Raw genomic sequence first — 144,179 nt, 5'->3', positions numbered from 1 at the left:
TGCTGAATCTATCGTGCCATCCTTGGCGAGTTATTTGGCGATAAAGCCCTGGTATACGTTTAATAAATCCGAAAATCGAATCTGTATTTTAGATGCTTTTTTCACAATCGATTCTAACAAAAGTAAGCTAGAGAGCTGCACTTGTAGTCACAAAATCCCATACGAAACTTAATATATTTAACTCATTGCGTTTTTTATTATAGCGTTTACATGTTTCTGATAGTACAGACACAGATGGTCAACCCCTCATTGGATTTGACTCAAAATCTGACAGGTGTCTACGATACAGATGTTAAATGCGTATACAGAATTTTATCCATCTAGCTCTCTTCGTTTTGTAGCAATCGTGTTAACTTATTTTCGAGCAGCCGGACAGGTAGACTTCTGCACGGATTTTGCTCAAAATTGGATGCAAATCTACAAATTTGATGTAAGAGAGTATACCATATTTCATCATTTCACATCAAAGCGTTTTTGAATTATCTGTGTCGCAGATAGACAGACAGACATTTCCAAAAAATGTGTTTTTCGAACTCAAGGAGGTCTAAAACGCGAAGATTCGTCAAAATCTGGAGTTTGAATTTTTTGACGATTATAATGTTTTCTTTATACTACGTATACAAAAAAGTAAAAAACTTAGACAAAGTAGGATATTTTACTTAATTTTGTAAATATAATATAGTTCTATAGTAAACTTTCTTTACTATTATTTATGGAAATATGAAACTATTTTTTTTCTGGAAGGGGAAAAAGCGATTTGTTCGTTTATTCTGATAAACCATTGTTCCTAACAACTTAATCCACTACTTTGCTGTTATCTCCGTCACAGGTAACGCTTCCGCCATCACCACAATGGCTCGATTCAGAGAACTAAGTTTCGGGGTTAGTGGAGATTCGTTCCAGAAATCTTCGCCTAACAAAATGCCTCCGGAACTATCCATCCATCTGCCGGAGTGCGTTAAGAGAACGAGATATTTATACCTCCAGACTGAGTCTCTTCAGAGGCCTGCCGTTGTCTCCGGATTCTCTGCAATTTTTCTTGGCGTTCTTTTTTTAACTGCATTCTTTTCATTCGCAGTTAATTCAATGGATCATCGCGCCTCTGAGCACGACCTTCTCCGGAGCAGAGCCTTGAACAACGGCTGCAATTCTGTTTCATTGTTCTTTCTGTAAAGCACTATTACGAATATAGAGATCCCTGAGATTTAAACTTTTTGCGAACAAAAAAAAACAAAACTATTTATTGTTTTCTAAATCCTTAAAAAAAGCAAGCAGTTTTATTTTAATTATCAAAAGGTCAATTAACCCCTTAATCGGCATGTTCGTAATAAGTGTATAGAATTATATTATTTTGAATGTTATAAGATTATATTATATCATTCATAGACATTATAGCTCGATACAAAAGTCAATCTTTGTGAAGTAATAAGAAAGAAATGGAATTCAGAATCATTTCTAAGTATTCCTTAGACTGGTTTAAATTAGATATTAATTGAGATACAAATTTTAACAAGGATTCTTGGATTATTTTTTGTTACATGTCACAAATTGCTATTAATGGAAAAATACAATAAAGCGACATATGTTTTGTTACAAAACATTTTTTCAACTTTCAAACGCTTCATACAAGGATTTCGACAAAACCATTTAATTTAAATTGTTCTTTATTTTAATATTCTAGCTATACTTAAAAGTCCAACTTTTGTTTGATATTTTGAAAAGTATGAGCATTCCACGCTCAATAAATAAATATTCAACCTTGAAAAAAAGATCTTCATTTTTTTCAATAAATACTTTGCATAGCAGTATATTCGGACAGTGGTACAATACAAATTGGTACAAATTAAAAACAGTTCAATACAAATAATTTTAAAAACACAAATTGCTTTTATTGATCACTTTATAATAAAATGTTATTTTCAAAAACTTTTATATTTTTAATTATTGTTAATTTAGCATTTTGTAAATTTCAAACTTTTAAAACTAAGTTTTTCCTTTTATACTAGGCACTAACTATGACTAAAGCCTCTATCTTATTTGATTTGGAAAGCCTATTAGTATCAAAACTTTCTCAACTGGTTTTCGTCAAAACATGAGACAAATATATTTTTTTTATGATACAACTTACTCTTAGCTCTTTTTGAATTGTATCTGTTCTCTCCTAGACAAAAATAAATGTTACGAGCAAAGGAATAGTAAGAAAATCAATTAGAAATTTAAATATAGCTCCACAAATATGTATGATGAGGAACAAAGTTGGCGACTTTCTGTCACTATTGAAACTTTGGTGCAGAAAGTTGATGGTAAAGTTTGCAAGAACAGAAGCTTTATGATTTCATCTTTATCCAATAAGTTTCCCCAAGTTTCAAGAAGTATATTTTATAAAATTGTTACAGAAACTCTTAAATCATCTTAAATTGTACTGAAGCTGGTTATCGAACATGTTGACTCAGATGCACTCAAACATTTAATCAGTGCATTGATTTTTCTCGAGTAATATAATAATTTTGATGATGAATTTTTTAAATAAAATTGTCGCAGGCGATGAAACATGAGTGACTCAAGTTATGTAAAAATTATTGGCGACATTCAACTTCACGCAAGAAAATAAAGTTCGAAACCCGAAGTTTCAACCCGAAAAATCATGTGTATTATGTTTTGGAATTGGAAGAAGCTGTTGTTTATGGATATTTTGCCTCCTGTCAACATAATAAATTCTAGAACTTATTGTGAGACCTTTACTAAACTACGTCTTTCAATCCAAAACGAACGGCGTGGCATAATGAGTAAGGATGTTATTTTGCTTTATGACAATGCCCGTACACATTTGTCTAATCATATCCAATATATCATTGTATCATTTAGCTGGAAAGAACATTATCGACCTTTATAATGATCCGATTTAGCACCTAGTGACTATCATTTTTTCCTGCATTTAAAAAAGCATTTTGGTCATCAACGTTACGACGCTATGATGATTTCAAAACGGCTACTCTGCAAAGGTTATCAAGTCAGACCACGGAATTCCATAAAATTCAAAAAATAGTCGCACGATATGACAAATACTTTAAAACTTTCGGAAATCATGTAGAAAAATTTATTTAAGTACAGGATTTTATGTAAAAACAAAACTGATATAAAAAAGTTCAGTTCTATGTTTTTAATTTAAAAATAATACTTCTTAAAAAAACGTACCTTAATTTATTTTAAGTTAATTTTTTTAGTAACTTTAAGAAAATGAATATAGTTTTATTTATTTAATATTACTTATGATTGCTCAACATTCTCATTTGTACTCCATGTTATTCAAGCTGACACTCATTGTTTTTAAATACTGTTGTTGTTTCTAATGGCACTTGCCATGGACAAGCCCGCTGTTACGAAGACAGCGATTTAAGCCGGTGGGGGGAGCGTCTCTTGTTTTCATAGTAGCGCCCACTAGGGCCAAGAGCACGACTTTGCTACTCAGGCATCACTCATTCGCTTGCACAACCCCTTTTTACAGGAGGGCACAATCACACATCTCACAGATAGAACAACTGAAAAACAAACATGCCCAAACCGGGACTCGAACCCAGGACGCCCAGATCAAGGGGAAGACATGTACCCCTATGTCAAGATGCCGGCTTTTAAATACTGTAATAATTAAATGAGCCTCATGAAACAAGAAGAAACCTGGTCTTTATGCTTTTATATTTGGCGAAGTATTGCATATATTAAAATATTTTATAATCCATACAATTTTTTTTACAGTTTTATTTACTTGTTGCGTTGCTGATAATATATTTTTAATTGATCTGCCTGCGACTGTATAAGTCAAGTCAACCATCTAACTCTCCGACCCGCCCTAAGGCACACGGATTTAAACCATAAAAACTGAATGACCGGACCACCGCAACAGCAATTGGCGGGAACTGTGGTTGAGTCCTAAGGGCCGTCACCGGCCACGGTACAACCCTCCCCGAAGGAAGCACGTCCCGTCATCGATGGGAGGAGCCAGATCCCCCACCTATTAGTGTACCCTCCAGGGTGGCGAGATCCAACCACCATGCCGGAAGCATCTCATCCTCATTTCGAGGTGCCCCCCCCCCGAGGGACCCTGCGACTGTATAAAATTACGAGTGATAAAAATTACAAAATTTGCTATTATGTGATATTTGTAAAAAAATATTGACTAGGAAATTGCAAAGACAAGCCGCAGTTGTTTTTCGTATGAATGAAAAAATATCTTTGATATAGGTATTTGAAAGCTAAAAGTGCTACATTTATTGAGGCAGGAGAATGATCCGCACAATGGTGCATAATAGCGCCTGAGGATTTAATTTAAGGTAAGTTTCAGGGTTTAGTGAAACTAAAAACGAATTTCCGAAACTATTGTGTCTAGAGATTGCAATATCAGACCAAATATTTAATACCGGTATTCGGTATTTTATAGATTTTAATACCGGTAGTAGAAATTTTAGAAAAAGAAAGAAAATACAGGTGTTTGTTTTATTTGCCAGTTTTATTAGAGAGTGTAAATATCACAAAAAATAATTTGTAACTTATAAATTATAACAGTATATAAAGAATCACAAAAAAGTAAAGGAACATCTTATTTATTTAAATCACAAAAAAGTGTAAATATCACTGTTACAAATTTTTGAAATGTGATCTTAAAAAAACATAATGCATCAATTGCACTGTCATTAAGCCTGGAACGTAATTTTGTGCAAAAATTACCAGCTGTCGAAAACGCTCTTTAGGCATCTACGCAAGTTGGTGGTACTGTTAGCAATGTGCGATATACTTTTTCCTTTTTTTTTTTTTACCTCTAAATCCCTAATCTTCAAATAAATCGATTTCTCATCGGATGGTTTTGGATATAACTGATTTCTGTATTGTAATTTGTTTTGTTTGATGCGGAGGGTTTTACAGTCCGTTGTCAAACAGTATTTTATCACTTCTCTTGATTTTACGATGCAACTTTGTAATCACAGTCTAATTAATTTCGTCCATTATGGAGACATAAAAACAAAAACGTATACTATTTTGCTATGTTGGTGATCCCTGAACATTTGGCGGAAACAATTTTAAAAATTTCTAGTAAATACCAAAAAAAAAAAAAAAAAAAAAAAAAAAAAAAAAAAAAAACAGTATTTACAAAATTGTACAAATGGCTCAAAATACCGGTAATCGGTATCCCGATATACCGGTACTGCAATTCCTGATTGTCTCGTGTGAAATGTAGTACTTACACGAAACCACAAAAAGAGTGGTCTGCCCCAAGCTTGATCGAATATTCTGTAATAAATATATTTTGTATTATCAACTGCACGCCAGTGGTGAACAATAGTTACGATAGAGCTTACTAGCGTGCGATTAATGGTTGTAATTCGGTTAATACGCAAGTACCAGAAGATCGAATGTGTATTATGAACATCTTTTTAAAACAGATTAAAACGAAAATTTGACACCTAACTACAACTGTAGTCTCAAAATCACATACCAATTTTCATATATTTAAATCACTGCGTTTTTGAGTTATGACGCTTACATATCTGTGAAAATATACTGTGCTAAAGCAAAAGCTGTCGCACATGATGGATGTGGCAAGCAAGCACTGTATTTGTAATTTTTAGAATGAAATCATATGTAATTCCAAAAGTTTTGTCCTCGTGGAACGGTAACATGTTTTTGAAAACTGACAATAAGCTTTAAAGTATTTATTTATTTATTATAATTATTTTTAGATTATTTTGATTTACTGGGCGCGAATAGTATCGTAATTTTAAAACAAAATTAAAATATGCAGGCAGATGAAATGAAGTTCGTATAATAAAAACTTCTTATTCAGTAAATTATTAGATAACAAGGGATATTAAAAAAAGCATCTTATTTTGATGCATCTCAAGTGTGTTTTCGATTTGTTCCAGACTTGGTATTCTATTATTAGAATGAAAATATTAGCATAGTATCTCTCCCAGACGGTGAAATGACTGATAAAAAGCAACTTTTTTTTTTTACTGATTAATTCCTCTCTTCCGAGACACAAAGACACCTTCTTCCGATGAGGTTCCATCATCGAGGGCCAGATGCTGACTTGCTATTTTCGAATCCACCTCCACGCTCAAGTATTTTCGGTTATGAATACCGTTTTGGAGAACAAAACATGCGGAGGAGGGCACAGAAAAAAATATTCGATTTTCGAATGTCAACCTCGTTTAATGATTCCGTTTTCAAATTGGTAATCTGTACTTAGCATATTTCCTGACAACTGGCGTCAGAATTAAAAAAAATGCTTGCTATTAAAGCAGTTTAAATACAGTTGGCGTAGGCATAAGGAAAGAATGGCAGGTGTTTTCTATAAAGCTCAAACTGATTAGCAAGAATAATTCCAAATTTTTTTTATTTAATTTGATGAATTAATAAAAAAAGTAATTTTTATAATTCATTTTGATTTTCTTGTACTTTTTTTCTCTGAACTGTGGAGATACTATATTTGCTAATAATTTGTTTTTTCACATACGCGTTGCCACTCATGCCAAAAGAAAATATTACAGAAGTCTTCTAATTATTGCAATCCTTTTTATATGTGCATTGCCATTCTGCCCAGTGAAAATATTAAACATATTTAATTGTGAGTAAGCTACCAGAACTAAAATTAATGATAAATTATTGAGAATTCATGAAAATGCAAATAAATAAATAAATAAATAAAATAAGAAAAGAAATGGATGACGTAAATTGATATTGGTGAATAAGCAATCGTTTGAGTTTTTATCAAATGAAATAAAAATCGTTTTCTTTATATTTTCGTCGTTCTGAAGTCATTTTAGTAAAATAGCTGAATTTCTATATTAAAAAGCAAGTGTTTCTTGTAAATATTAAGAATAATTTAGTGTTTAAAAATGTAAAATAAGCAACCTTAATTTTTTAACCTGTTTGAAAAACAAAAACGCGCCTGAATAAATTATGCGCGGAATCGTGAATTTTTGCAGCACGTATAGTAATCTAGTTAACTATTAAAAATATAGTATTTCCGTTCTTTTATAGATGATTTGGGAACAAATTTTGTCTTTCTATTTTTACGTTACTTCTCACACGAATTACAAATGTTAAGTAATTTTCTTCTTTTAATACGAATTGCAAATATTGCTTATACTCTGAAACATTAGAATTTCACTTTTCGCGAAAAATAAATCAACAACAAGCTTTCACTTTTCAATAGATATCTTCTCTTTCTTATTTTATTCTATCATTTCACATGTAATTGCCAGGTTTTTATCGAGAGGAAACAAAAAGCCTATTCATTTCCCATTTTTTTTTTCTATTCAGCACTATATTAATTCCAGTCTACTTGCCCTATTTAACACAATTTTCCGATTAGACTCCCTAGTTCATTGATTTAATTAATTATCTAACTGTATATTGAATTTAATACATTGTCATTTGTGTGGCTCTGTATATCCGAATAGCTTTTATGTTATTAATAACTCCACTCTATTTCAACATATTCATTTTCTCTTAAATACAGTACTTTAATTCTTGTAGTTGCCTTCAACTTCTTTCTATTGAACCCTATATCGATTTCTTTTCAATACCTTTTCTAATTATAAAAACCTGTTTTTTGATCCAATAAAATTCTCATTAAATTTCCTTCGTAATACCAAGAATCTGGTTTTGTTACATGTAAATGATTCTGATTTACTAAGGAATTTTTAATAGTAAAATAATTAACTTTTTACTTTCAAGCATATGTAGTTCTCTAGCAAGGGTTTGACCATCTGTCGATCTGCACTATTAGAAAAATGTAAACACATTAACTCAAAAATGCAATGACTTACACATTTCAAATTTGGTATATGATTTTGTGACTGCAAGTAGAATTTTGTCTCAAATTTTTGTTTTAATCGTTAGGAAAAAACACGCCTAAAATGCGAATTCAATTTTCGGATTCTATTAACCACATGGAAATGATTAATCGCCAAAAACTTTGCCCTGAATGACACGATATGTTCATTAAAAAGAATAAATTCCCGCCAAGGGTTATTATTTCATAACTATTGTACGCCAATACTATGATTCGTTCACTTGGATAACACCTTTATTAGAGTGCATGCTAGAAAGTTTTGCAGGGGACCACTCCAGCGGGTTTATTCAAAGGACTTCTTTCTAATGATAAAAGATTGGAGTCAAGAATAGACTGGATGTCTTGAAACAGAATGAAGGTTATTTTTTAAAAATAAAATGAGATAGCAAACAAACAATGAATCTTATTTTAAAATAGATGTTAATGCGGAGATGAGAAAATTTACTACCATAATTCCTTGTATTAGAATTAAATGCAGAGATGAATTAAAAATTTTTAGAGCCGTAGGCATTGCGCATTATGAAATTTCTCTTTTAAAAAGATAGTCAGTAAAAGATAGTTTCATATTTTAATGCTAGGTTTCGATTTTAGGTTGATAATTTTTATTTCATTAATTTTATGAATATGTATTTCTTTTTATTTATGACATCAGATTGCCAGATAATCGCGTTTGTACTCACCATTTGTGCACAATATTGTTACAATAATGTTGCACAATATTGTTACAGTAATGTTCCTTTCAAGCGCGGTTAGTTCTATCACCGGAAAAATAGATGATGATGATAGAAAGATGATTTACAATCATCTGTATTGGATGCTGCTCGGGTGTCTGGCCAGTAACCCCAGAGCTTGGCAATAAACTTGGCGACAATTTGACGACTTGGTGACGACTTTAACGACTTTGGCGACAAAATGGATAATGCTGGAAACTTCGAGAATTTTAACGATCTGTCCATTAGGAACCGAGATACGCCTGATTGACCTAAAAGGTTCTCGGCGCGCCTCCCGGGGACTATAAAAGGATGGCAGTCTCAAGTGCAAGGTGTCGGAATCGGAGTCATAGATAAGTAACTTGTTTTCAAGAGAATAGCGAAGCAACGGCGGAGTGCCAGCGTTGTGTGGAGTGCAAGCTAGTACTGAACCGAGCTGTGTGCCGAGTCCTGTTGTGCATTGTGGAAGCAGCATCAAGTTGCGTGTGGAGTAGCCAGTCGGCAGTTGGATACAGCTAAAGCGAGAGAAGAAGTGAGAACTTCAGCCGTTTGGAGAGACCGTAGAGCGAAGCTCCGATGATCCCCTCTCCTGCTGGATTCTGTCTGGCTGCTTCGTGTGCTGTGGCCGATCACTACTTGTGGGCTACTTTTGCTGTAGTTTGCTGCTGTGTGTTGTCCTATGTTCGTCTCGGCTGTAAATATTTGTCGTCTTTGTGTTAGTGTCTTCGTGTTAAATAAACGTCGGTGTTGTTTTCTACTGAAGTCTGCTGATTCACGCCATACATCCACTAAAATTGGTGTAGTGTTTTTGAAATGTAGCACATAATACTGCGCCTTTGCTTTTGAAGTTCGAACACAAATATGATCTATGGTATTCAGAAATCAAAAAGCAAATAAACAAATAATATCTTTGATGTTTAACACAAAAAAGTACAGATATAACATTTATTTTGAAACTATTGTCACTTATAACATAGTATAAATATTAAAAAACAAAATTAATTTAAATAAATTTATATTGCTTTAGATTCAGAAACTTTATCTAATTATTTCATTAAATTTAAGTTGTCTTCTCATCGCCTTTGGTGAACAGCGAATTCACTGGAAATATATTAATTTAAATTAAATTTCTTGCACTTAACTTCATGTTCCTGATTATCTTAACAGTGGGGCAGCTAACCTAATGAAGTCGAATCACATGGCATCATTGTCAGTAGCGGAATTTCAACTAGGCAACTGCCAAAGCTAATAGACTGTCCCAAGCAAAACAATTATTCTGCTTGTTGCCAAATAAATTTGGAAAAACTATGAATTCTATGATTGATAAATTATTAGGGCAATATTAACTCTTTATCAAGTATAATTGGTCTGATTCCTATATGTTTCATTAAGTTCATTTAGTTAATAGAATATTTATAAGCTATGAAAATTTGCTTTAAATATATTTGGTGCAAACAGGGATGCCGGGCAGTCTGAAGTCATAATATATAAAAAAAATACATTTTCACAAGGTTTATAAAATAAAAAAATTAACCTAAAATAAAACATTATTGTATTAAAAAAGAGTTGAATTATGAAACTAAATAAACCATTTTATTAAAAGAAAGGTCTCACAAATTGTACTGCCCTGGGACCATAAAATATTTAAATCCACCATTAGTTATTAAGACAAATCTTAAATAAAACATGCTAGTTTTTCTAGAGGCATATCTACGAGAACCTTCAGAAAGGGGGGAAAAAAACTTCTTTCACGTAACAAGTTTTCCTGGCGAACTTCATCTGATAGCCACTAATAAAACACATTTAAAAAGAAGGGAAAAACGGGAAGTGGCTACATAAATTAATGGGAATTTCTAAGGTTTTAAGTTTTGCATCCGTCTTTTTCTGAGTTGGAATGATTCCAAAGTACTCTGTAGATTTTCGAAAAATGCGATAAACTCATGACTGTCTATTTCATCTTTTTATGTTACGGAGTTAACTTCGGTTTTCCAGTCTTATCCGCTTTGTAATTGACTTAGAAATGAAAACAAAATTTACATATTATAAAAGAAATGATTAATTCAATTGCGCCACTCAGTTGCTTATTTCTTTTATCACCCCGTAATAATCTCTATAAACAAAAAGTTACTGCCGGTATCAAAATTTCTGTGAATGTATAAATGCTCTGAGCTGATAATATAAGGCATCTAACGCGCTGTGTAAGTCGTTTTGTTTGTGTTTCTAAACGTATTTTCTCCAATTTATGGTATTCAAACATCATAAAAAAGTTATATGTTTAAAGTATTGTCGAAAAACTAAAAATATAAAATAAGCAATAAAAACTAGTAGAATGTTCTCACCTTCCTCTTATTCTAAGACAATAATGCATTGTCTAAGTCTAGGTGGTTAAAAGTCTTTATAAGAGTCTGCATAGTCTGAAAGTAACGTGAAAAGTTAAAATGAGAGGCGTGTAAACCCTCGAAGGTCAAAATAAAGTCCGCAAGCGAGAATGTTTTGAAATCCTGAGGTCGAATTTTCCGATGATTGTTATATTTTATCTTTGTAAATTTCGCATATGAAAAAATAAAAAAAATCTGGCATTTTGTAGATCAAACATATTTTATTTCGATGTAAAAATCCAGTAGTGCTACAATGTGAAATTAATTCATCGTTGTACTACAATCATGTAATGCATATAATTTAATATCTGTGTAATGACGTCATGTTCTGTTTTCTTCAGCAAAATATGTCGGAATTTCGTAAATGTATGCTTGCGTTAAGTGAGCCTAAATTATTTTTCGATTTTGCTGAACACGTGATTGAACTAGAACATTAAAATCTGAAACAATGATCTCCTTTAAACTTATTCGTATACTCGCCAATAATTATAAATGTTTAATGCATCCAATACTTATGTATGATTAATCGCATGCCAATGGCGAACAATAGTTAAGAGAGTATAAGTATAGTGTGTAATCTTTGGCGATTAATCATTCGGATGCAATCAATATATAAGTATCGAATTAAATGTGTTTTTTGGAGGTTTTCTTAGACCAAATAAATCCGAAATTGGTCACAGAACTATAATTATAGCCACAAAATCATATACTAAAGCCAGTGTGTTTTTTAGTTATTATGCTTACACGCTTGTGAATTGCATATCGACAAACAGTCAGTTCCTTGACAGATTTGGTTCCAAATTTGATACTTATTTACGTTTAAGTTACTAAATCTTTGTACCAAATTCAATTAGCTCTTACCGTTGTGGTGAAAGCTTATAAGCCAGTTAACAGCGACGTTATATGAGCAATTGCTTTTGTATTGTGGTCATGTTACTCGGCTGCAAACCACAAGGTCCCAGGTTCTATAATCGCTCATTCCAATCCGCTAAACCGTCTTGTAGTTATCGTGCCAACTGATATTCAGACAATCAGATAGAACTAGACAAATTTCATCTGTCTAGTTCAAAGTGGTTATGAATTGACAAATTTCATCTGTCTAGTTCAAAGTGGTTATGAATTATCGGTTTCAGAGATAGTCCGGGAAACATAATACCAAAAATGTGTTTTTCGGACTCAGTGTGGTCTAAAAAGTGAAAACTCGTCAAAATCTCAAAGTTTTTTTTTTGTTTTTTTTGATGATTTTATATTGTTTTTTTGCATACTTCGTACACGCAAGTAATTAAAAAAGAGATAAACAATCGGACAGATGTTCAAATATAATTCAAAATTAGTTTTTTGGACTTCCAATTTCTAATTCGTCTAGTTTTATAGTTTGCATTTTTGATATTAGAAAACATTTTTTCTAAGTAGTTTTGTGTATGGGAAAATTATAAGCTTGAAAGGTGCTGATCGAAACTGGTTAATTATTTATTTGGCACAAGGAAAGATTTACTTTGATTAAAAGGGAGAAGAAACTACAACATCGAATAAATCATTAAATTCAAACTTAAGAAAGCATCAATCCTAAAACAAAGCTCACTTCATATGTTGTTGTTGCTTACGGTACTTGTCATAGACAAGTCAGCTGACGTAGTCAGTGATTTTAAGCCGAGTTCGTACAGTAGCTTCTGAGGGTAAAGGCCCCTGAGCACCCGAGGGCAGAAGCCTGACTTCTAGCTCAAATGAAGATGACACTCGCTTGCACAACCTCTTTCTAAAAATCTTATTAATTTTTCAGATTTTCAAGTTTTATGTTGTTTAATATTTTTCTTTATCTTTGTTATTTTTATCTATATCTATACTTATAATAAAGCTCAATGTGTGTGTGTGTGTGTGTGTGTGTGTGTTGGCGCTCTACAGGCCAGGTCATTTGACATACAGCTATCAAATTTGGTACATGTATACCTTAGAGGTCGAGAATGTGCACCTGGGGTCCCTTTTTTTGAAATTTTAATTAGAATTTTAATTATTAATTAAAAACTAACTTTCCCGCCAAAAAAATCTTCCATTTTCCCCACCGCCAACTTTTCCGCCAAAAAAATCTTCCATTTTTCCCACCGCCAAATAAGTAAGGCATCATTGTTTTTTTCTCCCAACAGTAATGAGGCTAGGGTTAACAGTTTTCGACGGATTATTTCAAACGATTCTGTTTATTTTCTTAATGTTTTATGAATTTAAAATTAAACATTGTTAATTAATCCATGTTTCAGATTCATTCTGAAGTACTTTTGAATTAAAATAACACAGAATAAAGGAAATTAAAAATGTCTAATCTGCATAGCGTTACCCCAACTGGCGTAGAAAAATTTACGCATTTGCGTTAACGTAACTGGCGAAGAAAATCCACGCATGCGCATTGTTCTGATTGTTGGCATGACAACCAACGGACGATTTAAATTATTTTTAGGTTAGTTGCATGCTTTTGTAAGTAAAATGTATTTATGTTAGTTATATGTTTTTTGTATATGCTTATAGTTTTAAGTACATCGTTTTTTAAGTAGTTTTTTTAAACCTGTTTTCGACCGATTATTTTAAACGATTCATTTTATTTTCTTAGTGTTTGATGCATTTAAAATTAAACATTGTTAATGAATCGATCTGTTCATGATGAATCTGAGAAATTTTTGTTGACAAATTCTTGAGATATTACATAAATTAAGAAAGATATTCTTTAGTGACCATAAAGTTTAAACGCTCAGTGACTCTATTATCAGTAATCATATTATTAAAAAAAATGCTTTGTTTCAGTAAAAAATATTATTATATTAATTGCAGATTAATCATTTACACTTTAATTTAAAGCATAATTTCTAAAAGGGGTAACAGAAAATGAGAGAGATACATATCACCCTATAACTGAAGGCCTTTATAATATTATGAGTGAATTATATGACTATCAAAATTTTAAGTTTTAAAATATTTTGCTGAAGATCTCTATTAAAGTTGGAATTGCGTAAAATATTTAATGGTACGACCGGAGTTTTATCCCCTGCTTGGCGAAATTTTTAAAAATCGCAAACAACGGCCTTGCGAAATGTTCAAAAGCAAAGAAGCAGATGTTCAATTATAGTGCATAATAAAGATTGCCAGCTTTGGTGCGTTATCGCAACTTGGCGAAGAAGGGGGTTAAACTCCGGTTCAACCTATTTAATTATTAAAATTTAAACGAACATTAAGATTGGCGAACCGGCTGGTGGCCAAAGGCGGCTAGTATTAAAATAAAAACTAAATTTACTATAATTATTGAGCTTTTGATTCCATATTATGCTTATTTTAGACAAATTTTATGAGAGTTTCTTTTGAGCCAATTGAATTATGACCGTGGAGACTATCACATCGCAACACATTTTCCATTTGCTTTTTTCAAAAAAAAAGTATTTTAAGAAGTATATAATTTTACTCGGCTTTATAGTGTAAACAACTAATTTTAATACTTGACTAGCCACCTTCAGCGACCACCAGTTGTTTATTATTTACATATTTAAAATAATTGACAAAATTAAAAAAAAAAAAACTCTGCCCTCAACTACAAACATGGCACCGATTTCGCCAATTTTTTTGTCATATGAAATTAATGCTATAAATGGTCATATAAATTTCATAATAAATCAGTAGATGATTTTTCTTAATTACCGTCTATTTCCAAGAGATATTTCTAAAGTATTACTTTTCTGTTTGGAAAAATCTTGACAAAGTTCACTAGTCATTATCTAATGTACCTATTTTGTCAATATTTAGTTTCCGACTCCTAGTAAAAGGTGGTCAGGCCCCTCTTCATTTTAGAGAGATATCGCTTAAAGGCAAAGCTCTTAACGTCCTCAGTAACTGGACTAATTTCGCTAATTTCCTAATAAAATTCGCTAATTTCGCTAACCAGTAGTTGGGGCTGGACGATTGGTTCGCTGAGTTCCCTTATTATTTTAAATATATTCATTATTTTTTTATAATATTTATTTGAGAATAAATTCCCCTTATTTGCAGCTCAAATTTCAATAATTTTCGTTGTTCTGGAAGTCCTAGTTGACTTAAGTATCTGGAATTTGAAAGGAAGTAAACACATGAATCTCTTGAATGTTTAAGTGGCGTGGATGTTTGAACACTGTCACATCTTTGTAGAAAGTGTTCATTATTAACTTGTCTAATTTGACTAATTTTTTGATTTGACTCTTGGCCAATTTGATTCAGTTGAATTCATTAACGATTTATATATTTATTATATTTATGATAAGGGAAAGAATATCATCAATTTTTCGCATTTCGAACTAATGAATTAATTAGGAACAATCCGAAATTTTTCAGTTTTTCTGCAGAAAGTAAATTTCTGGAGTAATTTATTTCTCAAGATATATTTTGTAGCCAACTTAAAATTCAAAATTTTAGGTTCCCTAACACAGAAATTTAATTTTTGTGCAGTTTTTCTTTTACATTCTGTTAATTGTTAGAAATTGTATAAATAATTTAAGAGGTACAGACGATCAGGCCCGACTTAGCCTATTTGGGATTAGGGGCAAAAACTTCTTTGGGCCCCCTCTGTGTTTTTTGTTTTTGAAAAGCAATGCTAAAAAAAGCTCATTAAAGAAGGAAACGCAAAATAATATTTCTATTTGATTTGGAGGCCCTTCTCTGATGTAAGGGCCCGGGGCAACTGCCCGTATGCTACTGCCTTAGTCAGGTTCCACAGACTATTTTGAAACAAGGAATTACATAGATACTTCATTGCTTGGCAACAGTGAGATTTTGAGCGACTCTACCTTTATTTTTTTTAAAAATATTTCTCCTTTATTTCTTAAAAATATTGTGACAATTTTTTTCATTAATTTTAAAAGAATGCTTGAATTTATTTAATTTAAGATTTAAAAAAAATGTTTCTATTAAGCACTCCTATTATCTGCAATCCTGTCTGACAATAAAATTATGTGTGAACTCATTTTTTTTTTCAATATTCATGATATGGTAATTTGGCAAAAGAAATGAATATAATTGTGTTATAAAAATATTAATTTTAACAAAAGTATATTTTATATCTTGTTCGAAATTGTATAAATAATTTAACAGGTGCAGATGATTTTGAAATGAGGGACTTCATAGATATTCCGTTGTTAGGCAACGAAACGTTGGTTATCATTTTTAGATATGTATGTTCTAGTATAGAGAAAATACTTTTTCATGAGTTGTATTATTTTTAACACTCTGAAAATATAATTGAATAAAAAAATTTTAATGTTGCTAAAAATACTTTAGCAATTAATTTAGTTTCACAAAATGTTTTGTAAAAATGAAATACAAACTTATTTGTTAAAATCCTTTTTAAGCGGCAAGGAGGTCTTTTTTTTTTCTTTGAATAATTTATGTCATTTTTTTTCTTCTACTCTCAAACAGATAGAAAATGTCGAACTTATAATGATTTCTAATTAATCATTATTTTAACAAAAAAAAAAAAAAAACGTTTCTATTTGGAATTTGAATTCTTGTAAATCAGCTAGAATTCTGATTCGTTTTTAAAAGTAATATTGCGAATTCTTCCACGAATCTCAATTCCATGGCTTTGCGAAATATTTTTATTACGCCTCGTATTCTTATGTAAGGGAGAAAATTTCAAAGAATTTCATTTTTATATATACCCAGGAGAATATACTTCACCTCCCTCACATCAGTAAAAGATTTAAAAGATTGCTAAGCCTAAATCAGCATTCTTGTGTTATTGTTTTTTTATGTGGCAGATGAATTTATTAAAAACTTCTTTTAACCATGACCCTGACCTTACAAACCGAACAATCATGAATAGATCGACAAAACTGCTCGATCAGAGGACTTGCTTTAATCTTTTTTCATTATTATTCTGATTGTCGCAGGTGCTCTCGGAAAAAAAGCACTCTCGTAAGCACACTGTATGTAGGCCATGAGTGGGCCGAGGCGCAACGGCGGGTTGTATTTTAAGTAAAAGAGCAGGGAATACTCGGAGAACTCTAAAAATAAACACAAAAACGTGGATGCGAACAACGCGCTAGCGAGCGAGAGTCTGTACGTGGTCTTATTTGGGATCAGAACGACTTCTGGGGTCGGAGGGGGTAGTTCAGCCGGAAATCGGAACTGCTCCATTTTGCAAACATTTCGTTCTGACACTTTTCTCTTTGGCAAAGAACCGGGGGTTTCTGATTTGACGGTTACGGCATAGACGTAACTTTTACCAAAAAGAAAAGGAATTTTAACAAGTCTGGTTTCAGTTCAATTGTTAAACAATTTTTTTCAGGGCATGTACGTGTAGGGGGAGTATACATACAGTATGTGAGACTTTTCGCTTTTATTTCGGGGTGGATATGTAGTTAAAAAGATAAATATATCAATTAAAGAGCTTTGCTGAAATATTTAACATAGCTTTCTACATTTCTTTAGATACTTTTGACATATCATGTTCATATTTATAGTCAAAGCGTCTCATTAAAAATTTATTTCACTACCATGGCTAGACCTAAAGCATTTCATCGTTTCTTTTTTTATATTTCCTTGTAAATTAAGATGTATTTCAAATATCCTAAACAATCATTAGCTTGCTTTTAAAATCAAAATTTCGCCATATTGAATTTTTTTCTTCTTTAATTTATTTTCGAGGTAAGGAAACAAAACCTGAAGTAATATTCATTTTTTTCCGATGATTGATTCAATTTTAAAAATCTTTCAATATATATCTACAAAAAGTTTTTTAAGCGTATTTTTCTAAATTCAATATTACTTTATAAAATATTTTTTTCAAAATTTTATCTTATTTCTCATTTATTTTAATATTGGTATTTTTTAAAATAAAGTTTAAAAAAAGTTTTATTGAATTCTTGTATTCTATTTTGAGTTAAGTTTGCAGTTTTGGATATGGAAAAACTTAATAAATTGATTTTAAACTAAAGAGAGTCAATGGTGGTTGAGTTTGGAATTAAATATGTTTACATATTTGAAAGCATTTCTAAAATATATTTCTTCTTATACTTAGCTGAACATCTCAATTCATATTTCAATGATTTATTTTATTATTCTTTAGGAATGATCTCTAAATGCAAAATTTTAAAGTACGAGATAAATTTCAAGAAAATAACAGAGAATAAATTCCTGCAGAAAAATTATTAGTTGTTAAGAAAATAACTGTACTCTACGTAAATACCAAGGAATTCTTGAAATGTCAGCATCTCAACTATTTAAGGAAGTTATTAGAAGCAAAAGAATAATTTTGTTTTCAAATTTCAGTTTTTTAGTCTGTAAAGTAAGAACAATTATTAATTTTTCTTAAGAATTCTTTTTAGTATACATTTAGAATATTTCAAATATTTCAGTAAAATGAAAAAAGAAAAAGAAAATATCATAACACAAATTTCAGTTAAACTGTAACACAAAAATATTTTATTTGCTTTGGCATTTAGGGCACTACAAAACTATTTATAGAAGAGAAAAACTGCGAAATAAAGAAGCTTTTGAATGCAAGAACAGCTGCGGCCACTCCTTGTAAAAAAAATCTTAAAAACACAATGAGGGTATCAAATTCCAGGTGAATAAAGGACAAAGTTGAAATCACAACGTCAAAGCGGAAGTATAAACGCAATTTAAGAAGTAGTAAATGATTGCCCTGTCCTTGACCTAGAATTTAATGTGTGGTTTTTTTTTCTGTAAATTTCTTCATTCGATAGTAACTTTATTAGAACGAGAAAAGAATTTTATTATTACAGTTTTAAGTTCTGAATGATTTCATTTTTTGATTTTAATTTTCCAGTAAAAAATATTTTACACGAATCTTATTTAATGAAAATAATCGTTTGCTTTAAAAAAATAATTTACCTTAAAGGTGACACATTAAATTTAAATTTTTTGTTGAAAATCATATTTCTTTTATTTTATAAATAAACTTTTGACACTATAACTAATAATAAAGATCGTTGGTTTCACGATCAGATGGTTTGATTGCTTTGTTTTGACTATTACAATTTATTTCACAAATTAAAAGAAATATAAAAACATTAATAGAATTCCTACATATTTAATTTAGAATGCATATTTATTTCCCTTTTAATGAGAATTTCATTAAAACGGAAACGTACTTTCTCAATATTTCAATAATTATAATAATTAGCAAATACCAATGATGTCGATTTTCGAGGCATTCATTTCACATGTAATCATATGTTATATGTATTAATCTAATATCTAAATGTACGTTGTTTCATCAAGGGCGGATCAAGCGTGTTGAGGCCCTCTGGAAAACCACACGTATGAACTTGTAAATTCCGACTTCTCAGATGTGATATATTAAATTAATTTTGCGTATTTTAATTTATACTTATTTTTATTGGCATTAATTTAATTATATAATTTCTCTATTGTTTATTTAAATTGCTAAAATTAATTATCAATTTAATTAATTTTTATTGGTATAATATGATTGAAAATATGATTTCAATATGATTTAAAATCAATAAGTATTTCTGAATTTCTATCGGTAATTCGCATGCGTGAATATTTATTTATTAATGAAATAACTAAATATTCATTACATGACAGAAATGTTTTTTTCTAATAAAATTATTTCTATCGAATAAATAAATATTAGATTCACTGAGTTATTAAGATAAAAATGATAATTAATTTGATTCCAAATATTAAATTACGATAATGTAAGAATAGCAAAAACAGTAATTGGAAGATTTAAATCGTCGTTATATTTGTCGTTATATTTTGTCTTTATATTTGTCGAAAATATTTGTCATTATAAATTACAAATATTTTCCTTTCTTTTTTCATAAAGGGGTATTCCTTTTTTTCATAGAACAATCTATAATAAATCAATTTTCACAAAAAAAATTCATAAAGTAATTTAAACTCAGCAGAAGATTGAACTCAGTTACCAAATTACTACTTAATTAATTCAATTTACTCAGTTTATTACCAAAAAAAAAAAGTGAAACTAGTTTACTTCAAAAAATCGTTTGAATAGAAAATGATAAATGAAATTGTGTTATATAAAGATATAAATTTCGAACTTTTAACCATTTCAATTAATAAATAGAAAGAAATTCTAATATATTTATAAAAAATCAGAATAATTTATTAGTCAAAATCACTGCAAAAATTGATTTTCAGTTTTTGAAACACTTAGTTAAAAAGTGTCTCTAAATACTAAAGTTTATAATTTTACAAAACTAATGCACATCGCTTCGGAAAAAATTATTACAAATAAAATTTAAAAAATCTCATTTTTTCCGTAGTTTTTTCTCTAGAGATGATAATTTATTTTGGATACGTCAATGTTGTTTAATTGTTTTTTGTTCCATATAGGCTATTTAATTTGTCTTCTGACGTAAAATTTGAGAAAGAATTTTTTACTTTTTTCAAGATAGAAATTTATCTCTACTTTAATAAGTTCATAATATGGAGAGTCAATTTTTTTAAAAAAATATTTCAACACTTTAAATAGTTGATAAAATTATTTTCAAGGCTTTATACATTCCAATTAACTTACTAAATTTTTTCTAACGCTTTTTTGAAGTAAAAAAAACTGCTTTAATTCGCGATCAAATATTGTTGTATCTACATAACTTTGATAAATAGACTCTAATTTATCAAGAAAATGTTCCTTTCTTCTGTAAATATATTAAAATAAAACAAAATGTTTTAAATATTCTTATGCTCAATTTTTTTTTCTTCGAGAAAGTTTTGCAACCGGATTGTCACAAATAACAATAAAGGTGTTAAAAATGAATTTTGCACGAGAAAGAAACGAATTTTTTAGAAATAATCCTTTTCGTGCACGTTTTTGATGAATATGATATTTGAAAGTTAACGTTGTTATGGAATCGTCATTTTCTTCTACATTTGAAAGTTCATTTTGAAATTTCCCCCCAAGAAATTTTCTAATTATTTATTTATTTATGTTTTTGCAAAATGGCTTTACAAACTACTGTCATGAATGCTACTTTATTCTTAAACATTTTTTTCAGTTAACCTACAACTTCAGCGTACAGACGATTTTTTTTTCTGATTCTTATTACTGATAAAGGTTATATTATTTTGTTAAAATCAACTTTTAAAGCAAGAATTGCACCAATTATCGCTGACTGTGCCAGACAGTTTAATTAATAGTAAATTAATTTTCGCAATTCTTGTGATTGGGATGTAAAAAAAAGACAAAATATTTTTGTACGAATATAAAATATTGTGTAATTGTATTACAGCTCTCTGCAACAAATTTGTCGCTAACTTTGTTGCAAGGAGCAACGCAAGGAATTAAAATCACATTTAGATTGCATTCTCTAACTCGTGCTTGAACTCCTGAGTATTGCCTAGCTAGCTAGCGTTTGATGCATTATCGTAATTTTGTCCTCTTGCAACATTAATTTTTTTAAAAGAGCAGTATTTTATTTTCCAAACACGCTCTTGAATAGGGAAAGAGTGTAACATATTTCTTACATTAAGTGCTTTATTTTCTTGGGAATTATTAAATTATTCCCATTAAATCTATAGAAGTCATTCAGTCATTCTGTTATCAAATTCATTGAAAAGAAAAAAAATGAAAATCGAACATTGTGATTAAAGCATTTTCTTTTTAATCCAAATAACAAAAAATATTTTTTTAAAAATTGGAATTTTTATTTTGAATTTAAATAAAGGCGGGACTTTAGAAAAAAAGATTTTAAAAAAAACCTATCACAATATTTAATAAAGTCTCTATTTAAATATTGCAATATAAAAGTACAAGGCCAGTGACGCAAACCTAGAACGCCTAGCCTTTAATCTGCGCCTGCATCTTACACTGTAAAATGATATCACGTACCTCCCCCCCCTCCCCCTTGCAAGATGCATAAAAGATTCGAACTTTTAAGGGAAATCGTGAATATGACGTTTTTACGTGAAAAGAATTGGTTTTATTTGCATGAAATAATGCTTATTTGATATATAATTAAAAATATAATAATATTTAGAAAGATATTTGTGTGACAGAATGAGAATTACATTGAATAACATTCTGTTCTACCAAGAAATATCACTTCATTCATTTTAATAATAGTTTAGAATTTCTATAGCGGTCTGCATACTGTCAGAATTCCACATTTTGACCTTGTCACATTTGGAACTATAGGATTGCTGAAAGTAAAAAAATCTGAAATCTTATCATTTTATTTTCAAAATTTTGTTTTAGAACAAATATATTTATCAGAAATTAACTACTAAAGAATGTAATCCATAAACATTGATAATTTAGATGGCAGAATTATTTTGAAAAAAAAAAAAAAAACATCAATACGAAGTGCATCTTTACAGGTACTGAACTCTGTAAAAATAGAATAAGTGTGCAGAATATTATCTACTAAAAGATAAAGAGAAAGCAATTTCAGAAAGTGTGCCATAAATCAGATAGAGGGATGTGTCCCATAAGTTGTCTGCATTATGGCGATAAGTGGCTGTCAGTGGTATACAGGGATTTAAAATAAAAAGAAATCTGAAGTAGTTGAACTCAATGGATACTCGTGACACTGCCCTGATGCGAGAAGAAGGGGGGGGGGAATGCCTTTAACAGGCAATGAGAAAAAGTTTCATTATTATATAGTGTGGTGTTAGTTTCGATAGTTAAACTGCCTTGAAATTTGCAAGACTTATTATTCTCTCCTCATCTCCAAAACCTTTAATTTTTATTAAGTATTTCAAGCTTTTATTTTTCTCTGGAACCCACATCTATTATGTAACTGCAATTGCCCTATATTTTCTTTCAATTGTTACGAGCGCCTTTGGCTAAAAACTAATTTTAACTTTAATCATACTAGAGCTATAACTTGCTTTTAGATCTCCAAAATCAGAATGAACTGCGCACGAAACCAATGTATGTTTTTGTATATGGCAACTAAAAAAGCAAGCAACTAAATATATATATCATGTAAATAGAATTGTAATATGGATAGATAGATAATAAAATGGAGTCAGATTAATAACGAGTGGATTATTTCACATTACGATCCCACATCTCTGAATCTTATTAGCGGAGAAACGACTGAATGAAATGAAATTCAGCTAGAGTCTCAACACACATCTATTATGTAACTGCAATTGCTCTATATTTTCTTTCAATAATGTTAAGTCTCGAGGAACATCGATTTCAAGACTCCGCGATCAATCCTTCAAATCGGCAAATCGAAGAAGTTTCTCGATCTCTTACTTCGTTAGTTAAAAAAGCACTAAACAGTTTTAAGTAAGATAACACGTCCATTTATAAATTTCATTCAACAAAACATTGATAACAATATCAGCAATAATTAGGAATTACTAGTGCATATTTCTGATTTAAATCTCATTAATATTTATAAAACATTATACATTTTTTCGGGTGATACTTGAGATATTTTAATAACATTTTTTCACGAAATAAATTAAATTTTATAATTGCACTTATAAAACTTTTTTTAAAAAATATACATTGTTTTTTTATGTATGCAAATATAGTAAGCATAATCCGTTTTATGCAAAAAAGAACACATGATATTTAAATATAACTTATTCACTTTAAATTAAATTATCTTATAATGCATTTGCTGACAATAATTGCCAATATTTCTAAAACACATAAGTGTATAATTAGGTCAAAGAGTTCAAAATATAACTCTATTGTATTTAAAGATAACTGACATATTTAAACAGGTTTTAATTTTCTACATGAGCAATCTGTATGCTACATAATGAAATCCTGCATTTAAAACGAATATTTTTTAATATTGTCACTAGTTACTTTAGTATAGAACTCAATGACACACACAAGAAGTGGAGGTAAACCAATTTATTAACTCAACTCAGAACACAGTGACTGACAGATCTTCTGCTTTTATACTAGCAGGGAAAATTCCAGAATACTTTTCTGGAGACAGTAAGAAAAGTCCAGAACACTTGTCTGGTAAACTAAAGAAATGTCCAGAATCTTCTGGAACATGAAATAAAGCAAAACATACAATCAAGAAATTAAATATTGACACATACTACGAATTGCATTGTCTCTAACGAGATTCGAACTTACGGTCTCTTGATTATGAGACCAGTGCCATGACCACTCGTCCATGGAGACTCGACGGTCTCTTTTACAATGCGGCAATATCATACGATTTTTTAAAGCAGAGCCGGCCTTTTTTTATAAAGGGGCTTGGATGCAAAAAAATCATTTCAAGCCCTAAATTTTTTGATAAAGCAAAAAAAAAAAAAAAAAAAAAAAAAAAACGAGCGGGAACATACATTACTATTGCATGTTTATTTAATGCGTGATTTTATTTTTGTTATTAATTACTTCAGAAAAATTAGAATTTTTTGCAATTTTTTTTCGATGCTTAATACAGCAAGTGCATTTAAGCGTTCTGCACACCTGCTTGACTGAAAACAATTCTTTATAATTTTAATTTGCTGAAGCAAAGCTCAGCACTTGCCATAGTAACTGACAACGTAAAGAATTTAACACAGTTAATATATTTAGAAATCATTCATTATAATAATTATTTAGTATGCACTGCAGTATGTCTTGTTAGTTATATCCCTTTTATTCGAAATTAAATCCCATAGCATACCAATTTTTGGATTCGGTTTACATTTACATCGCTGATATGAAACTTTACAAAGGGAAAACTTACAGGAATTGGAACATTTTCTAATTCCTGTTTTTCTAAAGCACTTTTTTTATCAGTAATTTATTTGAAATACTTTTAAATCTATTTTCTATCTGTATAATCGCATTATCAATTACAGTCCTAAAAATAACATCTATCCTCTACCGGGTTTTCTCTAACTTCATCTTCAGCTATTTCGGAATATAATCTATTTCTTTTTCGAATTCGTTTTTCAGGAAAATTTTCTGAACTATTCAAATTACGTGCTATCTCTTTTGTTTCATCTAAAACTGTGTTAAATTTTGGATTTCAGTTTTAATTTTATTGACAAAATTAAATTAAATTATGCAAGGACAATTGTTTTTGCTTGAAATAGTTTAATCTATTTTGGCTTTCCAATGAGTGTCGTATAATGTTTTAAGAGTAATATTTAAATGTTTTTGTAAAATTTACTATATTTTTGTAGATGCAGAAAATAAGAATATAAACGTTGCAATATATATATAAAAAAGCACTGTATATTCTGCAGGCAGCGGCATCACAAATTAATAAATTAAAAAAATGCAAGGCACAAAAACTGCATGAAGGTTTAGAGCAATTGTTCTAGATTGAATACGTTTATATTTCCCTTTCATGTTGCAACCCTTGCAGTGTGCCTTTCCTCTACAATTCATTCATCTACAATATCTTAATCAAGCTCACTTAATCTTATTATTGCCAGTCTTTCTCCAGTTACTTCAACAAACCTTATAAATGACTAATTTATAGTTAAAACTTTTCTCTTCAAAATTTGCATATCTAATAATGACTGACATTTGTTCCTTATGGAGAATACCAGGAATACAACGAATTTGGATATTATAGTACATAGCTGCTTTCACATCGCCATTTTAGTTCTTGATCATGTCTGCGCCCCGGTACATAGCATCCGCCGCACCCCTAGATGGCCGGCCCTGTTTTTAAGTCCTGAAAGAAGAAGCTCGCAGAAATAAATTCTCTGTGATTCGGTTGTTTGCAACTTCCTACGCACTCTTGAATTGAATTGTTATTGATTTGCATGGCGGTAATAAGTGATCAATGCTGGATTCGTTCTCTCTTCTCAACAGTAGTCATCTTTTAAACAGAAAGAAGAATATTTATTTTCAAAATCGAATTGATCACCAGCCAAACAGTGCTATGCGCTATTTATCTGCCAATTAAAAAGAAAAGTATTTGGTCATTCATTTTCACATTTACGTATACGAAGTATAAAGAAACAATTGTGCAAAGCGGGTCGTCGTGGGGTAGACCAAGACCAAAAAAGCCAAAAAATTCGCCAAGTAGTCGCCAAAAAATTCGAACTTGAAATTTCGAAGAATTTTAACGTTTCAGACCTTCCTAGGTCCGAAAACACATTTTTGGAATTAAATATGTCTGCTGGTCTGTCTTAGAATACGATAATTCAAAAACGGATGAGTCAAGCAGATGAAATTTGGTAAATGGTTATTACACTAAGTTTAAAAGTTTCTATCAAATTTTGTAAGAAATTCATTTATACTATCTGCCTTACTGTTCGAGTACAAATGAACTTGATAACTACAAAATATAAGCAAACTCAGGAACATGTGATTAAAATTTGTTCACAGGTTCAGCATTTAAATGTGATTCTTGTCAAATTTTGAACCAAATTTGTCAAAAGATTGATCATCTGCCGGTTTGTACTTTTGTACAAACGTATTTTGTACTTTTGTACAAACGTATATGTAACTCAAAGACTTAAATCAATGAAATTCGATATGTTAGACAGTTGTGATTACAACTGTAGTTTAGTGTCAAATTTTAGCTTCGATCCGAACAAAGACATCCAAAATATATATTCGCCCGATAGATTTGCCAAAATGCTAGATTCACGCCAATCATCTATATTTCTTAACTATAATTCGCCAATGACATACAAGGCATTTACGGTCTTATTCAAGTTTAACTACTTTGAGCAGGAAGAGGAGGTTAAGACCTTTATTGAAGAGTATGCGAGGAAGTTTATGGAAGATCACTCCTGCTGTTCTTTTCTATAATTTATTCACAGATAATGAGCTGGAGAACTCAGCATTTCAAAATTAATAATAAATTTCATGCCCTGTGTAATTAGTTGATGCATTAAGTTCGATCGAATTGAAAGCATAGATGCAATTGAAACTTATATTTAAATTTTTAAAAATTTCCTATCACAAATTTTGAAGCTACTTTAAACAAAGGAAATGTTTGCATATACCAAGAATAGATGGAATTATAATGAAAATAAAATCTTCAAAACCGGAAATAAAAAAAGACAATGGATTAGTTGACAAACGATGCTGTAGGCGAAACAAAATCTAAATTATACATTATACAGACTTTAAAATAATAAACAAAAAGCTGCTTTCAATGATTAATTGTTCACCAACCATATTAATAGTGGCACGAACTTGTAATATTTCTTACTTGCACAATTAGTTTCATGGTAAAGAAGACATTTTACAGATAACTCTAATGGATGCTGGAATCTCAGGCCTATGATTAGGGATGTGCTGATTTTCGATTTATAAAAAAAAAAAAAAAATCCATATTTTGAAAGATTGATTTTTTGAAATCACGATCATGAATAATACTTCACGATAAATCGAGATTTAATATATCGATATTCGCAAATAATTTGAGTTCTCGATTTCATTTTGGTTATTGGTTAGTGTTTATTTTTGTTACTCTTCATTCTTATTGACCTCTATACAGAATTTTTGCTAATATTTCTATAAATACTATCATATTTAAATATATAAAAATACTTGAACCTACTGGACGTTTCACCGTATACCCACCTGACCGATTTCTCATAATACTAATATTAATTAATTCATCTCAATCAACTTTGTTGAACTGCATCTTACCACAACAAAAAAAAGTGCGTTTAAAAAAAATTAAAAATAAAGTTAGAATTTTAGTATATTAATTAGCAATATCTGCAAATTGGCGAATAAAATGAACAAAATCGGTCCAGTCGTTCAAGCTGAATTTTTCTTTTTTAAAACTAAAGTTTTATTTTGTTACACCTTTCGAAACGATGAGCGCATATGACCATGACGTATCTAGGTCTAATAAGAAATAAAAATTCACGAAATTGGGCTGGGGGACTGGTCTGATTTTCTCGACTATTTTAAATATATTGATTACAGAGGCAGTAAAAAATAAATGCATGTTTCGATTTGATTCAAGGAATCAATTCATTTGACGTTACAGTCACAAGACGCATGTAAATTGTTATAACCCCTGCATGTCGTCTAGTATCCAATGCATATCATGGTGTCATGTTCTTTTTTCTCCCAATGCATGGATTCTAAAATAAAATTGACTTTACATATTTGCTGTATATCACGTGAGCACGAATATACTTCACTGGTTAATTTTTGCATGTGAAATTCTTTCTACTTTAGCAGTAAGAATAGCTTTGAACTTTTTTTTATATAAAAAATAAAGTCGGCATCCTGGCATTGGGGTAGCGCGTCTTCCCAGTGATCTAGGTGTCCAGGTTCGGGCATGGTTGTTCTTCTGTGTTCCCTCTGTGAGGTGTGTGAATGTTCCCCCTGTGAAAAGAGGTTGTGCAAGCGAATGTGCCCCATGAAGTAGCTAAGGCGCACTCTTGACCCTAGTTGGCGCTACTGAAAAAAGAGACGCTCACTCGGCTTAAATCGCTGACAGATCTGTCAGCGGGCTTGTAAACTGCCATAAGTAACAACAACAACATAAAAACTAAAATGTTTTCAGATGTTATATTTTTAGTAGAATTGTATCGCTATGTTTCATAAAAATATAAATGTCAACATATAACGGTTGGATTTTTCAGTTTAAATCGGAAACAATTCCTTCTTTTTTTAATGTTATAAAGCCTTTGCTTTTGAAAATAATTATTGCTGTTTTATAGGAATTTGACTGAATATGGAACAAATAAATAACTGAATAATAAAGTAGGTATTATTTTCTTTTAATATTTTTATTTTAAACATCTGATTATTCTCTATGTTAATTCTGAATTGGCTCATCAATTAAAAATAAAAATAGAATCAATTCATAATCACATGAAACACGTCAAATGCACTGTGCAACTGAATTTAGGATTACATTACATAATTCGTAATTGTAAAAAATAAAGTCATCATAATTACTATTGTCAGTGACGTTTCCAATAAAGTTTCTTGTGCTAATTAAATTAATATTAGTTAACTGTACTCAAAAAAGTAGAACGAGGAATCAAAGAATCTTAACTCCAACTTTCTAAACTCTCTTTCTTCATTTCCGAATCACAAAGTGCTTTTTATATATTTTTCTTCTTCTATTACACTAAGCCATCTCTTTATTTATTTTACAACAATTCAGTTCTTTCACTAACTGATTTAGTTCGGTTAAAAGCATTCTTTATTAAGTTCAGACATTTGTATTGTTTAACTCAATTGATTTATTTGAAATCATTGTACATGTACATGTCAGAATGAGGAATGACACTAGCATAATTATCGCAACATAGTTTTTAGAGTATTACAAACATTAGCGATAAATGAGCAGATATGATCTAATTGCAAATTATCTATTCTTCAACTCAAGGGAAAAGAACAACAACTTTCTTTATCAAAAACACAGCTGTTACAGCTTTTAAATATTAAAAAATCAGACAGAAAAAAAATGTAATTTATAATTAATTCTTTCTTTATTTTTATTTATATACTGTATAATAAATAAAAATTATTTTTTCTGATATATTGGATCACAATACTGTGTATGGTGATGAAAGCCAAAATCAAATAAATAGTTTGCACATCTAACCTTTATATCTACTATCAACAATTTTCATTACTGCAACTGTTATTTACTGTTCATTTATTATAACTTTCTTCATATTCTCAGCATCAATAAATAGATGACTACGTTATGTCATTTTTGCTAGATAAACATAAAATTAAATTTTCTTGATACATTTATCGTGTATATTATGACAAAAAAAGGGGAAAAAACCCCTCCATTTCAGAAAAATCATAGTACTTTATTATTATTATTATTTGGAAATGTGTTCCATGTTAATCCGATTCATTCCGGAAAAAATGTTCCAAATATTTGCGAAAAACATATAAAAACAAACGTTTCTACTTGTTACTAAGAAATTTCAGATTCATCAAATTTATTCCTCCCCAACCAAATTATCACTGTAATGCTAATATTTCATGTTCTACTATAATTTTTTTTCATACTCTACAATAGTTCTTCTAAATTAAGATTCAGTTCTAATAAATTAGGATTAACTCCATATTTTGGAATTCATTTTAAATAGAAAGAAGGCAAATTTAAAACATCAAAAAATTTAAAATATATCTGAATTTAAAATCGTTCGCAGGCGATATTTTATTCTGCAAATTTTGTTTGTCGTATGACAAAAGTACTTTTTATTTTTTGTTTTTTAATTTTAACGAAGTATTACAATTTATCTCTTAACCAAAGAAAAAATGCATATATTTTTAAACATACTAAACATAATATTGGTCTTTCATATTTTTTCATAGATATTTGAGAATAAAATATAACCGGAAATCAGCATTAAAATTCTGAGTTCTTAAAATTATGATTCATGAATATTCAATGAAGTTATTTTGAGAACGATTCAATACATAATCCAAAAACAAAAATTGTAATGCTTATGCATGGTTGCCATAAAAAACCGTTATTCGCTTCTGAATTAAAAAAGAGAAAATAGATTAGTACTGCTTAAGTGACGTAATCTATCACGTGAGTTGCAATGCTTTCAAAACCAAAATCAGATGGAACAGACAATGGTGCGCTGAAATTTTATCTCATTAATTTTTTGAAATTGAACATATTTCATTAACGTATTGAAATTTGAACAATCTATCTGTGATAAAAAAAAATGCCGCCTAAAATCAAAAATCATTCAAAGAAATATGAAATTTCGTCACCAGAATCTGAGGAATTGCCCGTTTTTCATGTGGACAGAATTCACAGAAAACTAAAGAAAAAGTTCCATGGATTACGCCTTCACCAAGATGCATCTGTTTACTTGGCAGCAGTGCTGGAATATTTAACAGCCGAGGTTGTAACATTGTCAAAAAAGTTAATCGTGAATAATAAAAGAATAATGTCGTCTCATGTGAAGCAGATACTGCAAACAGATCCCGAGCTCAATATTTTGCTTTCCGAAGTAACGATTCCTACTGATTGGTGAAACAAGTTTCGTTTCTGGAAAAAAGAAGTTTGTGTTTGTGCGTGATGTGCTTAACAGTACTTTATGAAAAATAACGAAGAAATTATAACATAGCATTTTCCTTTTATTTGTGTCATCTATGTGTTTTAAGGATTTGGATTTTATGACTTTCTTTTTGAAAAGAAACACATATTAACCAAATAGAGTTCGTTGCAATAAATCATAACACTGTATTTTGTGTATCTACTGTACGTTTTTATAACATGGAATTTGTAACTTGCTTTTCATCGAAACTTAATGGAACATATTAACCAAATGGAGGTTCGTTTCAAATAAAAAAAATCTTGTCATTCATTGTTACCCTTTTTTGCTAATGATTTTTTGTTTGACCAGATCTATGAATGGTTTCGTAATCATTTTCTAAGAACTTTTTAATTTATTTTACTCATTTTTCAATTGTAAATTTACATATGTTTACGATATATGCCTAATAATATCTTTTTTTTAGAATAAAAAGCTTTGTATTAAAACTTGTAATTTTGTGTTGAATATTAACTATTTTTAGGTTTTCGGAATATTTTTTATGCAATTCCGTTGGACAATTTTTTATGGAATTCTGTCTATTCCATATTTAATATATTTCTCAATCAAAAGTAATATTAAGAAAGAACCTTAACTCTAATTTTATTTTCTCTGCTCGTAAATTTCTATTCATGGCATGAAAATTGACGTTTTCTCTTCATAATTTGAAATTGCATGGATTGTTGTTGTTGTTTTTTACTTCTTTATGTACTTTATTTTTGTTCAAAAATCAGTTAAAAAATCATAAAATATCCTTTCCCATTTAATAAACGTTTCAATAGTATTTATGGTTGCATTATTTTTTTTTATTTAAGCAACAACTATTTTTTTAATCAAATTGTTTTTCTTTAAATGTGACAGTGGCTATTTTGGATAGTATCAAAAGCTTGATAATTTTTTGATGAATGTAGCATAAATTTTAATTTTTATTTTAACACTAGTTATTTGTTTTTTGATTTTGTTTGTATATGTTTTAATGCTTGTTTTTATTGATACAAATAGTTTATTTGTTTATTTTTCATGATTCAAAACCGCAATATGGTAAATATCAACAAGCTTTTGAAATAGTATTTTTGTAAAACATGCTAAAAGATAGTTTTAAAAGGTAGTGAAAATTATAGTATTATTATAAAATTTACTTAAAATAATTTTAAAAAATTATACGAAAAAATATACTACTTAAAGGGTTATTATTTAAATTTTAAAATAAAAAAAATTTAGGAGATCTCTATCCAAGAATTAACTACGGGTCGAATTTAATAAATGCCCCTGTACAGCATAGTGAGCGACATTTTTATCTTGCATGATGTAATTTCACATAATATGCCAGCCTATAACATAAAATTTTCCGTATTCATTGCAAGTTAATTTTAAAAATTTCAGTAAGCAGCATTTAATGCTTGTTCAATTTGGTTTCATTAAAAATAGTTATAATTACATGAATGTGTTAGCAAGACTTTTTCATTGTAATTAATTGTAAACCTCTTAGCTAAATAATACTTGACAGCATGTCAAATGAAGTAATCAGAAACGAACTTATCTTTTTATATATACAAAAACGAAACAATACAGTCCATCTACTCCACATTCACTTGAGAATGGGAATTATTGTCACAAATTTGAATACCTAGGTATATTAAAATGGCCATGTACAGTGGCGTAATTAGGTTGGGCAATTTAAAGATGGTTTTAATTAATTAATATGTTGCTCACTTTTTTTGCATAAAAATAAATATTTTGTGTCTTAATACTTTAATTATAATTTAATTTATAAAAGAAAAATAATTAGAAATAGGGATGCATTTTTCCAAAAAAAATCATAATTATTTAAATAAAGAATAATAATAAGAAGAATTATTTAAATAAAATTAATTCCATATAGACAGTTCCAGTTAATATTGTGTAATTCAAAAAATAAGTGTTATTTCAACTAATACTTGAATAATTATATTATTTTTAAGCAAGAAAAATAATTACAAACATAATTTAAATGATGATAAATATTAATTATAATTACTGATATTATAAATATATCTCATTAATTTCATATTACATACAAGAACCGGGATGATAGTTATCGTAAAAACACTGGAAATGATATACAGGGTCTCACAAAAGTGATGGGACACTTGTGCTTTACAAAAGGAAACTGTAATAAAATAAATAAATAAACATGTACAAAAATTTTTTTGGGTGTGTTTCATATTTAAAGTTAGTATCAATTATTACATAACATACATTTTGTCAAAATATCAATTTAATAAAAATACAATTGTTTAGAACGGAGCAAAAAATGGCTCACATAAGTGATGGGGCACTTACTTTTCCATCACATATTTATTCAAAAATTTTGCTTTTTAAAAGGTTTTAATATTTTGTTGGATTTCCTTTTACTTTTAAAACATGATTTAATCTTCTTGGAATGGATTCCACTAATTTTTTTTGTGATTTCTGGAGTGATTTTACCTTATTCTTCTTGAAGCACCGATTTTAATTGTTGTTTTGAAGAAATGGTGTGTTTGCGAATTCTTGATTCCAACTCTTGCCAAATATACTCTATGGGATTTAAGCCTGGAGATTGTGGTGGTGTTTTTATTATTTCAGGACAGTTATACAGCATCCAGAGTCTAACGTTCAAAGCAGTGTGCTTGGGGTCATTGTCCTGGTAGAATTTAAAATCATTAAGAAGGTCCAATTTTCGTGCTGAAGATTTCAAATTTTGCTTTAAAATGTTAATATAATTGTACTGATCCATTATACTGTCAATAAAAACAAGACATACACCCCCATACCATAACTCCTCTTCCACCATGTTTTACTGTTGGCACTAAGTTCTGTTTGCGAAATTCTTCCCTGGGTTTTTTCCACACCAAGATTCTACCGTCAGAACCAAATACATTAAATTTACTCTTATCAGCAAATATAAACTTTATTCCAGTAAACAGAATTCTTATTTATGTTGGATTTTGCGAAAGCTAGTCTGAGTTTTCTATTCTTTTCACTTACGAAGAATTTTTTCCTAGCTACTCTACCGTGATATCCAGCAGATCGAATTACCCTTCTAATAGTCTCAGGATTAACAATTATTCCATATAATGCTTGTAAATCAGCAGCAACTTTAGGAGCAGTCTTTCTTGGATTTTTTTTTAATATTTCGAACGATATTTCGCTTTTTTCCATTGGATAGCTTTGATGGTCGGCCAGGTCTTCTTTTATCCTGAATAATATGATTCTTTTTATATCTTTTAATGATATTGAAAACTGTTGAATGACTCAAGATAACTGTTTCAGCAGTTTTTCTAATAGATTTTCCACCTTCAATATGCAAATTAATAACTAATTTTCGAATTTCAGGCGAAGTTTCTTTTCGTTTAGCATTCATGGCTGCACATAGCTAAAAAACACAAAAATTCCAAAAGAAACTGGAGAGAAATACTGCAGACGATTTTATAAATTATTACCAATTGCTTTTGAGTAAAAATAAAATCATCAAAAATATTTTTATTGCTTATTTCAGACGATTTTTGTTGCATATCTAATGGTGTCCCATCACTTATGTGAGCTATTTTTTGCTCCTTTCTAAACAATTGTATTTTTATTAAATTAATATTTTGACAAAATGTATGTTATGTAATAATTGTTACTAAATTTAAGTATGAAACACACCCACAAAAAATTTGTACGTTTTTTTAATTTATTTTATTACAGTTTCCTTTTGTAAAGCACAAGTGTCCCATCACTTTAGTGAGACACTGTACATTTTGCCGTCTTGCACAATTAATAAATAAAGATAATCCACAAGAGAAACATTAAAAGGATCGATTGGAAAATATAATTCATATATTTTCAAAAAATGTTTGCCTTCCTTCAGAAAATTGAGTAGTGTACGAAGTATACCGTATCATAGCATAAAAATAACTTTGGAACATCTGCTTATAATTTAACACCTGCTTTCTCCTTTTTTTATTTTCGGCTATTAATATTGAGTTTGTTGATATATTTAAAAAACTATCAGTGAGTCTCTTTAATCTGAAAATGTGAAAGCAATCGGAAAGTATTTAGTGAGATAAGGAATTATTTTGTCTAACACATTGTTAGATGCCACGCCCACATCCTGTGGTTATATCAAACATATATCAGTAGCAAATAGGCAAGCAGTTTAATTTTTTTTCTCTGAAATGAAAAACAGGACAGATGTTTTATACCGTAATGGTTATATCTTTGTTTATAATTTTTCTGCATTCGCTTTTCTTTTCGATTGAATTTCGCTTTGGTTATTATAATCATCTTCAAATTGACTAATTTCATTTGAATTTCAATCAAATGGTCTAGAATTTTCATTGCGTATTAATAGATATTTGATAAATAGAACTGCAGATCATTTATAATCAAAAAATTTATCAATTGAGAAAAAGTGAAATTTTTAATAAAACTTTTTCTTTAATAATCCCTATATATTAAAATGTTCATTAATAAATCTGATAATAATATATATTGATAAAATTGATATCTTAGCACTTATGAATGCCACATTATTGTGCTAAAAAAGCAGCTTGATATGAGCTGTTTTTATTACAATTTTATTGTGTTGAAAACGTTAAAGCTGTTCATCTCAGTTTGCTTTATTTCAAAATTCTGTCTGCTTCAAAATGTTAAAAGTCAATCACATTTTATTATAATGGCATGTAATTTTTTCTGCTCACTCTAAACTGCATGCATAATAGAATTAGGGATGATTTGTAAAAATTTTGATTAGCATTTTTTCTAAAAATATTCAAAGTGAAAAAATCTCATATTTTTCAAAAAATTTCACAATATTTTGAGCAACTTTTGTAAAATTAGAAACTAATGTAGATGTCGAAAATCCGATCCCTAATTCTGTTAAATACATTGTGAGGTACCTTTAAAAAATTGAGGAAAAAATACTGAAAATTGTACAAGAAAAGGCATTTTTAAAAAGGGGTTAATTTTTTTAAAATATTTAAATTTAGATCTTTTGAATCTGAAATGTGTATTAGAAATTTAAGTTTCTGCACAATTAATATCTATCACAAAATTTGAAAATTTTGTCGAAAATTGTGGAAAAAAATTTCTTTGGCAGCGATTTCCCCTAATAATTTCGAATGGACATCCTCAAGGATATAATTACATTAAATCTCAACCCGTGCCCTTCTCTTGTTAAAGCTAATGATTATGTCATGTGCTAAACAAAATAAATTATAACAAAACTTATATTAGATAATTTTGTGGGGGTTTTCTTTTGTAGGAAAAGCAAGGTGTATACCTTTAAATCTTGAATTTAGTCAAAAGAAATAATTTTGCTTTTCGATTCTGGCGAAGGCAATGAACATTCGACAATAGAATACAGTACACTCCCGAGTATCCGGTCAAATGTGGCTGAAGGGCAGGTCGGATAATAAAAACGCCGGATCGGCAGGAGTTCTTTGAATTCATTTCTTTGCCTACCAATACTAGAAGATAGAGTTTTTATACTAAAATTCACTGATATAATACGTTTTTTCTCATTTCTTATTGAGTACTAAGCCCTCCAGTTACCTGAAACCATGTAGAATGTGAACGCTGCCGCGGCCCGATGAATCATAGAAATATTTGTCAGTAACATGCCGTGTTAAAATAGAAGGCTCTGTATTGATAGTTTATATCTATACTACTATTGTAAAAGTGAAAGTTTGGATGGATGGATGTTTGTTAGTCAATCACGCCAGAATGGCTGAAAAGAATTGGATGAAATTTAGCTGAGAGATAGATTATAGTCTGGAATAAGACATAGGCTACTATTTATTCCGTTTAATCGAGTGGTTAATTGTTTATTAATTAAAAACTAACTTTCCCGCCAAATGAGTAAAGCTTCAGGGTTTTTCCCCCCATGCCAATGAGATTAGGCTTAATATGATTTTGACTATTATTTCAAATGATTCTGTTTATTTTCTTAGTGTTCGATACATTTAGAATTAAACATTGTTAATTAAGCGATCTTTCGGATTCATTCTGAAGTACTTTTGAATTAAAATAAAACAGAATAAAGGAAATTAAAAATTTATAATCGATATTGCGTTACCCCAACTGGCGTAGAAAATTCATACATTTGTGTTGCCCCAATTGGCGTTGAAAATTCACGTATGCGCAGCTATAACAAAAGATAAAGCCATTGATGCTATAAATTCAATCTATTTTCACGCGTACGAAGTCGCGGGTAAAAGCTAGTATGTTTATATACCGCACTGCATGTTTTAAGAATTTATTAGAGAAAAGGCAAATAAAAAGATATTAATTGTTCACATTTTATCATAAATTCTGTAATGCCTAACTTAAATACAGGAAGCATAAACAAAACATTAAAGTAAATCATAGGTCTAATTCTTAAGAAAATCGTCTCAAACTGATTTTATTTTTCACTTATAAATTATTACAACGATATGAAAAATTAATTAAGTAAGTATTACAAAATAACCTTAAAATAAACTTGCTGCATGAAAGGCAAATATGCTTCTAAGTGCATACTTTCACTTTCCAGTCTGGGAGCGTATGTGAAATGGGATAACATTGTTAAGCGGTCAGTTCTATAGAGGGCCATCAGATACACACACAGCTCGTTTTTTAATTATTAGTGCAGACGGAGAATTATCATTAAATGCATAAAAATAAGGTCGATGAAAAATTATTTAAATTTTTGTAAATAAAACTTTTTATTGATGGTCTATTACAAACATGCCAAGATTACATAAGCATCTCAATGCATGAACTCAGGATAAGCAGCTCAACAAATAAATTGTTTTAAAACCAGCAGGAGTGGTCAACCCAGAGCTTTCTGTCATACTTTCTAACAAACTTGTCATGCCAGAGAACGCCTTCCATTGTATTGGTGTACAATTGTTACGAAATATCTATTTTTGGCGTGAATTTAACATGTTTATTGAATCTCTCGGCATGTTCTTTGTCAATTAATTCTTTCGCATGTGGTTGATAGCATCCAAAAATCGAAATTGTACTTTAGACACGTTTTTCTCAACCGATTGAAACAAAAATTTGAAACAAAACTGCTCTTGTAGTCACAAATTCCCATACCAAATTTGATATAGTTAAGTCATTGCGCTTTTGAAATTTTCACATTTACTTGTTTCTGAAAGTGCAGACCGACAGACAATCAACCCTTTGTTGGATTTGACTCAAATTTTGGCAAGTGTCTATGCTATAAATGTTAAACCTGTATACCGAATCTTATCTATCTAGTTTTTTTCATTTTGTATTATTTTGTTAAATTATATTCGAACAGACAGACTTCTGAACAGATTTCACTCAAAATTTGATAGCAATCTATAAATTTGGTGTAAAGACTATATACCATATTTCAACTGTCTAGCTCAAAGCTTTTTTTGAGTTACCTTTGTCACAGACGGACATTTTCTAAAAATGTGTTTTTCGAACTCAGGGAGATCTAAAACGTGGCGATTCATCCAAATCTTCAGTTCGAATTTTTTGACGATTTCTGTACTTTCTCTATATACTGCGTATACGAGAAAGTAATAAGTATTTAAATCAAAACGTTAACCAAGCAGTTGATTTACTTAATTTTATTTTCTTAAATAAGGAAAAATAGTAGATGGAAAAGAATTTCAACTACTTTTTAATTTACGTCTAAAATCACGTAATTATTAATTTTTATCTAAATTCATTTTGGATTTTTGAAATTTTTCTTTTGTTCTTCATGCATACTTCATTTTTTTTTTCTGTGAAATGATGTAATTTATCCTAAATTACTTACCCAACCTCTGAAATATAATATACAGATGCACCTTACACATAGCCTACTCCATTTTTTCATTCTCATTTAATTCTGATATATTTTAAATTACTAATTATTATTAATAATATTTTTGATCCTGTCTACATATATGGATTTGTATTTGCAGGATTGAATAATGCAAAACGCAACAATAAAAGCAATTAATCCCTGCAAGTTGCCGTTAGCAAATGGCAAAATACATGAGAAAAAATGATGACGAGAAATGATTTGAAAAAATATGAGCAGACGATTTTTTATTGGCAAGAGCTTGAGAGAGAAGAAAGTATATGAAATGTTTAATTGGACAATATTTAATTTTTTCGTAAGGAAGAATATTTTATTCATTTTAGCAATAAGTGGGTGATGAGAAATACATTGCAACTGTTGATGAATGGTATTTAAGTTGTACAGAAAGCCTATTATAATGATAATTTTACTTATTTAAAGGGCTATAATTCTGTCTTATACATAGAAATAAAATACTGGATGTTTCTCAACGAATTTTGGTATTTGATTCTCTGGCAATATTCTGAAACAATTTGAATTTAGAAATAATAGAGATAATATTTTCTAAAGAGATCCTTTTTTTTAAATGGCAATAGTTCTGTGATTTCATTTGCGCATAAATCTGCTTCTTCATTCCATAAGATTCCTGTATGATCGGGAACTCATACAAAGGATATTTTTTTGGTTTAAGTAATTTTTACCAAATTTATTAATGTCAAATATTGTATAACTTGAACGAATGGAATGAGATATTTTTAAGTGAAGTAAGAGTCGAGTAACTGTCTGAAAGAATTAAAATATCTTTGCCTGGAATTGTTATTTCTTCTAAATTTTAATAAATCGCCAAGGCTGTTCTAATAAAAACGGAATTATGGCACTTGCCGATTGTAACAATGACCAAAAAGCGAAAAAAAACAAAAAAAAACACGCCAATTTAGCGATTTCAAATGGCAGCATGTGATTCGCGCGTGATTTGATCTATATTTACTCACATATTTATTATACATAATTATTTATGCACTTGAGTATATTTTTATAATTTGGCGATATAATTTTTCCCACGAGCAAGCATTTCTTGTTCTGATAATTTTAGTAAAATAAAGTTAGTAATTCACCTAGGCATTCAGGGTATTGTTCCAAAAGCCATTGTTTGTGTAGTGTCGCAATATTTGAGGCATGCCTCAGAAAATTGATAATGACTCAGAAACTGTAATAAAAGTACTGAGGTGCTTTTGTTGACGTTTGTAATTGAATTTTTTTTTTGTGCTCGACCATTTTTTTTAAAACAAGGCCATTAATTTTTTACATGCCGTAATTTTCAGATTTTTTTAAAAAAAATTGCATTATTTTAATTGGTTTTTTTTTGTATTCTGAATTTTATTGCTATTGTATAAATTTTAGCGATTACTTTCATGAAAATAGAATTTTAATATATGTTATATGAAGAAGCAAGAGTGATCTTTTTTAATTACTCTATTATTGTACTCTTTTTTCAGCATTTATCTATAGTTTGCACTAAGAGTATCATTTATAGATGTTTTCCATAATGCTATATAATTTGCACAGAGAAAAAAAAATATTGTTGCCATCTGTATTTGATGAAGTTTTAATAGTTAGAATTCACTTGTCAAAAATCTCTTCAAACTGATTAAATCTAGTTTCGAATTGTGTCGAAAACACATTAAAATTATGGAATCAAATTTGCCGCTTATTATTTTAAAAACTGCCTAGCTTTCATCAGTTATGTTTTTAATCAATTTAATTATGAATTTACTCCAAAGTAATCATAAAATTGTAAGATAAGATTAAAATCATCTTTCTTATGATTCTACTTCTCAGGCTTCCCTTTAAAGGCTTCATAATATTTTACAACACTCATTTTAGCGAAAAGACCTGCCTTTCCTTAATCAAGCTGCAAATCTGAAATGACCTTTAATTTTCTTAAATTATGTCCAACATTTTCAAAATGTGATTTATTCTGTACTTTGCTATCATTTTCGTAATCTTCTAATTATTATTAATTGTCCATTAACTTTTTCCTTAACTAAAGGATGCTTTTTTTTTTTTACAATTATAGCGCAGAACCCCCCTCCACACACACACAATAATTTACAGCCATTAAAAACTCTATCCTTTAAAACAGATCTTTTTTTTATGAGAAACTTTCTCTTACATCAAGAACTATATTTGCTTTGTTTCTTTTTTTACTTTCTCGCATACGAAGTACAGAGGAAGTATTGTAAACGACAAAAAATTCGAGGGCGTGATTTTGACAAATTTATCGATTTCAAACCTTACCGAGGCAGAAAAACACATTATTTTGCATTATGTCTGTCTGTCAGTCAATCTGTATGTCTGTAACATACAGATTTAAATTCTTTGAGCTACATTTGGTATATGTGATATATAGAATTATATATAAATTTGGTATATGTGATATATAGAATTATATATAAATTTGGTATATGTGATATATAGAATTATATATAAATTTGGTATATGTGATATATAGAATTATATATAAATTTGGTATATGTGATATATAGAATTATATATAAATTTGGTATATGTGATATATAGAATTATATATAAATTTGGTATATGTGATATATAGAATTATATATAAATTTGGTATATGTGATATATAGAATTATATATAAATTTGGTATATGTGATATATAGAACTATATATAAATTTGGTATATGTGATATATAGAATTATATATAAATTTGGTATATGTGATATATAGAACTATATATAAATTTGGTATATGTGATATATAGAATTATATATAAATTTGGTATATGTGATATATAGAATTATATATAAATTTGGTATATGTGATATATAGAACTATATATAAATTTGGTATATGTGATATATAGAATTATATATAAATTTGGTATATGTGATATATAGAATTATATATAAATTTGGTATATGTGATATATAGAATTATATATAAATTTGGTATATGTGATATATAGAACTATATATAAATTTGGTATATGTGATATATAGAACTATATATAAATTTGGTATATGTGATATATAGAACTATATATAAATTTGGTATATGTGATATATAGAATTATATATAAATTTGGTATATGTGATATATAGAATTATATATAAATTTGGTATATGTGATATATAGAATTATATATAAATTTGGTATATGTGATATATAGAATTATATATAAATTTGGTATATGTGATATATAGAATTATATATAAATTTGGTATATGTGATATATAGAATTATATATAAATTTGGTATATGTGATATATAGAATTATATATAAATTTGGTATATGTGATATATAGAATTATATATAAATTTGGTATATGTGATATATAGAATTATATATAAATTTGGTATATGTGATATATAGAACTATATATAAATTTGGTATATGTGATATATAGAATTATATATAAATTTGGTATATGTGATATATAGAATTATATATAAATTTGGTATATGTGATATATAGAATTATATATAAATTTGGTATATGTGATATATAGAATTATATATAAATTTGGTATATGTGATATATAGAATTATATATAAATTTGGTATATATGATATATAGAATTATATATAAATTTGGTATATAGAATATAAAGATATATAAATTTGGAATATAGAATTATGACCAAATTTTTATAGTTTTCTGTCAAATTTTGAATGAAGTCTATTCAGATACAGTCTGTATGGCTGTTCAAGTATAAATGAATTAGATAACTACAACACGCAAAGAAAAAAGATTGATATACAGATTTAGAGTCTAAAATATAGACACTCATCAAATTTTGGACAAAAATCTGAATAAGTCTTAAAATTGACTGTCTGTCAGTCTGTACTTTTGCATGCATATAAACGTGATAACTCAAAAACACAATGACTTAAATGAATTAATGAAATTCGGTATATTATTTTGTGACTCAAAACTGTAATTTCGAGTCAATAGAAACGTCAAAAAAGCATCCAAAATACATATGTAGGCACTAGATTCAGTAAAAAAATGCTAGATTAATACCAAAGATTTATATTTTGTAACTATTATACACCTATGTCATGTAAGATATTCGAGGCCTTACTCAGGCTCCTCAATTTCGTATGGTCAAAGGGTAATAAGATCTTTATTGGAGAGTATGAGAGAAAGTTTCGGGGAGATTACTTCTGCTGGTTTTTAACAGTTAAAATCTATGCTCTTTATATTAATTTGATTTTGATGTGGTGATGCGATACATCGTAATTTCGACTCCGTTGTTCGATATCTGACATTAAAATATTTCCTTTTAAAAATCTGTTTTTCTAAAATGTATTTTTCTGTGTTCATATATACTTTTTCTGTATCGTTAACATAACTGAGCAGGTAAAAAAAAAAGCTTTTTGATAAATTTAATAGTAAGAGAAATTGAAATAATTTTAGTGATTTTGAGGTTAGCATGCAATAAGAGATTGTAGGATTGTTAATTGTAATATAGTATATATTATAAAGAGATTTTTAACTAGAAAATTTATTTGAAAATTTCACAGGGAAATACGTCCAAAACTATCGTTTGATCTATCCGATATGCACAAAAGAAAGTATCAAAGTTGTGCCAAAATTCGCACTCCAGGTTTTGATTAATTCTCATGTTTCATACCTCCTTGTTTCCAAAAAATATATTTTTGGAATTATGTCTGTCTATTTAACTATAAACTAGATGACTCAAGAGCATAATAAGTTCACAGAAACGAAATTAAGTATGTGTTTTTCTCACCAAAGGATGAGTCGGTCAAATTTTGGATAAAATTCGCCAACGACAAGCTCATCTGATCCACTTCTCAAGTTTATGTGAACAAGATATCTAAAAAGGCACTAATAGCCAGATAGATGAAATTAACATATATATTTATCATTGAAACTGTAAATCTGAATCAAATCCTAGAGCAAATCTTTTAAATTGTGGACAGTTTATTATCTATACATTTGCAAATGCATGCATTAACTCATTAATTTGACAAATATTCAGAAAAACATGTATATTGCATACAGATGCTAGAAACCTGAGGTCCTTCAAAAAAACCCTAGCAAAATTTATATTTCAGTATATGTTTAACGATCAATACATATTTCTAATACAAAAAATTCACTTTTTCTGATATAATTAATACCATAATTATGGAACTCGTAAATCTAATGTTACTTGCATATTTCGTTTATAAAAAGCTAATAAATGCATTTTAAAATTATTTTCTTTTTATATTATTTTGTTGACAAAATCTGCCAATAAAAGCCTTTGCGATAATAAGTATATTAGGAAATGTATCTCGTAAATTGAAAGATTATGGTTACTAATTGTTAATTCTTTTTAACTGCATTTTTTTAATTGGACCACAAACTGCTGGAAGTAAAATATGCCATGGTACTTGAATGTTTATTCTCCGAATGTTACTCCATGTATTTGGTCAATGAACAGAACAGATGCAAGCCTACCAAAATCCATGGTCTTAACTGTCTTTTATATTTCTAAATTTAAAATGATTTTGTTAGAGGCTACAATAGGTAATAATCAGATTATGCATTAGAGATTCAATGAATTAAAAAAAATCAGCATTTTTGGCAAGCAATGGGCGTTAAAAGCGACTATAATTCAATAAAGTAGAACTCTTTAAATTCATAGCATCAGTTAAAGAGGGACAAATGAATTGTTTTCAAATCGCCTAGATACTTTTTATGCTAATTTTCCTTCTACTTGTAAATATCTCGTTAAAGTTGCCCGATAAAATTTCGAATGGTTAAAAATAACTCGATTATTTCGTCGCAACACTTTCCTTACCTCTGTGTGTTCTTGTCTAAATGCCTAGAATTATTGTCTTTGGCAACGCAAACTACTTTTAAACACCACAATATTTTCAATCGTCTGTGAGTCATAAAGTTTGCTGTCACTTCTGTTTAGCAATGACAATAATTCTCACTCTGAGTTAGGATAATATGACATGGAAATTCTTGGACTGATTATTCCAACTAAAACCGATACTGTTTTGGAATTCCGTTTGAAAAAACAACTTCCAAATTAAAATTTGCCGGGATTGGAGGACATTTGTACTTTCTTGTCGACTGCAGCATATATTCTGGAAAATATTACATTTTTAAAAAAATGAATTTGTATTAATTTTTTTCATAGTAAAGTAAAAAGAATCACTAGTGTACTTTAAGCCTTTTCTTAGTGTTCAAAATTTGTAAATATTTGCTATTTGATATCAAGTCTATATATAAGATTTCTTTCATCTATATAGTTGTATTCCTCTTGACCTATTGTATTTTTATTATACAGAAAAACAATTTAAAATTTGAAACTAATCGATACTTTTAATGTAAAGAGAATGTATAAACAGACAGACTTCTCTTTAAAGGATTTCGTCTGACAATTCCTTTATGGGATTACCGTATTCACAAAGAATCAGATGAAATTAAATGGATATTAATTTCGAACTCAGAAAGGAGAGGTGTAAAGATTAAGAAATCTCAAGAGGAAATATTTTATCGATTACAGTACTTTTTATTTCTGTATTTCGTATATGAATTTGTATAAAATATGTCGGCATAATGGCGTTAGACAAAAGGCTGCGTCGATATTCTATGCGAAAAAATTGATAAGTTTTAGGAGAGCGCTGTATCCTTAAAATGGTTTTACGCTATAATCAATATGTACAAAAAAGGAAGGGGAAGGATTCTAACGATCCTGGTAGTATAAATTAATGTAATATCACAATTTTCAATTAAAGTGTTATGCTTCACTAGTTTATGTTTGTACTTAGAATTTTTTACTTCAAGATACTTCCATATCTTTTAAAAAAATACAAGTTTAAATCACACTTGAAAATAATAATCTTGAAGTGTGTGATTTTCTATTATCACATCCTAAACCATTTGAAGAATGCAGTTTTGCTAAAATTTGGTTCTTTTACTTTGAAGAGACAAGAAAAGTCAGAAAAAAATATTAGGAAAAAAAAGTTTTCAAAAGACCCTTTGAATAGAATCTTTTTTTTAATCTAGAATATTTTTTTGGACAATAATGCCGCATTGAAATGATGCAGTCGACTCTCCATGGCCGAATGGTCATAGCACTGATTTCATAATCAAGGGATTGTAAGTTCGAATCCCGCTAGAGACAAAGTGATTCACAGTTTGTGTAAATATTTAATTTCTTGATTTTATGTTTCCCTTTATTTCATGTTCCAGAAGATTCTGGACATTTCTTTAGTTTATCAGACAAGTGTTCTGGACTTTTCTTGCTGTCTCCAGAAAAGTATTCTGGAACTTTCCCTGCTAGTATAAAAGCAGAAGATTTGTCAGTCACGGTGTTTTCAGTTCTGAGTTGAGTTAATAAATTGGTTTAGCTCTACTTCTTGTGTGTGTCATTGCGTTCCACACTAAAGTATCTACGTGACAATAATTCTTTCATTCATAAAAAAAATATCGTGTTAATATTATCATCAAATAAAGTGGCATGTCAAAGTAATATTAACCTTAGATTAAATGTTATTGACAGAGGAACTGATAAATATCATTCCAAAAATTAAAAATAAAACATTCCAATAGTTGAATAAGTAAATGTTATTTTTTAATCGACTATTAGAAGGATGATTTAAGAACGGTCGAGAAATTCATGAAATGTAAATGTTACCACATAAACTTTGCTTTCCGTTGGTTTCCCATTTTTATTTTCCTGTTGTTTTATTGCACCATAAAATGTCTAATGATATACGTATACCATCAAGTTAATGTAATTTTAATAGAATGCTCCAGTTTTACCGATATCACTAGGCGATTCGTAAAGGCTTTGGAAGACTTCGTGCAAATGTTAAATATTCGCACTTTTAAAGTTGGTCAATCTTATTTCAACTATAGTTTAAATATTTCTTATAAATTTTTAATAGCAATATGTTTAAACTCTAGTCTAAATATATTCCTTACAAAATGTTTGAAAACTTTCAAGCAATATATTTCTGCTTAGCGAACATTGATCAATCTATTATTACAAATAAAGGCAGTTTATCATTAAAAATGTCGGTGCTTTATCGTTAACAGGATTTTAAAAATCTCCAATCTTGAATATTGGCCCTATCTCTTTATACCATTAAGAGAAATGCCGTTAAGATTTGACAGATTTTTGTCCCGGTTGCGCTCAAGAAAAAGTGAATCTATTGATTACTTCAAATGTTTTTTGGATTGTACGAACCAATACATTGTGCGCATTTTTAATTCTTGGAAGTTTCAAAATTCTCAATCTTTCAGATTTTTTTTTTTTTGTGATATCTAAAATGTAGACATCCGTCTAGACTGCGTTCCAGGTTTCCTGACTTATACTGCATGCGCAATAAATACATCATTTACTTAGAAACGGAGAATATACGGAGACACATCCATGAGCGGTGATATGCGGAGAAACATCCATGAGCAGTAAGCAAGGCTGCTTTCTACATGGTGAGAAAAGTCCAAAACCGAATTTGGAATTGTCTGAAATGTCTCGTATATTTTACCATCCATTAATTAAATTGTTAAAATGAATTTTATTCAAATTTAAGTTTTCCTAAATTAGCTATTTATTTCACAGTTCACCAGCATATTCATTTTCTTTCGATACAAAAGGGCTTTTCCACAATGTAGGAAACAATTTTTTTAATTTTTTTTAATATAAATTTTTAATGTCGTAAATAATTTTAAAAATATTTTTCATTGACTCCACTAACAACAAAACAAATATATCTTATAAAAAGAACAATGCATTTATTGGGATGCCTGTTAACTCTAATCAGCGGTTTCGCTTAAAGTTAATGTTTAGAGTTTCTATAAAGTGACGTTACCTTCTGATGGCTTTCTTATGTTTATGATTTATATTTTATGTTATGATTTAAATTTATGATTTCTTACTTTTAAATAACGAATTTAACCACAAAAAGTCACAAGAATGTCATTTTTTATGTATTTTTTAAAAATAAAAAGCTCCGCAGAAATCGTTTGGAGTGAATTATCGCAATCTTGCAATATACAACTCTTATTTTTTATTCTTTTACGACTTTTTGTCCATTTTTAACTGCATTTTTACAACTTTAATTGCACTCTTATGAATTATAAGGATTTATGATGCAAATATTAGAATATAATTTTAAAATCAAGCTGCACTATATTCATTGGATTTTGACTCGCATACAATAGTTTCCGGAATATTCCAGTAATAGCGAACGTTTGATCAAATTATTTGCGACAACTTATTTTTTACATTCGCTTACTGCAATGCAACATAAACAACAGTTATGATTTCATGCAGTATCTCAGATCACACCGATCTAATCAAAAACTGCTTTTTACTATGAACACTCAATTTCGAGGAAATTCGCTATTATTAGCATAATTATTTATTATATTTAATAATAAATGTTTTTTTCTCTTCACAAAAGCCTTCAAAACTACTACTTTTTCTCTTTTTTTTTGTCTGCAAAACTTCTTTCGTCAAAAACGGGCGCTGTTCGTCTCAAAATAATTTAAAGTGCCAAGGATGTCATGAGCCTGATAAGCGTTCAGCTTCTAAAAAAATGGAGCATAATATTTAAAAATTCAAAAGTTCCTCTGGTAGATATTCTACAAGTAATAATACTCAGTAATCCGGCAGATATCACATAATAGGATAAACGAATTAGTGAATAGTCATTTAAAAATCTTTTTACTTCAAAATATTGTAAATTCATATAGAAAACTATTACATATGTAATAAATATTAAAAACGTATCGTCAATATCACTGTTATGACACGTATTTCCTTTTTTATGCTAACCATTAGTCATCCTAAAAACGCCCGATTATTGGAGAGACCGGATTAGCGAAATGCCGAATTATAGAAAGATTAGTTTGTTTCATTTGCTCTATATTTAGCATATAATATAAAAGGAATAAAGTATTTCTTGGAATTTATTTTGTTTTGCATGTAAAATTAAGCCTGAGACATTATTATGCACCGACATTTTGAAAAAAAGGCTCAAATTTGAAAATTTCTCTAAAGTATATGTCTTTATTTATTCCCAGTAAAGGTATATGTTTGCTTTCTTTCCTAGTAGACATTCCAAGAACCGTATTTCTTTTATTTTTTTATTTTCCTTTAAAGCTGATTATTGATAATCGATCAAGGAAAAGAATCAGGAAAAAAACACTAAAACGGATGCAATTATATTTTTTTATACCATTAAAAACTTTTTTTGTGTGTAAAAATACCGTACTTATATTTATGTTAAAAGAGAGGATTTTTCTTGATTCTAAATCCTTACATAAGATATATTGCAGAGATACTTTTTTTAGAAAAAAAAGGCTTTTCTTTCGGAGAAAGAATAATGAATAGATTTATTAATTCATTGCATTTAATTAGTTGCTTCATGTTAGTTAGAACGCAATAGAGAATGTTTTCTTACTTATTCCCATAGTGAATCTTTAAGCATTTTTAGAACTATTTCAATAAAGAAATAAAAAAGGCTAATATTTTGGAATAAAAATATCTGGCAACAGCTCATTATTTGAAATGAGAAATATCGTTTGCTATTTCTATATTTATTCTTCTTCCGAGGATTGAAAGATATGGTTTTGTGCTTTCCGAAGTGAAATGTTTCTATTCTATAATTCAAAAACGTTGTGAAATACATAGATAAAAATTTCTAAATGAAAAACAAGCAACATTATTAACCGTTTAAGGGGGAAAAACATCAATCAATAATTTTATAGGAAAAAAAATTCCCAATGAATATCCAAAAAAAAAAAAAAAAAAAAGGTACGTATTGTTATTACAAATATTTCTAAAGTAAAATTACTGGTAACAAGAGAAAATCCACCGACGCAGATATCAACTGCAAAATCATTAGATATAGCTTTAGCAACAATAAATAAAATAATAAACCAAGATTTTCAAATTTTAAAAACTCCAAAAAAGATTATGTTTACCATGCCAAATCATGCGATTCAATGCAAAATTTTTTACAAAACTCTGTATGAAAACTATTTAACAGAAAATAAATGAAAATACACTGTGATTCTTGAAAGATGATGGATTTACCTTAACGAATCCACTAATAATGTGTCTATTTATTATTAAAAACGAAGAGAATAAAAATGTACAAACCTAGTTCCATAAATGCAAAGAAAATTTCGATAATGATTGATGATTGTCACAAGGTTCTTTTCTAATGTGAAATTAAAAATAAGAAGAATAAGAAAAAAATATTAAAATTAATATAACGTACTATCAAGAAAAAGTTTTAAGCCCAATATTTAAGGAAGACACAGAAGCAATCCTCAAGGGAAACTTCTTAAGGATAAAACTACAAGTCATACTTTGAAAAGTTCTATTGCATTCCTTGAAAAAAAAATATGGAGACATTAATACATATATATCTTTCAACAGATTCCTGCGAAGTCCCCAGAAAAAAGGTAAAGTTTTGAAAAAAGGTAAAGTTAATTTAAAAATAATATCTGTGTGATAATATTTTCTGAAGACGTGGTGGATAAATGTCACAATCTTGTTTAACTTTTGAATAAATTATATCTTAACTATCTTTTGATTTTGAGAAATTGACAGCTAGCTTCCACTTGGCTTGTAAAGTATATATGCCAAATTTTATTAAGCATGGGGAAAAAAACCTGTAGATTTGCATAAAAGAAAATGCCAACATATGTATATACATATGTATGTCTTTATGTATACATATTTATGTCAACATATGTATATCTTTATACAGAGAGAATTCAGAAAAGCATCGCATTGGAGGCAAATGTACAAATCGTATAACGAGAGAAAGAACATAAATTCATATTCAGAAATCGATTTTAAATTATAGACACCCAATAAAAAAGTTATTAATTGGGTTGGTACTAAGCTAAAATTTCAATAACGGAAATCTAAGAGCAAAAATAAACAGTTTTTCTATTTACGTAAAAAAAACAGCGTCTCCCTTAACCCCTTCCGTTAATTTACACGAAGTTTGAACTCGCCGCTGAGGTGCTGACGTCAACGCTAAGCAGACATCCGGAAAGCAGCATCTGCCAAGACAAAATAGAGGATCTGATTTTTGTAAATATACAGCTGTTATTTTAAATGAATTGCACTCGGCTTTCGAGAGTTACGCAGATCTTATTATCGTTCGTTACAAGCAACATTTTTATGCGTGCTGGCACGGCAAATAGTTATTTAAACATTTCTTCAGAAGAATTCAAAACTTGTGCGTTTATTTCTATTCCGAAACGAAATAAAATTCGTATTATTTTGAAATAAACATAGTGCTATATGAGTTTTAGATGAATCATCCTGACGAATGTAACGAATGTTTCTCTCATCCCACTCTCCTCTTTAATAGAGGTAGTTCATTATTTCAAGAACGAGCGACAATGTTACAGTATTAGACAAATCTCAATAAAGTTAGCATATGTTTATATTAAAGAACTGATTTTTGCTTTTAATATGACCTAAAATTCTTGCGCTCTGACCTTAATGTTAGTTCTTTTGCATTTTAGCTAAGTTAAATTAGCAGAACTGAATATGTATCATTCATTCAATTCTTCTATTAAAATTCATTCTTTTTTCATCGTTTATTACCAGAGATAAAAAAAAACTTTAACCATTGCGACTTGCAGACTTTTAGGTTTTTCCTACTGTAATCAAATTACAGTAAATTTGACTATCTAATATTTATCTGTCGCATGCCATTAACTCCCAAACTTTAAAGAAATGTCCAGTCAAATGTTTTTTTTTTTGGGGGGGGGAATTTCTGTTTTCGATCGCATCAGTGAAGGTTCAAATGAATCTTTTTCATTTGAACCTTCACTGCTTAACTTTGTTAGTGTCATTTTACTCAACTGGTTAATATCTTTCTGAAGGGTTTTAATTCATTTATCATCGTTTAAACAGCATATACTTCAAGATTAATAGAAACGACTCTTTAATACAACCACATTTCTTCCAAAATATTTATATTTTCAACATCATTTAAATGAATCATTACATTCATTTAAATTTCATTTCATATTTAATTTAAGTAAAGAGTGCGTCCAAGTTAACGCAAGATTTGAATTTGCCACCATTCGTGCAGCAAAGTGTTGGCAATCCTATTTAAAAGAACCACTTGGCAGCTGATAGTTTAGGGTTAATAATAAATGGAGCATTATACGATAGAACAACGCGTTAATGCAAGATTTGAATTAAACAAAATGCACAGTTTTCTTCTTTAAATTGTTATACTTTTATTGAATTGTAAAGTACACAAGATAGGATTATGTATTGAATAGCACATAGAGCAAATGGCCTCTATTTGCTCTATGTGCTATTCAGCTGACACATACGCACTCTTTTGTTTCCATGGCCTTTTTGCATAAATGTAGCTGAATTTCGTAGATGCAGCGGTGAATTTCCTCCTTCAGTGCTCACGTACTTATGGGCTTGTTGACATGGACCTTTGACTTCAAATAACCCCATAAAAACAAATCCAGTGGTCTAAATCACACGATCTAGGAGGCCAATTCTCAAATTTTCGGTTTATGGCTGCCAGACTTTCATTATTTTTGAAATATTGCTCAACAATGAAAACACGCTGTTCTGTGGTGTAACGCTCTATTTATAATAACCTATCAGCGGTCAAATAGTTTTTTATAAATAGGGTTTCAAACACTTTACTGCATGAATGGTGGCAAATTCAAGTCTTGCGTTAATTTTGGTGCACACTTTATACTGAAGGCAAATTATTTTTGTACGAGTATCAACAAAACTGTTTTATGAATACTTTATTTGTAATATTTGTTTCATTTTAACTTTGGAGCGTACGTCAAAGAATTATCTAATTAATTAAGTTTCCTTAGAGCATAAAAGGCCGGGTTTTTATCATCTGCAAAGTTAAAAATGACAAATTTTGAGCAGAATAGTTTTACAAACTTTATTTTCACTCTCTCGTATACGAAATGTAATAAGGTTATCATAAAAAAACATCTTCTTTGAGATTTTAACGATCGTATTGGACATTAATCACTCTCATGCGGTCAATACACAATTACCAAAATTTTTTCTCCCCAGCCAATTCAAGTCAAAATTTGATACAAAATTGCAATTGTAGTCATGAGATGACGTATTAAAATGGATTTATTTCAATCTTTACGTGCTTGAATCATTACGTTTAAATGCATGGAAAGGAATGGACATGCGGACAGGCAACACTTCTCGTATTTTGTTCCAAAATTTCATACCGAATTTACATTTCAGACACGTAACCTTAACAACAAATTTTATCCATCTAGCTCTTTTCGTTTCGTGTTTATAGTATTCTCTTAAACCTGGATAGCCGTATTTTCTGACTGGACTTCGTTCAAAATTGATAGAAATCTATAAATTTGTTTTTCAAAACCTTATATCAAATTTCATCCGTTTACTTAAAGCGTTTTTGGATTATCGGGTTCACAGACAGAGAAGCATAATTTCAAAAATGTATTTTTCTGCCTCTGGGAAGTTTGAAACATACAGATTTGTCAAAATCTGGAGTACACTTTCATACTATTAGCAACGACCAACATGATAGCCATCGGAGGATCTGATGATGCAACAGAGTTGATATTGATTTATCGTGAAGAATCAGGATATTATTACATGAAACTAAATGATAATATTTTTAAAAATAATCGTCACTTCACTTGTAACTACACTCATAAATTATTTATGCTTTCACTCATCGATAAATTAACACTTATTGACACATTAATCAAAATTGGCATTATTTGTCGTTTCGAAGAAGAAAAATTATTATAATTGCTTTGGAAGAATTTTTTTTATTTAATTATTTTCAACAAAAGATTTTGGAAAGTCGCTCTTCTGAACAGATCTGTAGAAATAGCCTTATCCTGAGATTAACCCCCGGAGGGCACCTCGAAATGAGGATGAGATGCTTCCGGCATGGTGGTTGGATCTCGCCACCCTGGAGGGTACACAAATAGGTGGGGGATGTGACTCCTCCCATCGATGACGGGACACTTCCTTAGGGGAGGGTTGTACCGTTGCGGTGATGGCCCTTAGGACTCAACCACAGTTCCCGCCAGTGTTGCTGTTGCGGCGGTCCGGTCATTCAGTTTTATGGTTTAAATCCGTGTGCCTTCGTGGCGGGTCGGAGAGTCAGATGGCAGATTTATCCTGAGATTGAAAACAGCAGTATCATATAGAATTCGTCAATTTGTAGTCATAAAAATCAAAACATTTGAAATAATGAATATCTTTCCTTATTGAATGATAAGATATGAATACAAAAAAATGCGATTTTTTTTAATAGCATAGTCGTTTAAACTAAGTTTGATAAAAAAAAAAAAAAAAAAAAATGCCATGAAGACGTGAGACTGCTGCTGTTTATTTGGTCCGAGGTCTCTTATGCTTGTGATAAGAACAAGATTAGCGAGATTACCTTTTAACTTTCACTTCTTCCTGAAGTAAACTGATTACGGTTATAGTTTTGTTTCCTTTTAACATGACTGAGTTGCCCCAAGCAGAACAAATTTCATCACATTTGGTATTTTGATTCCGGAATTTCTAGAAACGGACCGATATCTTTAAAGATCTAATGTGATCTGATTACTATAGAATAGCTGATTCATGTGATGATAATAAAAAATACACCAATCTCTTTGCATATTTTACCTATTTCTGAACCGCACTCATTATCTTAGCAATTATGAACTACATTTTGAAGTATTTTAAAATTTCATTTGGATATTTTCATATAAAATAAATAGTTATACTAGAATTTTATATCCGTCTCATTTCAAAAATTATATATTGTTACGGATTTCAGCGGGCTCGCTTTTAGTGGATGCATGGTGTAAGCTTCAGTAGAAAACAACGACGACGTTTACTAACACAAAGAACACGCGCCCACAGACGACAAATATTTACAGCCGAGACGTACACAGGACAACATAGAGCAGCACACTACAGCAGACAGTAGCCCACAAGTAGTAATTGACCACCGCACACAAAGCGGCCAGATAGAATGCAGCAGGAGAGGGGAATCCTCGGAGCTTCGCTCTACGGTCTCTCCAAGAGGTTGAAGTTCTCACTGTCTCCTCGCTTTAGCCTGCCGACTCACTACCATACGACTGGCTACTCCACACACGACACGACGCTGCTTCCACAGTAAACAACAGGACTCGGCACACAGCAATTCAGCAATCGTTTGAGCTCCACACAGCAGAATATGGATTTTGGGAGCTCCTCCCTTTCCACCGAGTGTATAATTTTGATTACATGACAACATGTTAAATTTCATTTGTTAAATTGTTACATTTTCGAATTATCATGTTCACATAACACAATACTTTGATGGATTTAGGTAAAAAGTTGTATAGACTTATAATTCTAACGATAAATCTATGTGTTTAATATAGATTTATTATATTAAACATATAGATTTATTACATCATATATTTATCATAAACATCTAAACGATAAATCTATATGTTTAATATAGATTTATTGTTTGCATGTTGTTCACCTTTCTGAATTATCAAATTCACGTAGACAAGACCACACACACCGAAGAACTTGCCGTCAACTGCTTTAGTCCAAAATTTGCACGAAATCAGCAATTTTTATGTTAAGGTAGCATGGCAAATTTCTTTTCTCTCATTTATCTCATCTTTGAATTTGCATTTTTACAGAAAGACAGATAAAATTTCAAAAGTGGCTTTTTGTACTCAAGGAGTTGTTGAATTTTAAGCCAAGTTTTTTGTTCGCAGTAGCTTCTGAAGTTAAAGAACCCCTGAGCACCCGAGGACAGAGGTCTGACTTCTAGCTCATATGAAGATGGCACACACACACTTACGCGTCACAACCCCTTTTACATTCATGCATTTCATTCACTCAACCACAGATCGTAATTTAGACCTGAATCAGAGAACGATCACCTCTGACCCAGTACCCTCAGTGGTATTACTCTCAACATGGAGGACTTTGTGACCACGACAGATTTATACGTGCGCCACCCACCACCCACACACGGAGAGTCTTCAGCCGGTGGGTTCAAACTCACAACCTAAGGGATACGAGTCCTACGTCCTATCAACCAGGTTGTCCCAGCTCTACTCAAAGAGTTCTGAAACATGATAATTCAAAAAAATTATCGTGGTCGAATTTTTGTAACATAGCAATATTTTCTCTTATATAATTCGAATAGAAGAAAACAAAAAGCAAGTAATCTAAGAATATGAGTACTTTTATGCAGTTAGTTTAAGAATAATTTTAATGTGATTAATATATATATTGTGCCATCAGTATTTTTCTCAAAATCCTTTTTTCAGAAATTTAATGATTTAAGATAATAAAAAACAAATCTAGATTTTCACTATCTTTTGACTAATTGAAAGTTTCGTGAAAAATGTATGGTAATCTCGAATTGTGTCAAAAGAACACATTTTAAAAAAGATTTTTATTACAGTTGCCATTTTGAAGTTTGAAATAGTTCCATTTCGATTATATTCTTGAAAAATAGATAGTTTGGACAGATTGTACCTCAAAGAATCTTTTTATTAGGAAAACAACAAAAATAAATTTTTGCTATTGAAAATTAAAATGTGATACGCATGAAAGAATTTATAGAATTTTCCAGAAATTTTTACATGCTCTGTTTAAGAAAGTTTTAGACAGACAGCTTATGATGAACCTCTGAAACCACTAATTTTTTTTTTAAAGGCTAAATTATATATTTAAGTTTAAAACTGACTAATTTGATTTTGATTGGTGGATAATATACGAGAGTTAGAAATGTAATAGTGCTAACCATATTATTTGAATTTGTACCAACAATGGATTTGTTTGAAATGTTGTCAACTTCACTAGTGTTATATACAAGCTGTTGTCAGTTATGGAGAAATCATAGATTACCTGTTGCTGTGCCTTAATGTTGATAAAATGTCAAGGTGTGGTAATTTGTATTTGTAATGAAATAAATTTTGTATTTTGATTAAATAAAACGGATCCATCACGATCCAAGTGGTCCGAATTTAGATTTTACATCAGAATGGGCAGAAGCTTGATATGATAAGCCTATACTGGACAATTTTAAATTGTTGATTTACAAACTGATTATTTTTTTATTACGTATTATACCAACCACACCTCTGTTTGGATAGAATACCCCATTTATTGGGAACAAAGTTATTATTAGAATTGGTAGTGATATAAATTAAACTGATTTTAAGTTATGTTTACAACAAAATTGAGACATTTAAATTCCCCACTCCTGTGTTGATGATATTTGACGTATTGATTCACCAACCAATCTTCTGAATATTAACCAAAAAAAAAGCCTGCCTAGAACACATTTGAGATGGCACTTAAAACTTGTCTTCTCATTTTTGGAATTATCCAGAAGTGGAAACAGTATTCTGGGCGATAGCCAGTGAACACCTGAGCTATCTAATTTCCAGTACGAAATCAAGTTTTGAAAGTTGAATGCTTATAACAGATAGAAATGCCCCCTTTCAACCTATTTTTTGTTCCGTCTTGTAACAGATGTTGTATTGATGGCCAGTGTATGCACAGATATGAGTGAACCATAACTGTTCTATTGTATTTCTTTTTGTATTGTATCAAAACAGTTTCATTGAAATTTGGCCTGTATTTCTGAACATAATTTATCAAAAGGAGAAAACTCTCTTAATTACAAATACCAATGTACAGCGATAGACTTACACATTTTGTTTCATATATAAGACTTCTCTTTTTATAAAATGGATAATTTAATTTCACATTTCAACCCATTTTTTATCTTATCATAATGTTAATGATTTATTTTAGGTTAATATTTTATTTTAAGCACTTTAATTGAACTTTTTATGATTTTTTTATTATGAATCATAAGTGAGATATTTGCGTTCGCATATGCATTATTTAAGCAAACACTGAGTGCTAATAAATACTATAATAAATAAATGAACATGCTGAAATAGATGCAAATCTGGCCAATTATACTTGACAAAATATAAATATTCATAATTCAAATATATATTTTTTTACAGTTTTATTTATTTGGCAACCACGTCAGTAACATTTTTTTAATTAGCTTGCCGGGGGTGACCCTCAGTTTGGCTGCCCAGTCAGATATCTGAAATTGCAATTGTATATGAAACTATCTTGTATCGAAAATTGAAGTAAGCTGAAAGTAGATCAGTAGTTATCGGTTTTCATTTAGACGTATGATTTTTCTCTATTTAAACAATGCAAAAGAGGAAGGGAAGAAAATCGTACCATTTCTTGTTCTGTCTTTCAATAGGAAGAAAGAATATTTGATATGCTTTATTTAGCATTTTCACATAGTTATTTTTATATTTTTGATAAAAGTATCAGGAGGAGATTCCATTACGAATGCCAGAACTTTCTCTAATTTTTAACATTAAAAAGAGTTTTAGGAATATTAAAAAAAATCGTTATATCTCAATAAATGTCAATGTATCATAATAATTCGCAAAAATATTTTTATTTATATATAAAATTATTGGGTGATTATGTCCACAGACATTTATATTTGTAAAATAAATCTGTACCTAAAGGATAATTCAATTGCTGTTTAGTTTTAGTTTTTTAATTTGAAAATGCTATTGTTTTCAGCATGGATTTTTTTATTATTTTAATTGTCTGAAAGAAATAGAAAATAATTATAATAATATTTCATTTAAATAAATAATTATCATAATATTTTATTCCTAATAATTGTACGAAAATTTTCATTGAGTATCTGGTTCAAAAAATCCTATTCTACCATATGTTTTGCATTTATTAACTACATTTTTAAAATGTCAAGCAATTCATAATTATTTTCCGACTCCGATGAATATCCACCATGTCTTTCTGAAGAATCTCCACCAGGTGATGGAGATACATTTTTTAAAAACATTTCTTTCAAATTTAAAATTATGTCAAATATTGATACAAATTATGATACAAGTTAAAAGTTATGACAGTTTAAAGATTAGTTAACGCCGAAGTGCAATTTTCTCATATTAGCGCCCAGTCTATCATTTTACATTTATACTTCCACAATTATGTTGATCCAAACAGTATAAATTTCTAATGCTAAATGTTCCATAATTCTTTTAAAACAGTTCGAGTTAGCAAGCGTTATGCAGGGGTGTAGTGAACGGATGGGATGGAAAAAAATACAGATGTCCCGGCATTAGTCTAAAATCAATTAGAGTGTTTTTGCCGCTTTTTCAAATCAAATATGATCATGTCAAGAATGTGAATCATTGATCATGTCAAGAATGAGATCATTGATCATGTCAAGATCAATGAAAAAATATGATCATGTCAAGAGTCCTATTTATATTTTTGCTGAGCTAAGAAATATATAAAAAAATCACAGATCCCATTATTCTCGTTATACCACTATCTTTATATCTGTACTGATCAACGAAATGTATTAATATAATAAAGTTAAAATCATTCCAATGTTCATCGGTTAGTTCTATTATTCTGAAAATATGTCTATAAAATTTTGTCCATTCATGCAAATTAGTATTTTTTTAAAGCTAAGTATTCTTTTCTAGATATTAATTAGTTTTTGATAAATTTAACTGCGATAAATGAAATCCTATATCAACTAAGATTTTGCATTTATAATTCTTAAATTCAAAAACTGAGTGATGATATAATTCCAACAGGTTGGTTACATTTTATAAATCATCTAAGTTCTGGATTTTTGATTCTTATGTTTTCAAAACTGCGATTATTCCAACAAGTTAGCAAACTTTATAACGTTGTTTATTTGTTTTCCTAACCACCGATACTATCGTTAACCAACAACATCTGGTAAAGTTGCTTTTCCTTCGCTACACTAGCGATTGCGATGCCGACTGTCAATCTCTTGCAGATCGCTTCATCTGAGGTTGTCTATTTTCTGCGAGCTCCGGAGTCAGAGAGCATAAAGAATCCCAAGAGCGGGAGTGTTGCCCCACTTTTTTTGGGCCCGGAGGTAGGTGGGGAAGGGGAGAAATCCGAACCTCCCTCGGCATCTCCATTGGCGGCCTTGGAGCATCCAATCGGAGGAGTGCAGGATCTTCCAGAAACAGCCATTGAAATCCTATCTGAGAGCACAAGCAAAACTCTTCAGGTCTTCTCGCCTCCGGTGGCTTATTCTCTCTGGGATCTTTGGCTGTGTGGGGTGCCTAAACCGTTCCCGCCGGACACTTACACTTTTCCTGAAGCTCGAAGTTTGCGACTGACCCATCTACAAAAATGGAGGCCATCAAGAAGAAGATGCAGGGAATGAAGTTGGAGAAGGACAATGCCGTAGATAGGGCAGAAACCGCCGAAAATCAGGCTCGCGATGCTAACCTGCGTGCCGACAAGGTGAGGAAGAAATTTTACATTTTTTTTCTAAGTTTTGAAAAGATAATTAGAATTTTTCATATAAACGAGAAAAAATTTTTTAAAGTATGTTGTGATTATTATCTAGCAAGAAATTTTGCATAAGCAAGTTATTTTTCTTGTAAAATCTTATCAGATAAGCTACATTTGTTTAAAAAAATAGTAAATTAGAATCCAATTTTTTTCTATGTAAAAAAATAAATTTTTTGAAATTTATTTTGATGCATACATAAATTTTGTGCGATTTTGATTTTGAAGACAAATTTTAAAATGTAGAATAGATTCTAATATATAAAGAATATATATATTTTTATGTAAATCAAATTTTCAAGTTTTAAATGTTGTAATCGTATTTCGTACTTATTTCTCTTAATTCTATGAAAATGAACAGGATATTGAATGTAGAAAGAAAGGACAATTCATTTTAAGTATTTTATATACCCAGTGTCTTAAAGTAAGCACTCAAAATTCAAAATAACTTTTTCTACAAAACAATGTAACATATTTTATTGATTGGAATTTTTATGTAAAATCATAATTCTAAATTGTCACTAGGCGTCACATTTGTCAGAAGCCCTCTGAGGCAGATTCTAAATAGTCACTTTTGTTTAAAAGAACAACAACTATACAAATATTCTATTTTTAGATGTATTTTTCTACATATAAATGTAGTATCCTTAAAAAAATTATTGATTTGAATAATCAAACTTTTTCACTTAAACGGAGTATGTTTCAAAAATTTTCTTAAAGTGTTATTACAAGTATAATAGAAATTTAAGCAAAGTATTTTTATTTCTAAATCGAATATAAATTTTTAATATTGCATCTCTAAAAAAATAAATATTGCAAAAATAAATGTTAAATATTTCTCCTATAGTCATTTGTCGTCCTCTGACAAGAAATATTACAGACATAATTATGTTTAAAATAGCTTTAATTTATCCAAACTCATTCTTAGATATAAAAATATTAAACATACAAAAGAATACATTGATTATTAACATACAAAAGAAAACATTGATTATTAACATACAAAAGAATACATTGATTATGATCAGTTATCCGAGATCAAGCATGTTGATTGTACTCTCAAGTAAAATGCATCGACTAGACATGCATAAACTTGAAGTTTTAAGTAATTAAAATATAATACTTATTTACAAGCATTTTATTATTGAATACAGCATTAATTAAATCCTAATTTGCAATAGTTGTCTGAATTTCTTTATGATTTCTATTTTTCATAAAAGATGCCCAAAACCTTTTAATGATATTTATGTAAATAAAAGAATTTCACGTAACATGTGAAATATATACACTAATTGAATTTATTTCATTTATTTATTTTACTCAAAGGAAAATATGTATCAATTGATGTCATTAAGTGTATTAAATTTGTCATCTTTAGATAAGACTAAGTGTACTCAGTATTTTATATTTTCGATTTAGGCAAATAGTAAGTTCATTTTATATCGTAACAATTCTAATGACCATAATAAACAATCCTAAATTTTTATATTAAATAAATGATACATTAATAGAACATTTAACAGCAACTGATTCAATGCATTCACAAAAGCTATTTTGAATCTATTCATAAAACAAATTACACACTTGCCCTTTTACAAATTACTTAAAAAGATAGAAAATTAAATATATTACTCTAAAAAAAGGATCAATTTCATTATTTGAACATTTCCTCCTGCTTTTGTTTCATCGCATCTTTTTATTTTTATTATTATCTTTGATATTTTAATAAATAAATTCGAAATATAGTCATCTTTAAACACTGACAAAACTTAGTTAATTTTAATTCACAATATATTGAATCTAGTTTTATTTAAGTTCCTAATACATTATATTTCATTCATCTACAATTAATTCATTTGATATTAAATTATAGTTGTCAAAAATTTGCCTTTTTTCTGGATAAATTTTTGATGCTTATCTTCTGAAAAATATTAAAACAAATTTAATTGCTTTTCACCTAGTTTTTTTTTATAACTTCGATATCTTCCTTTTTTAGTATTTTTTTAAAACTCTTTGAGTCTCTAGCTGACAACAATTTTAATTTTTTTTTTAAACTTTGAAATACTGACACTATTTTATATTTAAAATTCTTGTTCCACCGTTCATTTAAGAAGTTTTATTTTTTAATGAATATTGCCAAATAATAAGCAAAATTTTAGTATTTCAGTGTCATAAAATATCGTTTGCACCTTTTACCTATCAATCGATAGAAAAGATACTTCACAGATATGCGTCTTCAATTGATATGTTAAGGAACAGTGAACTTAAATCACAACTAATTTTAGCTACGATATTTGAATAAAATCAAATACATTAATTAGTATTTTTTAATTAAATATTATTTTAATTAAATATTATTAAAAAGTATTATTTATTATTAAAATGTTGGCTTATAAATATGTGTTTTTAGAAGAGTTATATCGAGCAAAAAATTGTTTCATAACGTAGGAAACAGAACTTATTTAAGATAGAAGGAAAAAAACTTATATTAATTAAAAAAATTTTTAATTTAAATTCTATATCTCGATTTTTAATTTACAAATAAAGATTTTGAATTTTTGTTTTGAAACGGAAAATGTTTATGAACATTGGAAGTTAATAAAGGTCATATCATTATCGCCAAATTGAATAAGTCAATAGACATTTCAGGAATTTTAAATATCTAAAGCTTTTTAATCTTGTATTTTGTCTTGCAATTATGTATACTGAGACAAAACTAAATTTTAGGTACATTTATTTCATTTTTATTTAAAATAACTCAGAAAATATTTAACCTTCGTAACATGATAGCCTTGCGTTCCTTTTCTGTGACGCCATCTTTAAAGCGTTTTTCTAACCTTCTAACATCTTTAAAGGAGGAAAGATGTCCCTTGTTAAATAATACATATGGCAGAGACTATTTAAAAATATCAATGAAAGTTGATTTTTTAAATTGAAAATCCTAATCGTTTGATTTAGGAAATTGATTTTTTGAATTTTATCGAAATTCGTTTCATCGACAAATACGTTGTTTAAAAATAATTTAAATAATAAAATGTTTTATCTTAAAAATTTATAAATGAAATATTCATGTATGCATCCAAACACTCTAATGGAAATGATACATAGAGATAAAAGCTAAACTGTATCTAATATGTATGCATTTCTTTCTTATTTTACAGCTAAATTTTTTTAAAAAAAAATAGCAAATAATGAATTTTAAACCTCAAATTATTTCTCGAACATCATTTTTTCACATTTCTCCCTAATCTAAATTTTACATCTAAACTTAATATCAGATCGTAATCATTATCTTGAATTTTTAGTACCAAAATTTATATTTTCATAATCTTTTTTATTGTTATTGAAATAGCAATGAAAAATATAATTCTGATTTTATAATTAAAAGCATTAATAATTGTATACTATCGTATTTTATTCTTATTTTATTAACATGTACGAAATTTATCATTTCTACTTCTTATTAAATAGTATATATAGTAAACATTTTCGTTAAAAAGTTTTCCTAAGAACTAATTTTTGCATTAAAATATAGTAATCTTCTTCCTAGCATCAAAATGTCTGATTAAAAATAAAAGAACGCGTTTACATTTCTAAAATTAATAAATCATTCAATCTTAAAAGTTATTTCTCAGCTAAAATAAATATTTAAGAGGAAAATAATATTAAAAATATTCTGATAAGATCAAGAAGATAAATATAAAATCATATTTCATTTCAAAATTAGAAATGTATTAAAATAATAAAATATTTTAAAGATAAAAAAAAACCTTTTTTGCATTAGTGAATATAAATTATCCGTCTTGAACTCTCAGAACAAAAATGGATTGCATCCTGTAGACAAACTGAATCAGCATGTTATTTGCTAAAAAATCACTTAGATTTATCCGTGGACCATACACAAATTGATTTGGATACTAGGGTATGTTTCTAAATTGCTCTTAAGAAAAAAGCAAAATATTACTTCATCTTTTAAAAAAAATTCTCTCAAATATTTAAAAAAAAATTATGTTTTATAAGATATTTCCTTCTTTATTGAATTTGAATTTTTTAGAAACATAAAAGAAAAAAATAATTGAACAAAAAGAGGAAAATACTATGTCTAATATTATGGAGAACGAGAAAATATGTGTGGTCTTCAAAACTTTTCTACTCATCTTTTTCTATAGATAAAAAATAGTAAATTATATTATTTTAAAAAAATGTAATATTACAAAAAATATTGTTTTTATTTTTCTTATCATCTGACTAAAAAATTCCGTGTTTCCTCAATATAATTAAAATAAAAAAACTAACGATAAAAAAAATCGTCTGCTTTCTTTGTGCAGCTTGTCATGAAAAACTTTTCTTCCTTAAATAATAAATTTTCTGACATTTTACGATTTTGTTTCACTCTCCTCCCAAGAGTATTCCTCTTAAAAGTGGCGCCAGCTCACTGATAGTCAGTCTGAGATGCTGGGATTGCACTTTCTCAAAATAGCTCCTCTATTTATTCCACTTGCCAAATACTTCCGTTCTTCTCTCTTTTCACGTCATAGAAGATCTACGGATATTCCTTTTTCCGATACTCGCTAAAAGAAAACAGCTCGAAATTGATGACTAACATTTTTATGATACCCATGAGAGAAATATTCTGTGAGCAAAATTTAATTGCTTTGTAATAGAAGCTTAAAAAAAAAAAAAAAAAAAAACCTTAAATTTCGGTAAAAATATAACTTTTCTTTTTGTTTGTTTATATTATCCTCAAGGTTCATAAAAACCAATAATAACAATTACAGTCAATATCTTTATAAAAGAACAAGATAATGTATGCCATAAACTATTATATTAACAAATCTTAAGCTAAATATAACTAAAATGTAAGCCAGAAAAAGTATTAAAAAAATAACCCAATTTTTATCTTTTTTCGAAATTTTAATACACATAAATTTATATTTAACGACACATAAAAAGGCATTATTTGACTATGGTATACATTAATTATGCGAGTACGATATTTTTCAATGCCAAAGAAGTTAGATTAGAGAAATTAAAAATCAATTGAAACAATAACTATCATTCACTGAATCTTTTATCAAACAACATAATTCAAGCAAATTTACATTATAGAAATTAAGCGAGATAATGTCTATTTCTTGATTATTTAATAAAGTTTTTCAAAAAACGAAATAAAATCGTCTGTACTTTTGCTAAGAGGTTCATGCATATTCAATGCGTTAAATTTCTTTCCATGTTATACTGAAATATATTTTTACTTAATTTTACTTTTAAATCACTTTTATTTCATCATTTACTTTCTTATTCAAAATTAAATTCCTCTGTCTTGAGAGTAAAAATGTAATTAATAATATTAATTAAAATGTAATAACAAAAAATTAAATATATATTTAATAGGGACCTCTAAATGATAATTTAAATAAAAGTTTTAATTTTGCGATATCTCTGAAATATGTTATTTAATCACACGTATCTATTTTGAAAACACCGTCCAAATACAAAGAGGTTACTGGACTATAAAACCTTCCTATTGTTCATTTTATTTTATTTCATGAGGAAATTTCAATTCTTAAATTTATTATGCCGAAAGGAAGTCCTCTAAACTAAGTACTCTATAAAAAAGAATGCAATAAAAAACTTCTTTAAATAGCATGTGTAATAGTTATATTCGACTTGATCGATAAGAGTGACATTCTGAGCTACATTTGTGAGCGTTTTGATTTTCTATTATTATATTTCAAATATCTCTAAAGCGAAAGATATTTCGATATTTAAAAATATTTTGATTGCAAACATTATAAAGAAAATGCAAAATGCCATGTAAAAGTCACTAATAACGTAATCAAGAAAAAGATGGAGACATTTTTTTTTTTTTTTTTTTTTGAAAATACTGCTTAAGAAATATCCTCAAGAGTTTTTGAAAAACAATTTAAAAAAAAAAGTCAAAGAATTTTTATCTACAAAGGGCAAAAATAAAAGTTTAAAATTATTATTTATTAGAAAGATACTTATAAAAACAATATTTTATGACATTATTATATTACTTCAAATAGGAAAATGCAAACACTTTCTTTACACAGAATCTTTCTGATGAAATTATTAATAAACAAAAGCAAGAAATGCTTTAGAGTAAAACGCTAATTTTACATATTTCCTGATCCTACATACTTTGTAATTAAAAAAGATTAAAGTTTATGAAGATTCTTAAGAATTTAGGATCAATACAAGAATGAATTTTTAAGTAACTTTTGAACAGTTATAAGATAGAGATTAAGTGAAAAACTGTTTTTCTTTCCTAGCAATTTTATGATGTATAGGTAATATCAATTGGTTTTTACAATGTTTCAATTTAATCTTCCTTTTTAAAAACTTTGCATGTATAGATATATTTAAAGTATGATTTAAGGGTGATTTGAAAGACTACAAAATTTGGCGCGATTTATTTAAAGATCTAGAAAAATTTATTTCAAATAAATTTTTTAAAAATACCATATAATTTTTGGAAATGAGAAACATTTCTTATAAACTTAAAATTATATTTGAAATTCTAAAACATTTTACATATATTTTTTTGTCTATCAAAATTAAATTTTGACGTAGTAGAACATTTACGTTATTTATAAAGCATGCACATCATTAAGTAGACGGGATGTCTGCATTTCTGAAATTAAAAAAAATATATTAATTTTTCAAAAAAGGAAGAATTTTCTTCCCTCCTCTAGAAAACCTCTCTCTTTCTGCTCCCCAACCCCAAAAGAAACCTTTTTTTTTTTTTTTTTTCTTTCAGTATATATTTAGTCAGTTTGATATAGAAGTACCTCTTTAAAAGTAGATAGTGGCCAAATAATTCTAAATTAGATTTTAGAATGATATTAATAAAATTTTATTTATTTTTTATTTTGGTAGAATATTTTCTATTGCCATCTAAGTTTATTGTATTTCCGTTAAGCTTACTTTTCATTTTTCAGTTTCGTTAAAAATTTGATCAGTACAATTTTTGCTTTGCAAAATATTTTAAAATTTCTTTTATCGATAAAATAAATGCAATAGATTTACTCTTGTAATGACTGAAATTTTACTAAATTTAAAATTGTTAAGTGCTTTAGATCTCAAAGAAAAGTGCATTTTTAAATATTTTTTTTATCGCACAAGCTAATAAAATATATTTACTATTTCTCCTTCAAACACATATCATTATTTTCAAATATTTTATGAGTAAACACTGAACAATGAAAATAATTATCATGAAACTATAAATCAGATTATAAATTTTATACAGAATATTTTTGTAAAGTTATGTTTCAAGTTTTTAGGAAACTTAACGCTGATAAAAATATTTTTCTATTCTGATAAAAGTATGACTAATGTTTTTGTGTAAACATTTTCTTTGTAAAAATGTTTTTATTAATAATTTTTCACATAATAGGCAGAAGAGGAAGTCCGTGCCCTGCAGAAAAAGATCCAACAGATTGAGAATGAACTTGACCAGGTCCAAGAACAACTGGCCCAAGCCAATGCCAAGTTGGAAGAGAAGGACAAGGCCTTGGCTGCAGTAAGTATCCAAATTTAATTATCTGATGGAGAATTTATAGCAAATTAAAATTTTAAAGATGGCGCAGCCATTTAAATCAATGATACCGTCATTCTAAAAATATTATAGCAAAAGCTTCATATTAATTTGTAAATAAAAATTATTAATTTCATAACTGCTGTAATTTTTGTAGGATAGAAATATTTTTTAAATAGTTCAGAAGATGAAATACATGTATTTAAAAGAATTAAAAAGAAATTTTTCTCTGGGTTTGCCTTCCTTTATTTAGAGTGGAATTGTAATTTTTAGTATTTCTGAGTTCACATAAAAATAAGAGATTCAGGTAAACAGTGTAACTTCCCAGTGAGACAACGAAAAGTTTATTTAGGTTAAAGAATTTTACTCTCCTCGAGCAACTGAAAGAGGAAAGATACGGCAAGATTCCTTGTTAAGACCAAAATAGCTGCCAACCATATTTGGACCGACTAAGCCAAGCCGCTTACTTGCGCCACCTGTGTTCGTTTTTGTGAACTTAACATAACTGAGTTGATTCCTTGTACGTGGTGGATGTTAGTCAATTATTGAAAGTCAACGTGAGTCTTCAATGCAATAGAGTGTTTACATATGATAGAAAGTTTTCGTTCCTTCGGAACAGAAAACTGATAAAGATGTTTGAATTAAATTTACTTAATCGTTGAATTTGATAAAATGTTTCTCACCAATTTTTTGGACTTCAAAAGTTATCGAAAGAAAATGGAAGACCTTGTAACTATGATGGCTTAAAAAGAATTTGAATCTAAAATGATTTGACAGGTGCTAACAGTTCGTGACAGTTTGTTATTCAACAACTCGCAGTTCTTCCTCTCACTTTTTTTAAAAATGCAAAATCCTGACCGTCGTCGAAATCGTAATCGAAACCAGTCGAATCGGAATTCGAATCAGAGAAATAGTAATTCCGAAACTAATTCACCTCAAACAGAAGTCGTCGATCGAACAGCTGATGGAGCTGAAAATCCTGAACCATTCGATGAAAGTGATCCAGAAAATGAAGAATTGGCAAGACTACGATGTTCAAGTGTCCAAACAGAAGTTATATCTGAAAGAAATAGACGTAATAGGCAACGTAGTGCTGGCTATCCAGGATTAGCTTTCGGGGCATCAATTTTTTCATCTGGCACGATGATGAAATTTAGCATAATTGCAAATGAATTACATAACATCATGAATGTTCAGCTAAAAAGGGTAAATAGTCTTGTTTATAGATTATGAGTTACAAATGCGTCAAAATTGTATAAAGTTTTAATCAGAAATTTTAATTGTAACAAATTTTTAGTATTTAATTTTGTAATTTTTATTGATTTGTTTCCTCGTTCTTTCTTAATACAGGCTGAAGGTGAAGTTGCTGCCTTGAACAGGCGTATCCAGCTGATTGAAGATGACATGGAACGCTCCGAAGAACGTCTTAAAATCGCCAGCGCAAAATTGGAAGAAGCTTCTCAATTGGCTGATGAAAGTGAACGGTGAGAAATTGATTTTGTTACTTTCAATTTAGCAATAATTACAGTGTTTCAATATTAGAGAATAAACTTCTTACCGAAGATTTGAGAAAGGATGTGTAAAATGTCAAACCTTAGCTAAAAAAGGTCTCGGTATATATGAAGCAAAAAGAAAAAAGTCTTTCCCTTACTAAAATATGTTTTTTTAATAGAAAACATGTAGAGATAAGCAGAGACCTTCTCAAATTTCCACTTTGAGACACTTTTCTGCTTTTTGGAATTTAATTGCTTTAAACCCATGTTCCTTTTGAATGCTTGCGAATGTTTGGATGTCAATTGTTTGTACAAAACGTATATTGTAGGATTAAAGAATTTAAATTTGAAAAATGAAATCTAAAAAACTTCTTAAAGCTGAACTTTAAATTTTATCGCTCTTTGATTTAAAAATAATGTAAGAAAAGCATTGAAATCAAAATTATGATTAAAATAAGCATTTCATTTAATTCCGAAGTCCATTGTAAAATAATTTGCATTAAAATGTTTTATTGATGAAAAAATACCATAAATTTATTTTAATATGTTATGTTATTCATTTTATTCAAAATAATCTCTACCATTTATTAGTCTCTTTCTTTTAGAGATCTCTCAGGAAGTAGATATTAGTTCCTCTTCTTACATTAAAATTTCTATATTTTATGTATAATAAGATAGAAACGATAGATTGAAAAATATGAAATGAGTATTTGATGATAGATTTTTTGTGTAAATTTTAATTAATAGCTATGGCAAAGTGCTTCAGTTTTAATTTCTTTAAATTTCCTTATATTGTTAATTGATTATGAAATTTTCCTTTCTAGTATGCGTAAGATGCTTGAGCACAGGAACATCGCTGATGAAGAGCGTATGGACTCCTTGGAAGATCAGCTGAAGGAAGCTAGGCTGATGGCTGAGGAGGCTGACCGCAAATATGATGAGGTGACTGAGAATTCATGTTGAGCATGGCAAATGACTAACTCCCAACATCAGGAATGAACCCTGCTCAATCAAAAGTAACTCGCTTTTGCATGTAGTTTCACATGGAAAAAAAAAGCGGAGCTGTCAAAACAGCTTTTCCGTAAACCGAAGATACTTGCGAAAGAATGTTTGACGTCAGTCAGAAAAATGATTTTGTGGATGAGTTTTTTTAACTGTTTAAACAACAAATGAACAGTACCTTCCCAATTTTGGATAAATTTTTACTGAATGTGACTCTTATTTATTGAACATCTACAACAGTTATTTTGGGACTTGTATCCTAAAGCTATGAAGGTTTTCCTGTTTGTGTTTGCCTTGGAATAGCCAAAAGTGGCTTTAGTGAACTTATTGTTTTGCATGAACAAATTTTATGTTTTTTTTTTTCCTCCCTTACTTTGTTGTGATGCTCATATAGTTTTTTTAATGTATACAATGTATTTATATCGAGATTTTTTTTCTCCTTTTTGCTTAACTTTATAATTAAAGTTAAACATAATTAACTAGGATTAGGAGTTAATTAGCTTTTTAAAAATAACTTATTTATTTTGATTAAATTATTTATTGCTATGGCTTAAATATGAGATTATTTTACTGAAAGTTAACTTTTATTATTAAAATGTTGAACAAAAGTGTTTATATAGTTATTAAAAAGATCTAAATTCAAACTGTTATTTTGTAATTGCAAATTTTATCTTTCTGATCTTCTTTAAAAGTTAAGATACTTTTATATTCAAATACATTTAGCTTTATTAATAACATTTTCTGAAATAATTAAAGTATTGTGAGGCATTACAGTAAAAGTAACAGTATTATTATTCATTTACTATTTTCTCTTAAAGATTTTCTAAAATATTATACATAAATTAATGTTTGTTTTAATAAGGTCTGAGATAACCATGAATAGGCAAAATATTTTCTTAGTCTTTTCTATTAAATTATTTTTGAGCAGCTAATTTTACATTGTGAGGCAACTCTAGTTTGTTAAGCATATAAAAAAATATATTTAAAGTTAATACCATATTTTTAATGCAGTTAAGATGGAGAAATATATCTTGTCTCTGTCTTATATAATCACTGTGCTTTTTATTATTTTTTTTTTTTAAAAAAAAGAGCTTTCAAAATAAAACCACTTTAACCTTGCAATCTATACACATAGAACAATTATAAATACTAGTAGTTTAAATGCATGGTATTCTGCATGATATTAGAGATTTAAAATATTTTATTGGATTTGTTGTGTTTTATTTCCACTGTGTGAAATGTGTTACACTATTTAGTCAATGCTTGTTTTAATATACAGCATTTATCTTTGCTTGATTGCCTTATTTTTGTTGTTACAAGTGATTTATCAAAATAAATGTAAAGAAGCAACTTTATTATTAATAAATTATGTTGAAGATCATGAACTTATGTTTAAAGAATTTTTTCACTTTTTTTTTTTTAACTTACTGAAACAAAATATATAAATGCTTAGATATATAATCTGTGACCACTCAGTAAAATAAATAATAATTTCAGAACAGTATCTTTAAAAGGAACTATTATGAATATAATTTATTTTGTCAAATTTCATATACACATGAAACAAAATGGAAAGCAAAATTTGTAGGTATATTTATTATGATTTCCATTCCAGTAAACAATTTTTTTTTTTTTTTTTTTGCAGGAAAGGAATATTTAACCAATATAAAGGCTTTGCTTTGGATATTTAATTATATATGTATCATAATTTTATAGATAAATATGGGAATTAAGTTCAATTAATTTTTTATGGGAGGGCATGATTTCTACATGGGGGCGAATGTGGAATGCACCGATTCTAACTAGAACATAAGGGTGAAGCACGAGGAAAATTTCCCTTAATACTTTTACTTAGAGATTCTTATAGGGATCTTGGGAAGTTGTGTCTTGGAAATTTTTATCCCTTCACTTATAGCATGAGAACTAAAGCATCTGAAATATTTTAGAGCATGTGTTAAAAATAATTAAATAAAGTGGAATTTGGATCAGGAAATAAGAGAACATTTTAGAGTAAAGTAACATGGGTTAATAAAAATAAAAAGTAAGAAATAAATTAGGATTTAAATGAGATTAAAACACATCATTACATATATATAAATTTTATATGTGGTAATTTATTGCATGCTCTGATTTCAAAATGCAATAATTTCATTTCAGGAAAAATAAAATGATCTAACTATATTTTTCTTTCAAATAAATTTTCATATTGTAGTCAAGGTTTTAAAAAATAGAATTCATTAATATAATACCTCAGAAATTATATATTTGGTATTTTTCCCACAAAATAATCCTTTAACTTTGTAGAGAGACAGATTTAAAACAAAATATATATAAATATATTGGTTCTGTTAAACATCCTGAAAATTAAATTTGAAAGTAAAATATAGAGCTTTTTTAATATTCTCTTTGTCACTCTTCCTCAATCAAGATGATTTGTATTCGAAAGTCGTTGAATATTTATTTATCCTTATAAACCATCTAATAGATTTCTAATGAAGTAATGTAAATAATTTTCATTTCATTTAAGGGAAATAAATATAGTTCTGTATGTAAGTATTGATATGCTATATCTATATAAGACAGCACAAAAATTGCCTTAAATTGTTTTAATTTAGTTATAAACCATTCCATTTACTAAATGCCAAGTGTTAAATTTTTATGACCAAAATTTCATAGAATCAAATTATTTTCTAGTATTTAAAGGAAAAAGAAGTATACTCTTTATTTTAATGTAATAATTTAAATTTTTTTACCTTATGTAAAAAGAAATTTTAAGCTTTATTATTTAAATGGGACTTCTTTTAAGCAGTGTTAGCAATGATAAAACTTCCGAAATATATTTATTATTTAGAATATTTGTATTTTTATGATCTTTAATGATTTCTAATTTTATTTTATCTTTTAACAAAATTTTAGGAACTAGAAATTGCTGAATTTGTCACAATGTCTGTTAATTTTGTAGCTTTTTTCACCTCAATAATGTTTAATGTCTGCTTGGCTTCCATTTCACAACCCTCTAAATAATCAAAATATAATTTTTTATTTTTTATGATTAATTTCCAAAACAATATAGTTTCTCTAAACTGTTAAATAGAATAATTTCTAAGAAATCAAGCAAGCAAATTCACTTGAAATCATTTGTTCAAACAGAAATGATATTTTAAAGTATATTTTGAAAATAAAAACAAACATTTAAAAGGTTTTATTTTAATTAATGTGCCATTTTGCAATATAAAATTTAAAATAGATGTTTAAAAAAATTTATTTTAATTTTTAAAACTTAGGTGAGTTTTATTCCCATCTTAAAAAAAAAATTATGTTTATTTATTTAAACTTCAAATTGTTAACACTTGTGGAATATTCATCAGGTCGCTCGTAAGATGGCCATGGTTGAAGCTGATCTGGAACGTGCTGAAGAGCGTGCCGAGACTGGTGAAAAGTAAGACATTTGATTTTTTTCATTTATTAATTATTAAATTCAACTGATAACATTTTCAAAGTTAGTTTTTAAAAATTTGTTTATTATCTTTTGAGAGAAATGTTTATTTCCTCTTATTTACTATTTCAGTATCATAGTATTACTAAAATTATGTTCATATCTCAAATATCTAACAGTTCATTAATTTTCTTACTACAGAAACATATATTTTGAGATTTCAATTTCATTTTAAGATTAAAATAATAATCTAACTATAAAAGTTTTTATTTTCATAAACAAAAATATGCATCTTGCATTTAAAAGTTCTTACCTGTGTATTTTTCCTTTTTCATTGCTTACTCAGTGGATCTTTTTACTTCCTATTTTTTTTTTTTTTTACATTTACATTTAAATGAAGGTAAGAGCACATAATTTCTTATAATTTGTATAGAAGTGACTTTTCTATAACAATAAATGATTTTTATAAACTGCTCAATCATTAATTGTTTTAGCATCTACATGTAATGTATTTTTTCCTGGTATGTTTCAAAGCTTTATTATTTAAAAAACACATAATGTAACAAATTGATTCTCTGTATACTTAAGAACGTTTTGCACTTTCAATTCTAATTTATTTTTCTTGTTCCTTTATGAAAAAAATAAAAAGATCAATAAATATATATCACTTTAGTTCATCTAATAATATAAATTGAATGAAAGGCCAATATCTAAACTAATATTAAATGAAAGGCTATGTCTTCCCATATATGAATTCTGATTTATTTCAAACCTTATTCTTATAATTTGTACATTGCATTTTTAATTTTAAGATTTTGTTTTAGTACTAATTTAATTTCATAACTGATGAAAGCATTATCAAATTTGTTATTTGCATAAAATTGTAAGAAATTTATAAATATCTTATTTTACTAATATTTAATATTTTATAAATATTATTAGTAAAATTTTGAAAATTTTAATATATTGATGAATATATTAATGTTTGTAAAACTTAAGGAATTGTACAAATTATAGGAAAATTTTGATCACTTGAATTAATCTAATTGTTTTAGAAAAATAAATTAGAGTGAAAGATTTAACAAAAGGTTTCATTAGTACTATAAATTAAAAAAAGAAAAGAAAACTCAAATTAAACTGTCTAACTTTCATTTATTCTATCAACTTTAAATTTATTTTGTACAATATAATTTAAATTCTAATTGTACAGAGTGAGTTTTCATTTATTATTTTCTCAAGAAATTAGTGGACATTCTTAAAAGGCATTAAGAAATTTTTTTGTTTTTAATTATGTATTACTGAGTTGATAAATTAGTTTTTTTTTTTTTGCAGTATTGACTTTTATATTTATAAAAATTATCCCAGGAAATTTTTTGTAAATCATATTTGATTTTTTACAATCATAATTTGCTCTTTAAGATATACATCCCTCGCCCCCCACCCAAAAACATATATATATGAGTGCATTAATTTTAAAGTTGTATTGACGCTTTTGATTAAAAGTATACAGTATCTTTTATTCCTTTCTCTAGCAAAATCGTTGAGCTTGAGGAAGAATTGCGAGTTGTGGGTAACAACTTGAAATCTCTAGAAGTCAGTGAGGAGAAGGTAAAAGAAAAAAAGAATTTTATGTGTCACTTTTTTATAATTAGCAGCAGTAAATTTTTAATAGATTTTTTTATAATTTTTTTTTTAAATTTTTGAAAGGAATACATTTTGACATTTTGGCATTCCTAACTTTTCATACATGCATTATAAAATATTATCTTGCATGCGGAAATTTTGCCCGATATGCTGCTTTTGAGTCTGGGTTTTCTTTTGTGCTTCACTAATTTAAAAAATTCGGATTATGAACTATTGGACTGTGATTTATTATTTTTATAATGCCAACTATTATTTTGCTTTAATATGAAAACAATATTACAATTAATTTTTTTTTTATTATTTACTATCATAAAAGTTTTTATAACATGTTAAATATCTCATGAGCATTCAGTGAATAAGAAATTAATGATTAAACTAATAATGGTTTTTTTTAATGCTGAAATTTTACTTGTCTGTTTAATTTTTTGATTTTTCTTAAAATTTCATTTGCTTTTCTAACTTTAAATTATGTGTGTGCATTTTTGCTTTTCAGTTTTTGTGTTGCTTATAAACAAATTATTACATCTGAAATAGCTGCATTTTGAATTTTTCTTAGTTCAGATGGTTTCATAACTTCATATTTAAGTATTTTGAAATATGATGTTAATTTAAATATTTTAGATAATGAAAGCTGCAAGAAAAGCCTAAGTGTCTATGCTTTTTTGCATCTAATGTAGGAAAAATTTTAATAAATAAGCAATTTCTTTTTTGCAGTTTGAGTTTTTTAATGATATCTGAAGATGAATTTTGGTACAGAATAGATTACATGCTTTCTTTAAGATTAATTTTTTTAAATTTTTGACGGAAAAAGGCAATTTGCTTAGTTGAAAGAATGTTTTTTTCTTTTCTTTAAAGTAAAATTAAAATTTATTTATTTATTAATTTTTTGCTATTTTCTAATGAATCTTATTTTATAATTGTAATCTAATGAAGTTGCAACTAGCATTGTAGCTGCTTCAGAAAGTGTGTATTATAAAAAAAGTTTTGAAGTTTAGAGTTGTGAAAAAAGGAATTATTCTCCATCTGTTTTTATTTTTAAAAATATTTTAGACAAATATATCTCAGAATGTATGAAAGTGAATATAAAATTAGACATTTATCAATTTTTTTTAATTATATTGTTAGAAGAGAAATAAAGTGTTACATTTTTGGTGCTAAAGAAACAATTATAAATACATTTTGGTGTAAGAAATTAAAATATTTCTTTAAGATTTGTAAAGTTTCCTATTTAATATTATCTGATTATAAAAATGGAGGTAAATTATTGAAACTTTTTATTAAATTTTATTTTGCATTCATTACAATAATCATTATTCATTAAGTTTCAAACTGTTATTAAACAATAACATTTTGTGAATATTTCTTAATGATATATTTATTTAAAGTGCACAATAGGTTTGAATTGCATCTGAGCAGTTAATGGTATTTCTCTGAAATCGTTTTATTTATATCTGAAATGCTGAAATCATCTGAATTTCTCTACTGTATTCTGAATTTTCTATTGTGCTTTTTCTGTATTTCTTATTTTACATGTCCTATTGCATTGTGTGCCTGAATGTTTCATAAGCCTTTTGATCTTTGTTAAAATTTCTCTGCAATACATTAAATCTAAAATGGAAATACGTAAAGTGACTTTTCAACCTCTTTTTAACTACCTGAAATGTTTTAGCCCTATGAATGTTTCCCATCATTAATTTTTCCTCTCTTCTGTGTGTAGAGATGTGTTTCATTTTGTAGATGTGTTTGCCTCTGTACTAATAACATCTTGTTATGTGTTTTTCACACATGTTTAAATGTTTTTGTTAATGCATTGCCTATTGTAATTTTATATTACCTATGAATATATATAAAAAATTGTATATTCGTTGTTGGCAATGTATTTAGATATTTTTCCTACTTTGTGTTTAGTTGTCATTTAGTAGCTGCTGCTTAATTCCTTTGTCCAAATTTGTTTTTCCTTGAAATGCCAGGTTTATTTAGTATTTTATATTAATGTTTAAATCAAAATTTATTTTTATATAAAATGTTATCAATTTTTTTAAAATTCATAAGATTTATTTTATTATACTTTCTGCTCTCATAATTCCTTCCTACTTGTTATTGAATTCAGCTCATATCGTAAAATTTCTATATAGAATTAAATTTTACTTTGAATCTAAGAGCTCAAAATTACAAATGCTGAAGAATGGAAACTTGGAGATCAAAATTTAAATAAATAATATAATTATCAGAGGTAAACCTTTTAATCAAATTTATCAATAAATATTTTGTTTTGTAATCTTATATAAATTATTAAGTTTATTTTAAAGTATTAATTGTTATTTTATTATACTAAAATAAATATTTATTTTGAAGAATTTTATGTACTATTTACGTAAAAAGCAAATGAAAATGTTCTGTGTAATTTCAGAATTAAGTTTTCCGATTTCCACAATATATTTTAAAATCAAAAGTTAATTATTATATGAAAGGCTAATCATGTTTATTAAATTTCTAACTAAATAAAATTTCAGTGTGTAAAATAGTAGTAATTTAGTAATAGTAGTAAAATAATAATTAATTGGTACAATAATTTCCTAAAATTACTAATTTAATTTTTTAAATATCCAAGGCTCAATGGAAAAAATATCTAATATTTAATCAAAAGACATAAATATTGATTAAATCGATTTTCATAAAAAAATTAAGTTAAATATGTAATATAAATGAATAAAATAAATTTACAATTACAAAGAAATTCCTCATTTTTATATATCTATATATAAGATCTATAGGAAATTTTTGGTTTTCATATATTTTCTTTGCATTTTTTATTTAAAACCTCATAAATGCAGTTGTATAGAAATGTTTGCATATCTAGTTCCATAGAATTGAGCAGAAAGTTTAATATAAAAAATAGTAAAAAATGCTTTGCATAAAATGATTTTATCAACTTAATATATTTTATCTTAAATTTAATGCCAATCTTTAGAGGCAAACATTTTTTTATAGACATCAAAATTATGCATGTGTACATTTTGGCTGTTAATTTTATGTCTAAAAAAGTCTCTTAAATTTTTTAAAAAAGAAAAGAATCCTGGCATCGTAAAAAATCCTTTAGATAGAATAGATCCCATTTAACATTGCTACTGTTCATTTCCAACTTAGAATCAACAAAAGCATGAGGCTTATGAAGCTCAGGAACGCCTTATGAATTCTCGTTTGCAACAGGTAAGATGTATTGTAGTTTATATTCTGTAATCAGTTTTTAATTCGTTTTTTTACCTTTGCAATACACAGGCCTTACAGAAGGAAGAATCTTATGAAATGACCATTAGACAGATGACCCAGAGGCTCCAAGAGGTATGCTTGTACCATGCTTCTGGTAGTCGGACAGTAGATTACGAGCTGAAACATAAGTTTTTATTATTGAGCTTCTCATTTTTAATACCAGTTTTTAAAATTTATTATTTTAAATTATCTATTTGAATAATTTAAATAAATGAATGATTACTATATTTCTTTTTTTTTTTCATGCTAAATAATTTATCAAATAAAGTATAAAATTAAGTTAAATTGTGTTAATGTCATATTAAAAAGAATAAAAGTTTTCTTTTATTATATTAACTGCATATTACTTATTTAATTTTAATATTTTTTAAATCTTTCTTTTTTTAACTTTTTTTGTAGATAATCACATTTTATATGATATAAAATAGCTGCCTTTGTATTCTTTTTGATTGCATTAAAAATTATTATGTTTTTATTTAAATATATTGCAAATCATTTTTGTTAGGTATTAATATTGAAGATTTTATATGCCATCCCTTTTAATTATTCTTATTCAAATTAAAGTTTATATAGTTTTTTACATAAAATTTATTAATGTTTTGAAATAAATAGTAAATTTATTTGTTTTTATTTGACAAAAACTTACATATTTTTTTCTTGATGAACAAATTTTATAAATATTTTGCATTTTTATAATTAAATTTAAATCTTTATCCTTTTATTGAAATGTTAAACCATACATTTTTTCCTTTATGTTATATAAATATAATTCTAGCTTCTCAAACTTTTTTTTAAAATTATGAATTAAAATTAATACCATATTTATTTCATATTATTTGTTAAAAGTGCTTTAAAAGTTATTTTAAAATCATGTTAAAAATATTGTAATCCTCGTCCATTGCTTCTCTCTACCTCTCTTCAGTAAAATATTACTTTTATTGGATAACAATTAACTTGTGAGTTAATTTTCAGGCTGAGGCTAGGGCTGAATTTGCTGAGAGATCTGTTCAAAAGTTACAAAAGGAAGTCGACAGACTGGAAGGTATGATATATTTAATAATTTCGGAAATAATATGAAAGAAATCAATAACTTTTTTAGAATTTTTTTACCACATTTGAAATTATTTCTAATAAGTGTATTTAAAAGTAAGCAAATCATACACAACCAATTTGTACTCAGTCAAATACCTGCATTGCATGGGGTAGAAATTTATTTCCCAAGTTTAGAGTGCAACAAGAAAGGTTCATTCAATTTAACAGACGAAAAAAATCATGGTAAAAGTAAAAATTTTCATAATGTTTTAAATATTAATATGTTATACAATAAAAACTAAGAATATGTTTAATGAAAAATAGTTGTAATTGCAGCCATTTACAAAAAATGTTTGATAATTATAGAATTTTTGAAGTAGACATATCAAGTGATTGATGGTTACTTTGGAAGTTATTTGGATCTCACACATTCTACCAGCTCTGATATTGAGGTTTTAAAAAAAGTAACTAGATCTCTTATAAAGAAATTTATTTGTCAGAGGCAAAAGAGTGAAGAGAGATTTAGAAATCTAAAAAGCGAAGGATTGGTTTCACTGTGTCTAATTCATTGATGTGGGATTCTTAGATTCTGTGATCTTTTGTGCTGAATCATTGATTTCTGATTACATGTTATATTTTAGAAATTATTAATTTTGCCATGTTTTTCCATTTCTTAAAATTGTTATCTTTTCTGTTCCATTAAATATATGTCACAGTTAAAGGGCTAAAGGTATCTAATAAAAGTTGATGTTATTTAAACGCTCATAATGTACATTATGAGTGGGTTTCATGACCTCATCATCATTTTCAAAAAAAATGTTCACAAATAAATTTTATTTTGTCCCTTCCCCAAGATCCATTTACATTAATACATTTTATTAGGAAACATTGGAAGGGTTGAAGTTTATAATTATAAAGAAATGCTTTTGAAATCTCTATATATAACAGCAATTTTCTTGCATCTGAAAAATATATTGAAATTAAAATCCATCAGATATATTTATTTGATAGATAATGATATTAATCTCAACCACTTAAAATATACTTTCTGCAAAATTTGATTGTAATTGAAGAAAATATAAATTTGGAAATTGATTATGCTTAAAATTGAAAATCATATAATACTGCAATCATTATCAAACATTTCTTTTGTAATCAATATTTATTTGTAATTTGTTTTATATATTAAAAAAATTGTTGTAATTTCTTCATGTTCACTTTAATTGTATGCTTTAATTACATACAATTGCATTAAAAATTTGGTTTTCAGAGAAATGAAGTCCATTTGAATGATATAATGAATTATATGGAAATTAAACTCTTTACCAAATAATTTATAAATGTTAATATATTGAATTGTCAAGAAAGTTATTATATTTTATATCAACTGCCCATTAGTTTGCATCAATTTTATAATTTTAAATGAAATTTAAATTATAAATTAAGAGTTATTTTTCAGCAATTTCCATTCCTCAGAATTGTAGAAGCAATTTTCAAATCAAATTTATATTCATTGCTTCTAAAATCCAGAATTACTAATTTTTATTTTGTAGATTCCATATAGCATAGAATGGATTGAAGTATCTCTTGTTATGCATATAGCCTTTTCAGTCTTCAAATCCTTATCTTTTTTTTTTTTTTTTTTCTTGAATGACACAAATTTTAAGAAATTTTATTATTTGTGATGAATACCATTTCGTACATAATTAAATTTTTGTGTGTTTTAATTTAATATTAATTATTGTATTTGATAGTGAAATATTTAGAGATCCAAACATGTGAATTTAATTCTCAAATAACTTTGTGTTATATGTGTCATTTAAAAAGAATCGACAAAACAAATCAGTTGGAAGAAAAAGTAAATAAAATTAAATAATAAGTAAATAAAGGAACTAAAATTTAAAATACTTGATATAGTTGCAGATGGCTGTAATATAATAGAATGGTGATATTTAATTATTATCATTCTAATATATTAATATTAAACATATTAATATTAACATCTACAATATTAATATTGCATATTTCATTTCAATAAAATTAACATTCATTTTATTGTCTACTCTAATTGTTGCCCAGTAGTTAAATTTTAAAACCTTTCATGTAGGCATATGATTTTGATTAGAAAATTACATAAAAGATGATATTTTGGGTTCTTACAGTAAATAAATACATTGCTGAAAAATTACAGATTCTAAATTTTTTTTTTTATTTACCTGGTCATATTTAATAAAATATTTTGTGGTGCACTAACTTTTTAAATAAAAAAGTTACCATCTAATGTAATCAAAACTAACTGAGTTCTGTAGTTTTGGATTTTATTATTTAAGAAGATCAATGCCCATCTCAAAAAAACAATGTCCGTTGATTTTATAATTTTTCTTGGGGCAGTCATTGAAATGTTCTAAAACTGTGATATTCAAAGCTTCATTACTCAGTTAGGTTTAATTGCAGAATAGTGAAACTTTTTTTGTTGTTGTGTGAAATGCTAATATGTTAAGAATATTTTACTAAATATGATTATAGAGTTGGAGTCAATGATTACCTTTCATATCCTTTTGTCAAGGACTATAAATAGGGTATATAACTATAAAAAGGAAGGTGTTTAGAAATTTTAACGAACATCACTCAGCTCTGCACTGAAATAAATTTGTTGTCAGTTAAGTTTAAAATCCAAAACGACAATTGAAAAAAACTTTTATTTTAAAAATGATGGAATTGAATAATCAGTATTTTAAATTCGATTTGCTAATAGAAACAAAACAGAATTTTTCATTAAATTGAAGGCCCAGAGCTAAAATGAACCAAATCCATGATTTGCCGATCCAAATGCTTGGTTAAAAAAGTTTGTCTTCTGGTATTGGTGGGCAAAAAAATGAGTTCATAGAACTCTGACCTGCCCTTTCGCCACATTAGGTCGGATACTCGGGAGTGTATTGTACTTTCAAAAGATGTTCTATGTTTTTGAACAATAATAACAACAATGAAACTGATTTTTTTTTTCTGTTTCTCTTTCCAGACGAACTGGTCCAAGAGAAGGAGAAATACAAAGCCATCTCAGACGAATTGGACCAAACATTCGCCGAGCTTACTGGATACTAAAGATCTTTCGCTTCCACGCCTTGTGTATTTCTACAAATTCCATTTTATATGTTTCTCACTTTTTGTTTTGGATGGCAACATCTTTCATCCACTCTATCACTTGAAAGCGATCGTGACTCTTTTCTTGTTTTGTATATCCACAACAGCAGATTGGCTAAAATGCAAACTGAGAAACATATTTGTAGAATTGACGTACACCTCTCTAACATGTAACAGAGTTGCTCTGTGTTATCTAATACTTCTCCAGAGTGTAAATTTCAACAGCCATAAAAAATATTTATCTGGGAGAATCATTAAAAGAATTTTTATTCACACGAATGTCTACTTTTTTTTTCTTCTTTTTGTCTCTGCATGATATGATTTAAGAATAATTTACTGAAATGACTGCGATTATTTTTCCAATGTATTTCCATGAAACAGTTTGTGGATTTCCAACTAGCAGACTGGTCAACCTCTTAGGACTACTTGATGTATGGGATGACAAGCAGATTGATTTAAAAAATTGTTATTAACCTAGTTGTCGAATAAATAAATTTGTAAAAAATACAAATACAAAATTCTAAAAATACAAATTCTATAAATTATAAATTTCAAAAGTAGCATCAGCGTTTTGTCAAGTATACTTTATCAGATTTTTTTCATTCCGTTCACTTAGTACAGTAATTAATATACAGTAGAGTATGATTAAATAATACTGTATTCAAACATGGGTATTACACAGTTTTGTAGCGTAATAAATAAATAAATAAAATGTTTTTTACAGAGCTACTGAAATAAATAATAAAAATAAATTAAAAACACTTTAATTTAGTTAAAAATCTGTTGAAAAGCGAAACTAAATTGATATGAAAGAGCGCCCTCATAAAGTACACTACCTAAAGCCGTAGAAGGCTTAAATCCGCCTTTGCATTTGTTCCGGGCAATATCGGATATTAGAGGAATTGGGTCTACAATGGATTTTCATGCTTGAAAACAAAATATTTATTAAAACAGCATTTTATTCGCTATTTCTAACAATGAGAATTTTCAGATTTATTTTGAAAAAAAAAGTCTTTGTTCTAAAATTTGTATTTCTTGAAAGAGGGAAAAAATGATTCAATTTGTGTTTGTTTGGATTTACTTTTTTATTTTTTTCAGAAGTTACCTCTTTTTTTCATTTTCTTTAAATTTTGATTTAGAATTTCATCGATGGTTTTAAAGGAATTAGGAGTCTGTTGAACTAATTATTAATAACTTTGTGTATTTCCACTGAAAAATTCATTTAATCATGTAGATTTTCCTTTATCATACTGATACAAAATTTCTATTATTTTTTTCAAATCGTGATCTAGATTCAGAAAAAAACATTTGGTCACTCTGCAGCGTTAAAGAGCTATGCTTTTGATAAAAAATGGCATCTTCCTGTTTTAAAAACCATGATCCTTGTGTCTCCTACCCTGCGAAAGTTCATCTTGTCATCCTTGTTAGAAAAAGGATGTTAAAATTCAATTTGATTTCCAATGTTTTTTTTTTTTTTCTTTTCTTCTCTCCATTATATGCACTTTCTCCTCTCTTTCATTTAAAAAAAATAAAAGATCGAAGGCTGAGAGAAGAAAAAAGGAGTGCACTTTATTGAAGTTGAACGAGGATTAACCTCGCTGCTTAAAGGGGTTTTGTGTAGTCATTCCTAGCGGCTATTTTAGCACTATGTCTCCTTGTCAAAAATTCCTTATCAAATAAAAGCGCCTTAAGACAGATGAATATTATAGATAGATGATCACTTAGTGACATTTCAATATATTTTAAAATAATAAATTGCCAAATAAATAAGTTTGTAAAATTTGTAAATTCTGTGAATAACAAAATATCTTGATAAGATCAGCATGTAATCAAGTATGGTTGGTAAGGTTTCTATATGTGTCATTACGTTCACTTAGAATATTTATAAGCATCGAACCTCTGATTCAATAATATTGTGTACAAACGTGGGTGCCGAGCTGTGTTGAGTTATAATACGTAAAGATATATATCTTCACAAAGTTAAAAAAGTAAAAATGATTAATCTATTCTACCAATAAAGATGAAGGTTCGTGTGTATGTGCTGGCATTCTACAGGCGAAATCGTCTGACACAGCTACCTAATTTGGCATCTATATACTTATATACTTTGGAGGGCGGGAATGTACACCTAGGAGCTTTTTTTTTTTTTTTTTTTTTTTGATTAATTAACATTTAGGCGAAAATTCTCCGTTTTTCTGCAATAACTTCTGAAAATATTATTGCACAAAAGTGGTCTTTACACTGTTTCAAAGTTTAAAAAATTACCTTTTTACTGATGACAATTTAAAAACAGTACGAATTTTTGCTGGCATATTTTTAAAAAAATTTGTTTTAATTTTTAACAACAGATTACATTGTTACCCTGAAATTCAAGTAGTTTTCATAATTTAATCAACTACTTGATCGTGTGATTTCTTTTTCCATTTTTGGGAACTTAAAAGGAAGAATTCTATTTAATAATTATGTATCTTACAAGATAAATAAAAAACAAGTGAGTTTCAATATCGTGAAATTTAGGAGATAGATTAAGATTACATTTTTAATAGCGCGGTGGGGTTGTCTCCATTAGAAAGGTTCATATACACTATTGAAAGAGCTTAAGTGAGACAGTTAAAACAGCAAAGCTTTAATGTCAGAGTATTTGGCGAAATCACAGATATGAAATTATATCTGAACGATTTATCTGAAATCAAATGTAAACAATACTCTTGGTCTGGTTGTCTGAGGCGACCAGTTTAAAACAAATACTTAACAATTTAAAATAAATTATTAACAAGTGCGGAAATGTGAAAGTAAATCCATTATCTTATAAAAGAAGTACTTTATATGCATTGTCTAGGAGCTCAAAATGCTTAAATCCATTACTGGTCACGACCACATACCAGAATTTATTTGTTTAGCATGTTGAGTTTTTAATTTATCATATTCATGCACAAACGAAGTCCAGACTGTCTGCTTTTTAAACAGAAGTAAGATGTATCATCTATATAATTTCGATTTACATAATAAAAAGCAACATCTGACGTATTGCATTTTTGCATGAATACTTTCGCACGACAAATGACAGTCAATAAAAATAATGCATAACAAACTGATTCAAAATTTAAAGTAATTCTAGAAATGAAATAATAAAAACTCTGTGGTTTAGCCATCTGCCTAGTTCGTTGTTTATTTCAGTTATTGTAATCAAGTATAAACGGCTGGACAGATAAGAAAATAATCTGCAAAATCCCTTATAGACAAATTAAAAATCTGATAAAAATAAATTTTTGTATAAAAAACCCGTACTACATTTTATCGACCCATTGCATTTTTGAGTTATTCAATTAACAAAGGTGCATAATTAAAAAAAAATGGTTTGTTTAAATCGGAGAGATCTTATTTTAAACGATTACGATATCGTTTTTATAAAAGAGAATAAAAATGCATTTTTTAGATGATAAAATGAATTCCAGTATTTAAATGAAAATAGCCTATTGCATCTGCGAGTTCGCAAATTGTACAGACTAAGTCTATGGCAAAGGATACCGACGTGCTCTGATTGGTTTAAGCCTTGGCATCTTTTTGGCAATGTTTCGCACTCATAATAATGTAGTTTTCGCTTATTTGGCTCAAACCTTGTACCTTTCATTAGTTTTATGGAAGATACGAGTAAATATCAACACGATCTAATTTTTATTAATATAATTGTTTTCTCTAAATATTACTAGTAATACTGCTAATAGTAATTAATAATAATAATAATAATAAATATTACTCATAATACTAGTAATACAAGTAACTAATGTTGTTTATGCACAGAAATATAAGAACTAAATGAAAGTAATTACTCAACATATGATGCAGCTATTAAATAATTCTTATTTTTCTATGATTTTCGTACCTTTATTAGATAATTAATGCAGTCATTGAAAATTGTTGCTGAACATTTGTTACTTTCCCATCAACTACATATGGGAAGATGATTACTTAATGCCCAAAACATATAAATATGTAAGTTTTAACGGAATATGTGATTCCGTAGCTAATTTTTTTAATTATATCAAAATAATAATAAGAAGAAACACACACAAAAGTATTTTTAATAAATTGCAATTTTTATATTTCCTGAATTTAGGTTTCAGGATTTGATCTTTTCTGTATATGTGTTCCAGATTAATATTACATGTAAACCGTAAAAAATAGGGGGGCGGGGTTAAATTCACAAATTTTATTTATTTTTATAAAAATATATTTCGGTATGGCATCTTTTTGGCGAAACATTGCCAAAAAGATGCCAAGGCTTAAACCAATCAGAGCACGTCGGTATCCTTTGCCATAGACTTAGTCTGTACAATTTGCGAACTCGCATTGCATCTTAGTAAAAAATGTAATACAAATTGCTGAATGTGATTAAATAGTGATTGAATGATATAGTATTAATTATTTTAAAGCTGCAATTTTAATGAATATTAAAAGTTTAGCATGGCAGTGGTTATTTTTTACTTCAACTACATGATTTCAAATTGAATAATAAAAAAAACCTATAAATAAAATATCTATAAACGTTATGAAATCCCGGTGAACCATCACTTCTGATCACACCGCATAACACATTTACCGTTTTTTTTTTTTTTTTTTTTTAGTGTCAAGTAGAATGATGTCAACCGTGAGAGAATAACAGTTACAGAAGACAGAAGAAACGAGGCGCGAGTTATTGTTTCAATTCAGTAAAATTAAAATAATGGCAGGTGAGAATTTTATCGGCTGACATAAAAAAAGAAATGAACATTTTTAATGATATGCAAAAGCAATCGTCTGGTTTTCAAATTTTTTTTTCCAACAAGAATTTATAATGGTAAATCAAATAGGAAAGAAACCTTTTTAATGCCAATAAACGATTTTAATACTGTTGCTATAGCAAGCTATGATAGCTTGTTCGAAGTTAAATTAATCGTTTGGAATTGTTTTATATTTCATATGTTTATTTTTTTAAAATTCAGTAGCACATAGTGTCTGATGCATTTGCGCAATGAATATTCAATAAATTTTTAACAAGTATCATTAAAATGATGCCGTTTTAGTAAGTAATATTTTAGAATGAATCTTTTATAAAGAAATCTCCTTTATAAATTAATCAGTCTCATGAAATGGGCTAAGAGCCTCTTATTTGGCCCAATTTTGAAAGAAATATTCCTATTTAAAAAGGTTTCTTTATTAAATTAAGGCTTCTTGGATTGCTCTACTTCTCATTTATAAATAAAAGATTCATATTAAATTGAGGAAGAAAGGAAGCGACTTAAGATTGATGTCCATTCGCCTAAGTTGAAATTTTTGGGGCCGAGTTTTTAAAAAAAATGTAATTCTGACAGTTTTTTTAAATTTTTTTTCTCTTTTATTTAAGCTTAAAAGCCGTTTGTTACCATATACTGTAACCATCCAAAAAGACGAACTTTTGGCGAATTTGTAAACAGCTGGCACGGTTTCGTCATGCTTAGCGAAAAATCGGACTTATGTCATACAAAAAAAAAAAAAAAAAAAAAAAAAAAAAACATTATTTTTCAAATTAGTACGAACTATCGTCTTTCGATTTTCTCGTGTGATTTCACCATCAGGCGCATTTTGTGATTAGCTTTGTCTTATAATGAAGGGAAATGAGTATTATTTCGAGCATAGTACTTGTGTATTAAATTCATGCCACTAATTAATTGCAAAAAAAATAATAAATAAATAAAAAATAAACTCTTTTAAATGTTGTCATGTTAGTCTATTGACTTTAATCGCCAAAGGCAGGTGGTTGAACATAAAGTTCTGTAATATCATGAGGTTAAGTAAAAAAAATTGTGTCATAGTATGTGGTTAATTGGTCTTGATCGGTTTGGTTTAGAATTTGATATTAATTGGTAATTTGGTTATAAATACCCAATGCTAAAATTTATGAATCTGGTTCATTACAGTTTTGAATTATCACATTCACGAACTATAGAATAGATATATCGACAAACAGGTAATCAGCCTAATGATGGCTTTGATACAAAATTTGATGCACATTTGCTGTGAATATCATATGTAAAATTTCATCTGTCTAGCTTATTCCGATTTTAAGTTATTGTGTTCGCATGCAGGAAAGGACAGACGGACTTTCCTTTGAAAGTTTCGGCTCAAATTTGATTGTTACCAACAATTTCGATATAAAGACCGTATAATGAATGAATTTCATTACTGTTAAGTTTTGAATTAAGCGTATTTGTTCACAAACAAATATAATTCCTTAGATTTTTTTTTTTATTCCAGGAGGTCTAAAATGTCAAAATTCTATGAAAAATCGGAGAAAATTTCATTTTCTCGTATACGAAATACATAAAGAGGAGGTGTTGTAATCTTTAAAAAGTTCGACCTCGAGATTTCAACGAATCTCCACGTTTCAGATCGAAAAGCAAATCGTGAAATGTCTGTCTGAGAATATGATAACTCAATGACGCCTTTAACTAGGCTAGACGAATGAATTTTGGATGTGTTCTGAACACCAATCATAGATTACAATGAAATTCATTCACAGGAAATTTGTCTATTTTTCTACACAAAGTCTAACGAACAAGATAACTACAAAATTTAAACAATTAATAATAGATAGATAAAATCTGGTACTCAGTTTTTGCTTTTGACGTATAGGTCCGCATCAAATATCCAAGTTTGTTAACAGGTTGAAAGTCTGTCGGTCTGTACATTCGCATGCATCTAAACGCAATAACTACAAGTGGAACTATTTAAATAAGTAAAATCTGCTATGGGATCTTGTTACCAAAAGTTTAATTTTGTACCAAATTTTGGTTTCAATCGACTGAATCGACCATCCTAAAACTTGGATTATGATTTTTATGCGGTGGAGGGGAGGGAGATAACACCTTTATTAGGAAATGAGCGAGAAAAATTCAAGGAGACCACTCCAACTGGTTTAATGATTACAATATTCTTTTCCTGTACTTCATATGCGAGGAAATAAAAAAAGAGATAATACATGTTAAAAAATTCTTCTACTCTATTTTAACAATATTGTGAATATGGTTATTTTTCTGAATAATGGTAGTTCAGAGACGTGACTCCTTTTTAACATTATTAACTTTCCGGCTGGGATAGCTTGGTTGGTAGAGCGTGGGATTCGCCTCCCTTGGGTTGGAAGTTCGAATCCTGCCGGCCGAAGACTCTCCGTATATGTGGTGACTGGCGCACGTATAAATCTGTCGTGGTCACAAGGACCTCCATGTCGAGAGTACTATCACTGGGGGTACTGGATCAGGAGTGATCGTTCTCTAATTCAGGTCTAAATTGCTGTGGATGAGTGAATAAAATGTATGAATGAAGTCCGCCCCGTAAATTGGGTTGTGACGCATTTGTAGCTAAGTCGTACTCTTGGCCCTAGATGGTGCTATTGAAAAAACAAGAGACACACTCTTGGCTTAAAATCACTGACTTCAAAAGTCAGTGGATTTGTCTATGACAAATGCCATTAGAAACAACAACAAATCTTCTTCATTATCAACTTATTTGCAAAAATATTGGTTTTCTTTTATTCCATTCGAATCTCTTATGCATAATCTGATATTCACGTTTCCCTTAACAAAGTAATTTTAAACTGCAACAAAGATTTAATAGAGACAAAAATAGCTTTAAATTGGAGAGAAACATTGTATATCCAGCAATATCAGAGATAAATTTATACTTGATCAGGCCCTAAACTTTTTGAGATAAGTTTATCCATTATGAGTTCAGACAGTTTAAGGGGAAAGTAAGGATCCGAAGATAAAGCTTTGATAGTTATACGTAAATCTGACATTGAGCAGCGTATTAATATATACCGGAAAAGGACTGAAAATTAGTAATTTTATTCTTTGGGCTTACTGGACATATTCCAAATATAGTTTTCTAAGAGGACTTTGTTAAAAAAATTTCATTAAAAATGAGGAAATAAACAACGGGAGCGTTCTCCCCTCAACTTTTACGTATATTTTAAAAACTTAACACCTTTTCCGGTTCTCCTTCTTCCCTTCTTTTCATCCGCAGCATGTATAATGGGGATGACATGGCGTGGGTGGGAAGCGAAGTATGGAGGTGAATGGTTCGAATTACACGGCAGTTCATAAGCGTGATCATCTCTCTACCCCATCTTTCCCGAATTCAGCCTGAAGTAATGCAACGCGTTTTGTGCCCCGTAATAAATAAAGAGAGTTGAATATAGATTTTTTGGATAGTTTACTTTCCCTTCGACTGGAACCCAAAATTTGACACAAATCTACAATTCTGAACACAAGACCGGAAACTAAACTTTATTTATCTTTGTTTCTTTTTTTTTTAAATCGAATTTATATAAACACGAGTGTACTGACCAACAAATGATTATATCTTTACTGGTTTGGTTCAATATTCAATTCATATGGACAATTCTGATAAACCACGAAACCAAATTTCATCCATGTAACTTTTTTTTTTTGATTTGGGAGTTGTTGTGTTGACTTGAATACGGGCAAAGATACGGACCTTTTTAAGGATTTGGCCCAGATTTTGATTTAAAAAAATTACAAAATTAATGTTAAGAGAACACAATCAATTTTATCGTTCTAATTCAACGCGTCAATGCGTTCACAAATAGATAAAGATCTGAAAAGCGGAGATTCCTCGAAATTTCAAGTGCGAATTTCAAAACGATTATAATACTTTCTCTATGTATACTTCGAATACAAAGAAATATGGAAAGAATGAAAAATACATTAACATATGGTCTTAGTTTTCGATAACAGAAAAGAAATAGGAAATTGAATATTTGCATAAATTATGTATATATTTGAATTTCATTTCAGCATTGAAGAATTTTGCACAAAAATACATTTGAAAATTTACCGAAATGAAGGGAAAGAAACTTGTTGGCAATATAATTAGCATTATTAAAAAAAAAAAAAAAAAAAAGGATATTTTTTGTACCTAAAGCGGGTGTAAAAATAATTTTTCTATGATAATATTTTCAGAGTTATCGATGAAAAATGCCACAACTTTGTCTAATTTTTAATTAATTAAAATTTTAAAAAATCACTCTTAGATGCATATTAATACATTGCAAAATAAAATACTCTAAATTTGATAGTTCTGGCTATACCTTGCTAACACACACACACATATTCATACACATGCTCAAGATTGATGAACAAGTTCTCAAAATATTTAAAAACTGCATCGTCATCAAAAATACATAAATATAAAAAGTTTTTAAATTCTAGCAAACACACCAGGGACTGAAGGAAAAATAAATGGCAAAGTTTCATCTTCGTAAACAGGAAACAAGTCAAGTTAAATAGAAGTATATGAAAAAGGAAGTCATTAAAGCATAGTTCAATTTTCTCCTAGGATTCATATCTTTCCGGTTTGGGTAAAAAGCATAATAATGTAAAAGTTACATAATTTTCTTCATGAGCTCAGTTATTTTCTCAAATTAAGATGCAATATTTCGATTTTATTTGCCTTTATTTATGTAATCTTAAATTCAAGCTTTTGTATAGTAAGATTTTGTTTTAAATAAAGGATGTGAAATAAAGTCTGTTTTTACTTCCACTTCCTCCTTTTTTTTTTTCTGTTCTTAAGTGAAACAATAAAAGTAAAAAAAAAGCATGGAAGTTCTTCTCGAACATCAAAATTATTTGAAAATCGTAAATGTCTACAGTACCTAATATTTAGTTGCACATTGTCTTTAGAAATGCTGTATCCTCATTTTATCATTTCTCATTGCTATTAATATCAAATATTACATTGAGGTGTGCTATGCGAGCTTACTCAATAGTATGTCAGATTGTTGATAAAAAATAAATAAATTACTAATAAAAAAGTTAATTTATGATAAATATACTGATAAAAAATTGTGGAATAGTGGACATGTAGTGAAAGCTTATAAAGCAGTTAACAGCTGTGCTACGCGGGCAATTGCTTTTGTATTGTGGTCATGTTACTCGGCTGCGAACCGCAAAGTCTCAGGTTCTATCCTCGCTCATCACATCTTGATATATTGGTGACCTTGGACGATGAATCTTCTTACAGCTGTTGGGGCGTCATCTACCCGCAACCAAAGTCGTCATACTCACTTGACGCAACAGCAACCACTCACCCACACACTCTCGCCATAACGCTTGGCGCTACTCAAATGGGTACAGGCGCATTAGAATCAACAACTAATACATCACCGCTCAACAGCCATATCGTTCGTCTCACCTCCCACTCTCTGCAAGGAGAGTCTGTAGTGAAAGCTTATAAGCCAATTAACAGCTACGCTACATGGGAAATTGCTTTTGTATTGTGGCCATGTTACTCGGCTGCGAACAGCAAGGTCCCAGGTTCTATCCTCGCCCAATTCAATTCGCCACAGACCAATCATGCAGCATAACAGGTTATTTTTTTTGGGGGGGGGGGGCGGTGGATATTTGAATTCTTAATGGGCAAATTTCGTGGATTCCAAAAGTCTCAAAAGAAATGAGTATATGAAATAAAACAAGAAAACACAAATTCATTGCATTGTTTTCAAAAGACTAGAAAATGCAAATTTTTTTTTATTTATTGATTTTTTTTTCGTCTCATTAAAAATTAAACAAAAACTTTAAACTCAATTTTCTCAAAATACGTTTTTACCAAAAAATTATCAGTTTTCGAATGCGATTACTAAAATATTATTAAAAATATGAATCTAAAATTTGGCATGTATTAGTTTATAATACTGTCTAGAATGAACCAAAATATAAGAACTATAATAAACTATTGTAAGTCATGCACTTATTTAAGTTTTGAAAAAAAGGATAAAATTTGTATAGTTTTACACAAAAACTAAAAGAAAATCTCGGGATAAAAGGTTTTACAAAAGAAGAAAATGGTACATCGCACCACCACCACCACCAAAAACAACAACAAAAATATTGTGACAAATTTTATATAAACTTTTTTTAAAGAGTTTTTAAAAATTGGGAGTAATTTGTAGGTGGTAATATCAAACTGACAATATTTTGAATTTTAAAAAAAAGTTGTAAAAATCATTTTTGCGAGATACTTTTTTTAGAAATCGCAGGAAAAAATGCTAAAATCTTGCTTAATTTTTTAACAATTAAAATTAAAAAAAACACCTTTCTGAAGTGCTCTAAACCATACTTCAAAGTATATTTGGGCAAAAGTTGATAATTATACATCAGACGGTCAGCATTGTAGAATATAACCTCCTCAAATACACACAAATTCCATATATCAAGAAGTTACGAACCAAATAAAATCCAGTTTAGTTATGCTAAAAAGTTGAATACCTCTTAGCTAAAAATAAACTTCTAGAGTTTGCTTCGGGCCTTCTTATTAAAGTATCAGGCAGGCGAGTATTCATTTCGCTTGAAGATCGAACATCTCTGGATGTAATAAAGGCGAAAGATTTCAGCTTGTGAAAGATAATTTTAGGATTTAAAAACTGAAAGTAGCATTCGCAAAGAAGCGTGAAATTCCAAAAATAACGTCACCGCGTATTGGTCTTTTTATGTTATTCAATAACCGTGAAGAATAGCCCTTTCTGCGCTCTGACATTCTGCAAATCTGGAACTTAGCTGATTTGAAGCTGAAAGAATCGCAATAAAAATTCTTCGGCAAGCCTAATATAACTGTCGTTACTGTACAATTAAGTAAAATTGGGTCTGAAGATTAAGTACAGCAATAAATGTCAGTAAAAATTTAATTCCTTCTATTTAAGGATGGATGTGTGCTTATAAGACTTTCATACAAATGTTCAGAGTTTATTTTGTCTCATCTGGATGAAATTTGGGCATCCTTCAAAACCACATAATCACTATAAATTTTTGAAATTCTAAAAATAAATTAAAATAAACTAATTGAAAGTTAAGCGAGGTTTTCTATTTTCAGCAGCAAGTCCCAAAATTGTCTTTTCATTAAAAAAAATATTGACATTTTCACTATTATTCACACAAAAGTGATTTTTACATTGTTTAAAAATTCAAATAATTACTTTTAATGATACCAATTTTATTTCCATATGATTTTTTTTTCTCTAATTTCGGTAGATTTTTGAAAATTTATTTTGATTCATTAAAATAACAAAATTTTTATTGCTTTGATGAAATTTAAATTAATTTCATTGTCTTATGAAATGGTGCAATAGGATTTGCAGTCATTTTGGTGCAGTTATTTTGCCCAGTATTAAAATTAAGACCTTTAAAAAAATGTTTTCTTTATAAATTACCTCCGATGTTGGATTTTTATCTCCGTTTTTATTCCGCTATATAAATACTTTTTAATTCATGCAAACACAGTAATTTGTAGCATATCCTTTCCATTAAATTCCTTTATTTTATCAAATGACATGAAAATTTTTTAAATAAATCCATTTTGAAAATTAATAAATTAACATCCGGTAAGTCAATATTCCGAGCGTATTAAAGTTGCTCTTGGAAGCTAGTTTAAAATATTTAAGAAGGCAGATAAATAACACATATAGAACAATTACCAATAAAATTATAATAGTTCTGATTTGCACAAATAGTACATAGTGTTAATCAGAATTATTAGAAATAAAGAAAGCATCTATTTTAGTAATTAAATAGTATGTAGTGAATATAATCGTTGTACATTAAGTTTTACTTTCTCGTATACGTTATACAGAGAAAATATAGTAATCGTGAAAAAAATTCGAAATCGATATTTTAATGAATTTTCAAGTTTTAAATCTCTCTGAGTTCGAAAAACACATTTTTGGAAAATGTCCGTCTGTCTGTCTGTGACATTGATAACTCAAAAACTCTTTGACCAGACTGTTGAAATTTGGTATACGGTTCTTTATACCAATTTTCTCGATTTCTATCAAATTTTGATCCGGATATCCTATCAAATATCAAATTTTGTCCGGAAGTCCGCCTGCCCGGCTGTTTGAATTTAACCCTTTAAAGGGCTATTTTTTTCTAGTCATATTATGTTTAAATATTTTTAGGCTTGAAATTAGAATAAGAAAAGGGTTTCATTTAGCTTATTAGATAAATTTAATTTGATTAATTAATTGATTTGGTTAATTAATAATTAAGTAACAAATCAAGACGCATCATTTTGTGTAAGATAAAGAACGGAAGCATTTAAGTTTCTGTCTTTCTAAAAAAATTTGTCAGAACTTATGCCAACCAACATAATTTCATACAAAGATTGATAAATTTGGTGGGAAGCATATTTTCCACGGCCTTAGAAAGGGTTAAATTAACACGATAAATACAAAAAGAAGACAAATAGATATATTCAGATCTATTTTCTGCAGATTTAATATCTATAGTGTAAATATCAGCCAAATTTTGTGCCAAATCTAGCTACGGGATCCGGTTAGATTTGTACCATCAGCCGGTTTCTACCCTCAGAAATTGGTAAGTGTGATAGTTAAATAACACAATGACATAAATATATAAAATTTGGTAAGGGATTTTGTGACTACAAGTTCAATATTGCATCAAATTTTTGTTTCAATAGGTTGAGAAAAACGTGTTTAAAACACAAATTCGATTTTTGGACATCGTTAACGCATGCCAGGGATTAATCGCCAAATAACTCGCCAAGAATGACATGATAGATTCAGTAAAAAATGCTAAATTCACGCCAAAAGTTAATATTTTGTAACTATTGTACAACAATGCCATGTAAGGCGTTCTCTAGTATGAGAAGGTTATTAGAAAATATACGAGAAAGTTTTGGGGAGAAAGTTTTTCTGGCTTTGTCTAGTTACGAAAAGCGTTTAATTAACGAAAAAAAATTCAGAAATAAAGGAATTATGTGTTTCGACAAGATATATTTGGATTATTAAAGATATTTTGATATATTAATAGATAATTCAATTAACGTGGAGTAAACCCGAACCATCGACAAATTCGAATTAAAATAATAGAAATAGTCTCAAAACAAATATCTCACATATGAATCTTTGCAAAGAAGTAATACCTTTTATCGCTAGTAGCTGTTAACAAATCAGTGCATTTATTATTGTGTCATCGGAATTGGAAATCTATTTAATCCAACGATTTTCAATCAGTTTACGAGTTTGAATTGATTAAAAACTTATTTCAGTTGTGTGTTTATATGGTTGAGAAGCAGTTCTTCTTATACATTTTTATTCGATTTGACATAGTTTTTATTTGTATAGATAGAAATTTATAATCTTTCACTTACTTACTGATGAAAAAAAATTTGAAATTTTGTATACGTTATTTTAATATTTTCTGAATTAAATTAGTAATTAATCTATTAATTTAAATGCATTTTGAGATCTTGTACCAACAACTATAGTTCCATGTGAGATTTAGATTTTAATCGAGCGGAAAAAAAAGCCACCCAAAATGCATATTCGCGTGATAGATTCAATAAAAATGCTGAATTCCCACAAAGATCTATAATTCGTAATTATTGTTCGCCAAGGCCATGCAAGGTATTCTTGGCTTTAACCTAAGGTTCACAATTTTATGGAGAGGGAAAAATTACGCTCTTTCGTAACTATTGCTTTCCAGTGACACGTGGTTAATAATACAAAAATACATTTATTAAAGTGATACGAGAAAGTTTCTGGAAGACCAGTCCTGATGATTTTAATCACTGAGCTCACATGGACATGAATAGACAGACTCTTGATAAATTTTTTTCATAGTTATAGAATTCTACAAATTTAGACTAAAAACCATATTCCAAATATCATTCATCTAGTTCAATGAGTTCTTGAATGACCTCTCAGAGATACAGACAGGCAGTCATGATTCCAAAATTGTGGGATTTCAGCAAAACTTCAAAAAAAAAAAAAAAAAATTAAGCCGAAAAATTTGTTAATTTACAAAAGTTTCTTTTTGAATACTTTCTATACGAGAAAGTAAAAAGAAATGACAACATTTACTAGAATTCTTTCAAGGATAGATGAAATCTCTCTCTCTCTCTCTCTGTTTCTCCTTTTACTTATGACTCACGGATTTTATTAAAATATTTTTTCTCACTAATAAAGTGACTTCTAAACATGTAGGAGGAAATTTCACAACGAAAATAATTTAGAGATTTCGGAATTCTAAGAAAGAAGGCGATAGATTCCCACAGGAATGATAACTTACAAGTAAAACACATCGTAAACTGCTTACAAAGCCTTTGACGAAACATCCAGTCACATCTGGAAATCTGCCACCATACGGGTAGGAGTGATTCAATTTATTCTAACAGAACTTGAATCACGCTCAAGAAAGTTCGTAAAAAATTATGAAAATAACATAATCAACGACTAAATTGCTCGTTGGAAATTGAACTGTGAAGACCTGACATCAGATCCAAAGCCACACGCAGTATATTTTAAGTCTTGTTTTGATGAATTCTTTTTGCTGTTAAAAGATAATTTAACATAGGCAACATCTTGAGATTTCGAAATTTTCTTAATGTATTTTTATTTTCTGGTATATGAAATATAGACAGAGGAGCAATTTTTATTATATAAAAAAATTAGACCTTGAGATTTTGATGAACTTTAGCTTTATGCCTCTCTGATTACGAAAAACGTATTTTTAGAATTGCATCAACTTGTCAGTGAACGCGGTAAATTGAAGGGAATTATATTTTATGCCAAAACTGTAGATATGTATAAATGTTAAATGAAATCTTACTTCAAAGTGAAGTGCAAACCGTCTGTCCCATTAAACTTATGCAAACAGATAAACTAGCGAGAATGGTCTCCTAAAAACGTTCTCGCATACTCCCTAATAAACTTGTCATGCCAGAGAACGCCTTACATGGCATTGGCTTGCAAAAGTTACGAAATATTAACTTTCCTCGTAACTTTCCTCATTTTTGGTGATTAATCTTTAGCATGCCTTTAATAGTATTCTAAAATCGAATTTGTGCTTTAGACAGTTTTTCTCAATCTATTGAAACAAAAATTTGACACAAAATTCACTTGTAATCACAAAACCCCATATCAATTGATAAAATTAAGTAATTGCATTTTTGAACTATCGCATTTACTTATTTCTGAAAGTACAGACAAACAATCAACTCTTTGTTGGATTTGACTCAAAATTTAACAGGTGTCTAAACTATAGATGTTAAATCTGTGTACCGAATCTTATCTATCTACTTTTCTTCGTTTTTGTAAGTATTGTGTTAAATTATATTTGAACAGCAGGACAGACAAACTTCCTCTGAGCAGATTTTATTTAAAATTTGTTAGAAATCTGCAAATTTAGTATTTTGCAGATTTAAACGTATACCAAATTTCATCCGTCTAGATCAAAGCTTTTTTTAGTTATCTTTGTCTTTATATTGTATGCCCGACAAAATAATAATTTATTATATTTTGGCATTTATTAAAATACATAGATTGGTATGGTGGAAATACATGATAATGATAAATATTTAGATCGTTTTTAGAAAATAAACATTTTATCACGCAAATAAAAGTTAATAAATCACGTAATAAAAATAATTCTTTTCTAAAATTATTAAACAAATTTGTTTTATGAATTTATAGAATAAAGCTTCATTCTATAGTATTTTCATTTTTTATGTTTTATAGCAAATTCTTTGATAATTTCTTAATAATTAAATTTTTTTTTTGCGATGGAGAATTTGATAGAGGAAACGAATAAAAAAGTAAACTGTTTTCGTTTATTTTTAATATTAGAAAAAAATTTCTGCTGCTGGGAGGGTAATTAGAAAGACTAATATAGATTTCAGAACAGAAGAAAAGTTAGATTATAAATCAAATAATTATTAATTAAATATCGTAATATTTTTATTATTGTAATCTTTGAAAGCGAAATTTCTTCTTCAGTAAGTTTGCAAAAATACTATATGAAATCTAATATTCGTAAAAAAAAAAAAAAAAACCTTGACTTTTTTTTTTTTAAAGTATAACAACACTTTCGATAAAGACTAGCAGGAGTATTTTCTAATGCAGTGACACTAAAAGCACCCAATCCTGCCTCAGATTGGTGTGCGTGGAATACACCCATAGTGAAAATTTTATTCAAATGTATATTCATATCAGGAATTAAAAAAAAAAAAAGCATTTTCGCAGAAAACACGCCTTCGCGCGGTTCGTAGCTGTCACACTGTTCAGACCATACTCAGGAAGTTTCTGGTTTCATGTTAAAGAAATTCTGTGAAAATCATTCTTCTCGTGATTCCATAAGTCTTACTTTGTCCCTTGTCCTGTAAAACCGCTGCTTCTTTTAGCACTGATATCTTGAATGCCTCCATTTAGGATTTAATTCAGGAATTGGATCGCAACTGGTTAGCCTAATAGGGTTTCATCTTGATCATCACAAACTTACTGGTAAGAACGAAAAAAAAAAAAAAAAATACAGATGAGAAAGTAGATAATATTTCTACACACAAAATTTCATTTCTTTAATTCTAATCATTAGCAACTAAAAAAGGACTGTGCGTTAATTTTTGAACAAATCCTTGTATAACACATCTGTTCTATATTTTGAATTTTTTAACTACATATCCAGCAACTGCAATGATAGATTTATATTCATTCACTGTCTCGCAATACACATATCTTTGATCCTCGCTAGAATTCGATTATTGTTTTTAAAAGAAAGCAGAATATAACGCTTTTTTTTTCTAGTTCAAGCGCTTTAAAATACAAGCAAATACAGTTTAAGCAAAGATTGAAAATTCAGACGATAATTTAGAGGCGAAAATATTTTAAAGCAATTTTTAAAGTTGGAAAAAAGAAGCTAATAAACATTAAAGAGAAAGTAAAGGAAGTAGAGAAATGTCATTGGCAGGAAATGTTACAAAAAATAATAATAACTAACCTACTAAGAATTGAGATATATTTGTAAATCGTGAAATCGTTTGCTATTTAATGGAAAGGAATTTATCTTAATGTTGTCAACGTTGAAGATCACGATTTAAAACACGTGAAGATTTCTTATTTTTTGTGTGATTTTTTTAAATGTTTATCAGCTGTTTGCTTATCTTTCGTGCCATTTACATTTAGGAAGAATGAATTCATGACTCATTTCTGATAAAGCTAACAACTCGAAACTGGTAAGATTTTATTTTTTATCATTATCAATGAATTATTTTTCAAAACAAAAATCAAAACTTTTTTTCAATAAGAAAAATTTTAAAAATAGAGTTAAAATGGAAATACGTGTATTATATTATATTCAACAAAGCTTAAAAATAGTCCTTAAATTGGGATAATCAATTTTGTTCGGAAATTTTTTTTATTGAAGTTTAAAAACTGATTGTTTCATTGTTATCAGTTTAAATTTTTAATTTCAATTTTAATAAAATTATATGTTTAAATATTTGGATCACATTTTAATTAAAAATCAAATATTTATGATTATTAATTCTATTCCTTATTTTAAAATTAATGTTCGAATGTGTGGTATCCCTTCGAATGTTTAAGATCTACGAATAAAGTAAATTTTTTCAATGGGATTCAAAATACTTGAATCTGAAATAAAAAGTTCGAAGACAATTATAAAAAAAAAAGAGTAATGTAAATTAAAGAAAGAGAATTTTTTTTTCCTTCTCAGAGGTGTACAGATAGTTAAGTTGGTTTATTATGTAAAAGCCGAAATATGACCTTCATTATTTAAATCAAGTGGTCACTATTTATGTTGTAATCGCCATAATGTAGGTGAAAATTCGAAAGATATATAAATGTTGGAAAGAAAAGGATATAATTAAATTGCTTCTGATATTTTTAATCGTAATAACTAATTAAATAAAATAGATTATGAAGATAGCATTGGGTATAATCTTAAAAAAACTTTGTCAATTAATTATTTTTTTGTTCAAACATTAATTTTAATGTAAATTTGAATCAAATCATGTAGCAAACTCTTACAAATCAAGCAGGTAAATCCATATCTCCAAAAATAATATGTCTCCAAACCATATAGGCAATTATGGTAATTTTTGAAGGTATATTAATATGGTTTTATAAATGTATAATTATATTACAGATAGGGGATACACATTTACTACTTAATATCATTTGAAAATATTTTATTTCCGCCCTTTTTTTAGTTTTTATACGTAGTATAGAGAAAGTATATTAATCGTTAAAAAATTCGAACTCGAGATTTTGAAATCGCACTATTTTAGACTTCTCGGAGTTCGAAAAACATATTTTTGGAAAATATCCGTCTGTCTGCCTGTGACAAAGATAATTAAAAAACGCTTTGATCTAGACAGTTGAAATTTGGTATATGGACTTTACAATAAATTTGCATATTTCTATCAAATTGTGAGTAAATTCTTTACCAATAAAGTCTGTCTGTCCGGTTGGAATATACATTAACACGATAACTCTAAAACCAAGACAGCGGGATAGATAGAATTCGGTGTACAGATCTATATCTATACTTTATCTATTCTATCTATACTTTAGACATCTATCAAATTTTGGAGGAAATCAAACAAGGTGTTGATCGCCTGTCGGTCTGTAATTTTAGAAAAATGTAAATACGACAACTAAAAAATTCAATGACTTAAATATATCAAATTCGATTTAGAATTTTGTAAAATCAAATACAGTTTTGTGCCAACTTTTTGTTTCAATCAGTTGCGAATATTTCATATAAAAACAAATTCTATTTTTGGATATTAGTTACCACGTGCTAAGGATTAATCACTAAATAACTTGCCAAGGATAATACGATAGATTGAGTAAAAATGCGAAATTCAAGCCAAAAGTTAATATTTCGTAACTATTGTACCCCAAATTTATATTTACTTATTAGAGAGTATATGAGAAAGTATTAGGGAGACCACTTCCGCTGGTTTTAAAAAGTTTTTTAGAACAAAAATATTTTTTTTTAAATCCAAAATGAAGTATGGAAAGAAGAGCTGTCCTTAGGCCAACTTTGTGTGAAAAACTTACTCAAATCTAGGACAAAAAAAAAAGCAACAACAACCAACAAACTATGTTTCTTTTTTATTATTTACAGCTGGATAAAAAGTGTTAAGGTTGTTTTTTAACACTTATTTCTTCTTTTACATTAGCAGCAAGCAGCAGTTTACGCTGTTCTTGAACTTGTTTCCAATTATCTAAGAGTCGCACTCAGTTAAAAATAGTATTTGAGCAGATCTCTCTCTCTCTCTCTCCAACTCAAGGATATCTGCTGCTGCGATGCGAAATTCTCACGAAAACAAGAAACGAGGTGCTTTGAGAGAATTTTCAAATTCGACAGCCTTTTCTAACATGAAGTCATTCTAAAATTCAATATTAATTTTAATTCCATTGAATTAATTTTTTTTCACTTAGGTTTTATTCAATAGTGGAAACTCTGGTTGCTGAGCTTTATTTTAAGTAGTAAAGAATAAGAGAAAGAGAGCGAACTTTTCAAATGTAAATATTTTGTTTTGAATTTGGTTTGATTTTATAGCACAAGGACCGGATTTAGTAATTCTGCGCCAAACTTTTGTTAAAGATGGTTTTCGCGTTAAAATGTAAAGCATTTTTTTTTTTTAAAAAAGGTACAATTAAATCTGATGTAAAATTTGAATATCTTTTAAAAAAGCAAAAATATTTGAATGAAGGTTATCACCTAAAATGTCATTTAAGTTAAAAAACAGTCGCGACGAAATGAACTAAAATCTTGGCATTCAAACAAAATATGCTTAACTGTTAAAACACAATTGCACCTATTACAAAGTGGCGCATGATCAGAAAGCAAAAAATGTTTTTGAGTTAAATAGGTGTGGCCTATTCGAAGTTTCGTGATAGTGACATCTTTCTTTCAGGTTAGGTTTTGCTTATGAAATCTTTGACAGATGGCTGTATTTGAAATAGTTTATTCGTAGATAGCTTTTCTCACATAGATTGCCAAAATTTAATTTGGATTATTTTTATGGCTTGTAATGCATCGGGTAATGGAACAAAATTTTCTTTCATCAGGCTTCAGCTTTTTGCTGCCTTGTCAGTTTTTTCATTTTCCCAAATTCCAACATGCCCAGGAATCCAACAGAATTTAATTGCGAAATTATTTTTGACGAAATTATATATGGTTTTTTTTTTGAAATTACATTAGTAAATATTATTAAGTCCTGGTATACTAATTTATTTTAAATGTACTGTGGTCATATTTTGAACTCGAATTATGACATTTTTCTCACTTGATTACAGCTTTTAACGAATAATAAGGGAAAATTTATCACAATTAATTCTATTTGAATCTTTAATTAATATAATAATACAGTATTACCCAAGTTTATATTTTTTAAATAACTAGAGATTGCTGATATAAATGGCGAGAAAAACCATATACTGGTGGATTTTCGACTATGCAGCTGTTTAAGAACGCTAAACTAAAGGAGGTCAAGCAAGTTTATTAAAAAATATTATTAGTCTAGTTGTCAAATAAATAAATATGTAAAATAATATGAATTACATTAAATATGAGAAATAGGACTATAGTGCGTTTTCACATTGAATAATTAAAATATTTTTGAATAAATCACAGGATAATTAATTATGATATATCGTAATATTAATTATTCAATTAATGCAATATGTTCTGTTTGGATTTGTAGAGTTGTCTTCTCAAAGAGAAAGAAGCATAAAATATATGGAAAATATGAATACTTACTTTATTAATTTCAGGTTTGCAGAACGTTTTTTTTTGTTGTTGTTGATTTAGTTGTATTAACATTTCGTTTTAAAGTAAATCTGGCTATTTTGGGAATTCTGGCTAAAAATCTGTCTATTTTGGGATGGACTTCGTCATTCTGAGCCACGTTCAGCTAACGAGAATGGCATGTGAGCTGGTATCAATTTCTTCAGACTTTTGAGGGAACATTTGCCATCGACGAATTTGGATTGGTGGAATCGGATCTTGAACCCTCCAATTCCTCAAGCGAGACCTCCGCCAATCCCCCCCCCTCCCACCTCTTCCCTCAGAATAGGATAAGGAAGGAGGGGAAATTTCACATGGTTTGGATTGACTTGGAAAAAAACTAAACTGGATTTTTCTGAGAAAGATGGCGATAACAAAAGAAACAAACAAAAAAAAAAGCTTTCTCTTATTATCAAGAGAAAGTGCTGACGGTATGGGAGCCCATGTGCCAATGCTTTAGTCCGGCCTCCTTTCTGCACTCCATGCACTTTATTACTCTCCATCACCCTTGGAAATAACGGAAATACAAATATTTGCTCCGATATCTACTTTTCACAATCTTTTCCTTTATTTTATTAAATATTACTAAAATGGAAAGTGGATTCTGATATATCATATGCGTTCCCTAAAACTGCTATCCGTTTTGGAGTATCTGATATATATATATTTACGGTTTCATACCACAAATTTACATAGATGTTCCAAAAAAAGCCTCACATTATTTTTACATTCTCGTATTCAAAGTATAATAGAATTTTATATTTTCTAATAAAGTATAACAGAATTTGAAAGATTTCAAATTTTTTGTAATTTTTAAAAAATTCGAAATCAAGATTTTGATGAATAACCACGTTTTATAGACCACTTTGAATTTGAAAAACACATTTTTGTGGAAATATGCCCTGTTTATATGTTTGCGAACAGGATAGTTAAAAAACGCGTTGAGCAAGACGGATGAAATTTGGTATATGGTTTCTATTGCATATTGTAGATTTCTAACAAATTTTGAATGAAATCCATTCAAAGGAAATCTTTTGCTTGTCCGAATATATAAGTTAATACGATAACAACAAACTGAAAAAAACTAGATATATATAATTAGAAAATAGAAGCTATATTGAAGAGAGTTGTAACAAATTAAGAGAGTTTGATAGATAGAAATTCCATTCACAGATTTAACATCTAAAGTGCAGATATGAATGAAATTTCGAACCAAATCTATTATCTATTTATTATGAAGTCTGTACAATTAGAGCTACTAATCAGACCTCTTTGATATGATTAATAATACGCAAGTGTATTCATCAGAGAGTAGCAAGAAAGTTTCAGGGAGACCACTACTTTCGGTTGAGTAATTCATGATACGTATTTCCTTTTTATATTAATCTAATCAATCAAAGAGCTTTGTTACAAAATATTAAAAAACCAATCTTCAGTCAGGCTCTAGAATAAATTGATGTAAATATAATCTTCTCCCATATTATATCCCTGTTTAATTAAGAAAAAAATAGTGATATGCATTTTAACCACGATGGACAAAATCGAAAATGAATTAAATATTTGAATTTCGTCTTGAGGCGTTATGTACTTAAAAATGATAGACAGATTAATTAAGAATTCATTTCCTTAGAAACTTACTTTTTTTTTCTGAGAATTAAACATGACTCAAAATAAATATTTGAGACAATTTTAACTTTGTTGGAGTAAGGTCTCACGGATAAATTTGGTGGAGATATTATGCAAGCAATAAAATAATTTTAAAAACATGTGTGTAATGAAGTTTCGCTTTTATAATGAGAGATAATGAAAACAAGCCGTGTTTAATGTCGGAAAAAGCCATATATATATGACCTGACATAAGGAACTGGTCATGAGAAATTTTCAACAGAATGATGTTAGCCGAAAAGCAATTCCGAGTTCGATTTTAAATGTTATTTGAATGGTGTACTTTCGATATAAGAAACCGAAGATAGATTTTGAAACCAAAGAATAGACCATTTTGGCAAAAATGGAAGACTGATTTCTTCTTCTTATAAGCTGATGCCATTCCATTGTAAGTGATAAAAAATGTTTGCCAGAATCTCGCAATTCGCCTTCATGCTATGTGGTTTACCAGTGCACTGTTCTAATCAAAGTGATTTCATTTTCTCTATTTGGTACTTGTGGAGAGTTATTATTGTTGTGAGATACAATATGTGCTTGACCTTTCACGCATACCGAATACTCACACGTGGCAAGTTAGGAATGGATCTCTTTGGTTTCGTAGACGTTGCTGTCGGAGCATTAGTTGTAGATTCTTTGATTGGTAAGCATAAGAAGCTGATTGCGTTGCAGCAAAAAATTGCGGGCGATTTCAACAAGAAGTGTTATAGGGTCAAACTTTCCGAAGATCGGAGAATATTTATTCTAGGTATTGTGTTTGCTTTGAGTCTAGGTTTTATGTTAACTTTATTTGCAATTAGTATTATTGCTCATGAGGGTATAGACGACTTCTATATATTTATCTCACCCAAATTTTCTCTTTTTTATATAATATTTATATCCGTAACAAACTGGATGACAACGGCAAGTAATGCAATGTTCTATTGTAACTTCTGTAAGCATTTGAAATCAATGTTCTATTCTCTAAATAAAAAGGTAAAAAGTCTGCAGAAAAACGTGGAAATGGAAGATACTTTATTTTCAAATTTTAATGATTCGTTAAAGGAGCGGAGAAAAATTCCTAAAGGAAAGAAATCACATTTTTATTTGGATGAATCCCAAATAGAAAAGAATCCTTTGGTGTTTTCAACTAATCTGAAGATTTATCCAAACAAATTTCATGAAAAACACAAATCTGTGGATAACAAAGACAATGAAGTTCCATTAGGTGATCCCACGAATGAAGCAACTTTCAAACCCACAGGAATATTTTCTTTGATATATAAAGATAAACCGAATTTTTCAAATGTTGCAAAAGAATCAGAAATACTTTATAGCACAATGTTAGGGAATGAAAATTATAAAAAACAAATCATTTCTACAAAACATAAAGCTGATCATACTGTTGGTCGAAAAATTCAAAATCTGACTAGACGTTTCACGCACATTGCAGCTCTGGTGCAAGACACTGACGATATTTTTTCGCTGCAAGTATTAACCATCCTCACCATAAGTTTTGCCCGCACTTGCACCTACATCTACATATACATTAGCAGTGACTGGAAAAATCACGATTCGTATGCTGGGGCCTCAATAGTCAGTCAGATCTTTTTCGACTTTCTCGCGTTTGGATCTGTAGCTATTCAAGCATCTCTAGTTACAGAAGAAGCTAAGAAGTTTGCTCCTTTGGTTATAAGATTACCCCAGGTCGGAGGGTGTAAAGATATCAAATCTCTTCTTCAGAGTGAAACTGCAGCCTTGACAGCCTGTGCAACAAATGTGCAGCTCACTGCCTGGAAGTTCTTCAATGTGTCTCGTAATTTCATACCAACAGTCATAGGTGTGACAGTAACCTACGTCATAGTCATACTTCAGCTGTATCAAGTCGTTCAAGACAGCCAATGCATGAAAAGGATATCTAACCAATAAATTGCAGCATTGACAACTTATACAAAATCACTGTAGCTCATTGCGTGGAAGTTCTTCAATGTATTTAGCAATTTCATACTAACGGTCATAAGTATGGAGTAACTTACATCACGGTAATATTTCAGCTGTATCAAATCATTCCAAGAGAGTAAGTGCACGAAAAATATATTTAATCAATGTATTACAGCAATTAAGAACTGTGCAGCAAGTATGTATGTCACTTCTTGAAAATTCTTTAGAGTGTTTCACAATTGTGTAACAGTCGTCAAAGGTGTGTCAGTAACTTATGGCGTAGTCATACTTCAGATATATCAACTCTTCTAAAACAGAAAATACTTGAAAAGAATATCTAATTAATAATTCACAGAATTGACACATTGTGCAACAAATATTGATATCTATCTGGAAGCTCTACGACTTGTCTTACAGTTTCAAACCAATTATCAAAAGTGTGACAGTAATTTATGTTATACATTTTAATTGTATCAAGCTGTTCAAGACAACATACGCATAACAAGGATATCAGTTATTAAAATGTGTCAAGTGCGATTAGAGACAAAACATTGATTTTGCAAAGATTGATCACATTTTTCATTAAATTATGTAAAATATTTTACATTCGAAGGCTCTGGTAAGAGTATATTAAGTTTTATTTGATGTTAAATGAAAAACATTTTATCTCCTCAGAAAATGTGTTTTGTATGGGATGTAGTCGTAATGGACAAAGCTGAAGAGGACAAAGTTAAAAATATATAAACATGACATTGAAATGAGGTATGTTATCGTGAGAACAATATATTGAATCAGATTCTTGTCAGTTTATTAAAAGAGTAATTATTAGTATTTCTCAAAATATGCATATAAGTATCTCTAAATATAACTATTTATTCAGATTGTATTAAATCAAATAAATATGATTGTAAATTATTATAAGTGAAGTATTTTATTGAATAGTTTTAGATATGAAGTTTGCAAAACATTTTCAAACGAATTTCATATCGATTCTGTTTGTGGATTTCTAAATACTATTACAATTATAGAGCTCTTTTGGATTTAACACAAAATAAGTATATAGATAATGCACGTATACTTTCCCTTTAAACTTGAAAAGTTCTTTATTTATATAAAACTTAGTGCTTAATATTTTTTATAGTGACTCATTTAGATATAATTTCTTGAATAAATATTATGTTCTAGACATGCGAGTACGTACACGTTCTCTTTAAACTTGAAAAGTTCTTTATTTATATAAAACTTCGTGCTTAATATTTTTTGTAGTGACTCATTTTGATATAATTTCTTGAATAAATATTATGTTCTAGACATGCGAGTACGTACACGTTCTCTTTAAACTTGAAAAGCTCTTTATTTATATAAAACTTCGTGCTTAATATTTTTTGTAGTGACACATTTTGATATAATTTCTTGAATAAATATTATGTTCTAGACATACGTGTAGAGGAAAAAAATTTCACCTTCATTGCTATAATTTTTAAAATTTTTTTTTTATTCTCTTTGTTGCTGTAAAATATTTTCTGATCTATAAAATGATCTCATTTTAATGAAATCTATCCTGTTAATAACCAAAATGTTCAAAAGCAAGAAAACAATAATTTATTAAAATACTAAAAAAATTGTTTCAACTGAATTTCGATTTTCTGTATTCTCAGAATATTGAAATTTTCATCGATAACAAATGAATGTTAAATCTCTTGATATATGTGAAGAAATAGAACCTAATGTATATATTTAATTGCTATATTTTGAAAAAGCCGCCTTTGTTTGTCCATATTACTGACTTTTTAGAACTGTTAAATAATTAAAATGAAAAGCAGATTTTTTTAAATCAATTTTTTATTTGGTAAGATTGGAAAACATGAATTCATTTGAATTAGTTTACTGCAAATTAAAAGTTTAATATTAAGAAATAAAAAAACGTAAGTGAAAATCCTACTATGGAGTTAATGATTGGCAAAACACATGACTGAATATTTTGATTGGCGAGTTTAAATTCTATCATTATTTTTAAAAATATTATTACATGTATTATATCAAACTGAATTAAAAAATATTATTAAAATTATATAAAAAAAATTGTTGGAAATGAAATTGATAATAGTTGAAAGTTAATTATTGAGTCAAGATAATAAAAAGACCAATTTCGTAAGATAATTGTTTCCAAAGATATAAACATCAATTTCCGTAGGTTAGTTATATCGATTGCCATTCTGGCGATGGTTAAGCCGGTTTTTGCGCTCGATTAAACATTTTGTTTGAAGCCTATTTCTTGATTTCTTTTATATTTTCTTTCCTCTGACTGAATGGACTTTTTGGTGACACAATAAACTCTCACAAGAACATTTTAAATAATATTTTGAAGTTCTAATTCAATGCAGCTTTAAAAATGCTCGATTAAAAAGTCTTAAATTGGAACGATGGTGTGTTTATATTTAATTGTTGCCATTTGATAATAAGCAATGAGAGTAATTTCTGTGCCTTGTACATTAGAATTTTTATAAGGATATATATCATTAGTTTTAAATAAATAAGATTGCAGATTTCAAACAATGCAAGCACGATAATTTTTTCACTATTATTTTTTTTTATTTGCAATGTATAATTAAAAAAAGAATTGAAGTTTTCTTTTCTAAATAAAAGATTAGATAAATAGAAAAAATAAAACATGAAAAAAATTAGGATTGTTATTTGAAATAAGTTATCAAGGCGATTCGTATTGAAAATAAGAGAACAACTACGTGGTGTTTCATTACATAAAGTTAAGGTATCCGATTAGGTTATAAAACTGGTTTTTTTTCCTGAAAAATTCTAAACTTTTTTTATAATATAAAAATAAAGCCCAAACTTTGAAAATTCTAAAACAATCGTTTTTAAAGTAAAATGGAATTGTAGATATACAGCTGTTCCAACAAAATGATAGAGAAAATAAAACCGAAAATAATGATATTTTCAACTGAAGATTAATGATTTGTTTTATTTTTATTGCAAAATTCTCCAAAAATAATATTTGAAATGTTTATGTTAACCGAGTCATAGTTTGATTATTTCGGGTAATTCTGTTAGAAAACGGTCTTAGTTTCTAGTATATCTGAAGGAACTATGTTTTTTAAATGCATTTTCTAAAGAAGGTATGTTTTACTATGATTGTTTAACTGGAAATATGATATTTCAAAAGCAACTCAGTAAAATTTCATACATTTTGTAGGCATATGTCAAAAACTTTCGAGGGTGTAATAGACAGCGGATTTTAAAATAGCTTGTTTTACAGATATTTTTAGTTCAAAACATAAATTTTGAAAAAAAAGTCATTAATGACAACTTCAAACGCTCAAAAAATATTTATTTATTAAAATAATTCTTATCTTGTGATCTATTACATTCTAGGCAATTTAAGAAGTAAACATGTGATATAAATATTAAATAATTTTCTATTTTTAACTATGTTGTATTTCCTAACGCTGAAACTGTTGCCAAAATTTCATTAATTAATCAACTTTTATCAAAACATGATGGTAATACATATAATTTTTTTTTCTATTTGTGACATTTTAAGGCTATTTCAGTTATTTGGCACTATAAAGAAAATTTATGCATATATATTTTTTTAAAGTCTCTCCGAACCTAGTCGGATACCTTAAATAGTTCTGAGTATGATCCTAATGAATAAATAAAATATGAACATTTAAACAGAAAATTCTAATTCTATTTAGTTCTAATTCTAATTAAATTCTATTTAAACAGAATTTTAACAATAAAAATCGATATTCGGTGTTACGAGACTATATTTCAAACAAAATTTCTTTCGTTTTTACAGCTTTAAAGAGCTTTCCGTTTTTTATCGTTAATACGTGAACCGACCATTTGTAGCTTGAATATTCACCGACTTCAGCGAAACAAATATAGAAAACTGACTGTAAATATTGTTTGCAATACTTATGCAGAACAATTTATCGATTTAGTAATCAGCAAGGTAAATGTGAAAAATCACCTCTTTCTTTCTCAAATATTCGAAATTTGAATATTTGAGTGAAATTTTGTTATACACTACATTTTTGAATTCAGGGTTTTAAATCTAATATTTTATATTAATGTAGCTTTTATATTTTCAGATTTTCAAATCATATTTTAAAAAGATGATAAATTATAACTAAAGTTAGATTAATAGATAATAGCTAAAATTAAATTATAACTAATTGCTATTTTATTTTTGCAACAACTTGATTATAAACTTCAATGATATATATCTGCTTTGCCGAGGCATCAGAATCCTGAAAGACCGAGGAATTGTTATAATATCACAGATATTGTAGTAATTACTAAATAGCAATCAATAACTTTTGCCTCAAAGTGAGGTACGTCCTATCGTCAGAAATGTGAATAATATAACCACACCCTATTATTATAACCTCTAGGTAGTGAGAACCCACTTACATAACTGGAGACTTCTTATTCTTATAGCCGAGTCACAAAAATCCAGAAGTAATATTCATATAAAAAAACACAAAATTTAAATCTAAGTTTTTGTTTTTCTATTTTATCGCATATATCGCTATAAAAAAGAAATAATTTATTTCTTATATATTTTACGAGCACAAGTTAATTTTTATTAAAAAATATGGATACATAATACCCCCATTGCTAATATACTGGCATCTTTTATGTTGAAATTTCTACTTCACTATTGAGAAATTATAAAGTACTTTAATTTTGGTAATTGAGCAATAAATAAAGATTCTAATTATAATTTAAGAACTTGAAATGTGACATTAAAATATATTTAGTATAATTAATTTCAATAATTTTGAATAATGCAATAAATAAATTATTAAGTTGACAAAATATAAGAAATAATTGAAAATACATTGTTAATAAATTACATAGACTATTTGACTGAAAATAAAAATATATAGAAATTTATACAAAATTGATCCTCCATTTTTTTGATAAGCTAAAACATTATTTTTGTTTCATTGAAATACCGAGGCGGCTAAATTTAGTTTCAGAAATATTGAGCCATTCTTTTACAGTGAATAATTCTAGTTCGGTAAATAAAAACTGTCCGTTATTAGCATAAATTTTATGATATAATGTACCCAGTTAGGAGACGGGTCACAAACTTTCAACAGAACTCAAGCCAGTACTTCTATTTTGTCATAACATTAAAAAATTAATTTTTTCTTATGTATATAATTTCTGGATGGATTTACACACATGTCAAGATGCATTTTTTTGTTGAAATATCTAATAAATACAGGCCCAAACGGAATCAGAGATTCATATAAGATTGTTTGATACTATACAGAATCCATATTCCGGAATTCGCTTTAAATTGCGCAACCAATCAAGACTAAAAGTTCCTAATATCATTATTTACCTAAACTTATGAACTAAATCCTCCCATTTATCAACCGATACATTCATACATTCTTTTAATTCCTTCCTCGAGTCATATTAAAAGTATTTATAACCATTCGGGACCCTCAAAGTTAAATTTTTTTCATCAGAAAATATAATTTGTTCTCACTCATTATTCCCATGACGTGGTATTTTTAGTCAATTTCTTCTCGAAGAGATTTTATTAATTTTGATGGATTTTTTTTTCACTTTCATAAATTTTATCTCAATATTTTATTTAAGACATATCCAAACATTTTCTTTACTTTTCTTTTTCTTTTTTTTTTTTTTTTTTTTTACGGAAAAAGGTTTAAAAATTCACATGTCAAATATCTTTTTTCAGTCGATAGTCGAATAATTTGTCGATCGTCCCGTGCTCCAAAACCCGTCCCCTCCAGATCATTTTGTTTTAATGTCATCTTTTCTAATTATGATTTTTGAAAAGCAGCGATAGAAAGCTTCATTAGCCTACGATTTCCCTTTCAGATAATTCTTTACCCCATGGCATTAACAAATAAATCGCGACGACGCAATCAAAACCTATACCGTTATCTCTGATACAATGTTTTTACGAAAAACTAAGCATTTGTATAATAATGATGTCATATATAATATGATAATTTTCGTAAGTGGTCTTATGATTTCTATCAAATCCTTCATTTAATTTTTAAGAAAAAAATGATTTTAATATAATTTTTAATCGTTTAATTAAAGTCAGAAGCAGCACAGAAAGTGTTCCATGATAAATTTTAAATAAAGTCTCTGGAAATTTGCATATTATGTCTTTTTTAAAAATGCCCCGATTCATTATTGAAAGACTTTCTTAACGCATAACAGTAATTAAGAAAATACCTGTGTGTGTGTGTATTGACGCTCTATAGGGCGAACCTGTAATGCCAATCTGAATCAAGAAACATCAGATTTGGCACAAATATACTTTGGAGAATGTAAATGAATAGGTGGGAGCAATTAAAAAATTATTAGAATTGTAATTAATTAAAAAATTTGTTGGAATTATAATGTTTTCTGACAATATTTTTCGAAAATATTATAGCGCAAAAATGTGCTTAACACCATTTTAAAATTCAAAAAATTATATGTTAAATGATACTAATTTAAATGTCTTGCATTTGTCCCCTTTATTTTGAAAAAAATTATTATTATTATTATTGCATTTTTTAACGCTTCATAACATTGTTTCAGTGGAATTCAAACCGTTTTCATTGTTTCATCAAGCAATAAATAGTGTGATTTTCTTCTATTATTGAAAGAAATAAATTCTTTGTATCGCTAAGGACAACGTGGAATTAGACAATGATTTACACGGGCGATTATGTTCTTAATGGTGCTATAATGTCATGGGATTTGATTCCATTAGAAACATTCATGTATACAATAAACAGAAACTAGAGTATTAAAATGACATGTGTTGAATAATCTATATTAATTTCTATCACCGTTTGATGGTTAAAAATGCTTTTCTAAAGAAATTAATATCACCAATTTATACATAAAATTTTTTTAAATTCAAACACAACCAATATTATAGGCGAGCCGACTAATTATCAACGACTGTTAGTAAAATAACAATTGTTATCTTTAATCTCTAATTGATGCGAAATTATTTCCATTGCTGTTTTCTTTGCTATAACATTGACCTGTACAATTATAAAACTATAATAAAATGTAAAAACGAAAGTAAATCCTACAAACGTAAGTAAGTTGATTCATGCCATTGACTTTAAAGTTAATTATAACTTTATTAATAAAAGATGTCGCGGAAAGGGATAAAACAGTAAAGGTCATACAAAAACTAAAAGGGCAATCATATAGCACCAAGGTTTTTAAAAAAAATGTTGGTAACAGCTGCTCTAAGCGGAGAAAGAAATCGTCTGGCAACTCTTTTAATTCCACACATCACGTAGTAAAGTAAGAAGAAATTCTACTTGGATAACTTGCTGAACAAAAATAACTCATTACTACTCAGAGCCACTGAGAATCACAGAAAGTTAGTCATAGACTACGGTGACGACTCCTCCGATTTGTCACACTGAGTGTCAAGAATGATATTGGTTAAAGTATGAGTCAAATGACTCAATAGGAAGAATTCGAACCATTTAGTCTATTCTTAATGCAGTATTTTATAAAACATTTTGAAATCTTTATTTTTGTGTTGAAGCCGATCTCTCCACGCGCTTACTTACCTTTGTAAGCAATTCACAAGCATTCTTTCACATTAGCATATACAAGCAATTCAGCTGCGAGGCTAAATCGGCAATATAACGATTTCTTCTTCTTTTTTTATATGAGTATGCTTGTGTGTGAAAATAAAAACTTCGAATAAAAAATGTGGATTTCAATCTGAATGAATCTTTGTTGTTTTTATTTTTGAAGATTAATATTTAGCGATTAGACAAAGGAAAGTCAACAAACTTCTGATAACTGTAGTTATTTCTTCCATATCTTTATTTTTATTTTTTAACGTAGTATAAATTCTATAAATAAAATGCAGTTGACGTTTTCATTTAATTGAAAGATACTTTCAATTATGGCAAGAATATTAGAATAAATAACATTATGAATAATTTTTCTTATGATTAGGTTGAATTAATAAATGAAAAAATTTGAATTTAAAAATATTTTTCAAGTCTTATAAAAGTGATTTAATTAATATAACAATTTAAAATTATGGTATTCAACTTTTTACCTCATTTGAAGAGTGAATTGGTTTTCAGAATTAAATCAAATCGACACATTATGTAGGGCTTACATTAATATAAACGGTCACAGTTAGAATTACTAAATGTACTACTTACAGCTATGTTTATGCAAATAGTTGGCAATGGTTTATATTTGATGGAAAAAGAAATACATATACAATTTCGAAGACGTCTTGATTTTTTTTGTAACACTGGATTGCAATATACATTCATAATACTACTACTTTACAATAGTTTTAAAAGTTTTTTTAGATGCAAATATGGAAGAAGAATAATAGAAACACAATAAGAAAATTTTAAATTCCATATATATTTAATACAATTAGATTAATCTGCCAATTAAAAAATCACAATAAACTTTATTCAATTTTTTTTTATTAAAAAATAAAAGGAAGTTTTCCTGAACTTGAATCAAGACGGTTTCCAAAGAAGTTTTCCGAAATTTTCCTTTGCAGACTAATTAAAAAACACTCAATACCATTTGAATGATTATAATAAAAAAGTGTAAGATAGTAAAGATTAGATGAAAGAAAACAACTCTATATTTGAAATAGAGCTGTTTTTAGAACAAGTTGTTATTATCTATACTTATAATAAAGCTCAATGTGTGTGTGTGTGTTGGCGCTCTACAGGCCAGACCGTTTGACATACAGCTACCAAATTTGGTACATGTATACCTTGGAGGTTGGGAATGTGCACCTGGGGTTTCTTTTTTCGAATTTTTAATTAGAATTTTAATTATTAATTAAAAACTAACTTTCCCGCCAAAAAAATCTTCCATTTTCCCCACCGCCAACTTTTCCGCCAAAAAAATCTTCCATTATCCCCAGCGCCAAACGAGAAAGGCTACAGTTTTTTTTTCTCCCAACAGTAATGAGGCTAGGGTTAAAATTTTTCGGCGGATTATTTCAATCGGTTCTGTTTATTTTCTTAATGTTTGATGCATTTAAAATTAAACATTGTTAATGAATCAATCTTTCAGATTCATTCTGAAGTACTTTTGAATTAAAATAAAACAGAATAAAGGAAATTAAAAATTTCTAATCCGCATAGCGTTACCCCAACTGGCGTAGAAAAAATCACGTATTTGCGTTACGTAACCGGCGAAGAAAATTCACGCATGCGCATTCTGTTCTGATTGTTGCCATGACAACGTTATCAATGGATGATTTAAATTATTTTTTGGTTAGTTGCATGCTTTTGTAAGTAAATTGTATTTATGTTAGTTATATATATTTTTTTATATGCTTATAGTTTTAAGTACATCGTTTTTTAAGTAGTTTTTTTAAAACCTGTTTTCAACCGTTTATTTTAAACGATTCGTTTTATTTTCTTAGTGTTTGATGCATTTAAATTTAAACATTTTTAATTAATCGAGCTGCTCATAATGAATCTAAGAAAATTTTGTTGACCAACTCTTGAGATATTACATAAATTTAAAAAGATATTCTTTAGTGCCCATAAAGTTTAAACGCTGAGTGACTATTTTCAGTAATCAGATTATAAAAAAAAATGCTTTGTTTCAGTAAAAAATATTATTATATTGATTGAAGATTAATTCTTTCCACTTTAATTTAAAGCATAAATTCTACGGGTGCTAACAGAAAATGAGAGAGATACATATTACGTTATGACTGAAGGCCTTTATAATATTATGAATGAATTAATTATATGATAATCAAAATTTGAAGTTTTAAAATATTTTGATGAAGAAGCTATTAAAGTAGAAATTGCATAAAATATTTAATTATTAAAATTTTAACGAACATTAAGATTGGCGAACCGGCTGGTCGCCAAAGGCGGCTAGTTTAAAATAAAAGCCATTTGATTAAAATGAAAGATAATTCACACCTTGATTTTTACCATTTTACAACGGGGGAAAAAGGCACTGTTTATAAAATATCATTATAATAATATTTTTCTTATCCGGAATTTTAACTTCAATTTCGATTTAACTCTTTAAAATTTCAAACTATGCTGTTATATAGCAAATAACCATTATGAATTACAACATCTCGAAAAAGAGAAAAAAAGACAGTGAATTTGACGAAAGAATTTATTTAGGAAAGTCTTATGAGTAGATATAACTATTATTTTCTACCGATATAATCAGTAGTCGAAATTTAATATTCACTGTCAAAGAGATCAGTGTACAATGAGCTGAATTTGAAGAAAAAAAACTGATGACAAAAAACTATCTACGAATTAATTATGCGCACGAGGAAAAAAAAATGTTTTGAGCAAAGAAAACATAATTTTCTCTCTAATTATATAAAAAAAATCTTAGTTCACCCTTTTACAACTCATCTCCAATTTGAAATGTTCCTGATCTATTATTTGTCTCGCTTTTGAATGTTTTTGCCTTTTACTCTCTCGTATACGTAATGTAGATAAAGAACAGTAATCGACCAAAAAATTCGAATTCGAGATTTTGACGAATCTTCACGTTTTATATCTCCCTGAGTTCAAAAAATACATTTTTGGAAAATCTGTCTGTCTGTGACAAAGACAACTCAAAAACTCATCGAGCTAGACGGAAGAAATTTGGTTTACGGTCTTGATACCAAATATGTAGATTTCGATCACATTTTGAGCAAAATCCGTTCCGAGGAAATTTGTCTGTCCGGCGTTCGAATATGCATTAACATGATCACTACAAAACGAAGAGAGCTAGAAAGATACAATTTGGCACATACATTTAACAGCTATTAAAATTTGAGCCAAATCTAATGAAGGGTTGACCGTCTGTCGGTCTGTATATTCAGAAGCATATATACGCGATAATACAAAAATGCAACGAGTTTAATGTATCAAATTTGGTATAGGCTTTATTGATTATAAGAGCAGTTTTGTGTCAATGGATTGAGAAAAATGCGTTTAAAATACAAATTCGATTTTTCAATACTATTAAATCATATCAAAGATCCCCTGATTATAAAAAAGAAATCAATACAACAGATAATTTAAATAGAATATTATCTGCAAAATGCATCTTCCAAAAATACGTATTTAGGATAAAGTATTTGAAATAAAAGCAGTTCATTGTGTTTCGCGCCTATTTACCAGACTTGCTGATGAGAAGTTACTAGCTCGATCTATTTGCATGACAATTAGATCTTGGCTAAGCAAATTTTTTTCTGTGGTAAAGAGCCATTATATAAGTAACAATGTAAGTTATAACACAAGTAGCTAAATCAGAATAATATAAACGACTTTTGGCCACTTCTGATATTGGAATACCGCCCACATTGTGTTGTTAGTTCCAGTACGGTTGAAGCTATAAGAGGACTAAAATAGGTAGACAATAACATTACACAAAACGTGATTTTGAATGCCAGAAGTTAATTAGTATGTATAAATTCAACAGAGAGTCTGTGTTTTAATCCCAAATGATATAACGCAGCATGGGATACAGCTTAAAATGTATCTTCTTTTAATTTAATAAAGTTATGGAAACTTCAAAATGAACAGAACATTCAAATGCATATTGGATTTCATCCAAATTTTAAAAGGTCTTCTGAATGAAAGGTTTTCCCAAACTTTCATGATGAAATGTTCTGAACAACACAGCTTTACCTTTACGGTTACATTGATTAAAGATTCCTCATTATTAACTAAAGAAATATTATTGAGATTTATAAATGGAATACAATAAAAGAAAAATACACTTACATTTAATTGGAAAGGTGCTCTGAATAAGTAGTTTGCCCATATCCTCTGTGATGCAATGTTTCCAGAAATTAAAACGACGTAGAAAAGGTTACTACCTACATTGCTTAAGTGTTCCTCATTATCAGCCAAACAAATACAACAAAGGTTTATAAATAGAATATAGTAACACACACACACACACACACACACACACACCTACATTAACTTTAATAAATTTTTGAAAGGAACTATTAGATAGGAATAGATCAAAACACGCACATTTTTGGCTTTCGTTAGAATTGGGAAAGGTGCTCTGAATAAGCAACTTTCCCATACCTCCTGTGATGCAATGTTTCTAGAAATTAAAACGACGTAGAAAAGGTTACTACCTACATTGCTTAAGTGTTCCTCATTATCAGCCAAACAAATACAACAAAGGTTTATTAATAGAATATAGTAAAACACACACACACACACACACACCTATATTAACTATAATAAATTTTTGAAAGGAACTATTAGATAGGAATAGATCAAAACACGCACATTTTTGGCTTTCGTTAGAATTGGGAAAGGTGCTCTGAATAAGCAACTTTCCCATACCTCCTGTGATGCAATGTTTCAGGAAATAAAAGCGACGATTCCTCATTATCAGTCAGACAAATACTTCTGAGATTTGTAAACAGAATATATTTAAAAAATACGCTTATATTAAATTTAATAAATTTTTGAATGGAAGTTATTAGATAGAAATAGATGACAAAGACTCATATTTTTGGCTTTCAGTAGAATTGGAAAGGTGCTCTGAATAAGTGGCTTTCCTATACCATCTGTGATGCAATGTCTCTAAAAATTAAAAGACGTCGAGATCATTGCTACCTACATTGCTTAAGTGATTTCTCGTCATCAGACAGACAAACACTACTTGATATATAAATAGATGAAGGTAAAGAAAAGAAACGTTGTAAGACATCTCCGGGTGTACGACCTTTCTGCTCCAGGTAAAATCATTGTATTCTGCAATGTAAAATTAGAACAAGTTGCATAATGAGATCGGAAAGGTAAAGAAAGGTTGTTTGGATATTCTTTTTTCTTCCGGAGTAAATTATTTGTAATATGCATAGATTTCAAAATTTGTAAATGAGTTGGAGGAAATGTTTTACAAGCTTAATTAAATCACTTTTCTGGCCAAAGTCCATCAAAAGCAAGATGTGGCGTACTAAATGATCGCGAAAACGACGTAATTTACAAGGTTTGATGGCCAAAACATCGGTGGTAATATATCGCATGTTAGTCAACTTAAGTGCAAGTCATTGCCCGTTCTTGGCTCTCAGCCCTTGTTTCGAAATCGCCCGCTGCGTTTTCGTTTCAAACCGCAGCTGAATCTTCACTTTTTACCAACCTCGCTGTTTCTCTCGCAAGATCGCGCGTCTAGGAAGTAAACAGTAGATATTCCTTGAAACGTGCAGGAAAATTAAAAAAAAAAAAAAAAAAAAAAAAAAAAAAAAAAAAGGATGGGGGGAGAGTGAATTTTTTCCTTTTCTTTAAGTTGCTTAAAAGAAAAGAAATATAGAATTTTACAAGACAATTTTCAAATAAAACGGCGGCTCTATTTATTCAATCTTGAGTCTATCTAATTTTCCCCAAAAAAATTATAGCTATTAGTATCACTAATTTTTAAGCAATATTCAACGGTCATCCTAATATAATAATTGATAAATGTCTAAATTATTTTTTCTGGCTGCTAATTTGAAAAAAATTTTTAAATCGTAGTTAATATTGTTTTTGTTTCTTTAATTTGAAAGAGTAAGATGCTCAGAGCATCCATTGAATTTCCTTTAATGTTTAAATGTCTTGCCCTTTTTTGACAAATCTGATTCGTAATTCAAACATGAATATTAATCTAAATCATAATATTTGATAAATTATGAATTTCTTGAGTCCAAATCATTCAAATAATTCTTCTTTGATTCTTTGGGCCGATAGTTTCGTTTTCAGAGAAATTTAGTGAGGCATTTCGATCTGGATTTTCTAAAAATAGATGGGGTTTAGGGTGAGAAGGGCAGATATATAATTTGATGACACTTTATGCATTAGAAGGATAGGCCGGTAATTATATTGTATTGTATTTTTATGGCATACGGTCCAGTAGAAGACTAACTGAACGATGGTGGTCTCATGGCAGAATCCAGGGTTTGAAACGCAGCTCCAAGGGAGACTAAAACTCAATACAATTTAAATTATTCGTTTCTTTCGTCCTCTTGCTGATGTGGTTTGGAAGTTTAGGAGAGGGGGTGATTCTCTTCATCTAGCCACGGGGCAAAATCAGAAGGACCATTCTAAAACAGTTCACTATCTTTACGAAACAGAACACTAAGATGTAACCTAAATTAAATCAGAAGAAATGATCCCTCTTAAACTTTCTCTCATATTCTGAAAATAATGCATTCTGTAATAAATATTCACATTCATATTCTGTAATAAATATTCATATTCATATTCTGTAATAAATATTCATATTCATATTCTGTAATAAATATTCTGTGATAAATGTATTACTCTCCTTTCACTCCGCTTAAAATTGTAGACATTGAATACAGATTTTTATGTTGGAGTCCTGCGATTGAGATTTGTCATGTAATTTGTAATATAGTGTGCTTGTGTATTATTAACTGCATACAATTTGCGAACAATAATATATATTCGCATGCGATCTCTGGCGATTTATCATTGAGGTGCGGCTAATACGCATGTACCAAAAAACCGAATGTATATACCAAATCTATATGGATGCCATATTTTTCTATCTATTGAATACAAAATTTGACATAAAACTGCAATTGTGATCACAAGATCACATACTAAATTTCATTTATTTAAGTCGTCTCATTTTTGAAATATTACATTCACATGTATGTGAAAATAAAGACTGACAGTATATCAACCTCTTGACGGATTTGTCACAAATTTCATGAGAATATATATTTTGTATACCAAATTTTATCTATCTACTTTGTGTTTTGTAATCGTCATATACTCCAATAGCCAGGCACAAAGCCTACTTCTGAATGGTTTTCGTTCAAAATATGATAGAAATCTATAAAATCCTTTAAATCTTCCTTCTTAAAGTTCTAAAAATAAGTCCATATACCAAATTCCATCCATCTAGCTCAAAGCGATTTTGGGCTATCGGGTTCACGGACAGTCATACAAACATAATTCCAAAAATAAGTTTCTCCGATTTAAAGAGGTCTGAAACGTGGAGATTCATCAAAATTTCGAATTTTTTTATGGTTACAATATTATCTCTTTGTAAACTTCGTATATGATAAAGTAAAAAAGTAAAACAAATTTTTCTAAGAAATTTTTAAATTATAAGTATCAAATATTGATACCTAATTAAGAAAAAAAAGTAAAAACAATATGGTGCATTGGCAAAATAAAATCATACTGGACAAACATAAAATATTAAAAATTTAATAAAAGAAATAAAATATTGATAATTAAAAGATGAGACTTGATAAATGGTATATGGTCAATGATGCACATAAGTACACTTATTAGAGAGTATATGAGAAAATTTTAAGAATACCACTCTTGCTGGTTTTTATTGTTTTTAGATTGATTGTGTACACATATTAAATACCTAATATATTTTAAAATTTTTTATCATCCACTATTAATAGTTTTATTTTATTTTTTTACGTATTTTAACTTTATTTATAGCTTTTCTTTCTTTTTTTTGCGTAAAAAAAAGATTCTAGCAATGTACTCTGTAACTAAATTTTTTTTTCTTTTGTACGCGTTTCTTCTTTAATAGATAAATAAATATTTTCCACTCACAAACGCGATGAACAGGAGACTTAACGCGGTAAATTCCTTACAGGAGATATTCTCTTCTATTTTAAATTCAATAATATCACTTAATCGCATTATTTTTCAAATTCTACTTTCCTTAGTCGTCAGTTATACTTCAACGGACACTATCTCATGCGATGTAGACATTGATACGTTATCGTGAAACATTATTTTCTCGTTTCAAACTTTGTTTCTTCGAGTAGAATAAAATGCTTGCGCTTGTTGACACAAATATTTGATCCTAATTCCAGCGAGATAAGAACATTTTTATGAAGTGACTTTTGCGAACAGAAAAAAAAAAGATAGAATAAGATTAGTTTTATTTCTAGATATACTAAACAAAAAAAAATGTTTAAGCTTTATTTAACGAGTTTTAGTTCTTCTTTTTTTATTAAAAAAAATGGAACTCATTTATTTATTTTTATCTCAGAGAAATATTTTAAATTTGCTATTTGATCAATTTATTTATTATTATTATTTTATCTGAGAACAATAAAACGTGCATCTTTTTTTTCTTCTTTTCTACGAATAAGGTGAGAATTCAGTTCCTGTAATGGACTAAAATATTCCAGATATTCTAAAAAAAACCATCATTTATAAAAACCATGCAGTCATGTTACGGAAGTCAAGAAAGACATAGCTACATAGAATTACAAGTGCTTAATAAATTGATATCAATTCTCTTTTTAATCTCAGGGTGATGCGAAAAGTGGTTGCGACAAAATTTGAGGGAAAAACAAACATGTCAAAAAAATTCTGTTTTACATAAGGAATCTTTGAAAAAATATTTAGTCAGCAACTTAATTACCTAACGTATATATCAATAATTTTCATTCCATTGTAAGGGTCGTTCTAATATAACTTATAATAATAAATCAAGGAGATAATATTTACCCCATAATGCATGATTTTTTTACCGTACAATGCCTAACTTAATTTTTTTTTAACAAAGAAATAAATGAGTTTTGCATAACTGCATATAATTAAAAAAACTATTTTTAAAAAATTTAAAATTATTTTTTTATTTAAAAAATTAATGGTGCCAAACGGATTCATTTTGAAATAACGAATACCCCAGTGATACCAATCACATTATAACAATACTGCAATAAAAATAAAAGCATCTTTTAACCAATATATTTTTTGCAACGCAAAAAAAAAATATTTTGATATTTTTAATAATAGAAATATTCATACAACATCCATCTTGGTATATTCCCAAGTTATCAGTATAAATCTAATTCTAGTACCATTATTGCCATATATCAATCTTTTCTACACATATTTATCAAAAAGCATTTAAAAAGGGATTTTCATAATTATTATTGCCTTTTGCAACAATCACGATTTGTTTATAAGTTGAAATAAAGATGTGTACCCAAATGACTATACTATGCATCGTAAGGTTATATTCTATTAGTTTGTATCATGATTAGATTGTTTTCGAACTGATCAGTTGATTTTGCATGGTGATGAGATGATAAGAAAGATACTTGAAACACTTTCCCCTCCATTGCCCAAACTATCAAGCTGCATCAGCCAGAAGACAAGAGCACAGATGATTTAAAATGTAATATGTTTGAATCTGTGTGTCAAACCCCGTATTTTGCAATGAACACGAACACGGCCCGTTTGTCCTACATTGGACACTGTAGTATAAAACTGCAATGTAACTAATAGGTTATTGCCCTAATAAATGAAGCGTTTGCATATCATGTATCATGTCTTCATATCTGCTATATCATATATGAGATCCTTTAGGTCCCTAATCGGATCTAATTTTTAACAAATATTCATATAGGGGCTCCTTCGTCAGTGTCTGTGGTTATTGTTTTGTCAAATGTTTCAATGAAATGATACAATCTGGAAATTGCTTTCATTCATGAAAGAATATTTTGAAGATCAAATAAGAAATTAAAGAAACCTGTATCTTCAATAATACATTTTTCTGAAGGAAATTCTAATTTATTGATTATTTCCAAGAAAAGATAATATACATGGACAGAAAGATAGACACTATTTCGAAAATGGTTCAACTGGAGTCTTCACTGACTTAAAAGGGTATGTCTTATTAATATAATATGTTTCTACGCATATAATAATGTTTCTACGCATAGCTAATTAAAAATGCAGATGAATAAGTTATAGCAACAAGAACCTATCTATCAGAAAAGCAATCTTTATGAAAATAAATTAAAAGTAAATATTTCCTGAATCGAAACTAATAAAAGATACATTGCATTTAGAAAGCTAATTTGAAACACAACTGAACTTAAACAAATTAGAAATAAATATTAAGTTTAAAAGGAATAATGAATTAAATAGAATCAAAAGAAGGAAAAAATGGAAATGATGAATCTGGCCTATAAATTTTTTCAAGGATCACCCTCAAGGCAGTGATTAAAACCAGGGACTTTTGGTGGCCTGGTGGTAAGGTCTCGGCTTCGGAACCGGAGGGTTTGAGGTTCGTGACCCGATTCCACCGAAGAACCGTCGTGTAAGGGGGTCTGTTGCACGTTAAATCCGTCATGACCAAACGTCCTCCCGCTGGTGTGGTGTGGAGAGGGGGGTGCCAGCTCAGGTGTCGTCCTCGTCATCTGACCATGGTTCAAAATTACGAGGTCCGTCCCAAAATAGCCCTAGTGTTGCTTCAAACGGGACGTTAATATAACTAAACCAAACCAAACCAAACTAGGGACTTTCGTCAAAGTATTGACCCCTCGTGACCTTCTTTTTATTCCATTTAATCCATTATTGCTTTTAAACTTAATATTTACTTCTAATTTGGATATTATAACAAGGATTTTGTCTGTTTCTGTCATTAAGTCCATTTGCGGATCTTTGTTGATGCAAAGGGTTTCTTGAAACGTATATATAGATATTTTCTCATTTGTTTATGTGTGGTGGCTGCGAGCCACAACAGAAAAGAAATAATTGAGAACCATAAGCTTCTGCATCCTGGAGTAATTTCTTCAAAGGGTTGCGTAATTACATCCTCAGTGGGAACAATAGATTCCCAGAATAGATGGGGGTAGACTGTTTTCTAATTACCGGTAGTTGCTCTGTCTGATTCAGTGCCTGATACGCATCTCGGAGATTCACCAGTTCGCTTTCGGTAACGAGGGATTTTGCCCGTCAGATGAATAATCTATTCATCGCTCAGTTTTTCTTTGAAAATAAACAGCATCAGATTTTACTCAAAAGTGACAGTTTGAAACATAGGCTATTCGGTAACTTTGGTCGCTTGACGTTAGATTATAATTTAGATTTTCTTAAAACTGTTTCTTTTTTAATCACTACCCGCTTTCTGGTCAAGACAATTTCCGATATCCCAAGTAAATATTTATAAAAGAAAACTATGTACGTAAATGTAAAACAAATGAAAAGGAATTTAAGAAAAGAAGTTTTTTTTAAAATTTTTATTATTAAACTGAAAAGTTTCTTTTTATTTTCATTATTTTCTTCCCTTTAGTTTTCAATTTATAATTCATCAAATATAAATATTATAAAGTCTTGATATATATATATATATATATATATATATATATATATATATATATATATATATATATATATATATATGATAATTAAAAATTAAACAGGTTTTAGGTATTTTCCAGCTTTATCTTCCTAAAATGTTATTTCATAAATTTTTCTCAAAAAATTATCTTTATTATTATTATCTTTATTTATATAATTATCTTTTTATCTTTTTAAAAATTACCTTTTTCTCAAAAAATTATCTTTTATAAGAATATCAATTCCATTTCTGCACAATTTGTTCTATGGTATTTAACAGTTTTTTAAAAATATAATTTGATTACACAGTCTCTAAAAATGTTTTTATTATTATGCTGAAATTCATATTAATCTCATTGTTCCATAAAACCATTCAATCATAGAGGATAAAAAAATGGTTTTCTATTGAATTAACTCCGAAGTAGGTTTTTCAGTTACGCTTTATATATGCGCCATTATGTATGGTATATGATATTCTTATAAAGATAATGGTACATTATGACCCAGTATAATTTGATTTGTCTGCATTGTAAATTGTAATCCACTGATTTCCATTAAACTCATATTTTTCAATTTATTAAATAAAAATATATATTTATCTTTACTACTAATACAGATGAATGTCTGCATATTGGCGCTCTATTACTCAGACCATTTGACCTACGGTTACGAAACTGAGCACTTTTATTAAGTGTAGGTAGGAGATATTTATTTGAAATTTTAATTAATTAAGATTTAAGCTGAATTTCGGAATTTTTCCATGATAGCTTACGAATGTACAAGAATAAATCTCACACCGTTTTAAAATTTTAAAAATTTTCTTTTTAAAGATACCCATTTAATAGTTGTGCGAATTTTTTTTTAATGTTAGCAATTTTTTAAAAACTTTTTTTCCTTAATTTCCAACAATAGATTACATCGTTACAGTGAGATTCAAACGGTTCTCATTGTTCCATCAAATATTTAATCGCATTATTTTCTTCTATTGTTCAAAAAGGTAATGGTAAAGGTTCAAAAATTGATAAAGGGGAAGGATTCCGTTTAATATCTATATACTTTACAAGAAAAATAAAAAAAGAGAAGTTGCCGTACCAATAAAAAAGTGAAGTTACAACTAGAAGATAGATAAACCAAACATTTAACGCTATAACGCCATGGGAAAGTTCTCCATTAAAAATTTTTCCATGTGCACAATGAATAGAACATATGTAAGAAAATTAAAATAATATAACTTTAACGTTTGGCAATTTGATGGTGTCATAGACATGAAGTAAAATCTACGTGCTGTAATTGTAGTTAAATAAAACCTATATCCAGCTAGTCGTTGAAAGAAAAAATTACAAATAAATTAAAATGAAATCTATGATCGCAAATTTCAAGTTAATATGTGAGAACATTATTTTTAAGTCATTATTTGTCTTAATTAATATATATATAATTTTTTAAACTTTCATTTTCAATTTTTCTAGCTGGCAAACAAAGATTTGGAGCTCGACCTATTTTTGAGATGAACTAACAGCTATGATGTCATAGCTCAACCTCAACCTTTTAAAAACACATCTGCTGTCAAAGAGACATGCATAATAATAAAGCAATACTGGTAAAAGCAGGTAATAATATTTGCGATTAAAAGATGATGATGATAATTGCCATTTATGCTTTATTCATTGCCTACCCGATTTCGAGCTTCAAAATTCTCTAACCAAAAAAACAGCATGTTCGCACATGATAATATGTTGCCGGTTATTTTAAGATAGATTCGTGCATTAATTTACATCACCATCTTTTGCTCATATATCCTCATGAGTGCAAATCTGGTGAAAGCGGAAACAGGTTCTTGATGAATACATAAATCAATTTTAGATGAATTTATTTTAAGCAGCGTTTTAACTACTAGCTGTCTTTCACAACAGGTTTAATAACTTTTTAGTTATTAAATGATTAATACGGAATGCATCCTTTTAAAAACATGCACCTTGTTATATACGACTGAAAAACACGAATCAATTTTAAAAAGTGTACATCGTACGAAATGAAAATCCTACTACGGAGTTAACGATCGACAAAAACACATGATTGAATTTTTGATATGCAAGTTTGATTTCCATCACAGCATTTAAAAACATTTCATAGATTGAGTATTGAAAGTATTACTTTAAATTAAGGGAAGAAGTTGTACGAAATTGATATTATTCGAAAGAAGTTATATGAAATTGATATTACTAAAAAGGTAATTTTTATTTTAATTTTAAGATAATGCAGACTATGACTAGACTTTGTAAGATAATTGTTTTGGAAGATATGAATATCAATTTCCGATGGCAAGTCATAATGATTATCATGTGGAGACGGTTAATAATAGGTCTATTTTTGTGCTCTGTTAAACTTTCTGTTTGAAGCCTATTTCTTAATTTTTTTATATCTTCTTTTTGCTATTAAATGTATTTTTGATGACATGATGAACCTCTCCAGTACACTTTTAGTAGTAATTAGCTAAGCGAAGCATCTCATTCATTGAAAGTGTGAAGTTGAAAAGTGTTTTTACTGGCGTATATTGCATGTTAATACATGTTAGTTCATTTGATGGTTTGTTTACCTTTGAACGTTGTTATACGACAATCAGTAATAAGAATGATTTTTGTGCCGCACACGTTAGGGTTATAAATATATTCATGTATAAATGAGCAGGCTATAACGTATACAGTTACAACTAGATGTCATTGGTACGATAGATGATTATCGATTCCACAGTTTGGAATAATGGTTTTAAAAGATTTTATTGAAGGGGAAGGAACATAATCAATATCAATAACTATATTTTTTTCAAACTAGCCCACAGTAAGAAAAACCAAGGTTATAAATAATTATAAGCAACAGGATGAGATGATTTAAAATGGTACGGAAAAATTTCGAGTTCTTAAGCAAAAGAAGAAAAATTTTCTTCAGTAAACAATAACTTCCCCAATAAAATGTCTGAGAAAAATTCTTAAAATGAATAACAATTTTTTCAATCTAATCAATGACGTCACATTAGTAATCTAATGCTGATAAGGGCCATTATATGATGTACGTCTTTGCGGAAATTTATCAGTCAAAATGAGTAGTTGATCTTTGTTGAATTAGTGATAATTTTTTAAGAAAGGTGATGGTGCTCTTATTCGCTTATTACTTTTACACATCAACTGCTTATTTTGCAAATGATTTTTTTGGATTTCCTTAATAAAAACATGCATCTATTAAATATTCAAACTGTAATCTTGGGATTTTATAGCTCAAACAATAACTCATCAAAAATCAATTATAAAACAAGTTTGGAATGAGGGAGCTCTTCTGCTTCAATTATCATTACTTTGAGGTATGCAAAGCAAGAAAATTAAAGAAATTAAAACTTATTCGTTTCTTAGGGATTCATAAATATATTTGCTTTTTATCGCATTCTCTTTGTTCTCTTTAATATTTTTTCCAAAAAATTAACGATTCTGTATTTTAAAAACATGTTAGGCTTGGCAAAATAAAGATCCTTGCTCTTGGCTACAGTGCCGCTCAAGTTATAAGTATTTTTAATTTTTTTTCTTTCCCGCAGTTTTTGTTGTTCTTCCTTATTCTCAGGTGAGAAAACCACAGTATATATTTAAGTTTAGTTGTTTATTTTTCGTCCGGCATACTTCAAGACTTAATTGATGCAATGGAAAAAAATTCTAACATTTAATAGTAGATAATGAAAATAGCTTAAATTTAAATACAATAAAGTTACAAGACAATGTTACAATGTTTCAAGACAATTATTGTTGCAATTTAGGTAAAAGAAATATTTTTAATGTATTGAAAAAATTCAGGGAAAATTCACAGGATTATAAAATAAGTATAATTTAAAAAATCGATTATTAAAAATTTGAAACGGTGTAAAAATTATTCTTGTGCAATAATATTTTCAGAAATTATCGCAAAAAAGGCAAAATCTAACTTAATTTTGAATTAATTAAAATTTTAAAGAATCGCTCCGAAGTGCACATTCCCACTCCAGGGTATATACATGCAAAATTTCGCTGGTGAAGGTCAAATCATATGGCCTGTAAGCGCCAACACACACACAGACACACACATCCGTCTATATTATTAATAGAGATTAGTAGATATAGAGATACTGAACAGAATCTTTCCTCCTTTGCTTTAAACAATATGTTCGGTAAATATCAGAATCTAAACCTGTTAATAGACATTTAGCAGACGATTCCTTTTCAGACATTTTATAACTGCTACTATTTTTATTTTGTTAAAATATTATTAAAAGGTAAAAGCAAACGATTTTTTCTTTGATAAACATATTTTGTTAATATTATTTCGTTTATTTTTTGTATAATAGCTGATGATCAATTGTAAACCTTCTGGAATCTGGCAATGTTTGTAAGATACACTGTTATGTTGAAAGAATAAACAAGCCGATGGAATTCTAAATTGCTTAGAGTATTATTATAGTTTTAAGAATTTAAGATGCTCTGCAAGCTATAGTTTGAAGCTTAAGAAAACGGGTAGTTTTCTAGAAAGTATGCAAAACAATGGAAGATAATCGAGCAATTGAATATCTGATAAGACAATGAAAAGGGTTTGTATTTCAGAGCAACAATTAAAATATATTGTTGAAAAATTATGCAAAAAAGAAGTGGAAATTTAGGGAAAAAAATTACACGACAAATAAATGGTATCACTAAAAAGATAACTTCTAAAATTTTAAATTTCTAAAATTTTTTAAACAATATTATTTTTAGACGCTATCGTGGGAAAACGTAAATATCTGACCTTAATTTAAATTAATTAAAATTTTTAAAGAATCCCTGAGAAATTCGCAACTTAATTTTCCAAAGTTTTGCCATTCAACTTCAAAAGTGCCAATTTGATAGCTCGTGAAGCCTCTTAAGAGCAAATAATAGTCAACAACCTTTCAGTGGCAATATGTTTTAATAAGTAATTAATTGCACACATCACAGGTACACATATATAAAAGATATAAAGTTATTTCAGCATTAAATGGGCCGTTTGTTAACAATTTTATGAGGCCATATTCCACGAAACACATCACACACACATCGTCTTACCACAGAATACTACTCATCCTCACGTCACTCCATCACAGCTTCTCTCATTCTATTCTTTTTTTCTTTTTTTTTTTGAGTTCGTACATAGAGGGCGCTAGTTAGTCCAAGCTCTATGTTAAATTGCCTGACCTGAAGAAAGTCAACACACATATAGTACTTTATTTAACACATAGATTCTCTTTTATAGATTGATAGATTATAGTAGAGATTGATTTTTTCATCACCATTTATGGATGGCTTACCATTTCGTTCTGGATTAAAATGTAAAATCGGATCAGTCTGAATTTGTCAAATTTTTCATTTGCATTTCTCAATTACAATTTTTTATAGGCGGGCTATAGTCGACTATATTTTTTAATATGGTATAATTTTATTATTTATATCATTTTCTCAACTTGAAAAGCATTGTTGCTTTGCGGTACTAAAAAAAATTGATGAGTGCTGGAAATGCACCTTTTTTTTTTGTTCCCCTTGTCCACACTAACATCAGATAAACATAATTAAACTAAAGTTGATGATGAATAAACACAATTTTCGATAAAAGTGCATCATTTTTTAAAAATTATATCATTTCAAATGCTCGTAACAGGAATGCAACAACCTTAAAATAATTAACGGAAATTGCCGGAAGAAGGCAGATGTTTCCCGTTATGACATATGTAGTCACAACGGAAAACTTTCTATATTAATATCAGTCTTTTAACATCAACGTAAGACATGTGTTTCTTCCATTTTAGCTCTAAATGCCATAAAAGTCAACGATGCTTTAAAAAGATGTTTCAACAGAAAAAGCCATATGTATTTACTAGTGAATGGAGATCAAATAAGTTTTGAGAGCTCTCCAAGGTGACTTTTACTTCAGTTACTTTATTTGAAGATACAAATTCATTCACAAGTCATATTGATAGTATTTCGCATTAAAATAACGCGTTGGGAAATCAATAAACAAATAAAGATCTGTGATTTTATTTGAAGGAATGATTGAATGCATTTAATTTATCTTCAGTACACAAAATAAACATTAAGGAACACGAGATTTTGCTAGCTTTAATCATGAAAGTTGAATATTCTTGAAACATTTTATAGCATTAATTCTTGTTCAACAATTAAAAATAACTTTTAAAATTTGATTATAACATTTATTTGAATGGATTATAGGTATGATAATTGTCTTAAGATATAATAAAAAAAAGCTCCGTGTTGTGAAGCGAACGTTTTTATTAATAACGATTGAATTGCAAATATTCTCTTTTAAATTTAAAAAAAAAGACAAAAACAATCGGTATACAGATATCGTTCTTTATTTTCCCCCATCTAGCTTTGCGCAGTGAAAAAACGGAAGAAAAAAAAAAAGGCGGGAAAAATTACTTTGCTGAGTGTTGTTTCGAAGGAAGTAAAAACACACACACATTAGAACGTTAAGTTATAGATGAACATTTTTTCAGTGGTAGTAAATCACGGCTAAAATTAAATGATTTAATGGAAAATGTATTGAGTAAAAGCAGACTGAAACTTTTTACTTCTTTTCCACAATCATAACTGAACTGTTCTGAAGTGAAAATCAAAAAGCAGACGAATGTAAAATGGAATTCGCGAATAACTGCCGCGTTCACTATTGGTTAGAGTTAAAATGTGTGCACATCTGCTAGAGAAGAATTTTTATGCTTATAGTTTTATGATTCTAGGAATAATTTTTTCAAAGTCTGGCATTCACTACCTCTTTTTGACAAGCAGAATGGTTTTATTCCTAGCATTTTAGAGATTTATCGTACTGGTTTTATGAAAATATACTGTTTTTTTAAATAATATTTTGGATGAATGTCACGAAAAAAAATTGTTTATTTCTAGAACAGTTTACATTCTTTCAAATGATTTTTAAAAATTATGATGGTAGTTAAAATTGGTGAAAAATAATGATGATGATCGAGGAAATAAATATTTTTAACAAAGCTTTATTTTTGACTTTTTTTTAAAGTTGTCATTTTAATTAAAAATGGAACAACAATTTACTGCAAAGTGAAACAAATTATTTTGCTTCGAGACTGAAATAATTACCACTTCTCGTTTTATAAGTAAATATACAAAATTGATATTCTGTATGGTAAATTTTAAAAATATTTGAAAGATTTTTCTTGCTTTAAAAAAGAAAGAAAGAAAAAAAGGACGGGGGATTTGATTCCTAAATTTTTCAGTTTAAATTAAAAAGAACAACAAAAAAAAATTATTTTGATGAAATGAAAATTTGAGCATATTAATGAGAGTCGGACATCATTAATATTTTTTTGTATTTTGTCTTATTTTTAACTTCATGTTAATTTCATTTTTAAAAAATTATTTTCAAAATTTCGGAACTTTTAAACAAATATAAACGTAATGATATCTCGAGATTGTTTAAGGTACTATTTGAAAATTTATTTTAACTAATTTAATTATTAGTGATAGATTAAAAACCATTATAAATATTTATGACTTCTATTAACAAAAATAAAAGCTAGCTTCTTTGGGCCCCCCTCTTTTTTTTTTTTTCTTTCCTCGAATTACGTCAATCAGCAGTAGCCTAATGAGAGGAAAGGTAGAAACTGCAGCCCATTCCATGGGTCACTTTGAAAAGGAGCGGTAAAATTAGACTTGCAGAAAAACTTATTTATTTATTTATTCTTGAAAAAGGTTAGCTTTAACTGAAAAGGGTGACGCTAGTTCATCATTGAGTGCATAAAAAAAGGCTACTGATTAATATTCTAAAAATTTTGTTGATAAATCGTCGATGGTTTGCATTGCAGACAATTTGAAAAAAAAAATTGCGAGGATTTAGAGATTGTCCTAGAACATCGATGCAAAAGTGAAAAGATCATGTTTGACAAAGATTCCTACGATGCTAATTTCTCGTATAAATACAATAATAAAGGATTTCTATTCTGGATCGTTTTTGCAGTACATATATGAAAAAATCTATGGCAAAAGTTATTTAAATTTAGGCGGAAATCATTTGTTATACTATTAACTATTACATTATAGCTTGAAATAAACGATAAAATACTCACGAGTGTCTCTTTGACATTTGAATTGTATTCTTTTGATCGAGTGATTCAAGGTTGATTGAGGATTGTTTTGCCATTATTGTTTGAAATATTTAATGAAAATTATTATTACGTCGTAGTGAATATTTATAATACACTTAATGTTGAAATGGTGATAAAAAATGAAGAGTAATGCTTTAATTAACAACAAATGAGATTAAAACAATATTATTTGTTAATTCTACTTTTAGAGACACCGTTTGTGGCAACGCTAATAAATAACTTTCCGGTTTGCTTATCTTTTTGGAGTAACGGAACTTTTTCGTATCTCGCTGCCAATTGTCTGAATATCTAAGCAATATACATGCTAATCCTACATTGCTTTCTAAATATAGTAATGGGCATCCAGCGATATCAGATGAAGAAAAAACAGGAAGATAGGCCGAGCGTGAATCTGCGAATTTGAAAAGAAAAGTTGATCGTGAAGCTGCTATTTTGGCGCCAAAACGTGAAAAATGGAGTCAATATTTAGATATTGGAGAACCGAGCAAAGAATGTTCTCATAGTCGGGCTTTGAGTTTTGAATCGGTATTAGGAAGACAGGCAAATGTACACTGTCATCTGAAAGATTAAGCTTCCATCGTTAAACGAATGGCCAGTGGATTTCAAAAACTTGCTAATTGGAGCTGACGAACATAAAGAAGAGTATAGGACACCATCGAGTTTGGCGAGGGAAAGCGACGAAGTCCCCTAGTTTTTTACAATTTAATGTTTAAAGATATTTTTTTGAGGGAATCATAAATATCTAATTATTCATACAAGATTTAACTGAAATTGCATCTATATCTAATATTCCTGGTCAATCCAAAGATGCCTGGTATGCCAAAGATGGATTATGAACAATATGAGTATCAGTTAGTTGATAGACGTGATGTTGAGTACTGATGGTACCAGGTAATCTTAAAACTCTGAAGGACATGATGTCAAAAATTGTCAGTTTTTTATCAAAAATTGTCAGTTTTTTATCAACTATTTGAGAGTTTGTAGATAAGGTAGAAAGACAGTAATTGACCAACCACTTTGTGGCCAATTACCTTGAAGAGAATATCAGTTTACAAATCGGTCAATGCAAGGATGGACATTGCTAAAGATAGCAGTCGGCCACAACAAATCCTGTCGATACTGCTACGTTCAGTGGTGGCGGGGTGGTCGGCTGTACGCAAGAAGAAGACGTGATGTTGAATAAATACAATTTCATAGAAAAAATAAATTACAAAGTTTTATTTCTCTTGCCACTAATGAAGATGAAACGGAAATGGGAAAGATGACTCCATAAACTATCTCAATTCATTCAAAGTGATAAGTTAAATAACTCTTTTCCTAATATTGTCATAATTTTAAGAATTTATTAATGACTAGCCACTTTTGGCGGCAAATTGGTTGAGTGGGATTAATGGTTGATTAAAATGTCAACTAAATATTTTGTATAACTTTGGATTTAATGGCTTCTTCAGAAAAATATAGTTAACATTTTTTGACTTTGAAACGTATTTTGAGAGACACATGATTCATAGTATTTTAGAAGCCTTACACCATTCTTTTCGTAGTGCTATACAATTCTTAAATTTTCTATCTATATCCATACACAAATTATTAGAAGTAGAGCAGAATTATTAAAAAATATGGATACATAAAAAAATTACAATTTCCTAGGTTCTTAAGTTAAATCTTGATTGTAAGTGTAACAGAATTTTATGAAAAGCCTTTTTTATACTGAAATTTACTCAACATCAAAAAGAAGCTAAATTTATATATCTTGATCATTAACAACGAAAAATATGCCAGGGTTAGAAATTAGTATTAAAAGTTTTGGTTTTCACTTCAACCATGAAATATACTTCGTAAAATATGCTCAAAATATTTTTTATGCATATTCTAACTAAACATAGAAATTTAATTTACATATTATAAAATTGGGCTCATTGAAAAGATAATTGTTTGAATTTTAAGATGATGTTAACATTATTTTTTTGTGTAATATTTTTGGTTCTTATTTTTGGTTCTTGTGTAATATCTTTGGTTCTTTGGTTCTTCAGAAAAATATCAAAATTTCACATAATTTTTAATGATTTAAGATTTAAAAAAAACCCAATCCAATTATGCACATTCTCATCCTCCAAAGCATATATGTGCCAAGTTTGGTAGTTCTTAATTAACCCGTCTGGCTTGTAAAGTGCCACACATACACATACAGACGCAGCCACATGTACATATTCATCTTTATCATTAGTAGATATAAAGATAACAGCGAGAGTTAAAAATTGTGCGAGATTTTTTTTTAGAATAAAAACTAATAAATAATTATCTGATCTTAGCGATATGATTGCGATTAAGTAATCTTTGAATATTATCTATAAAGCGGTTTAATTCTCGAGATAATTTTAAGATATTATCAGCAATTCTGATAATAATAAAAAAAACAAATTATAAACTTATCTCTAAAAGTCAAAGAAAATCAGCTTTTTTTTGTCGAATTTGCAAACAAATGAATATAAAAACATGAAAATTAGCATTAATCAGTTATTTATCATATTTTATTAAAATTTTAGAAACAAACATAATTTAATTTAAGTAATTACATCATTTTAACAAGAACCCACTACTGGAGAATAATAATAAACGAAAGGTACCTTTAAAAAATAAACAAATTATAAATAAAGAATGCATCATTAATAAAGGAAATACCTAGAAGAACCAAGTCGAATTATGATGTATTGGTTGGGCTGCTTTTCTATACTTTCCTTTTAGTTATCAGGTACCGAAATAGAAAGCAAAGACTCTTTAAATAGAAGTGCTAGTTGAAGTTCAATTAACAGCATTTGAGGGATATTTAAAGCAGTCATCTATCTCTTAAGGCATTCCCGAAGATATTCTGTTGGATTAAGTGAAGAAACAAAGTTAACACCATTTGTTCCAAACTTTGAATCTCAAGATATGGCCTAGCTGACAATATTGTAAACATTTTTTTTTTTTTTTCTTATTTACGAAATATAAAGTAACCCTTAAAAAAAATTGACCTCATCATTTTGACGGATAACCACGTGCCAGACTTTCTTCAATCTGGAAAACATATTTTCGGAACCACACCTTTCTGTCTATGAACACGATTATTTAAAAACGCTTTAAGATAGGCGGATGAAATTTGGTGTATGATCTTTACACTAAATTTGTAAATATTTTCTAAACTTTGAATGAAATCTATTTGCAGGAAGTTCATTTGTCTGTGTATCCGAGTACCAAGTGAGCATTCTAAGCATAAAAGAAACAGAGAAATAAAATTTGATTCACAGTTTTACTGTGTGATATGTAGATCTATATCAAATTTTTTAAGTAAATTCATCAACAAATTGTCCGATTGCTAGTCATCATATCTGACGACTACCATAAGTTTCTTTCCTATTTCTAATATAAAATGAATACACAATATTTACTGTTTAAAATATTATTTATTTTGTTACATAAGAACCCTTTTGCTGTATCACCTTCTTCCAACTTTCAGGAAGCCTTAATATGCCTTCTTTCCAAAATTGTTGTGTTTTGGATTAGAAATAATACTCGATTTGCGCTTTTATTTCGCTGATGGATTTAAAGCGCTTATCGCGAAGGGAATATTTTAAGGACAGAAAGAAGTAATAATCAAATGGAGCGAGATCTGGAGAATATGTAGGATGCGATAAAACATCCCAATCAAACTGTAAGAGCTTCTCTCTTACGATTAATGCAAATATGGTCTCGCGTTTCATGATGAAAAATAACGCCTCTTTGGTTCATTAATTTTGGCCTTTTTTTTTTTTTTTTTTTTTTTTCTATGGCAGCTTTTAATTGATCCGGTTGATGACAGTATTTCGTAGAATTTATTGTTTCATCTTGAGGAAGGAGCTCGTAGAAAATTATGCCTTTCCAATCCCACCAAATGGACTAAAGAACTTTTTGGAGGTGTAGTCCCGGCTTTGCGACAGTTGAAAGCCTATTGTCCTTACACCAATTGCATTTTCTATGCACCTTTTCATATAGAATCCAAGTTTCGTCTCCAGCGACAATCCTCTCTAAAATGCGATGGGAAAGAAACTTTTGGGACATCCTAATAAATGCAATAACTCAAAAATGCATCAAGGAAATCTTGTACGTGATATTACGAGTAAAATTGAATATATTTTGGTTTCAATCGAACTTTAAAGAAGATGTTCAAAGGTTTTTTAACACCTTATTGTGAAACAAAAAATGTTCAATTGGTGAACATTCCGAACATCTGAACTTCGTCACTATGCGAGATTCGGAAATGCAGTATAACATTTTGATTGTGTTCTCAACTTTCCTGGTACTTCCGAGGGTTATTAAAACCTGTGAATTCATAGCCTTAACAGCTTCATTAAACAATCTGCAAGCAAAGAAAGGGAGCAAAATAGCTTATTGAGAAGTATATTTTAGCGGTTTGTGATGTGCGAGGATAGAACCTGGCACCTTATGGTTAGCAGTCCAGTTATTAACCATGATACCAAAACAATTGCTCGGGTAGCAGAGCTGTTAACTGGCTTATATGCTATTTACCACAGACTCTCCCTCCAGTGAGTCGGAGGTGAGACGAACGATATGACTGTTGAGTGGTGATGTATTTAACTGTTGTCTAAAGGGCCTGTACCCAGTTGAGTAGCGAGTGTGTGTGGTTGCTGGTGCTGCTGCGCCAAGTGAGTCTGGCGACTTTTTGGTTGCTGCGTCAAGTGAATCTGACGCCTTTGGTTTGCTGTGGGTAGATGGCGCCGCAACAGCTGTACGAAGGTTCATCGTCCGAGGTCACTAATTTAGGGGATTGTGATTAAGGATAGAACCTGGGATCTTATGGTTAGCAGTCCAGTAACATAACAATGATACCAAAACAATTGCTCGGGTAGCAGAGCTGTTAACTGGCTTATATGATATTCACCACAATATGATAAAGTTTCGGGTAAGCCATTCTTGTTGATCATGAAACTTAAAATAATAAAGATTTAATGTAGCGCACAATTTGTGAGATGAAAAATTTACATATAATCTTATTTCCAAAGAAAGGCATACATTTTAAAATTCAGTTTTCTATCTTCAGAAAATATGCATGCATTGCTTTTCCACCCAAGTCATGCCACCGACTCACCTTATAGTAGATTGCACTCAGGGTCGCCGCGTGGGTATTAGGCGCCCTTGTTCAAATTGAAATTTGACGCCCCTTTATGGGGTTCTGTTCACTCATATAAAGTGCGGCAAATTATATGTGAAATACTATTTTATAGTATTCAAAATTTGACTTTCGAAGTGAAAAGCTTTAAAATTATAATATTGAAACACGTTTGTCTTATTGTTTTTTATTATTCCATAAATTTTAAAAACAAAACAGTGATAAAACATTTTTTAAGTAAAATATAAAAATTAGAAAATATATTCAAATATTGATTTTCCTAGCTTTAGCTCTCCTAGCTACAAACGCTCGTATCAATTCTTTTACATTTAATTTATCAAAAATTTCGCTCTCTATGGATATAATTGACATGTCCGATAATCTCTCCTGCGCCTTGGTAGATCACATGTAGTTTTTTATAATTTTAAGTTTTGAAAAACTTTGTTCTCCAGTAGCCACCGAAACTGGCAGGGTTAAAGAAATCCGTAAAGCTATTGCAATATTTGGAAATGTATCGGTAAGTTTGTTTTCATAAATATAATTTAAAACATCAATAGGTGACATATCCTCTTTGGTAAAACATCGCAAAGATTTTATTTCTTTGATCAATGTCCTTTTCATTAATATTTTTAGTATCCGCTAATTTTTGTTCTAATTCTTTACAATGTTTTAAAATTTCATTGTCTCTCCAGTTTTTTAAATTTGCTATATAATGTACTTACCTTGTAGTAATTGTAATGTTCTTTTAATTGACTGAATCTTTCAGTAATTGAAGAAATAGAAGTATCTAATATCTTAATATATATAAATTACGTGTCACGTTGTTTGTCCGCGATGGACTCCTAAACTACTTAACCGATTTTAATCAAATTTGCACACCGTGTGCAGTTTGATCTAACTTAAAAGATAGGATAGCCCTTTTTTGAATTTTTAATTAGAATTTTAATTATTAATTAAAAACTAACTTTCCCGCCAAAAAAATCGCCAAATCGCCAAATGAGTACGGCTTCAATTTTTTTTCCCAACAGTCATGAGGCTAGGCTTAAGATTTTTCGGCTGATTATTTGAAACGATTCTGTTTATTTTCTTAATGTTTTATGCATTTAAAATGAAACATTGTTAATGAATCGATCTTTCAGATTCATTCTAAAGTACTTTTGAATTAAAATAAAACAGAATAAAGGAAATTAAAAATGTCTAATCTGCATAGCGTTACCCCAACTGGCGTAGAAAAACTCACACATTTGCGTTACGTTTCGAATCCGAATGTTCGAATTATTTATGATCCTATCCGAAAACGCTTCTCAGGAATAAGATATCATTTTCCACAATTATTTTTAATGCATACAATAAATTTGATACGTTGCAACGGATAAAGTATCACGATCTTATGTTTGAATTTTGTATTGTATTACTGTGCATGGTGGCAATTCTCAGAAATAAGATATTTTATTTGAAAATGATTAATTACAAACGTTTTAACGAATCACTGATTAATATGACATACTAAAATTCTGCTTTTTTTTAATTATAAAGAAGTTTGGAAAAATACTTGAAGGTGCACACGGATAATTATTACTTTTCGTTTTGAATGAATTCCGATTCTTTATCTGACTGTTTACTAAGAAAAATGTTGTACGGCATTAACATTTGTTACCTTCATTGAATTTTCAATTAAATGATTTTATTTCTTTTGTTAAGGATATCGTAAAAAAGGTAAGTGAACGAGCCAATAATAAGTTCCTCTAATCGGATAATAAAAAAAAATATTAACTCATTTGTATGCTAAATGAAATTTAATCTTTTTTATATAAATTATTGAAGATATGATAATAAAAAATGATTACAATAATCGTTTCAGTTTTTCATTTCTTTACTAATAAACTGCATGTACGTATCAAGTTATGTCAGCTATCATCAACTCAGCTATCATTCACTTCAGCTGCAATGCTTATCATTATTTAATAAATGTTTCTGTGATTTCATTTTGTAAATGAATTTTGAATTATTGCAACAGACAAATATATCAATGACGGAATAAATATTATGGCAACTTCATGTGTGGAATATAGAACTTTTTTTTAAAAAAAAATCTTTCGTTTAAGCTGAGGAAGCCAGAATCTGTATCACTGAAGTTAGAGGATTTATTATACATCATAAAGGGTTTATACTAAGAAGGAACAATTTATTTGTTCATTATTTGACAGTCACAATTATCTGTTAGCTCCAAGCGATTCTAACAGATGGCGGTATCTGTTGACTGGATTGAGTAAGTATTCTAACAGATGGCGCTGTGTTAAAAGTACCGACGTTTCACATAAGCTACAATTTAATGGCATTAATTTAACCACCATGTGTTTCTGAGGCTAAAGTATAAGTTAAATTTATTTCGTAGTAAACGCAATACAATGAAATTCAATTGTTCTTACTTTTTCAATTTTTGGTATTAGCATAGCCGACCACGTGCTATTTAGACTGAAGTATAAATTGAATTCATATTATAGTAAAAGTAATACAGTGGAATTCTTCTTGCTTTTTAATTATTAGTGCTTCATTGTTCAACAATCTTTAATTAAAATGCATGTTTAAAACAATCATTCTTATGGCGAAGTGTTGAAACACTTCGATTGGCCATAAACACACGCGTACAATTGCAAAATGATCCATCAGCACAAATATTTTCTGAACAATTACTAGATATTGGAAACGGTAAAATAGAACTGCAACCAAATACTCAATGCATTAAACTGCCAGACAATTTCTGCGCTGTTCTTCAGGGAAAAAATGAATTGATTCAGAGTATTTTTCCGGATATACAGAGTAATTATTTGAATCATAACTGGCTAAGTGATCGGGCTATTTTGGCAGCCAAAAATGTTGATGTTGACGAAATTAACTTCCAAATACAACAGGTGTTACCAGGCGATCTGATGTCTTTTAAATCAATCGATACTGTTGTTGATGAAAATGATAGTGCAAATTTTCCAATTGAATTTTTAAATTCACTAGATATACCTGGAATGCCACCACATAACCTTCGATTAAAGATTGGTTCACCTATTATTCTCCTGCGTAATTTGAATCCACCTCGATTATGCAACGGTACGCGTTTGGTCATCAAAAAGATCACCAGAAATATACTTGAAGCTACCATTTTAACTGGAAAGTTTAAAGGAGAAGTGGTCCTGTTGCCACGTATTCCGATGATACCATCAGAATCTACGATACCCTTCAAAAGGTTACAGTTTCCAATTCGTTTAGCTTTTGCCATGTCTATAAATAAGTCTCAAGGCCAAACAATGTTCATTTGTGGTTTAGATTTGGAAAATCCATGTTTTTCTCATGGGCAACAATATGCTGCATGTTCACGTGTAGGAAAACCGTCAAATCTATTTGTGTTAGCTAAAGACAGGTTAACCAAAAATATTGTGCACCGATTAGTGCTAAATTAAATTGAAATTAAAAGTATTTATAATTCAAAATAATAAACATTATTGGCAAAAATTTAAAACTATCTGCCCTACCTACCTCATTTATAAGTTTAAGTGTTACGTGTTTTTTACTAACAACTTTGTGATCTACTCATTTGTTACAAGCTTGAATACAAAAAATAAAGAAATTAAAAATTTTTTGGGGTATTGATTTTTGCTCAATATCAACGGTAGTAGAAAATCAATCATAGAGATCCCCATGTTTTTTTACAAATGGCATCTGTGTAAAAAAGCATGGTGGTCCCCATGACTGGTG

The 144,179-nt window shown here is 28.7% G+C and overlaps 1 protein-coding gene and 1 long non-coding RNA gene across 4 annotated transcripts; one reads left to right on the top strand and one right to left on the bottom strand.

The window, feature by feature from the left end:
• The first annotated feature begins 59,850 nt into the window (after window positions 1–59,850).
• Window positions 59,851–82,845, top strand: LOC129975927 (tropomyosin). Of its 3 annotated transcripts, none has more exons than XM_056089220.1 (9): window positions 59,851–60,109; window positions 67,581–67,706; window positions 69,072–69,205; window positions 70,039–70,156; window positions 73,585–73,655; window positions 75,185–75,260; window positions 78,576–78,638; window positions 79,539–79,608; window positions 82,618–82,845. In XM_056089220.1, the coding sequence occupies exons 1-9, from the start codon at window positions 59,996–59,998 to the stop codon at window positions 82,698–82,700; spliced, it is 855 nt and encodes a 284-aa protein (XP_055945195.1). In that variant the 5' UTR covers window positions 59,851–59,995; the 3' UTR covers window positions 82,701–82,845. The 3 variants fall into 3 exon arrangements, with proteins under 3 accessions (XP_055945195.1, XP_055945196.1, XP_055945194.1); XM_056089221.1 differs by lacking the exon at window positions 78,576–78,638 and adding an exon at window positions 78,444–78,506; XM_056089219.1 differs by lacking the exons at window positions 59,851–60,109; window positions 67,581–67,706; window positions 78,576–78,638 and adding exons at window positions 68,454–68,927; window positions 78,444–78,506.
• Window positions 78,379–120,034, bottom strand: LOC129975928 (uncharacterized). The gene is made up of 2 exons (XR_008785061.1): window positions 119,758–120,034; window positions 78,379–78,683 (listed from the first exon to the last, which is right to left on the bottom strand). It is a non-coding gene; the product is annotated as an uncharacterized LOC129975928 (long non-coding RNA).
• Between the last annotated feature and the right edge of the window lie 24,145 nt (window positions 120,035–144,179).

Source organism: Argiope bruennichi, chromosome 7, assembly GCF_947563725.1.
Source record: "Argiope bruennichi chromosome 7, qqArgBrue1.1, whole genome shotgun sequence".
Taxonomy (NCBI): domain Eukaryota; kingdom Metazoa; phylum Arthropoda; class Arachnida; order Araneae; family Araneidae; genus Argiope; species Argiope bruennichi.
Note: the sequence above shows the minus strand (reverse complement) of the source record. Positions and strands in the feature narration are given on the sequence as shown.

Coding starts and splice junctions, on each gene's coding strand:
- LOC129975927 (XM_056089219.1), top strand. CDS start 68,565: ATGCAAAATCCTGACCGTCGTCGAAATCGTAATCGAAACCAGTCGAAT. Junction 68,928..69,071: donor TGAATGTTCAGCTAAAAAGG/GTAAATAGTCTT, acceptor TTCTTAATACAG/GCTGAAGGTGAAGTTGCTGC. Junction 70,157..73,584: donor CTGACCGCAAATATGATGAG/GTGACTGAGAAT, acceptor AATATTCATCAG/GTCGCTCGTAAGATGGCCAT.